Source organism: Diplotaxodon limnothrissa, linkage group LG16, assembly GCF_057381915.1.
Source record: "Diplotaxodon limnothrissa isolate DT_005_m linkage group LG16, D_limnothrissa_male_GT1.1, whole genome shotgun sequence".
In the NCBI taxonomy this organism is placed as follows: Eukaryota; Metazoa; Chordata; class Actinopteri; order Cichliformes; family Cichlidae; genus Diplotaxodon; species Diplotaxodon limnothrissa.
The window spans coordinates 12,041,430-12,181,782 of NC_140611.1; the positions used below are offsets into that span (position 1 = coordinate 12,041,430).

General features: G+C 41.6%; 3 protein-coding genes across 3 annotated transcripts; all 3 read right to left on the reverse strand.

Annotated features, from left to right (window-relative positions):
* Window positions 1-3,173: 3,173 nt before the first annotated feature.
* LOC146615818 (amine oxidase [flavin-containing]-like) lies at window positions 3,174-23,180 on the reverse strand. The gene is made up of 16 exons (XM_085373908.1): window positions 22,868-23,180; window positions 22,579-22,786; window positions 20,885-20,979; window positions 20,477-20,614; window positions 12,652-12,756; window positions 12,440-12,531; window positions 11,388-11,529; window positions 10,191-10,340; window positions 8,425-8,584; window positions 8,249-8,345; window positions 7,046-7,099; window positions 6,903-6,960; window positions 6,717-6,814; window positions 5,634-5,745; window positions 4,984-5,046; window positions 3,174-4,550 (listed from the first exon to the last, which is right to left on the reverse strand). Exons 2-16 carry the CDS (start codon window positions 22,631-22,633, stop codon window positions 4,395-4,397), a joined length of 1,575 nt encoding a protein of 524 aa, XP_085230034.1. The 5' UTR covers window positions 22,634-22,786; window positions 22,868-23,180; the 3' UTR covers window positions 3,174-4,394.
* An 18,834-nt stretch (window positions 23,181-42,014) lies between these two features.
* On the reverse strand, window positions 42,015-97,035 carry LOC146615819 (amine oxidase [flavin-containing]-like). Its single transcript, XM_085375118.1, has 16 exons — window positions 96,938-97,035; window positions 96,636-96,836; window positions 64,653-64,747; window positions 64,245-64,382; window positions 51,571-51,675; window positions 51,359-51,450; window positions 50,433-50,574; window positions 49,236-49,385; window positions 47,470-47,629; window positions 47,294-47,390; window positions 46,091-46,144; window positions 45,948-46,005; window positions 45,762-45,859; window positions 44,658-44,769; window positions 43,825-43,887; window positions 42,015-43,391 (listed from the first exon to the last, which is right to left on the reverse strand). The coding sequence occupies exons 2-16, from the start codon at window positions 96,688-96,690 to the stop codon at window positions 43,236-43,238; spliced, it is 1,575 nt and encodes a 524-aa protein (XP_085231244.1). The 5' UTR covers window positions 96,691-96,836; window positions 96,938-97,035; the 3' UTR covers window positions 42,015-43,235.
* Window positions 97,036-109,440: 12,405 nt separating this feature from the next.
* On the reverse strand, window positions 109,441-118,448 carry ndp (norrin cystine knot growth factor NDP). The gene is made up of 2 exons (XM_085374880.1): window positions 118,239-118,448; window positions 109,441-109,665 (listed from the first exon to the last, which is right to left on the reverse strand). The coding sequence occupies exons 1-2, from the start codon at window positions 118,446-118,448 to the stop codon at window positions 109,441-109,443; spliced, it is 435 nt and encodes a 144-aa protein (XP_085231006.1).
* Window positions 118,449-140,353: the final 21,905 nt, after the last annotated feature.

The following is a 140,353-nucleotide window of genomic DNA, read 5'->3' on the forward strand; positions in this document are numbered from 1 at the left end:
CTAGCTCACCCAAGCTTGCTCTCTGGCACAGCTACAAGCCACGTGAGCTCATAGCCCACATGTACTACCACAGTCGACTGTCGTAAAGCAGCCGCAAACCAATAGCAAGTAAAAAAAACAACTCAAAATCATTGAAGAACATTTTATAACACCCAATATAGATATATACATATATACTGAATATCACACAATATCAGATAACCAAATTAACACTGGGTTACAAATTCATGGATTTTTTTTTCACATTCTGTCTCTCACAGTTGAAGTGTACCTCTGGTGCAAATTACTGACCTCTGTCATCATTTTAAGTGGGGGAACTTGCACAATCGGTGGCTGACTAAATACTTTTTTGCCCCACTGTAAATACAGGCCATTTTACCATCGTCATCAGTGTTTTCCATGAAAGAATTTAAAATTTCAGTTTGATTGATTACTTTACGTCACTTCATTTTAAATGAGCTTTGGCACAGAAGAGATGGTGGTGTTTCTGGATCATGTTCACGTATGGCTTCTTCTCTGCACGGTAGAGCTTCAGCCTGTATTTGTGGGTGGTACAGTGAAATGTGTTCACAGCCGGTGATTTTCATGTGACAGTGAATTTCATGACAGAATCACATCTGTTTTCACTTCAGTTCACAGACATCCAATACTGATTGTCAGACTTGTCCCCTGCACACACAGATTTCTCCACATTCAATTTTATGTTGAGGAATATTATTCTGAATTGTTCCATAATTTGTACAGGCAGGTTTTTGCAGATTGGTAAACCTCCGTCCACCTTTGCTTCTGAGAAGCTCTGCTCCTCTGAAACGCTCGTTTTACACTCCAGTCATGTTACTGATCTGATGCTGTTTAACCTAACCTTCTTTTTAGCACTACCTACTTTTCCTGGCTTTTGTTGCCCCGTCTCAACTATTTTTAAACCAGGTGCTGCCATCAAAGTCAAAATGAGCTTTTATTTTTCTTAAAATGGCACACTGACTCAGCTTAAACATTTGATATGTCATATATGTTCTCTTGTTTGCAAATCATTGGATTCTGGTTTTATTTACAAATGACACAGTGTCCTTTTTGGAACTGCAGTTTTATTCTTCCTGGGCACATTGGGCATTGGACTAGCTTTTAATGATTTTTTCCCCACATTTTTCTTAACTATTACACCGCTGTTTTCACTCCGTTGGGCTGTAGCTCTGCTCTGAGTCGACATAATGACACACGACACCAGAATAAATCAGGTTAAGGCGAGTAAAAGATTTATTTCACATTTTGTTAAATATCACCAGCTTTGTATGAGGAATCAAAGAAATCAAAGAGCAGGTCACAGGAATAGTTAAGAAGGCTCATATGCACAGAGGGACAAAGGAAGGGGGGGTATCTCCAGAAAAACCCCATAATGAATAACGCTGCATCACGTCTGCTGATGGTTTGTTGTGAGTGCTGTAGTTTGTTGTTGTTGTTTTTCGACAGGGTGGATGGAATTTGCTGGCTTTGTTTGTTCAGCCAACCATAAACTCAAACACTTTTAGTGATGGTTCAAAAAGTGACATTATTATTCAATCATTACTTCTAGAACTGCACATAAAACCTGCACTGGGACTGAGGGTCAGACGGGAGAGGGACACCACAACGAGGGAAGAAGCGCTGCAGGGACAACACGAAGCACACACGGACACAGAGATAAGCAGAGGGATCACCTCAACAGTCTGAGCTCTGATGCTGTGTTTTTACACCCGGCTTTACCTGAGTCAAGTTTGCAGTGAGGACATAACTCAGGTAAGGGGAACTTTTAAAATGAAAGGTTTTCGGATACACTTGAACACAATGCTGACCCCTGTTAATGAGCGCAGATGATGCCTTGAACCGATGACCTGGTCCATCTGACCTCTCACCTCCGGAGCAGGCGGGGGAGGGAAAGAGGGATGAGGGCTGAGAGTGTCAGAGTCACAGGCACTTGCGATAAAATGACAAAAACGTTACAATTTCCATTAAGGCACAACAGATAAACTACACTCACAAACATCTTTGGGACAAGAACAGCATGATTCTTGTAGTGGGCATAAAGAGCTGCACACAGAGGACTGTGCAGCAGGTTGGCTTTCACATCTACACCCCCGACAAATGATTTTACCCGGACAAATGATTGCTGATGACACTGCTTGCTGAGCAGCCAGTACTTAAACCTTTGTTGCAGCAAGTCAGTTTTTCAGCAAGAATGTCATTTCTTTAAAGTTTCTCTAAAAGACAGTTTCCTTTTTCCTAAACAAATCAAAACAGTTGTTACAAGGACGCCTTAGAGCCGGTGGGATCGTGTTTATCTGAAGTGAGAATGTGAAAAGGTAAAAATACACAAGTGAAAAATGTGATTACCTTAGCAAAACCACCATGCATGTGTTATCTAGTGTGAGGAAAATACATTCAAATGCTTCCGTCATACTGACCGATAGATTACCACACTAGCAGCTGGACACCACTACATTTCCATTAAAAGAATAAGGCTGACTCTTCTCATTCTTAGGATGAGTTTTTCTTTTTGTCTGTCAACAAATCCCACAAATTCTAACAGTGAACTGGTCTGTCTTACCACTTCCTGGCTTATGTACGTGAGCCTAGAGTTCCTGTTGAAGAGAAACTACAGGAAAAAACTAGATTGTTTGAGAAGTCACAAAAAGCTAAGCTGCATTCACCTTCTAGCCCCACTTCTGAGCTCTTATTAATAAAACGTGCACACTTTTATCTATGGATATGAAAAATTTGGTATACTTGAAGATTAAAAATATAGAAAACATAACTATTTGTTGAACATCTGTACCTGCTCTGTGTTCAGTCTGGATAAACTTTAACTCTTTACTCCATAAAGAGACACTGACGACATCCCCTTTGTAGCCTTGATGATGAGTTTTGACACCTCAGCATATATCAATAAAGTTGTGGTTTGAAGACAATCAGAACAGTTTCTGGGTTTTTCTAAGTCTAGTTGCACAGGGAGAGACCACCCGCACTAACTTATGATGCACACCAGTCGTTTTGTTCTATAAGCCTGAAGCATTCAAGGTCACTCCTGGTCGATTTATACAAGCGGGTAAAGAGTTAAAACAACAAGTAACTATAACTGAGAAGTGTTTAATAATTATTTATAATAATCATTATTGTCACCATTAGTTTATGGATTACCAATTAAATTTATGGGTTCAGTACTTAGACTGGCACCGTCTTAATTTTTGGTGGCCATATTTGGTAGCCCGTGTTTGCTGATACCTAAGACTTACTATAGTTTAAACAGAGGATTTATATGAAAGGAGTCACCATGAAGGAGACAATTAGCTACAAAGACTGCCCCAGGCTTTAAAGATGCCTTTTCAGGTGGAAACCTAGACATCTTAACATAGGAGTCTGTGAGGAATTACCTGCTTTTGGAGCCAGCCTTCAACTGCACAGATCGCTCATTGGGAATAATACACATTTGGTGCCCTAATATGACATTATTAGGCTACATATTAGGATTCATATTAGGGCACATAATTTGGGCTTTGGGATGTAAATAAAATTTAAATTTAAGAGAAACAACAAAACCCATTTCACGCGGTACCAACTCACTTTAGGGTTGCGACTCACATCTGGCTTTAGCTACAAAGACAATGCTAAAATTCACTATTCATTTGTGTTTTCATGGGATTTGCTGACAGAAAAAGCCCCACTTGTCCTTGAACCTCCTCTCTGATTTTCTATGTGGACAGTGTCACTATACTGACTCTTTTCTCTTCTGAAGTCACTGGATTTCGTCAAACAGCTACGGCTGCTTGGCCAGAATAAATTGGCACCTAAAATAGGCAGCGGTAATTAGACACACAGTGGAAACTCATGCACACGCGCTCGCAACTTTGTACAGAAACTTTGATGACCACACGCTCACGAACGCATGCTCACCGAAGCATGCGACACAGACGAGGCTCATACACACAGTAAGCATGGCGACTTTTATAAACTCACATATAATCGACACAGTGGATTTCATTGGCATTGTATGGGATAGTAATAGTGACAGAGAAGGTTTCCCCTTACGAACTGATTCTGATCTTTTTTCCTTCATTGGTTTCACAATCTGAGTCTGCATGTTTTAAACTGAAGTTAGGCTTTCGTCCCTCCTCTCAAACACCTTTCAGTCAGCCCTTCTCACCTGCTTCATTCTCTCTTTCGTTTGTGGACAGAGTAACAGTGTGTTAGTGTTTTTGCATGAGCTGAGCAGTCCTTCTCACATCACGGTGTTTCTCAAAAAACAATGTATACCCTATGTAGGTCACTACTCTGTAGTTTGGGCCCATAAAGCACTAGAAGTACACAAGTGTCTATTGAGACGTGTTCCCTTGAGATGTGGAGGAGTGAGACGACAGGGTGGTTTAACTCCGGGGGATGATGCCCTTCTTGTAGGCCACCAAGCCAGCTGCGGCGGCAGCAGACAGGAATGTGGAGACTCCTAAGAATTTGAGGAAACCATCAACCGAAGGCAGGTTTCTCTCCCAGAAGGTGGTAACAAACGGGAGTGCCCGGATTTCCTGCAGGACGGAGGGAATGATGATATCAGATATCTGCCTTTTTCATGTGCATGATATTAACTAGATACTTGATAGATGATTTGGCAATATACAACTTATGTAATCTTGGGTCCAAAATGTGTAAACAATGCATAGGTGTCTTAAACCTGCATTTTTTTACATGACCAGCAGGGGGCAACTCTTCTGCTTGAAAATGATTGTATAGAAAGCGAGGGAGAAAATGACCTCTCTTGGTTTACAACCCCAAGAAACATTATGGTCTTGCCTGGTAGTTTTTTTCTCATTTATTACAAGATGATCTTTTTCACAGTGTCATTTATGGTAAAAAGTGTTTTGGATTCATGACGAGAGACTTCAGAGTGTTTCTCCACTGATTGTTCATTTTTTTAATCAAAGGCCAACTTGTAATTTGGTGCATAAGGACTTCTCTTACATCGTTCTCAGGCTCAGGTTGCCAGATCTGATTAGGTTGGAGTTTACCCATCGCACACATGACCTGCGAAAAGACATTGGTGGTGTCAGTCAAAGACTTCAAAAGGATCAAAATACAGTCTAACAGTCTAAATTTTAAACATGATACACATTTTTGAGTTTGGGTGATGTTAATAAGATAACTCTTTATTATCATTGCACAGTCATACATAGTACAATAGCACAATGAAATTGGGGAACTGTCCCACGTTGGCACTACATACAACACGACACGACACAGCAACTTAACTTAAGTAATAAAAAGAAGAATAAGTGTATGTTTATGTTTAAAGAGAGATTTAGAAGACTGAGTGGGGAGGACCATTTTGATTCTATGGTTTGTTTCAGTCAGCTGTGCTCAGACATAAATGAGAGGGGAGAAAAGGCGAGGATGTCATGATTTGATATCAGCTGACCCCCAGCACTGCTGGCTGAGCATCCACAACACCAGGAGCAGGCTGAGGTGTGACTAATAGGTGTGCCAGCTGCATGATTTAAGTGGTTTCCACCTGGTATATATAAGTAACCTGCCTCTAAGGGTGTTTAAACTGGTAAGAACTGGTATTTGCTAACACGTAGCAGTGAAAAGCAGGTACTTAAATGCTCTCTGACCTCTCTGGCTGCTCTCTCTCCAGCTTGTACGGCCCCCTCCATGTAGCCACTCCATTCGGTGGCCGTCTCTGTGCCTGCAAAGTACAACTTGCCCACCGGCTCTCTCAGCACTCTGAAGAGCAAAAAAGAGAGAAACAGGAGAGGCTTCAGAGGTTAAACTGGTTTACAGGTTTTAAACACGTTTTATTTTTAATGTATGCACCAGCATTGTACTGATTCACTTCATTTAAGAATATAATCTCACCTGAATAAGTGCAATATGGGATTATATAACACAAAGTGAATTTCCTTTGGATTAATCTTCCCACCCCCACTGTGCTCAACGTAAAAGAACCAAAGAAAGGACTTTTTCTTTAACTCTATTTCTTGCAGGGCCACCCGGTATGTGAAACAGTTACTCTGTATAAAAAAGCACAATGTTAGGTTTCCAACTCCAGCTTACTTTTCATTGTGAGTGAGAACACATTTGCACATCTGGTGAGGACATTTAGACATGAAATATGGTTCACATGACGATTAACAAGGAGTTTCAGTTTTTCATATGGAGGTTAACAAAACTCTAATAGTGAACATATGCACCAGGATCTGTACAACAAGCAGCTTCGACTAATAAATGAAACCAGTTGCAATCTATCAGATACCTGCAAACAGCCACGGCACTGGATTGTGTTTTATAGATTTAATGGGCAAATCCTGGGGACACGTCCTGCTGTACTGAAAATGCATTCATTTGTTCACACTCCAATAAAACCCATGAAATGCCGCAAAAAACACTGCAATAACACCATTCAGATGAAATATGAGTTCACAGTATTGCTTGTGTGGTAAACATAATAATCCAACACAAAGTGTTGTGATCTCAGTGAGTCCCCTCTGAAACCGTGCACAGGAAGGCAGGTTCATTTCATGGAGGAGAAGTGACGCTAATTTGCAGAAATAATCACAAATCCTGCTACAATACATTAGCCATTAATATCCAGGAGCTGACACATTCAAATAAATTAAGTTAATTGAAATGAAAAGATCACACTTTCATATTTATGTTTATTTTTTTGTGTGTGTACACGTGTGAGAGAGACTCACCTGCCAAACTGAGTAAGGATTCCTGGGGGGAAATAGGCTGTGTAGCAGCCTCCAGAGTACTCCTCTTCACACCAGTTCTTCTCCTCATAGTGCACCGGCTGCAGGAAACAAGCAGGCACATGAGCAGTCAGTCAAGTGATTCCACAGTATCCACATGACTGTGTACCACTCTGCACCCAAACTCACATGCAAAGCCTCATCTGTGCCCAGCACTTTGGAGTAGATCTCACAGATCCTCCTCAACCTAAACACAACAACACAGGAGTTGGGATTAAACTGATCTCACAGCTCGTGAGAGTTTTTTTCCATCTCTGTCCACTGGTGTCTACCTTTCTTCCTTGGACAGGCTTGAGAGCTTTCTGCACTTGTGGGCAAGGATGAATCTGGGGGGGAGAGTGAAAAGAGAAAACACTACATGAGCATGTGTGGCTGGTTGGATGACTTTATCACTTGTGTTTAGCTCCATTCAAGCACAAGTCCTACACTGTATGGAAATTCTTGTAGGAGCTCATGCGAGAATACTAGGTCAGAGTCAGATGGTAAAGCTGAGACACAAGCCTACAGGCCAGTCAGTAACCCTCTGATAATCACTAGTGAACGAAATGTGTATTTCAACCTGACTAAAGCATGGTGCAGCATTGTATACTTCTTTGGGGCTGCTGATATCACTTAGCATTTCGGTGCTTTATTTCCCCTGAGATGTGATACACTTTGGATTCTAGCCAATCATTTTACCTTTCCAAGCGTAGTAGGCGGGCCCAGGTACGTACGTTCTTTTAGAGCAGAGCTACAGATTAAAATGCCCAAGGCGAAGCGGTCAAAAGTCTGGCTGTACTTCACAGCAAAAGATGCAAACTCAGCAGCCTGCAACAAGTGCTTTAAGGTGATACTGTGCAAAGGAGGTAACACCTCGAATCTGATGAAACACCTGGCGACGCATAGCATTTTTTTAAAGTCGAGAAATGCGCCATATTTGATAGCTTGCTGCGAGACCTCACACCGAGCACATCTACTGCGGGTTGTTATCGGACCCGGAGTTAGCAACATCCCCCAAGAACCCGAAGAGGAGAGTCCTGGCCCCTAGCCCTGCCAGTGTAGCAGAAATGATGACGGATAATGATGGCAGCAGCAGCCGTTCTTCTCTGCGTGAGTAGCTTAATGTTGTTCATGTGTAATTTACGTTGAGTACGCTAACCACGTTATTACATTAACGCATTTAAGGTGAACTAGCAAACACCGTCGTAGTTACATGAGGCTGTCTTCTTGTTTGATGGCAGATACTCCCTTCACCCTGGCCAAAAAGGCTAAAATGACCAAAGAAAAAGAGGGAAACAGCTAAACATGAGAGGTTTTTGGACAAAGTGTGTGTTCTTCATTCTTTAAGCACCGGTTCGAGCACCGTTTAAGCACCGGCACCGTTTCAAAAGTACCGGTTTGGTACTGGTATCGGATAAAACCTAAACGATACCCATCCCTAATCATAATACAAAATATACACAATTACAGAGAACTGTTTGAAGCTCTGTACCAACCCCATAATACAAGGTACAGTCCCATCAGGCTTTGTGTCATCCAGGGTGAGACCGATGGGAGCGCCCTCCTCCTCTATCACCATGCTGCCGCAGTAACCTGGTAACACAATAAAACGTTAGAAATGGCATCATCTTGAACAGCATTCGCTCTCTCTGTGTTTTCACTTCCTGCGTACCCTTTTTCCTCCAGAAGTTCTCTCTGTAGTAGACCATGCACTTTATGACAGAGCCCATGGGAACACGGTTGATCAGCTGGTTCCTCAGCGGGGGCAGCTCAGGGTTGAAGTGCATCTTCAGATTCAAAGCAGGTGGTGTGGCCACGATCACATACTTGGCCTAACACAGAGACAGAGACAGTACACAGTGCGTACCAATAGTCTGTTTATAGCTGAAAGATGTGACCCAGAAGTATCTGCATGGTAGTCATCAGCCATAGTAAGAGATGTTGCAATTCTCCAAATACTAAGGAAAGAGGCTTCAGTGCTTCCTTTAATATAGGATACACTGGACTATCCTTTATGAAAAGAGGGGAGAAAATGCTGTCCCATAATTCATTACAATGGAACATCTGACCATAAATGAAAACATTCAACCTAATCAACAAAGTAACACAGATCATGTACATTTTAACTGCTTTTTTCCAAGCAGCCAGTAGATGGCAGCCAAAGAGCAGCAGTGCCAGTGAAGTTTGTGAGTAACACTGTGAAGCAGTTACTGTTTTACAGATACATGGATGTTTCATATTCAGACTGCATTATCTCACATTACCTAGTGTATAAATATAGTATCTGTTTCATTTCCTAATACATAATAAAATCAAACAAACACTATAACAGTTATTTGAAACATGGCTGCAGTAACAGGAAAACAGGAAAAGGAAAGTCCTGCATTCACAATCTACTGAAACATAAGAGCAGCGTCATTATTCATTATCTTATCAGCTCGTTAACGGTGATGTATCCATATAAGCAAAGTCATTCTGACTATTTGTTTTGTGGGCCATTTGAAGGTTGGGAACTACTGGACTGAACTAATCAATTGTGTCTACAAACCCAGTTTCAGAAAGTTGTAACATTGTGTAAACTGTAAATGAAAACAGAATGCAGTGACTTGCCGATCTCAGAAAGCCATCTTTTATTCACTTATACAGAAAAATATCAGAAATCTACTATTATCATTTACAGAAACAAAAAGCTCACTTTGAATTTGATGGCAGTGACATGTCTCAAAGTGACACGACCAGCGATAAAAAGAGCATCTCAGAGATGCTCTGCAAAAACCCCCAAAACTGTGTCTACAAACTGTGGAGCAATTTCAGAAAAATGTTCCTCAACATCAAACTGAAAAGAATAATATCATCAAAACATTCCAAGAATCTGGAGGAATTTCTGTGTGCAAAGGATAAGGCTGAAAATCAATAATGGATGCCCGTGACCTTTGGGCCCTGCTGCATCACTGCACTAAAGCAGGCATGATTGTCATGAAATCACTGGGAGGGCTCGGGAACACTTCTGGAAATCACTGTCTATGAACACTGTACTGTTCACAAATACAGGTTAAAGCTCTATCATGTGAACATGATGGTGAAACACCGCCATCATTTCTGGGCCAAAGCTCATTTTAAACAGACTGAGGCAAAGTGGAAACTGTTCTGTGGTCAGAGATTTCCTGAGCGCATTTCCTCTATTTTCCTCTCTTTACTTTATTCTCACTGTGGCCAAGATCTGCTCAAAGGTGGAATACTTAGGTTTCTCTCCATCTTGTTGTAATCTCTGAGATCATCTGGTGCTAGATACAGTTAATAAACATTAATCGACTTCAAATGCTCATTTCCAGCTCAATATTATATTTCTGACTAAAGCAGAATATGTAAGGAAAGACATAAAAAGTGTCCTTAAAGAATAGTACTTCAAAGGAAATACTGGTGATATACTCAACTCACCTTGTAGGTCTGCTTGTCCACGGTCTCCACCACAACCATGTCTCCGGTCTGGTCGATCCTGTAGACTGGAGACTGCAGCTTCACTCGGTCTCCCAGCTCCCTCGCCATGCACTGACTCACCTGATTCGCACCCCCTACAAACTTCCTCTCCTTGAGACACAAAGAGAGCAGAGTTCAGTGAGCACCAACAGGGAGAGCAGATGCAGCAACACTGGTTTCTATTTATATTGGGTAGAAGTGACTCTGATCCCCCTCTGGGTACCCCTCAGCAAGGCTAATAAACTCCCAGTTTGGAATGAAGCCGATAAAATCCCCTGATTTATCCTGGTGATACACACCGGTTATCCTCAGTCCGCCTTCATTTCCTTCACTACAAATTTCTGCATCTTAATTCAAAAGAAACACGTTCATAAAGCCAGGCCAGCAAATGTTAAATGATGAAGATGACAGTGAGGAGGTAGAGAGGTTTGGGCTGTCAAAGCTCCGATACACAAAACCATTTCCATGTGGTTAGTGTCAACATCTCTCTCATCCCTGACCAGAAACACATTGTGTGCATTCCTCTGTGGCATTTGGATGAATTTGTCAAGCAGTCGCTGTGAAAGCACGAGCTACACCTGAATCAGTCCTGGGCGGTGAAACGAGGTGAGCCTCTTCTTGTCTTGTTTGATTAAAGACACATTTGCAGTTTTGCAGGAGGAGTGCAGCTGCACTCGAAGCAATGCATACCAATAGCATATCCATATGTTTAAGATGACTATGTGTAAATACTTCAAACACCCCTATGTATGCACCATCCACAAGGTGTGTAAGCTTTAAATGTGGAGCAAACAGGAAGGAGCCGACTGCACTACTGTTTGTCATTTGTTTACCAAAGCCTTTGTGGCTATGGGAACAAGGCCCTCAGCTTGAGGAACGGCAGCAGAAAAGACGCCCTGAGTATTCCAAGAAAACATCTTTTGTGTGGACAGCATCTTATTCAGGCCAGACTAAGGAGACTGGGCTGTGAGGGATCTCCCTCTGACGTTCACACTGCTCCTCTGAATCACTGAATGAATCTGTGTGAGAGGCAGAGAACGCAAGTCCACTTCTTGGCACGCCGAGAGAATATTCTGTTTGTTCAGACAGATATACAAAAAAACGAATTCTTTCAGTCTGTTGTTCTGAATCAGTAGGTATAATTTTGGGCAGACATACCTGTCCTCCGTTGGTGGTGGAGCAGATCCTCATTATTCCTCCGCACTGTTTGACGTACCAGAGTAACCAGAGAGCCGACACCTCGTGGGGTTCAGCGGTCACGATCAAGTTGACAAACAGTGTGGCGAAGCGATGAGCAGTTCTGGGAGGGATTACATGGAAGGTAAGAAGTCTTTAAATACTGCAGGTACCCCAGTCACAATTTTTATATTCTGTAAGAGTGTGAACAAAGCACAAATAAATCACCATGTCAGGGATTTCTGCTTGCTTGTCCTACTTTTCCAGCAGAGACTTGCACATAATCTACATTTGAGCAGTTTCAAAGTTGAACTAAAGTTTTATTTTAGTTTAATATAGGATACATTACAGGATTAATTCAAACGCTGGAGCAGTACAATCATTTAATTAGTGCAGGACTGCTGTCATTTACTTTTATAAGCTGCATATTTTAAATTTACACAGTAATTAGATTATCAAAAACATTCTCACTCACAGTGCATCATATACTGAAGCTTCTCCACCAAAAACCTCTATGAAACAGCTACAACCTTCAGCATCAGTTTTCAAAGTTTTTGCAGGGATGAGAATTCTTATTCTTATTAGTGCTGACACAGGAAGCTGTAACCATTTCCACCTCTGCAAGTTTGAGTCACTGAACTGGACCTCTTAACTGTGACTGTGGTGTTGGAGATCATTTTATTGGAATTAGCCAATTAACCAAAATTAACCAAAGAGCGTTAATTTTACTTCCAGCTTCAGTGAGTGGAATTCTAGCATTTCATGCCAAGTCTGTTGTGCAGAATGCTGCACCCATGAAACCTTAGTAACTGAGGTTGCTAACATTAGGTTATAACCTATCACTCCACCAGCCAGCCTCGCTGACTCATATGAGATATTAGAAAATAAAACGACATTTCTTTTGTTAGAGACCACCTTCAACATTTGTGTCACATGATTTAACAATAAAACTTTAAACTGGATATAAACGAGATAACAGGATGAATAGCTAGACCTATTCTCTGCACAAACGGGAAACATTTTGAACATGTTACCTGGTCCAGCAGAGTTTTTCAAAGAGTTCCTGCATGGTCATCTTGTCCCACTCCTCAGCATGGGGAGCTCTCCAGGGAGCGTCTCTGGGAATCTGAAATGCAGGAGGGTGTTCAGCATGAGTCAGGCATGTAGCAGGTGTGCAACCTGTCCAGTAAACCAATCTAGAATGCTTATTAATAAGAATACTCATTAATAGTGAGAACTGCTTTACCTCCTCGCCCATCTTATCCATTGTTCTAAAGAGGTTGTTGAAGTCCATCAAAGCGATGGGGTTCCACATGGGAGGCAAGGAGCCTTTGAACGGGTAAGACTTTCCCTGTTGGACACATGATTGCGGCCATCATCACCAAAACAATATTCTTCAATCATCAAATAACCATTGCTTATAAAAGCTGTGCTTAATGATGGCAGCATTCAAAGAACAACATTTCAGCATTTGCCATTAAAGATTTGTTTCAGTTGACCTCTAACTGACCGTGAAAGCAGTTTGAAGAGTGGTGGAGAAAGTGGAGTAATAGCTTGTGCAATGTTTACAACTGAATCAGAGATACTGAATCATTAAATGTGATAAGAGTAGCCATAATCTAAAGCCATAATTTTTATGCCTGGTCTAGTTTATTTCTGCATTTCTCAATCACACACAAAGACATACAAACACAGAGGTGACAGTCAGGGGTAGATGCAGTGGGTTTAAAACCACTAAAGTGTTGCCACACCACAATTGTAACTAGAGATTCATTTTTGTTGCTTTCTAGCAAAGTTCCCTTTGCTATGTGGAGGATAACAATGGTTTGAGTACATTCATTTATGTGTGTTGATGGAATCTCAAATAATCTCTCTAGCGTCATACGCTAGAGAGATTATTTGAGAGCTTGAGTATTGAGAGCTTTGCTTGACAGGAACATTTATTTCAAACCTTATTAAACACAAACTTCTTTGAAAGAGAAAAAAACTGTCTATACATCTTTGTGGAAATGCCCAAGCCTCACAGAGCTGTCAGCTCAGAGACAATTCTGGAATAACACTTACACTGTACTGTCTTGGTCTGCAGCTGCAGCTTAAACTAATAATGTCTCCTATTATTTACAGTCTCCTAACTTATTGTGTTGTGTAATGTAATACCACTGTAATAGAGCCAAAGGAAAAAACAAAACAAAAAGAATATCAAAATTGTTTAGTTCTTCATTTCATTGTAAAACAATGCAGCTGTAACTGCATTATTACTGCATTAAAGGAGACTGGAGGCATCAAGGTGGCACGGAGGGAGGTTAGCCAACTATCGGAGATGCAGAAAGGTGCGACAAAGAAGGTGCCTAAGAAGTACAGCAAGTTGTCCAATACCTGAGGCCTTGGAAACTGCCAAGCAAAGACTCACAGCCTTAGCCAGCTGCTTAAAGAGGTACACCAGAGACATAGAAAAACACCAGCTACTGGTAGACCGAGCAGTCAGCCGAGACTGCAAGACTAGGCTGACAAACCTGTGCACTCCCTGGATTGATTACAAGAAGGCCTACAACTTGATGCCCCACAACTGGATGCTGGAATGCCTAGACCTGTACAAGATCAACAGGACCCTAAGAAGAAACTAAATGTAAATTTATCAGGAACTATCAGGAACTCAATGGGGATGTGGTGGACAACACTAGAGGCCAACTTTAAGCCCTAAGGTTGTATGCTAAGCTTAAGGAAGGAGGTCAGAGGCTAGTTAGTGTCAGTACCACAGTGGCTGGACAAAGCTGGACTGAAAGACAGCACAGAGGCGCTAATCATGGCAGCACAGGAACAAGCATAGAGGCTGGGCTCTATCACCCCAGGCAAGACCCCAGGTGCAGGCTGTGTAAAGATGCCCCTGAGACAATCCAGCACATAACAGCAGGGTGCAAGATGCTAGCAGGCAGGGCATACATGGAATGCCATAACCAAGTGGCCGGCATAGTGTACAGAAACATCTGTGCCGAATATGGCCTGGAAGTCTCGAGATTAAGATCCTGTCCTCAATGAGAGGACCAAAGAACGCTACTTGAAGACAAAGGTGACTGTACTGCAGAGGAGGACTTTATGACAACCATCTAAAGATAAAGATTTCACAGAACCACAGAAAATGCTAATCACTGCCCTTAGCCTTTTACCCAAATTATATTGTACGCTCTTATCTGACTTTGAAACAAACATCTATTATCAATAGTTATTTTACTGCCTATTGTAATAGGCGCTATACAAATACAGGCCATTTACCATTTACCATTTAATATACAGTACTGGGAAAATGTTTGCTCTTCTTAATTTCTCATTTCTTAAACTACATTTAGTTTTAAAATTTAGTAAATTATTATTAGATTCGATTAATTAATACATTAATTTAGTAAGGAAAAGGCTAAACAAACCTACCATGTCCTAAATCGTGAATTTACTGTGATCAACCACATTTTTTGGAAAGTTCAGTTTCAACTAGCCACACTCAGGTCTGATAACTGCTGAATCCAGAAATCACTTAAGTAGAACCCGTCTGACAAAGTAAAGTAGGCTAAGCGACACGTCATGCCATGATCTGAAGAAACTCAAAAACAGCTGAAAGACTAAGCTGCTGACAACTATCGGTCTGGAAAACCATTTCTAAGACTGAGCCAAGTGGAGAGCTGTTATTCACAAATGGGCTACTAAAATTACTCCAAGAGTGCATCAATGATTCATCCAGGAGGTCACAAAAGAATCCAGAACAACATCTCAAGAACTGCAGGCCTCACCTGCCTCAGTCAAGGTGTTTGTGATTTACCAACAACAATTTTAAAATTTTACTAATGTAGTAAAACACTAACACACACACACACGGTATAAAAATATAGGTAATAAAGACTGATTGCTGTGAACTGCCGATGCAGGGATTGGTTCCCAGGTGTAAGATAATAATAATCATATCTAAACACCACCTCTGAAGTCAGTCTAAAGATTTCTTGGATTTCTATCTTGCAGAGCATTCATTATGTGAGAGACCAACATACAATGCAAACAGTTTTACATTATCTGATGGTTTCACTGTGATTATTATAGCATTCTAAGATCTGTTCAAGATCTGTTTTGTGTATATATTGTCATAGTGTTTTCTTTGTCCTTTGTCAGACTGTCTGTGTCTCATGTCTCTGTTCCTGTTTGCTATCCTCCAGTGTTTGATGCGTCAAGTGTTTTGTGAAATTTTCAGATTCTGATTATTCTCTTGTTGTTGTTTTTTCCTGTTTAATAAGTTCTGGCTTGAGAATCTTTCATTTGGCCTAATTTTTGCCACACCCATAACAGGGTAGCCAAAGCACTAGGATCCACTTCCCTCACAGCTTAATGGTAAGCTCAGTCCACCAGCTGGTAAAAGGGAAATAATTTGAGGATCCCATCCCATAGGCAAATGGAGATCATTATAGTGCAGTCATTTTTAAAATATATTTTTAGGATAGCACTTCTATTTGTTACAGCTACGAGCAGATGGAAAAACAGGCCCAGAGAGGGAGCAGGGCTCTTAACGTCCATCTTGGACCATTGTAACACTTGTTGGGTAGGGGTGGGTAGTGTTTGTTAATAGTCCAAATGGCCCAGGGGAAGAAGCTGTAGAAGCTGTTAGTGAGTCTGGGGTGTGGGACCTGATTGGTGGAGGGTCAAACGGGTGGTGGGCGGGGTCACCTGTGTTTGTCTGAGACAGGAGAATCTAGCGATGGACTCCGGGGTGGCAGAGGACAGCCAATGACTGTTTTGACAGTATTAATTACCCTCTACGCAGCGTTTCTAACCAGACAACCAGGCAGTAAGAGAGCACGTTCTCCCCTGAGGAGCGGTAGAAGCCCAGCAGGAGCTTCTAGTCCAGGTTTTTCTTCCTTGGGACAAGGAGGAAGTGCAGACACTGTTGGGGGTTCTTTACCAGGGTGTTTACCGAGCTTGAACCTAGGAACAGGTGGCAGGGGGGATCTGAAGGGGTGGCAGAGGACAGCCAATTATTTTTTGGCAGTATTAATTACCCTCTGCGCAGCCTTTTTATTCTCAGTTGGGTGATAAGGATGTCTGGGATTATAGAGTTGAATGTTGAGCTGTAGTCCACGAAGGGCATCCTCACATAGCTCTTCCTGTTAGCCAGATGGCTCAGCGCTCTGTGAAGGGTGACAGTGATGGCATTTCCAGTATTTCCAGATATTTCATTTTTCATTTTTCCCCCAAACCACTGTCCAAAAAAAAAATCAAATCAAATCAAATAAAACCCTGAGCTCAGTGTGAGCTTTGGTAAGATATTTCTTGTAGTTGGTCATTAGGTTTGCACACATTTCAGGAGTGATTTTGGCCCACTCCTCTTTACAGAAAATCTCTAAATGCTTTAGGTTTTAAAGACCCCCACAGCACATTTTCTACAGGACTGGTAGAAAGGTCTGGTCTGGAGAATGGTTAAGCTGCAAAATGAACTTAACATTCTTCTTCGTTGGCCACTCCTATGTTTCTTTGGTGGTATATTTTGGGTCATTGTCATGCTGGAAGACTCATTCATATCTTCAGTTTTTTGGCCGATGGAAGAAGACTCTTGTCCAAGATTTTACGGCACATAGTCCAATTCATTGGCCCCTCTATACGGTGAAGTCATCCTGTACCCACAGCAGAAAAACAGCCCAAAACACAATATTTCCACCTCTGACTGTGGAGATTGTGTTCTTTAGGTCATACTCATCACTTCTCCTCCTCCAAACACTGTGGGTTAAGTTGTTGTCAAAGAGCTCGATTTTGTTTTCATCTGATTACATTACTTTCTTCCAAGGCTTCTCTAAATTTTTTGGGTGTTCACTGGCAAACTTAAGAGGGGTTTGTAAATGTGCCTTCTTGAGCAGGGGGAACCTTGTGAGCGCTGCAAGATTCGGTATATGGTAAATGGAGTGGTTCTTATACAGCACATTACTATTCTACTTGAACGCTCAAAGCACTTTAGCATGTCTAATGTACCCGTACCTTTTGATTAATAGATGACCTGCTCTACCTCCTGAGCCACATTATTCTCTAATTTTAGACCATTACAACCAGTGTGTAACCATTGGTGTTTTTGGTGACTGTTCCTAGTCTTGAGATCATTAACAAGCTCCTCCACTGAGTATATATGTTCTGTACGACCGTGTGTGGGGGGAGTGGCTAATTTAGCAGATTACCGTATTTACCGCACTATAAGGCTCACCAGATTATAAGGCGCACTGTTGAAGACTGGCTCTGTTTTCATACATAAGGCGCATCATATTATAAGGCGCATTAAGACAAACAAAAAAATAACTCGACCTTTATTAAGCTCATTCACAGTAACTCTTAACACTGTTAAGCTGTAACACGTTAAATATTGAAAAATATACTTTTTCCAGTACGGTACATCCAACTTCCACAATTCCCTCAAACTCTTCACCTTCCGTGTCTGAGTTACGGTAAACAGCTGGGCAATTTCGGCATCAAGCATGCCCGGATCCCTCTCACACCGGATTAAAAGGCGTTTAAAGTGCATTCAGCAGAATAAAACAATCGGATGAGTTAAAATTTAACCAACTCATTCACAGTAACTATTAACATTGTTAAGCTGTTAAACATCAAATATTGAACAATACACTTACATTTCCAGTTCATTCAACTTCCACAAATCCATCAAACTCTTCACCTTCAGTGTCTGAGTTAAACAGCTGGGCAATTTCGGCATCAAGCATGCCCGGATCCCTCTCATCATTATCTGAATCAGTCTCGTTGCTGTTACTTAGCTGTTCAGTGATTATTCCAGCCTTCGTGAAAGCTCGGACGACACTTGAGACTGATACCTTAGCCCAAGCAGCCACGATCCATTGGCAGATAGTGGCGTAACTCGCTCGGCGTTGCCTCCCTGTCTTGGTGAATGTGTGTTCGCCTTCTGTCATCCAATGCTCCCACGCAGCTCGTAATTTAACTTTAAACGACCTGTTGATACCAATATCTAGTGGTTGGAGTTCTTTGGTTAATCCACCCGCAATGACGGCAAGCTCCAAATTAGTTTGCTTCACTTGGGTTTTGACAGCCTCGGTCAGATGGGCGCGCATGGAGTCATAGATCAAAAGAGACGGAGATTTGTGGAAAAAGCCATCCGGTCTCTTGACATAAACTTCCCTCAGCCACTCGCTCATTTTCTCTTCATCCATCCAGCCCTTTGAGTTAGCCTTGACGATGACGCCAGCCGGAAACTTTTCTTTTGGCAAAGTCTTCCTCTTGAAAATGACCATGGGTGGTAGTTTCTGGCCATTAGCTTGGCAGCCCAGAACTACAGTGAAGGATGACTTCTCGTTCCCTGCGGTGCGTATAGATACCGTACTGGTCCCTGTTTTCTCGACAGTACGGTTCACGGGGATGTCAAAGGTGAAGGGGACCTCGTCCATGTTAGTGATGTGTTCTGGCCGGATCTTCTTTTCAGTGATCTTATTCTGGCAGTACGTGCGGAAAATGGCCAACTTTTCTTTGTAATCGTTTGGCAGTTGCTGTGAGACAGTAGTTCTTGTGCGGATTGAGAGATTATGCCTTTTCATAAAACGGAAGCACCAAGAAGGTCCCCCTCGAAAGTCTTGATCTGCATGTCACGTGCTACCGCTGTTGCCTTGAGTCGAATAGAGACTGTAGAGACACTTCTACCTGCTGTTCTCTGTTCAATAACCCACTGTTCAATTTAAGATAAGATAAGATAACCTTTATTAGTCCCACACGTGGGAAATTTGTTTTGTCACAGCAGGAAGTGGACAGTGCAAAAGTTATGAGGCAAAAATTAGAATACAATAAGAATAAATACAGTACACAACTGTACAGAATAGAATAAAATACTATATACAGTAGAATAAAATAAAATAAATATACAATAAGATAAAAATAGAATACAAATACAAATACTATATACAACTGAGTAAAAATACAACGATGACAGAAAGGATTATTGCACTTAGTATTATTGCATATGTATGGATGTGTGTGCTTGATCAGTTAAAGTCTTTATTATGGAGTCTGACAGCAGTGGGGAGGAAAGATGATGATAATTGATAATTTTGTCCTCTAACTGCGGCCATCGTGCCTTGTTCCCTCGGAAACTCCTTTTGGTCTTCTTTACTTGTTTTAGGTCATCTTTTTGCTTCCTCCACTTGCGCACCATGGACTCATTAATGCCAAATTGTCTCGCAGCTGCTCTATTTCCATTCTCTTCTGCATAACTAATTGCTCAAAGTTTAAAATCAGCTTCGTAAGCGTGTCTCTTCACGGGTGCCATTTTGGAGTCGTTATACACACACACACACACACACACACACAACACGGTAATGTTGTGTTGAAGCACAGTACGTATTACTCCGCGAGGCTCCTGGCAACGGTAACCGTAATGCTCCAAAAAGTGGCACTAAAAATCTTTTTTTGACAGATTTTTGAGCATAGTGTGCCACATAAAACCAGTTCGAGGTCAGTAAGCACAAAACAAAATTCATACATAAGGCGCACCAGATTATAAGGTGCACTGTCGATTTTTGTGAAGATTTAAGGATTTTACGTGCGCCTTATAGTGCGGTAAATACGGTACAGTCAAGTGAACTAAAGTTAACAATGATGATAACAATGTTTTACTTTGTGTGCAAAGTAAAAAATTTGTTTTTAGTGCAAACAAAAAGATTCCCCAAAAATGCTTCAAACTCTACTGCTGATGGCAAAGAGGCTAGCTCTGTTAGCTCATGCAAAAGTTAAGCTGACAGGAAAAGTGCCAGCGGCAGAAAGTGGCAATTGAAAAATGTTGATAAAGATCCTTGTTGCCATGCCTACTGCGTGATGCCAGAAAAGTAGCAGAGACTTGGATTTCCTTTTTATTGGATAATGGGTCAGACTCAGGATATGGTGCATCATCTTCTGAACATTGTCATCATTTACTCCATCACTTAAAGTGAAGAATACATCTGGAACATGTCATGATCTGTCACAGACTACACAGACATAACATAAACCAAGAGAGCTTGGAATAGAAAATTATCTGCAATAAAAAAACAGACACTCACATTAACATAATGCACCAAGTTCTCCTGCTCGTTGACTTTGTAGGTCTTTATGCCGTACTCTTTGGCCAGACGGAGGATGCGGTTCTGTGTCGGTCCAATGTAGGCACCGCCTAGATCAACCCACTTTGCCTCCTTATTCTAAAAGACACATACTCACAATTAGATCATGACAAAAAAGAAAGAAATGTCACAGATATTTCTGAAAAGGCTAACTGATCTATGCTTGCACTTCTACGCTCATAAATGACTTGAATATAAATGTCTTTTTTTTTCTGTATGCCCATTAAAAGAAATAGATACACTATCTTGGTTGTAAAATTAAAAAGGCTGGAAAGCATTTATATTACTGTTACTGATTGTCTCTTTTATGAGCCGCTCCTACAGTAGTATTGACACTCTTTGCCTTACCTGCACAGTGAAGGTACGACCACCAACCCGGTCTCTGGCTTCCAACACTACAGGATCGAGCCCACTGGCTTTCAACAGCTTTGCAGCACTCAAACCTGCAGAAGGACAGAGACACCAACAGGACTTAAACATAAGGATTCAAGCAATATATGTGCTTTCTGTACTTGTAAAAAAAGCAATAGCAAAAGGCACACAGGGATTTTAAAGGTCTTTTAAAATAAATGACAAAAAAGGCTTCCAAAAATCCCCTTCTCAAAGAAAAACATTGTTTTTGCGCTCTATTAGATCACTCAAAACCAGATCAAGAGGATCGTTTGGAAAATCTGATAAGAAAGACAAAGATTTGAACTTCTTTGTTTATTTTTAAAGTAAATCTGGTTTCTCTTATGCTAGTTAGGACACTGTTATACCATCAACAGGTATTCCCACTTTAATTGTTTTCCGTTGTGCATTTACACTGATTAGCTTTTTGGTAGGCATGCAACTCTTAAATAAAATTACATAACATTTGCTTTTCAAATGAACTGAGAGAGCTCTGGGGAAAAAAATAGAGGGGGGCAGGGGGGATTGAGGTTCTCAACAAATCACAAACCAGCCAACCAGCTGATCATGTGGGGAGGAAGAGCTAACAAGTAAAGCACTGAGCACTGGCTCACCAACCACAGAGTATACAGTAGATAAACAGCTTGTCATACACTGACCTCTGGCATATGGAGTATGGGTATGTCACAGGTTTTGCTGTGAGACTGGGCGGGGCAGACATCTCCGAAATCATCGGAGCACTTTTGCAAATAGGCTCGATCTTGACAAACCGACCAGATATCTGAAGATTAAACCTCTACATTCTCGGCTAAAAAAAATATTTAAACTGTATTCGGTGACATACAAACAGGGTATTTAAAGGCAAGTTCAGTTAGTTAGAGAAATGTCCAATAAAAAGACTGGCCACCAGGCCAAAGCAATGGTTTTTACTCGAACACCATTAACCCCACCCCCTGAGTTTGATGGGTGAGGTTGGCAGATAAAAGTAATTCATGAAGAGAGCCGCAGGGTCAGGACTGTCAAAATGAATTAAATAAATACATCATTAAATAATTGATTAAATGTGTTGATAATTAAATACAATTTGAAATAAATAAACACATAATTTATTCAATGTTTTAAATGAAATTAATGGGCATTTAATTAATTATTTAAACATTTATTTAATTAATTAATTTAAATTTTAATTAATTAATGACAAATTTAATTATTTATTTAATAACGTATTTCATTCATTTATTTCCTCACTCCTGGGCCTCCATGCAGCTCACGTCCTCTTATGTAACACAAAGTATGCGCTGGTTGATTAGCTGTTACTCAACTTGCTCTGCTGTTGCTGCGGTGATACAGAGGTGAAAGAGCTGGAGAGAGGAGGAGAGGGGAGGTAGCCTCACGGAAGAAGAAGAAAAACACTACGAATAATGAAAAACTCTCCGTCACTCTGCACGCACGCACGCACGCACACACACACACACACACACACACACACACGCACGCACACACACACACACACACACACACACACACACACACACACACAGCTTCTTCCACTGTGGAAGCTCTGTTCGAAGCTTTGGCTTAAATCAGTTTATTTGCTCAGCTCGTCCGCACAGCCTGCACACCAAACTAAAGTTTTCTAACGTGCAGCCTACCTGATATGCCCGCGCCGACCACTATAACGTCGTAGGTGTTGCTGGGTGCAGTCATGTTGCTGGGTGGTGTGTCTTCTTTCCCCTCTTGGCCGTGTCAGCTCCGGATCCAGATACGCACCCTACCGAACGTAGGGTGCGTATCTGGATTAAAAAGCGCCGGGCAAGCCCACTCCCTGCAGAGACCGCCCACCCATAGTAAAGCCCTACCCTGTGGGCATGGAGGGCCATTAGGAAAAAACATTTTATGGAATACTACTACTACTACTACTAATAATAATAATAATAATACCTGGGGTTTTTTTTCATCACCCGACGACAGCTCTTCTCCAGTACTCTGCTACGGATCTTTTGCGGCTCCGTTTTTGCCTGGCTGTCTCTCCACCTGTGGCTCTATACTTCTACCCGGTGTTCCAGATCTACTGGCGTTTAGATCAACTGGCGTTAGTCGAACAGATGTGTGGCAGACTTGCATTTCAGGAGCTGCTACCGACAAACCAGGAAAAAACGCCAAATGTGTCATCTGTGACACTTGTGAGGTTATCTCAAACACACTCCGTCAGTCTTGATGCTGTTGAACAACAAAATGTTTAAAAATATCGCGAGTTTACCTGGTGATATCCTCATGCGCGACGCGAAAACAAACAATTAACACCACGCCGATGTTGTCCACAGGACAGCAAGAGTAAACGATCGGGGGAATCTTGTCGTCGTTATCGTTCCCCTCGCACGTGTTATTACTCCGATTTCAGCGATTTTGCTTCACAACTAAAGCGAGCAGTTTACTTTGTGCGCACTTACATGGACTCGAATCTACCAGCGCCACCTCTGGCCAAGTACCACAGCCTACAGCCAGATCAACTTGTGACACATCTGCAGCACGTTTGAATTCGTTTCATGCACGATACATTTGTACCTTTCAACTGTGTCTGTTTGTGCGTCATGCAAATAAACCTTTGAACTGAATGAAATGATATCATGTACTTATTTTTGGCCTACATCAGTAAGAAATGCCAAATTATATACACAAAATCATAGAAATCACCACTCCAATTGGTCATCATGATTTTAATATTTTCTTTTTCCATAACAGTGAAATACACCTTGGACAACTATGACACATCAATATTTCATTAGTGTTGTCACATCACATCCTGTAAGCATCGTCTGCCTGTGTCTTTTTCCTGGAAATGAATATTTTCAGCCAATATAGGCAATCCATCAACATGACTGGAGAGTTAACTCTCCACACTTGTACAGACTGTATATAACTACCAATTGGTAGTTATATACAGTCTGTACAAGTGTGGTTAATGCAATAAACATTTGTAAGGAGGTGGCAGTTACTGTGAATTTACAGCAGTTACACAGTGATCAGTAATAAACAGAGCCAGTGAGAGTGAGTGGATATAACAGAGTCAGTAACTCAGGTGTGTCGATTGGTTTGTCATCTGTTTTTGAGGCTGGAGGAGACGTAGAAATCGTTTGTCTTAAATCTAAGTTAGGAAGATTCATGTTTTAAAACAAGCACTTTTTGTCAGAAATGCAAGAAGTACATCTACAGAAAGCACAGTTACATTCTGTCCATCATGTGGACAAAATTGAAAATGTTGAACATTGAAAAACTGAGAACATCAGGCAAGTTCAAAAGAAATGTGTTTGTAAGAACGAAACCTCGACTAAATTGTTCCTACAAATAGTTATGGAAAGTCAAACTGTGTTGTATGTCTAAATGTTTATCTAATGGAAAGTAAAGTTGCTTTTGTTTTATTGCAGTTTTTTTTTTTTTTTTTTTTTGCCTGTCCCGTTTGGCTCTTTTGCCATCAGAATTGTTGTCTAAAGGCGAAGAAAGATGCCCAACGGATTTACTTTACCAAATTGACCATCCCAGCCTTGCCGTAATGGTCCATTTGATTCACCTTTTATTGTTTATTTTATTTTCACTTACTGAATACGGGACAGACTTGACTGGGGGAAAGAAGGGGAGAAAGAAAGAGGGAAAGAGAAACAGCTGAGAAGAGGGACGGGGGAGAAGGGCAAAAAACATAAACCAACAGAATGAGCAGAGGAAAAAAAAATGCATATATCGATCACCTGGATCACCTGCTGAGAAAGAAAAAAGAAAACAAGCAGAACAGAACAAGAGTAATAGAATAAACAACATCACAATGATATATGGGAATATGACAGTAAATACTAAATATTAAACATTATTGTGCAGCACATAAGATCAACAGAACACAGTGTGCTTTGAGGTAGGAGCCAAAAAGGGTGTAGTTTGTGGGTGTGATCACCCGTGTGTACACCTGTGAGCATGGACGCGCTTGTTTTTTTTTTAAAAAAAGGTTCCTTCATGTAATGATCTGCTAGAGGGTGTGGGGGGGCCACAGCCCCGTCCTCCAGGGCATGAAGCAGGTATGGAGGAGATCAAAACTCCAGACATCCAGAGGCCCCCAGAACACAAGAGACCAAGGAAGACCAACAGAGGGGCAGCCGCGCCACTGTCCCAGAAAGAGCTGAGGAGAGTCTCAGATGAGGGCTCACTCAGCAGCCGCGGAGCAGAAGCCAGGGGGGAGTTGCAGTGACGCGCCCGTGAGCTCCGCCGGCAGCCAGCCGTGCCTGAGTGACCGAGACCCAGGCCGAGAGGCCGGGGGCACCCAACCTCCGAAGTGGCCCCAGCGAGCCCCAGGCTCCAGGCCCCGATAAGCGGCCGCTAAGGAGTGAGCCGGTGTGTACCTGGATGCCCATCCCCGGACACAAAGAACCACCAACGCACCGACACCTGAGGGAGTCCGCCACTGGCAGGGGAAGTGGTGGTAGGGGGAGATAGGCCTCCAAACCTTGGAGGGCCTGAGATGTCCCCAGAGAGGTGGCGCCTGACACCCAACCTGACATATAGACACAGACCATACAGGCATACACATATACAAACATCCATTCCCACCCTCATGCTCTCATATGCAATTACTCCACACTCAACCAAAGTGGAGACAGACATAAAGAGACGCTGTACACACGATCACACTCCCCAAGCGTACTCTACGAACCGGGTCTAGGTACCCTTGCCCCTGGAGGGGGGAACTGCACCCAGACCCAGGTGGTGTTACCCTTTTCCCTGCGGTGGGGGGAGGCAGACCGCCCCGACTCCGCAGCAGCAGGGAGGCCCCACACTCCAGACCGCAGTCGGACGGCCAACTCCTCCTCCTAGCCCCCCCGCTCCAGCAGGCCGCAGAGAATGGGGGGTTATTATTGCAGTTTTTTGACAACTCTGAGTGGATTTACACAGTACAGGTCAAAATGACCCGCAACAGAGCTGGCTCTATCACCACGGTTGAACTTGTTTAATGCACAATACATTTGTAACTGTCATTGTTTTCAGTTTTTTCTTAAAAAAACCGTTTAATTACATGAAATGCAATTTTGCTTATTTTGATCTTATCATACACTTGAAGATTCCGAAATCAGCACTCCTTTTGTTTAGATCATTTTCACAGCAAAGTTCACTGCGGATGTGCCACAATTTAAATCCCATTCTTCAAGTCTCTATCCTGTTTCTGCTGGTGTGCCCCAGGGTTCAGTATTAGGGCCCCTTTTATTCATTCTTTATATGCTTCCTCTTGGTCATATATTCTGAAAATATAATATAAATTTTCACTGTTATGCCGATGACACCCAGCTCTACATTTCTTCTAAACCCAATTCATCCCTCCCACCTCCCTCCCTCTCAGACTGTCTTATTGAGATTAGATCCTGGTTCTCCTCCAATTTCCTCAAACTTAACAGTAATAAAACTGAAGCTTTACTTGTTTGTACACCATCTATCTTAACCAAATCCCACAGTTTTTCCATTAACATTGAAAATTCTCCTACCCTTCCCTCCCCTCAGGCTAAGAGTTTGGGTGTCATACTTGATAATACTCTTTCATTCCAGTCTCACATTAATTACATAACAAACACGGTCTGCTTACTTCCACTTACGTAATATTAACAGACTCCGTCCCTTCCTTACTCCCCATGCTGCTGCCATCCTTGTCCATAGTCTTATTACGTCCCGTATTGATTACTGCAATTCCCTCCTATTTGGTCTCCCTAAAAGGTCCCTTCATAAACTCCAACTTCTTCATAATTCTGCAGCTTGGGTCATAACTCGTACTCTGTTAAGAGCTCATATTACCCCAGTTCTTCAGCAACTTCACTGGTTGCCCATAGAAGCCAGGATAAATTTTAAGATCTTACTTCTTACATACAAGTGTATCCATAAATCTGCTCCTTTATATTTGTGTGACCTGCTCCATATCACCACTGTTTCCCGCCCTCTCAGATCATCATCTGCTCTTCATCTTACTGTTCCGTCCTCACACCTTATTACTATGGGGAACAGAGCTTTCAGTCGCTCTGCTCCTCGGCTCTGGAACTCTCTTCCTCCAGCCATAAGAAATATTGACTCCCTCTCCGTATTTAAGTCACAGCTCAAAACACATCTGTTTAAACTGGTTCATTCGCTTTAGTGCTGATTTTATCTGTTGTCAAGTTCTGCTTTGCAATTTTAACTTATTTTATGTATTTTATGACTATTGTTCCTTTTATTCATTTTGTTCTTTGTAAGGTGACCTTGGGTTTCTGAAAGGCGCCCTCAAATAAAATGCATTATTATTATAATAATAATAATTATTAATATTATTAATAATATTAATAATAATAACAATAATATTTTTAAACTTACTATTGACTCAAATTTTACTAAGAAAATGAAATACACAAAAACACAATTCATTCATCCACGTATAATAATAATTCATTAATAATTCATTCATTGTCTTTTTCTCCTTTGTACTTTTGTTTTAATCCATCCATTTATTTATTTATTTATTTTTGGCTCTGTGCAAATTTTAGGAAGTCCCATGGCCTGTAGGGAGTTTACTCGTAACTTTTTTTTAATGAATTTGCATTATTTCTAAAAGCATACATATATTTACTACATTTACTACAGAGTCCTCTCCCCACTCCCCTACCTCCCTCGCTTCCCCCCCTTCCTGACACCATGACACCCCCCTCCTCCAATCCCTCTCTCAGCAGCAAGACATCTCCCCCCCTCTCCTCCTCCCCAACATCTCCCAGTGTCACAGTGGATCAGGTCAGGAGACAACTGAGGAAGCTTCGCCCCAGAAAGGCAGCAGGCCCAGACAAGGTGTGTCCTAGGATGCTAAAGGCATGTGCTGCTGAACTTGGGGAGCCGCTACAACGAGTCTTCAATCTCAGTCTGCGACTGGGGAGAGTGCCCGCCCTATGGAAGTCCCCAAAAGGAACCGGCCCAATGAGCTGAATGACTTCCGACCGGTAGCACTGACGTCACATCTTATGAAGACTCTAGAGCGGCTCTTCCTCAACCTCCTCCGACCACAGGTACAACATGCCCAGGACCCACTACAGTTCGCCTACAAGGCGGGTGTCGGAGTGGAGGATGCCATCCTGTACCTCCTGCATAGAGCCCACTCACACCTGGATGGGGGAAAAGGCATGGTCAGGATCCTGTTTCTTGACTTCTCCAGTGCCTTTAATACCATCTGGCCCTGTATGCTTCAGGAAAAACTGAACAGGATGGAGGTGGACCCCTGCCTGGTGGCTTGGATCTCCGACTACCTCACCGACAGACCACAGTACGTCAGGCTGAAGGACATCACGTCTGACACAGTGGTCAGCAGCACAGGAGCACCACAGGGAACTGTGCTGTCCCCTCTTCTCTTCACCCTGTACACCTCTGACTTCTGCTACAACTCTGAATTATGTCACATTCAGAAGTTTGCAGACGACACGGCCATCATGGGGTGTATCTGGGATGATCAGGAAGAGGAGTACAGAAGTCTGGTGAGGAACTTTGTCGCATGGAGTCGCACAAACCACCTGCAACTCAACACCTCAAAGACCAAGGAACTGGTTGTGGATTTCGGGAGGTCCAGACCAGGTCCACTGCCAGTTCAGATAGAGGGGGAGGAGGTGGAGGTGGTCAACACATACAAGTACCTCGGGCTGTGGGTGGACAACAAACTGGACTGGTCATGCAACACAGAGCACCTGTATAAAAAAGGCCAAAGCCGACTGTACTTCCTCAGGAGGCTGAGGTCTTTTAACATCTGCAGGAAGCTCCTGAGGATGTTTTACCAGTCAGTGGTCGCAGGAGTCCTTTTCTATGCTGTGGTGTGCTGGGGGAGCAGCACAGCAAAGAAGGACTCATGCAGGCTAGAGAAACTGATCAGGAAGGCTGGCTCTGTGGTCGGCATGAAGCTGGACACTCTGGTGACAGTGGCAGAGAAAAGGACACTAAAGAAACTGATGGACATTATGAACAATGCCGGGCATCCTCTGCACACGGTCGTAAACAATCAGAGGAGCCTATTCAGCGACAGGCTGCTTCTCCCAAAGTCAAAAACCAACAGACTTAAAAACTCCTTTGTCCCACACAACATCAGACTGTTTAACTCCTCACTGGAGGGGAGAGGGAGGAGAAACAGGGGGACAAGGGAGGGCGGGAACAACTGAGCTGTAGGTGCTTTTCTACACTATGCAATATTTGCAATATTTGTTTTTTGTCTCTTTCTTATATTTGACTGTGCAATAATCACTGTGCAATATACTCACTCAAATGAGCAATCCTATTTATCCATATTGTATATTCTGTATCTATATATGTGTATATATGGTGTATTTATGCTTATATCCTTACTCTCATTCCCCTTAATGTATCTGTAACATGCAACTTCTGTCGGTGCTTTGTTACTGGAAACTGAATTTCCCGGAGGAACCCACCCGAGGGATTAATAAAGTTTCATCTAATCTAATCTAATCATATATACGTATATTGTTAAATATCCCAATTCTTTGATCTTTGGGCTGAAGGAAGAACAACACTCGGTGTTTATGCTCAATGACAATCACTTTAACCAACACAATTGTCATTATTCCATACAAACACTTTGAGCATTACATCCGGACGGTAGTTTTGCACAGGAGGGTGTCCGGCAAAATCTCGAAGTGTCTGACTGTTTCTCACATTCTTATAGCTTCAGACCCCCTCCAAGCATTCACATTCTTTCTCTCTCTCAATGAGTCTAAGTTAGGACCTTGGCTTCCTGTGCAGTATGTTTTGTTCTTTCTAATCAGACAAATAAGGCCATGATTCTCTGCAAACAGTATTTCTTATAAATCAGCAGTATAATGCATCATAAAACAGAAAATGTACTTGGGGATTTTCATAGCTCAGCATCCAACATCAAAATCCACCGGGGCAGTTCCTTCAGCACACATTGACACACAGAAATTAACAATAGGTGCCTGCTGGTCCCTCTCTAGTCTAAACAACAGTGTTTTAGTAGCTTTCCACTAGAAGATGGTCCCCTGTTATCTACTTTCTCCCAGGCAAGCGTGAGCGAGAGTCTACAGCATGCCTTTATTTCAGGGCCGTGTCCACTTAATACTACACTACATGGTTATATGCCATTTTAGTTAATATAAAGCATAGAATTGAGGCACTTCAAATAATTTAATCCCAACAATATATACAAAAAAACTTCAATTTTAAAGTGTTTATTTATCGGATAAAATAAGTTATTACTGTTCTGTCACCGTTATTATTGTCAGGGGTGTCCAAATCCACAAGCTAAGAAGTACAGAACAGAAACCAAAACACTAGTAGCCACGAACCAAGAAGAAAGCAGACAAATAAACAATAATGCAAAATCAAAACACTGGGCCACAGGCCCAGGACTGTAACAAATGCAGTCCAATACAGCATCAGCAGTAACTCTCTGATCACGCAGTGTGAATTGTGTTCTTGTAACGTATCAGTGATCCTGTATTCTTTCTTTTAAAATCATTAAAATTCCTCATTGTGTGGCAGTATACCCGATGAAAACAGTGCCTGTATTCTTAAAGCATCTGAAGACTGGGTTAGGTTAGATTTGTTAGTACTTCTGACTACTTATTTTGGCCTAAGAATAGAGTCATTTATTTTAATATTATAACAGCTCCTAGGGAAGCAATTTAATCAGTCAGCGGCTCCTTGGCATTGTGATGTTTTAGAAAAAATCCAACACTAAATTATTTTCCTGAAAATACCGGTTACATTAAATGATGTGTATTTGTGGAGAATGCTGTGCTGGTGGCTGTATGAATGTGGTGGACAGGCGAGGGACTACAAAGCACTACAGACCGAAGGAGTCGGTGGGAATGTGACCATGACATAGCAGGAAGTGTTTTAATCTCCAAAACATGTCTGTAATATTTGATATGCAGGATAAGCTCCAGCTATATCCTCAATCTTTAATGTTCACTATGCACTGCTTCAGTGGGAAACAGGTGCGCACAGTGTGGTGTTTTGTCAGCAGAGCAGCAGAGGCCCAACATGAGTTTGTTACCAAAGCCTTCAAAAGTCAAAGAATGCTGACAAAGGGACCAGACAAAGAACGATTCAGAAGACCCCTATGAGAAGACCACCAAGGGAACAGTTCACCCTGCCTGGGATAGGGTTACTGGGGCTCCGCCCCGGAGGCAGGCCCAGGGAAGGTGCCTGAGGGCGAGCGTCTGGTGACCAGGCCTTAGTCCATGGGGCCTGGCCAGGTACAGCCCGAAAAAGGGACATGGGCCCATCTTCCTGCAGGCCTGCCACCCAAAGGAGGCACCGTAGGGGTCGGGTGCATTGTGAGCAGAGCGCAGCCAGGAGTGGAGGCCCTGGTTGATTGAGCCTCAGCAACCAAGACTGGCAACTGGAACATGGAATGTCACCTCTGGTGTGGAAGGAGCCTGAGTTAGTGCGTGAGGTTGAGAGGTACCGGCTAGATATAGTTGGGCTTACCTCAGTGCACGCCTCTGGAGCCAGCCTCCTGGAAAGGGGCTGGACTCTGCTGGAGGTTGCTCTACCTGGGGACTTTGTTGTCCTACTGAGAGACTTTAATGCTAATTTGGGCAACAACAGTGAGACCTGCAGGGGTTTGATAGCGAGGAACGACTTCCCGGATCTGAACCTGAGTGGTGTTTTTTGTTGTTGGACTTCTGTGCAAACCGCAGTTTGGCCATAACCAACACAATGTTTGAACATAAGAATGTCCATAAGTGCACATGGCACCAGGACGCTCTGGGCCACAGGTCGATGATCAATTTTGTAGTCATATCACTAGACCTGCGGCGAAATATTCTGGACACTCAAGCCTAAACATATAGTGAGGGTGTGCGGGGAAAGCCTAGCAGAGATCCCAGTCCTTGAGGTCTTCAGCGCACACCTCTGGAGCTTCAACAGCATTCTGAGGGAGATGTGTGTTTTGGACTTGGAGAAGGCATTAAACTGTGTCCCTTGGAGTGTCCTGTGGAGGGTGCTCCGGGAGAATGGGGTGTTTGGCCCATTAGATCCTCATATAACCGTTGCAAGAGCTTGGTCCACATAGCCGGTAATAAGTGGATTTGTTCCTGGTGGGTGATGGGCTCCACTAGGGCTGCCCTTTGTCACCGATTCTGTTCATAATTTTTATGGACAGAATTTCTAGGCGTAGCCAAGTCGGGGAAAGCTTTATAATGTGGTTCTGTTGGCTTCATCAGGTGATGGCCTCCAGTCTGCACTGGAATAGTTTGCAGCCGAGTGTGAGGCCGTGGGAATGAGAATCAGCACCTCCAGACTCGAGGCTTTGGTCCTCTGCTGAAAAAGGGTGGAGTGCCCACTCCGGGTCAGGGATGAGTTCCTGCCCCGGTGGAGGAGTTTAAGTATCTCGGAGTCTTGTTCATGAATGACGGGAGAAGGGAGCGGGAGATTGACAGACGAATTGGTGCTGCAGTGATGCAGACGCTTAACCAGTCTGTTGTGGTAAAAAAGAGAGCTGAGTGTAAAAGCGAAGCTCTCAATTTTCCGGTGGATCTACGTCCTCGCCCTCACTTATGGTCACGAGCTGTGGGTGGTGAGCTAAAGAACGAGATTGCAGACACAAGCCGCAGAAATGAGCTTCCTCCGAAGGGTGGCTCGCCTCTCCTTTAGAGATAGGGTGAGAAGTTCAGCCATCCAGGAGGGGCTCAGAGTAGAGCCGCTGCTCCTCCACATCGAAAGGAGACAGCTGAGGTGGATTGGGCATCTGATAAGGATGCCTCCTGAGCGAGGTGTTCTTGGCATGTCCCACTGGGAGGAGGCCCCGGGGCAGGCCCAGGACACACTGGAGAGATATATGATCTGATGACTCATCGTCTATCGCCTCTGTCAGTGCGCCCCAGGGTGGCTGTGGCTACAATGTAGCTTGCCATCACCAGTGTGTGAATGGGTGGATGACTGGATATGTAAAGCGCTTTGGGGTCCTTAGGGACTAGTAAAGCGCTATATACAGTGGGGCAAAAAAGTATTTAGTCAGCCACCGATTGTGCAAGTTCCCCCACCTAAAATGATGACAGAGGTCAGTAATTTGCACCAGAGGTACACTTCAACTGTGAGAGACAGAATGTGAAAAAAAAAAAAATCCATGAATCCACATGGTAGGATTTGTAAAGAATTTATTCGTAAATCAGGGTGGAAAATAAGTATTTAGTCAATAACAAAAATACAACTCAATACTTTGTAACATAACCTTTGTTGGCAATAACAGAGGTCAAACGTTTACTATAGGTCTTTACCAGGTTTGCACACACAGTAGCTGGTATTTTGGCCCATTCCTCCATGCAGATCTTCTCGAGAGCAGTGATGTTTTGGGGCTGTCGCCGAGCAACACGGACTTTCAACTCCCGCCACAGATTTTCTATGGGGTTGAGGTCTGGAGACTGGCTAGGCCACTCCAGGACTTTCAAATGCTTCTTACGGAGCCACTCCTTTGTTGCCCGGGTGGTGTGTTTTGTATCATTGTCATGTTGGAAGACCCAGCCTCGTTTCATCTTCAAAGTTCTCACTGATGGAAGGAGGTTTTGGCTCAAAATCTCACGATACATGGCCCCATTCATTCTGTCCTTAACACGGATCAGTCGTCCTGTCCCCTTGGCAGAAAAACAGCCCCATAACATGATGTTTCCACCCCCATGCTTCACAGTAGGTATGGTGTTCTTGGGATGCAACTCAGTATTCTTCTTACTCCAAACACGACGAGTTGAGTTTATACCAAAAAGTTCTACTTTGGTTTCATCTGACCACATGACATTCTCCCAATCCTCTGCTGTATCATCCATGTGCTCTCTGGCAAACTTCAGATGGGCCTGGACATGCACTGGCTTCAGCAGCGGAACACGTCTGGCACTGCGGGATTTGATTCCCTGCCGTTGTAGTGTGTTACTGATGGTGACCTTTGTTACTGTGGTCCCAGCTCTCTGCAGGTCATTCACCAGGTCCCCCCGTGTGGTTCTGGGAGCTTTGCTCACCGTTCTCATGATCATTTTGACCCCACGGGATGAGATCTTGCGTGGAGCCCCAGATCGAGGGAGATTATCAGTGGTCTTGTATGTCTTCCATTTTCTGATGATTGCTCCCACAGTTGATTTTTTCACACCAAGCTGCTTGCCTATTGTAGATTCACTCTTCCCAGTCTGGTGCAGGTCTACAATACTTTTCCTGGTGTCCTTCGAAAGCTCTTTGGTCTTGGCCATGGCGGAGTTTGGAGTCTGACTGTTTGAGGCTGTGGACAGGTGTCTTTTATACAGATGATGGGTTCAAACAGGTGCCATTCAGGGCTGTGCAGAGAGGTTTAAAGGGACGGGTGCTCAAAGTTAAAAAGGGGCACATTGAACCAGGCTGAATAACAACAACACACATTCATCAAGAATCTAATATGGGCAACAAGGCAAAGCAAACGTAGCCGATGCTTTACCTGATGGGTACAATGTTGCTGTTGAGGGGTTGCTGTGGATAGTGCTGGAGGGCAGGGCTGTGTTGATCTGAGACTGAAAACATTAAAAAGTCCATAGGAGAGATGGTAGCTGATTAAACAAGTGTCATGAAATAATAACAAAATGCAAAGATTGGTGACAGCACTTGGAACCATAAGGCAACAAAAAACTGTGAGAAATAATTTAGGCTCTGCCTGTGACTCACTCTTTGCTTCTCTTCTTCCTTCCATCCCATCATTTCATATATCACTCTCCACTTGCTGTCTATCTGAGAACAAGGCACAACTTGCTATTGCAATAAACTATAATCTAATTATCCACACCTAACAACTCTTGCACTTAATCTATAATAAAGTGATGACAGAAAAATGTTATAGCACTGCCTTTAGTAGCCTCACACAGCTCCTACTGTTTCCTCCTCATGTCCTTACCAGGCATGTCTGGACAATATTATATCATGAGTAATATTTTTTTTTAAAATCCATCTAAATAAAACACACACATGCACGCACACACAATGACATTTTAGACCTTCTTCAGAATACTGTATATACTATGGGCATCACTGTGCTGATCCAGAATCCTTACATTATTATTTATTACTAGAGCTACAATAATAAAGCAATGAGTAGGGGGAAGTAATAAATATGAAATAATGTCATTATGATGATTCCATTTGTTTCACTATCCACTCTGTGCAGGGAGAAAGCTTATTACATTTTTAAACTGTAGAGATACAATAATCTTACTGCTGTAAAATCCAAATTTTGTCTTATTTAAAATATAAATCTAATATAATCTGCTTCTTAATGTATGTTCTTTAAAATACAGCGTGTGTTTTTAATATATTATAATTATAATAATGCATAATTATGTGGACATGCATATTAGATCGTTTTTTAGTGAAATATAATCCCTCCAGAAAGGCAGGAAAAGCCCGGAAACTTACTTTAAAACTAAATATGTTTCTAAATACTTTAAAACTAAATATGTTCCCTAAAACGGTGACAGAGCTACAGACCCATGACAGCCTTACACAGGTAGCCAGCAGCTATGACCAGCACTACTTGTGCAGTTAATAAAAGGACAGGTAATGTTTGTCGCGCTGTTGCACACACAGCACGCTCGTTTGTTTCAGTTCGTCAGTTGCAACAAGACAGCTTACCAACGTGTACGTAATAAGCTAATACTCCTGGGTGCTATACACTACAGTGTACGCTGTACACCTACTAAATGATTTTGTCGCATCAGTCTGTGTCTCTGAGTTAACTTGTGTTTCTCCTACAGCTCCGGACCGGAAAAAATGCGCGTGCACTTTGTGAGCTCGTTCCCGGCTCGTAACCAGCGCGTTCTGCCGTCAAGGGCGGTCATTGGTGATCATGTGACTGATGCAAGCCAGATCCTTTTATTTAGCAAAACTGTGATTAATAGTTAAATATTATTGTTGAGGGGCACAGACAAGACTCCTCACGCACACACACACATTAAAGAAAAAAAAAATTTTTTTTTTAAAAAGTTGCCTCAACAAAATGGCACTTTGGGCACCCATCAGGAAAGGGGCGGGTGCTCAAGCCCCTCTAGCCCCCCTCTGCACGTGCCTGGTGCCATTCATACAGGTAACGAGTGGGGGACAGAAAAGCTTCATACAGAAGACGTTACAGGTCTGTGAGGGCCAGAGATTTTCCTTGTTTGAGGTGACCAAATACCGTATTTCCCGGACTACAAAGCGCACCTGAATATTAGCCGCACAAGCTAAAATCAGGGGAAAATCCTGTTTTGTACATACAATAGCCGCACCTGACTAAAAGCCGCAGGTGTTTCAATGTTGACTTATCATATGTAAGAGAATATGCACAAAGGGAATTGTCAGGAAAGAGATGGCTGTTTGGAGACACATCCCTTTTATTAATATTTTGAAAAACAAGTTATAGGTACATATTTGCACATGTAGTACATAACAGTAACCTATAGCACACCAGAAAAATAGATTCGGACTACCTTTTAGGCTCAGGTGCAGTGACACAGCTTTAACAAGAAGAAAAGTCAGTCATTCACCATCATCTTTCTCTTCTTCCTGCGCACTAAAACCACCAAAGTCCTCTCCTCCAGTGTCGGATACAAACAGGCTCAGGATGGCTTCGTCATCCACTCTCCGCTTCTCTCCTTCGTTGTCACTTTCAAAACCAAAGAAATCCTCGTTGTCAGTGTCAGAGTCGAACACCCTCAGAAGGGCCGTGGCGGTGTCCTCCTCTCCATCATGCAGCAGTCCAGCCCTTCAAAATCCGTTGGTGATCGTGGATGTTTTCACACTTTTCCACGCTGTCAGAATCCACCGGTGGAGTTGGGCATAACTTGCTTTTCGCAAGTTTATCGCCGCTCATCATCCACGCCTCCCGCTGAACGCGTAGCGCTACTTTGAAGTTTGTTTTTCGAGCTACTTCGTACGGCACTACGTTGCCTGGCGGACGGACATGTGACTAACATACCACTCTTGAACCCCGATCCTTCCGCCAGGCAACGTAGTGCCGTACAACAGCGGAACAAACAAAACAAATAGTCTTACGATATGACAAAAATCATTGGACAATCCATAGAAAAGCCGCACCTGACTAAAAGCCGCAGGGTTCAAAGCTTGTGCAAAAAGTAGCGGCTTATAGCCCGACAATTACGGTACTTATTTTCCACCCTAATTTACGAATAAATTCTTTACAAATCCTACCATGTGGATTTGTAACCAATACGTCTACTCACCAAAGAATGAGTGAAGCAATATGGATAACAGCAGAGAACAATTTATTTAGGGTCTGATGGCAATTTACCATCGGTGTCCAGCACTTTAAAGGATTGGATGGACTGGAGCACATCTGTCCTTAACATACCCTCTTAAACATCAGCTTGACACTGATACATCAAAGGAAACTTAACAGACTCTAAGTGCAAATGTTTCAACCTGAACAACTTAAAACTTCTCTGGGATACAATGTAAATGAAGACAAGAAGAAGAAAAATATTTCCATCAATAATCACTTCTCCTAACCAGGAGACAAGTGAATATATTATGTAAAGAGTCCTTTTTCTCAGTCCTGGGGTTGTAACACCACAACCTCCTCAGTCCGTAATCAGAGAGTGTCTATTTGACAATAACCAAAATGTCTTTGGATAGTCTTTGTGAATGCAAAAAGAAAAGAAAAAAACAATGATGTTAGCTGGGCAGCAAAGTAAAGAGAGTGTGTGGCACTGAGTGCGGGCGTGTGTGTGAGTACTTCGGTCCAAATAATCAAGGTCCGGATGGATGAAGGGATGGCAGCCGCTTGTCCTTTTAATGGCACCAGCGAGATAGCACAGCAGTAAGGCGTCTGGCAGGAGAACGAACAATAGTCTTTTTTAAGGCTACTGCAGAAGGAGATATTCCCCGCTAGCTCACCCAAGCTTGCTCTCTGGCACAGCTACAATCCACGTGAGCTCATAGCCCCTACAGTGACATACGAACTTGGCTACCAACGTCCGCTTAGCATGGCGGCTAATTGTCGAGCTTGCTAGCTTAGCCTCGATTAGCGATTAGCACCTTAATAACCATTACTACACATCACATCATAGCTAACACATGGAATAGTATGATATACATACGAAACAGATTTTTACCTGGCAGGTAGTGATGTGACGTTCTGTATCGAGGCTTCGAAGCGTGTGTCGAGTAATGGAGGGGGCGTTTCCGCGAAGCGCGTATCGAGGCTTGCTTCATTTATGGGAGGAGCTGAAAATGATGACGTCCGAAGCCTCGCTGCCCGGCTGTACCACGTGACTGGTTCAGGAAGCGGTTCGAACTTTGCCGCGAGATATGACAGCGATATAAACCCCTCAGACTTCATTCAAAATGTGGGTGTTTGATGGAGAGTTGCGGTTAGTGAGAGTTAGAGACCGTTTGGAGAGAGTTAGAGACAGTTTAGAAAAAAAAGAAATCGCCTACGACCTGCCACAGTGGAGAAACTGTTGTTTTTAAATAAAAACCAATGATGTGTCCCCTAAACACTAATCACTGTCCTTGCCTCAATGTTACAAAAGCACAACCACTGTCCACACCTCACCTCACAGTAAATGATCATTTCCATTTTAAGCATTTCCAAATAATCATTTCCCATACTGCCAGCATAAATATACACAGTATACTGCATCACTACAATATAGATGTTTTACACACTCCTTTTGTTGTTGACATTTACAGGCTGTGTGCAAAAGGCCACAGTCTTCAAATTCATGCCAACTAATATTTTTACGTCCAGTAGGTGTCCTGCTAGAGCAAATGAAGCTTCAAGAAGCTTCGCGTTGGGGTGAACCAATTGGATGAAAAGCTTCAGTGCTTCATGAGGCTTCATCTGCCCATCACTACTGGCAGGAGAACGAACAATAGTCTTTTTTAAGGCTACTGCAGAAGGAGATATTCCCCGCTAGCTCACCCAAGCTTGCTCTCTGGCACAGCTACAAGCCACGTGAGCTCATAGCCCACATGTACTACCACAGTCGACTGTCGTAAAGCAGCCGCAAACCAATAGCAAGTAAAAAAAACAACTCAAAATCATTGAAGAACATTTTATAACACCCAATATAGATATATACATATATACTGAATATCACACAATATCAGATAACCAAATTAACACTGGGTTACAAATTCATGGATTTTTTTTTCACATTCTGTCTCTCACAGTTGAAGTGTACCTCTGGTGCAAATTACTGACCTCTGTCATCATTTTAAGTGGGGGAACTTGCACAATCGGTGGCTGACTAAATACTTTTTTGCCCCACTGTAAATACAGGCCATTTTACCATCGTCATCAGTGTTTTCCATGAAAGAATTTAAAATTTCAGTTTGATTGATTACTTTACGTCACTTCATTTTAAATGAGCTTTGGCACAGAAGAGATGGTGGTGTTTCTGGATCATGTTCACGTATGGCTTCTTCTCTGCACGGTAGAGCTTCAGCCTGTATTTGTGGGTGGTACAGTGAAATGTGTTCACAGCCGGTGATTTTCATGTGACAGTGAATTTCATGACAGAATCACATCTGTTTTCACTTCAGTTCACAGACATCCAATACTGATTGTCAGACTTGTCCCCTGCACACACAGATTTCTCCACATTCAATTTTATGTTGAGGAATATTATTCTGAATTGTTCCATAATTTGTACAGGCAGGTTTTTGCAGATTGGTAAACCTCCGTCCACCTTTGCTTCTGAGAAGCTCTGCTCCTCTGAAACGCTCGTTTTACACTCCAGTCATGTTACTGATCTGATGCTGTTTAACCTAACCTTCTTTTTAGCACTACCTACTTTTCCTGGCTTTTGTTGCCCCGTCTCAACTATTTTTAAACCAGGTGCTGCCATCAAAGTCAAAATGAGCTTTTATTTTTCTTAAAATGGCACACTGACTCAGCTTAAACATTTGATATGTCATATATGTTCTCTTGTTTGCAAATCATTGGATTCTGGTTTTATTTACAAATGACACAGTGTCCTTTTTGGAACTGCAGTTTTATTCTTCCTGGGCACATTGGGCATTGGACTAGCTTTTAATGATTTTTTCCCCACATTTTTCTTAACTATTACACCGCTGTTTTCACTCCGTTGGGCTGTAGCTCTGCTCTGAGTCGACATAATGACACACGACACCAGAATAAATCAGGTTAAGGCGAGTAAAAGATTTATTTCACATTTTGTTAAATATCACCAGCTTTGTATGAGGAATCAAAGACATCAAAGAGCAGGTCACAGGAATAGTTAAGAAGGCTCATATGCACAGAGGGACAAAGGAAGGGGGGGTATCTCCAGAAAAACCCCATAATGAATAACGCTGCATCACGTCTGCTGATGGTTTGTTGTGAGTGCTGTAGTTTGTTGTTGTTGTTTTTCGACAGGGTGGATGGAATTTGCTGGCTTTGTTTGTTCAGCCAACCATAAACTCAAACACTTTTAGTGATGGTTCAAAAAGTGACATTATTATTCAATCGTTACTTCTAGAACTGCACATAAAACCTGCGCTGGGACTGAGGGTCAGACGGGAGAGGGACACCACAACGAGGGAAGAAGCGCTGCAGGGACAACACGAAGCACACACGGACACAGAGATAAGCAGAGGGATCACCTCAACAGTCTGAGCTCTGATGCTGTGTTTACCTGAGTCAAGTTTGCAGTGAGGACATAACTCAGGTAAGGGGAACTTTTAAAATGAAAGGTTTTCGGATACACTTGAACACAATGCTGACCCCTGTTAATGAGCGCAGATGATGCCTTGAACCGATGACCTGGTCCATCTGACCTCTCACCTCCGGAGCAGGCGGGGGAGGGAAAGAGGGATGAGGGCTGAGAGTGTCAGAGTCACAGGCACTTGCGATAAAATGACAAAAACGTTACAATTTCCATTAAGGCACAACAGATAAACTACACTCACAAACATCTTTGGGACAAGAACAGCATGATTCTTGTAGTGGGCATAAAGAGCTGCACACAGAGGACTGTGCAGCAGGTTGGCTTTCACATCTACACCCCCGACAAATGATTTTACCCGGACAAATGATTGCTGATGACACTGCTTGCTGAGCAGCCAGTACTTAAACCTTTGTTGCAGCAAGTCAGTTTTTCAGCAAGAATGTCATTTCTTTAAAGTTTCTCTAAAAGACAGTTTCCTTTTTCCTAAACAAATCAAAACAGTTGTTACAAGGACGCCTTAGAGCCGGTGGGATCGTGTTTATCTGAAGTGAGAATGTGAAAAGGTAAAAATACACAAGTGAAAAATGTGATTACCTTAGCAAAACCACCATGCATGTGTTATCTAGTGTGAGGAAAATACATTCAAATGCTTCCGTCATACTGACCGATAGATTACCACACTAGCAGCTGGACACCACTACATTTCCATTAAAAGAATAAGGCTGACTCTTCTCATTCTTAGGATGAGTTTTTCTTTTTGTCTGTCAACAAATCCCACAAATTCTAACAGTGAACTGGTCTGTCTTACCACTTCCTGGCTTATGTACGTGAGCCTAGAGTTCCTGTTGAAGAGAAACTACAGGAAAAAACTAGATTGTTTGAGAAGTCACAAAAAGCTAAGCTGCATTCACCTTCTAGCCCCACTTCTGAGCTTTTATTAATAAAACGTGCACACTTTTATCTATGGATATGAAAAATTTGGTATACTTGAAGATTAAAAATATAGAAAACATAACTATTTGTTGAACATCTGTACCTGCTCTGTGTTCAGTCTGGATAAACTTTAACTCTTTACTCCATAAAGAGACACTGACGACATCCCCTTTGTAGCCTTGATGATGAGTTTTGACACCTCAGCATATATCAATAAAGTTGTGGTTTGAAGACAATCAGAACAGTTTCTGGGTTTTTCTAAGTCTAGTTGCACAGGGAGAGATCACCCGCACTAACTTATGATGCACACCAGTCGTTTTGTTCTATAAGCCTGAAGCATTCAAGGTCACTCCTGGTCGATTTATACAAGCGGGTAAAGAGTTAAAACAACAAGTAACTATAACTGAGAAGTGTTTAATAATTATTTATAATAATCATTATTGTCACCATTAGTTTATGGATTACCAATTAAATTTATGGGTTCAGTACTTAGACTGGCACCGTCTTAATTTTTGGTGGCCATATTTGGTAGCCCGTGTTTGCTGATACCTAAGACTTACTATAGTTTAAACAGAGGATTTATATGAAAGGAGTCACCATGAAGGAGACAATTAGCTACAAAGACTGCCCCAGGCTTTAAAGATGCCTTTTCAGGTGGAAACCTAGACATCTTAACATAGGAGTCTGTGAGGAATTACCTGCTTTTGGAGCCAGCCTTCAACTGCACAGATCGCTCATTGGGAATAATACACATTTGGTGCCCTAATATGACATTATTAGGCTACATATTAGGATTCATATTAGGGCACATAATTTGGGCTTTGGGATGTAAATAAAATTTAAATTTAAGAGAAACAACAAAACCCATTTCACGCGGTACCAACTCACTTTAGGGTTGCGACTCACATCTGGCTTTAGCTACAAAGACAATGCTAAAATTCACTATTCATTTGTGTTTTCATGGGATTTGCTGACAGAAAAAGCCCCACTTGTCCTTGAACCTCCTCTCTGATTTTCTATGTGGACAGTGTCACTATACTGACTCTTTTCTCTTCTGAAGTCACTGGATTTCGTCAAACAGCTACGGCTGCTTGGCCAGAATAAATTGGCACCTAAAATAGGCAGCGGTAATTAGACACACAGTGGAAACTCATGCACACGCGCTCGCAACTTTGTACAGAAACTTTGATGACCACACGCTCACGAACGCATGCTCACCGAAGCATGCGACACAGACGAGGCTCATACACACAGTAAGCATGGCGACTTTTATAAACTCACATATAATCGACACAGTGGATTTCATTGGCATTGTATGGGATAGTAATAGTGACAGAGAAGGTTTCCCCTTACGAACTGATTCTGATCTTTTTTCCTTCATTGGTTTCACAATCTGAGTCTGCATGTTTTAAACTGAAGTTAGGCTTTCGTCCCTCCTCTCAAACACCTTTCAGTCAGCCCTTCTCACCTGCTTCATTCTCTCTTTCGTTTGTGGACAGAGTAACAGTGTGTTAGTGTTTTTGCATGAGCTGAGCAGTCCTTCTCACATCACGGTGTTTCTCAAAAAACAATGTATACCCTATGTAGGTCACTACTCTGTAGTTTGGGCCCATAAAGCACTAGAAGTACACAAGTGTCTATTGAGACGTGTTCCCTTGAGATGTGGAGGAGTGAGACGACAGGGTGGTTTAACTCCGGGGGATGATGCCCTTCTTGTAGGCCACCAAGCCAGCTGTGGCGGCAGCAGACAGGAATGTGGAGACTCCTAAGAATTTGAGGAAACCATCAACCGAAGGCAGGTTTCTCTCCCAGAAGGTGGTAACAAACGGGAGTGCCCGGATTTCCTGCAGGACAGAGGGAATGATGATATCAGATATCTGCCTTTTTCATGTGCATGATATTAACTAGATACTTGATAGATGATTTGGCAATATACAACTTATGTAATCTTGGGTCCAAAATGTGTAAACAATGCAAAGGTGTCTTAAACCTGCATTTTTTTACATGACCAGCAGGGGGCAACTCTTCTGCTTGAAAATGATTGTATAGAAAGCGAGGGAGAAAATGACCTCTCTTGGTTTACAACCCCAAGAAACATTATGGTCTTGCCTGGTAGTTTTTTTCTCATTTATTACAAGATGATCTTTTTCACAGTGTCATTTATGGTAAAAAGTGTTTTGGATTCATGACGAGAGACTTCAGAGTGTTTCTCCACTGATTGTTCATTTTTTTAATCAAAGGCCAACTTGTAATTTGGTGCATAAGGACTTCTCTTACATCGTTCTCAGGCTCAGGTTGCCAGATCTGATTAGGTTGGAGTTTACCCATCGCACACATGACCTGCGAAAAGACATTGGTGGTGTCAGTCAAAGACTTCAAAAGGATCAAAATACAGTCTAACAGTCTAAATTTTAAACATGATACACATTTTTGAGTTTGGGTGATGTTAATAAGATAACTCTTTATTATCATTGCACAGTCATACATAGTACAATAGCACAATGAAATTGGGGAACTGTCCCACGTTGGCACTACATACAACACGACACGACACAGCAACTTAACTTAAGTAATAAAAAGAAGAATAAGTGTATGTTTATGTTTAATGCACTCAGATAATCTACTCAGGCTTGACTGGCCTTTACTGTAACTGACCTACTCTGCAGCAGAGCCAGAGCTAAGAAACATGGAGGAACATGAACACATGGGGGAGTATCTTAGGAAACCAAACCTAATGTTAATGCCTTGGAAGAAGGACATAAAGTGCAAGCAGCAGGCGAGTGTCTTAAAGAGAGATTTAGAAGACTGAGTGGGGAGGACCATTTTGATTCTATGGTTTGTTTCAGTCAGCTGTGCTCAGACATAAATGAGAGGGGAGAAAAGGCGAGGATGTCATGATTTGATATCAGCTGACCCCCAGCACTGCTGGCTGAGCATCCACAACACCAGGAGCAGGCTGAGGTGTGACTAATAGGTGTGCCAGCTGCATGATTTAAGTGGTTTCTACCTGGTATATATAAGTAACCTGCCTCTAAGGGTGTTTAAACTGGTAAGAACTGGTATTTGCTAACACGTAGCAGTGAAAAGCAGGTACTTAAATGCTCTCTGACCTCTCTGGCTGCTCTCTCTCCAGCTTGTACGGCCCCCTCCATGTAGCCACTCCATTCGGTGGCCGTCTCTGTGCCTGCAAAGTACAACTTGCCCACCGGCTCTCTCAGCACTCTGAAGAGCAAAAAAGAGAGAAACAGGAGAGGCTTCAGAGGTTAAACTGGTTTACAGGTTTTAAACACGTTTTATTTTTAATGTATGCACCAGCATTGTACTGACCATTGAGCTTTAGCATGCATTCACTTCATTTAAGAATATAATCTCACCTGAATAAGTGCAATATGGGATTATATAACACAAAGTGAATTTCCTTTGGATTAATCTTCCCACCCCCACTGTGCTCAACGTAAAAGAACCAAAGAAAGGACTTTTTCTTTAACTCTATTTCTTGCAGGGCCACCCGGTATGTGAAACAGTTACTCTGTATAAAAAAGCACAATGTTAGGTTTCCAACTCCAGCTTACTTTTCATTGTGAGTGAGAACACATTTGCACATCTGGTGAGGACATTTAGACATGAAATATGGTTCACATGACGATTAACAAGGAGTTTCAGTTTTTCATATGGAGGTTAACAAAACTCTAATAGTGAACATATGCACCAGGATCTGTACAACAAGCAGCTTCGACTAATAAATGAAAGCAGCTGCAATGCATCAGACACACTGGATTGTGTTTTATGTGTGTGTACAGCTATAGAGCAAATGGGCAAATCCTGGGGACATGTCCTGCTGTACTGAAAATGCATTCATTTGTTCACACTCCAATAAAACCCATGAAATGCCGCAAAAAACACTGCAATAACACCATTCAGATGAAATATGAGTTCACAGTATTGCTTGTGTGGTAAACATAATAATACAACACAAAGTGTTGTGATCTCAGTGAGTCCCCTCTGAAACCGTGCACAGGAAGGCAGGTTCATTTCATGGAGGAGAAGTGACGCTAATTTGCAGAAATAATCACAAATCCTGCTGAAACATACATTAGCCATTAATATCCAGGAGCTGACACATTCAAATAAATTAAGTTAATTGAAATGAAAAGATCACACTTTCATATTTATGTTTATTTTTTTGTGTGTGTACACGTGTGAGAGAGACTCACCTGCCAAACTGAGTAAGGATTCCTGGGGGGAAATAGGCTGTGTAGCAGCCTCCAGAGTACTCCTCTTCACACCAGTTCTTCTCCTCATAGTGCACCGGCTGCAGGAAACAAGCAGGCACATGAGCAGTCAGTCAAGTGATTCCACAGTATCCACATGACTGTGTACCACTCTGCACCCAAACTCACATGCAAAGCCTCATCTGTGCCCAGCACTTTGGAGTAGATCTCACAGATCCTCCTCAACCTAAACACAACAACACAGGAGTTGGGATTAAACTGATCTCACAGCTCGTGAGAGTTTTTTTCCATCTCTGTCCACTGGTGTCTACCTTTCTTCCTTGGACAGGCTTGAGAGCTTTCTGCACTTGTGGGCAAGGATGAATCTGGGGGGGAGAGTGAAAAGAGAAAACACTACATGAGCATGTGTGGCTGGTTGGATGACTTTATCACTTGTGTTTAGCTCCATTCAAGCACAAGTCCTACACTGTATGGAAATTCTTGTAGGAGCTCATGCGAGAATACTAGGTCAGAGTCAGATGGTAAAGCTGAGACACAAGCCTACAGGCCAGTCAGTAACCCTCTGATAATCACTAGTGAACGAAATGTGTATTTCAACCTGACTAAAGCATGGTGCAGCATTGTATACTTCTTTGGGGCTGCTGATATCACTTAGCATTTCGGTGCTTTATTTCCCCTGAGATGTGATACACTTTGGATTCTAGCCAATCATTTTACCTTTCCAAGCGTAGTAGGCGGGCCCAGGTACGTACGTTCTTTTAGAGCAGAGCTACAGATTAAAATGCCCAAGGCGAAGCGGTCAAAAGTCTGGCTGTACTTCACAGCAAAAGATGCAAACTCAGCAGCCTGCAACAAGTGCTTTAAGGTGATACTGTGCAAAGGAGGTAACACCTCGAATCTGATGAAACACCTGGCGACGCATAGCATTTTTTTAAAGTCGAGAAATGCGCCGTATTTGATAGCTTGCTGCGAGACCTCACACCGAGCACATCTACTGCGGGTTGTTATCGGACCCGGAGTTAGCAACATCCCCCAAGAACCCGAAGAGGAGAGTCCTGGCCCCTAGCCCTGCCAGTGTAGCAGAAATGATGACGGATAATGATGGCAGCAGCAGCCGTTCTTCTCTGCGTGAGTAGCTTAATGTTGTTCATGTGTAATTTACGTTGAGTAGGCTAACCACGTTATTACATTAACGCATTTAAGGTGAACTAGCAAACACCGTCGTAGTTACATGAGGCTGTCTTCTTGTTTGATGGCAGATACTCCCTTCACCCTGGCCAAAAAGGCTAAAATGACCAAAGAAAAAGAGGGAAACAGCTAAACATGAGAGGTTTTTGGACAAAGTGTGTGTTCTTCATTCTTTAAGCACCGGTTCGAGCACCGTTTAAGCACCGGCACCGTTTCAAAAGTACCGGTTTGGTACTGGTATCGGATAAAACCTAAACGATACCCATCCCTAATCATAATACAAAATATACACAATTACAGAGAACTGTTTGAAGCTCTGTACCAACCCCATAATACAAGGTACAGTCCCATCAGGCTTTGTGTCATCCAGGGTGAGACCGATGGGAGCGCCCTCCTCCTCTATCACCATGCTGCCGCAGTAACCTGGTAACACAATAAAACGTTAGAAATGGCATCATCTTGAACAGCATTCGCTCTCTCTGTGTTTTCACTTCCTGCGTACCCTTTTTCCTCCAGAAGTTCTCTCTGTAGTAGACCATGCACTTTATGACAGAGCCCATGGGAACACGGTTGATCAGCTGGTTCCTCAGCGGGGGCAGCTCAGGGTTGAAGTGCATCTTCAGATTCAAAGCAGGTGGTGTGGCCACGATCACATACTTGGCCTAACACAGAGACAGAGACAGTACACAGTGCGTACCAATAGTCTGTTTATAACTGAAAGATGTGACCCAGAAGTATCTGCATGGTAGTCATCAGCCATAGTAAGAGATGTTGCAATTCTCCAAATACTAAGGAAAGAGGCTTCAGTGCTTCCTTTAATATAGGATACACTGGACTATCCTTTATGAAAAGAGGGGAGAAAATGCTGTCCCATAATTCATTACAATGGAACATCTGACCATAAATGAAAACATTCAACCTAATCAACAAAGTAACACAGATCATGTACATTTTAACTGCTTTTTTCCAAGCAGCCAGTAGATGGCAGCCAAAGAGCAGCAGTGCCAGTGAAGTTTGTGAGTAACACTGTGAAGCAGTTACTGTTTTACAGATACATGGATGTTTCATATTCAGACTGCATTATCTCACATTACCTAGTGTATAAATATAGTATCTGTTTCATTTCCTAATACATAATAAAATCAAACAAACACTATAACAGTTATTTGAAACATGGCTGCAGTAACAGGAAAACAGGAAAAGGAAAGTCCTGCATTCACAATCTACTGAAACATAAGAGCAGCGTCATTATTCATTATCTTATCAGCTCGTTAACGGTGATGTATCCATATAAGCAAAGTCATTCTGACTATTTGTTTTGTGGGCCATTAGAAGGTTGGGAACCACTGGACTGAACTAATCAATTGTGTCTACAAACCCAGTTTCAGAAAGTTGTAACATTGTGTAAACTGTAAATGAAAACAGAATGCAGTGACTTGCCGATCTCAGAAAGCCATCTTTTATTCACTTATACAGAAAAATATCAGAAATCTACTATTATCATTTACAGAAACAAAAAGCTCACTTTGAATTTGATGGCAGTGACATGTCTCAAAGTGACACGACCAGCGATAAAAAGAGCATCTCAGAGATGCTCTGCAAAAACCCCCAAAACTGTGTCTACAAACTGTGGAGCAATTTCAGAAAAATGTTCCTCAACATCAAACTGAAAAGAATAATATCATCAAAACATTCCAAGAATCTGGAGGAATTTCTGTGTGCAAAGGATAAGGCTGAAAATCAATAATGGATGCCCGTGACCTTTGGGCCCTGCTGCATCACTGCACTAAAGCAGGCATGATTGTCATGAAATCACTGGGAGGGCTCGGGAACACTTCTGGAAATCACTGTCTATGAACACTGTACTGTTCACAAATACAGGTTAAAGCTCTATCATGTGAACATGATGGTGAAACACCGCCATCATTTCTGGGCCAAAGCTCATTTTAAACAGACTGAGGCAAAGTGGAAACTGTTCTGTGGTCAGAGATTCCCTGAGCGCATTTCCTCTATTTTCCTCTCTTTACTTTATTCTCACTGTGGCCAAGATCTGCTCAAAGGTGGAATACTTAGGTTTCTCTCCATCTTGTTGTAATCTCTGAGATCATCTGGTGCTAGATACAGTTAATAAACATTAATCGACTTCAAATGCTCATTTCCAGCTCAATATTATATTTCTGACTAAAGCAGAATATGTAAGGAAAGACATAAAAAGTGTCCTTAAAGAATAGTACTTCAAAGGAAATACTGGTGATATACTCAACTCACCTTGTAGGTCTGCTTGTCCACGGTCTCCACCACAACCATGTCTCCGGTCTGGTCGATCCTGTAGACTGGAGACTGCAGCTTCACTCGGTCTCCCAGCTCCCTCGCCATGCACTGACTCACCTGATTCGCACCCCCTACAAACTTCCTCTCCTTGAGACACAAAGAGAGCAGAGTTCAGTGAGCACCAACAGGGAGAGCAGATGCAGCAACACTGGTTTCTATTTATATTGGGTGGAAGTGACTCTGATCCCCCTCTGGGTACCCCTCAGCAAGGCTAATAAACTCCCAGTTTGGAATGAAGCCGATAAAATCCCCCGATTTATCCTGGTGATACACACCGGTTATCCTCAGTCCGCATTCATTTCCTTCACTACAAATTTCTGCATCTTAATTCAAAAGAAACACGTTCATAAAGCCAGGCCAGCAAATGTTAAATGATGAAGATGACAGTGAGGAGGTAGAGAGGTTTGGGCTGTCAAAGCTCCGATACACAAAACCATTTCCATGTGGTTAGTGTCAACATCTCTCTCATCCCTGACCAGAAACACATTGTGTGCATTCCTCTGTGGCATTTGGATGAATTTGTCAAGCAGTCGCTGTGAAAGCACGAGCTACACCTGAATCAGTCCTGGGCGGTGAAACGAGGTGAGCCTCTTCTTGTCTTGTTTGATTAAAGACACATTTGCAGTTTTGCAGGAGGAGTGCAGCTGCACTCGAAGCAATGCATACCAATAGCATATCCATATGTTTAAGATGACTATGTGTAAATACTTCAAACACCCCTATGTATGCACCATCCACAAGGTGTGTAAGCTTTAAATGTGGAGCAAACAGGAAGGAGCCGACTGCACTACTGTTTGTCATTTGTTTACCAAAGCCTTTGTGGCTATGGGAACAAGGCCCTCAGCTTGAGGAACGGCAGCAGAAAAGACGCCCTGAGTATTCCAAGAAAACATCTTTTGTGTGGACAGCATCTTATTCAGGCCAGACTAAGGAGACTGGGCTGTGAGGGATCTCCCTCTGACGTTCACACTGCTCCTCTGAATCACTGAATGAATCTGTGTGAGAGGCAGAGAACGCAAGTCCACTTCTTGGCACGCCGAGAGAATATTCTGTTTGTTCAGACAGATATATAAAAAAACGAATTCTTTCAGTCTGTTGTTCTGAATCAGTAGGTATAATTTTGGGCAGACATACCTGTCCTCCATTGGTGGTGGAGAAGATCCTCATTGTCCCTCCGCACTGTTTGACGTACCAGAGGAACCAGAGAGCCGACACCTCGTGGGGTTCAGAGGTCACGTTTACGTTGACAAACAGTGTGGCGAAGCGACGAGCAGTTCTGGGAGGGATTACATGGAAGGTAAGAAGTCTTTAAATACTGCAGGTACCCCAGTCACAATTTTTATATTCTGTAAGAGTGTGAACAAAGCACAAATAAATCACCATGTCAGGGATTTCTGCTTGCTTGTCCTACTTTTCCAGCAGAGACTTGCACATAATCTACATTTGAGCAGTAATTCAAACACAGGAGCGGTACAATCTTTTAATTAGTGAAGGACTGTTATTTCTATGTTGTTACAAAAATGTAATTTACTTTTTACAAGCTGCATATTTTAAATTTACACAGTAATTAGATTATCAAAAACATTCTCACTCACAGTGCATCATATACTGAAGCTTCTCCACCAAAAACCTCTATGAAACAGCTACAACCTTCAGCATCCGTTTTCAAAGTTTTTGCAGGGATGAGAATTCTTATTCTTATTAGTGCTGACACAGGAAGCTGTAACCATTTCCACCTCTGCAAGTTTGAGTCACTGAACTGGACCTCTTAACTGTGACTGTGGTGTTGGAGCCTTTTAGATCATTTTATTGGAAATAGCATGATGTGCTCTTTGGTTAATTCTACTTCCAGCTCTGGTGAGTGGAATTGTGCAGAATGCTGCATCCATGCACCCTATGAGATACCTTGCTAACTGAGCTCGCTACCATTAGCTTATAACTTTAGCATTAGCTTTAGATTTAGCAATACAACTTTACCCTGGATATAAACGTTCAGAGATAACAGGATGAATAGCTAGACCTATTCTCTGCACAAACGGGAAACATTTTGAACATGTTACCTGGTCCAGCAGAGTTTTTCAAAGAGTTCCTGCATGGTCATCTTGTCCCACTCCTCAGCATGGGGAGCTCTCCAGGGAGCGTCTCTGGGAATCTGAAATGCAGGAGGGTGTTCAGCATGAGTCAGGCATGTAGCAGGTGTGCAACCTGTCCAGTAAACCAATCTAGAATGCTTATTAATAAGAATACTCATTAATAGTGAGAACTGCTTTACCTCCTCGCCCATCTTATCCATTGTTCTAAAGAGGTTGTTGAAGTCCATCAAAGCGATGGGGTTCCACATGGGAGGCAAGGAGCCTTTGAACGGGTAAGACTTTCCCTGTTGGACACATGATTGCGGCCATCATCACCAAAACAATATTCTTCAATCATCAAATAACCATTGCTTATAAAAGCTGTGCTTAATGATGGCAGCATTCAAAGAACAACATTTCAGCATTTGCCATTAAAGATTTGTTTCAGTTGACCTCTAACTGACCGTGAAAGCAGTTTGAAGAGTGGTGGAGAAAGTGGAGTAATAGCTTGTGCAATGTTTACAACTGAATCAGAGATACTGAATCATTAAATGTGATAAGAGTAGCCATAATCTAAAGCCATAATTTTTATGCCTGGTCTAGTTTATTTCTGCATTTCTCAATCACACACAAAGACATACAAACACAGAGGTGACAGTCAGGGGTAGATGCAGTGGTTTCAAAACTATCAAGGTCACTTATTTGTGTTTTGGTTTCCAAAACACAATTGTAACTAGAGATGAATTTTTGTTGCTTTCTAGCAATGGTCTCTTAGCTACGTGTTGATGTAACCTCAAATAATCTCTCCCGTAATATGGCATTTAGCTTGACAAGGACATTTATTTCAAGTCCCACTAAACACAAACTGTTGAAATTCCCTCAGCCTCACAGAGCTGCTAGCTCAGAGACACTGCAGCTGTCTGCAGCTGTATTGAATTAATAATGGCTCCTATTATTTACATTCTCTTAACTTATTGTGTTGTGTAAGGTGATACCACTGTAATAAAGGAAAAAAACAAAACAAATATCAAAAGTGTTTAGTTGTTCATTTCATTGTCCAACAATGCAGCTGTAACTGTCCAGCTGTTATGTAGCCCTAAAATCTTCTTGTCACAGTTAAAGGTAAATCCGTTACTGAGCTAGTCTAATGTCAAATATAGCAATATTTCTTTTTTTCTCCTTGCAAAACTCTCTCAGTATCATTGAAAATCATTATTGATGCATAAATATTACAGAAACAGAAATGTGTAACCTCTTAAACTACAAGACTCAACTGTAGTGGCATCACCAAAAAGTATGATTATGCTAAGAAAAAACAAATCTGTTAGATTAGCATAAAAAAGTACATGGGTAAGCACAATAAAGTGTTTCCTAAGGGGTAATTATAAGAAATAAGACTTTTAATTATATTATCTATAGCAAGGGTTCTGAAATTTAGATGGACGGTTGCAAAGGAAAAATGTACAAAATTAAGAAAAAAAAAGAAAGGCAAATTGTTCTCATACTGTCCCACGGCATGGCAAATTCGGTATCAACAAATTCTGTCATTTTCACTGGAGAGCCACAGAAAACAATTGAACATTCTTTGAGAACCTTAGATCAATAATAAGTTCACACATTTCTCAGATCAGACTCCTCAAAAACAATGAAAGAGAAGACTTCTGTTGAATAAAAATAGCACAGCAAAGTGTTGTGTGACTTTCACTGCTTAAAACATGTAAAAGCAGCTGCACAATCATTTGTGATATTACTAGATTTAGCCATTTACTGAAATAAAATGATCACCTGTTTGTTTGTTTTTAAAGTGTGTGTGTGTGTGTGTGTGTGTGTGTGTGTGTGTGTGTGTGTGTGTGTGTGTGTGTGTGTGTGTGTGTGTGACTGCAAGGTGACAGCACCTTTGTTTTTTAGTATTCACAGTCTGTTCTTCACTGCTACACAGAATTCAGTGATAGACAGAGAGGGATGATGATGATGATGTGTCTCATTGCAGCATACTGTCTCTGCTTCTGTGCACAGAACAACAGGTCTGTCTCCATGGTGACCACGGCCAAGAGAATACAGAGGGAGGAGAGAAGAGGAGGGGGAGATGAAGCATGGCAACATCTGTTTCCACATCAGCGAGCAGGGAAGTGTCCTCAATCAGAGGACCAAACGAAGACTGCTTGAAGACAAAGGTGACTGTACTTCAGAGTAGGAGGATTTTATTACAACCATATAAAGATAAAGATTTCAATTAATCTCAGAAATCGCTAATCACTGCCCTTAGACTTTTATCCAAATTACATTGTACGCTCTTATCTGACTTCTAAACAAACATCTATGATCAATAAATATTTTATTGCCCAACGTAATATACAGTACTGGGAAAAATGTTTGCTCTTCTTGATTTCTTATTTTTTAAACTACATTTAGTTTTAAAATTTAGTAAATTATTAAATGATTAGATTAACTAATCATTTCATTTAATAAGGGAAAAAAGCTACACAAACCTACCATGTCCTATTTGAAAAAGTAGTTGCCCTCCCTTGTTAAATTGTGAATTTACTTTGATCAGCCACATTTTTTGGAAAGCTGACCTTTGAAAAGTTCACTTTCAACTAGCCACACTAATCCAGAAATCACTTAAATATAACCTGTCTGACAAAGTGAAGTAAGCTAAGCAACACGTCATGCCTTGATCTATAGAAACGCAAAAAAACAGCTGAAAGACAAAGCCAATAACATCCATCAGTCTGGAAAACCTTTTCTAAGACTAAACCAAGTGGAGAGCTGTTATTCAAAAATTGAGAAAACTTTCTAGGAGTGGCCAGTGACCAAAATGACTCCAGGAGTGCATCAATGACTCGTCCAGGAGGTCACAAAAGCACCCAGAACAACATCTCAAGAACTGCAGGCCTCACCTGCCTCAGTTAAGGTGTTCATGATTTATCCAGTAAGAACTACATAAGGCAAAAATGGTCTCGATGGGAGAGTTTCATAGCAAAACCCACTGTTGACCAAAAAGAATATAAAGGCTCGTCTCATATTTGCCAAAAAACACCAGAAAAACAGATTTGATTTGGTTGCAAAATAATGCAACTCCAAATAATATATCTGAATATGTCAAAGTGTGTCTAAAAATGACAAACTGGTGTATCAGATGGCTGTTCCCTCTGCTTTTTGCCAGCTCTCACAAGCTGGTGGCTTCTTAGTGAATGTGCAGCACTTGGCATTCTCTAAAAGCAAGCTAAACAGACACAGCTGGTACGGCCGTTTCCCTCACTGGTCTTGTGAACGTGCAAACATGCACAGCATCCAAAGTGCTGCAGGATCCAAGGGACAATCCCGGACTCTTTCTCAATCTCTGATAAGCAAGCACAGTATTTAATCAAAGTCTGTTTCCCCGTCTCTGATAGTGATCCCTCATTAATGAATCCAGTGCTGAGAGCTGCATTTGCCTGTTAGGCGGTGGTTTGCTGATAAGGGAAAGCAGTACTGGCCTTTTGGATTACAATCTGCCATAGAAAAGCTGATTAGCTACATGGCTTGCTTGAAAGCTAGCTGTAATTACACAATGGCTTGGGACACATGCTGATTTACAATTACTCTAGCTTTTGTTCTGTGAAGAAATGTAGAGGGTGTCAAATGGGTTAGATCACTGCTTACTGTTCATATAAAGTCTTATTGACTTGTGTCACCATGTGAAACTATGAGTTTATTCTTTTGAATTTCTTCTTTTGTAATTCAAAGCTACTGACAAACAAAAAGGTGTAGTAAAACACTAACACACACACGATAAAAATATAGGTAATAAAGACTGATTGCTGTGAACTGCCGATGCAGGGATTGGTTCTCAGGTGTAAGATAATAAATCATATCAAAACACCACCTCTGAAGCCAGTCTAAAGATTTCTTGTATTTCTATCTTGCAGGGCATTCATTATTGGCCAACATAAAATGCAAACAGTTTTACAATATCTAATGGTTTCCAAAACCCTGACATTTTCTCTGAAAGGCCCCATTTGAATAGCTACTAGAGTTTTGAGTTTGCTTATCACTGTAATTATTATAGCATTCTAAGACTTCCTTTACTTCACCTTAATATAGGTTGTTTCTTTCTGCTTAATAAGTTCTACCTTGAACAGCTGGGATAGGCTCCAGCGACCCCGTGACCCTGAAAAGGATAAGCGGAAGCGAATGGATGGATGGAAGTTCTGGCTTGAGAGCCTTTCATTTGGGTCTTTTCGCCACACCCATAACAGGGTAGCCAAAGCCATAGTAGCCACTTCCATCACAGCTTAATGGTAAGCTCAGTCCACCAGCTGGTAAAAGGGAAATAATGTGAGCATCCCATCCCATTTTTAGCGCTTTAAAAAGGCATTAGTTACAGCTACGAGTAGATGCAAAAATGGAGAGAAGAGAAGGAGCAAGACTCTTAACTTCCATCTTGGACCACTGTAACACTTGTTGGTGTGTGAACGTGTATATCAGTGTAAGCTGTGAGAGCAGTAACACTAGAATATGCATACACAAAAGCACAAACATGTGCACACACAGAGCACATACACACTGCCTGACAGTGATAGGTGGGAGCTGCTTTTGATGAGGCATGCTGCCATGGAAACCAGCCAGGAAGCTACGAGTGGCGTGTGTGAGTCTGAGTCTTCGAGTGGATCTTACAGAGATAGTAGCTAGGGAGACACAGTCACATGGGAGCTCCCATACACCAGAATGGATTCATTTAGGGTTCACATAACATGCCACAACAGCAGAAATAGAGAAATGTGTTTTCTAACTGCTGTCTGTGTTATGCTGGTGATATTTCGCAGCGCTGTTGTAAGTAGGTTAAGTCAATAATACATCAGTGCTAGGGACAGGGTGGTGAAGATCACGAAACCATGCTTCATTGTCAATCAGTCGCTAAATAAATGGACTAAACAAAAACCACAGAGAGCACACAGTGTTCTTGATCAATATGTTACCCAAGTAATCATAGCACAGAAGACTTCTCGTCTTTTCCTGTGCCTGGATGTTTTAAATTCAACAAGGAAAACACAGGGTGGCTTTTTTAAATGCAGCCAAGTGAGATCTAGAGCAGGGGTAGGCAACCATTCTGATGGCGAGTGCCATTTAAAATTTCCTCAGAGGTCATTTTGCCATATGATTGCATTAGCAGTAAATTTAATAACGCTCTATATGAACAGTTACACAATATATAGAACCACTTTGTAGAATCATATTTGTTTGCAGATGTTGGCAGCTATCAGCGAATAGTTATCAGCTATTTTGAAACAAAAAAAAGACACTTTTTATCCATAACACCAAATGAACTGTACAACAGAAAATACAAATGCTATTTATGGTCTCCTCACAAGAATCCATCCATCCATCCATTCGCTTCCGCTTATCCTTTTCAGGGTCGCGGGGGGCGCTGGAGCCTATCCCAGCTGTCATAGGGCGAAAGGCGGGGTACACCCTGGACAGGTCGCCAGTCTGTCGCAGGGCTAACACACAGGGACAGACAACCATTCACACTCACATTCACTCGCACATTCACACCTAGTGGCAATTTGGATTATCCAGTTAACCTATCCCCACAAGCTGCATGTCTTTGGACGGTGGGAGGAAGCCGGAGTACCCGGAGAGAACCCACGCGAACACGGGGAGAACATGCAAACTCCACACAGAAAGACCCCGGCCTGATGGTGGAATTGAACTCAGGACCTTCTTGCTGTGCGGCAACAGTGCTAACCACCGTGCCTCACAAGAATGATAAGGAAAAATAAACTAAGCCAATATGGCATGTTTGTTAATACAGAGACACACATGTTAATGTGATCTCTGGTCTCCCACTCAGAGACACAGGTCTCCGAGTGTCCAGCATTCAGACGGCTACCTGAGGACACTCATGTGAGAGAAAATCTGCTCACACAGATATGTAGAGCCAAATACTGTCAATAAGGCCTCTGCAATGTTCTGAAGACAGTTAAACTTGTCAGGTAGTGATGTCCAGCAGGTGAAAATGCACAGCTGTGGATTCCAGCTGCTTCGATGTTGCATTAACTGGCATTAACTCAGCCAGTTAATGCGAGACAAATCTAGCTGCTCATTAAAGCTTTCTGGTTTGATCAGAAAATAAAACATTGGTCCATACACCTGAAAGGCCCAAAAGTGCATTGTGTCTCGAGTCTACGGATGTATCCATGTATCTCCGTGGTGCTGATGCTGTGCTGAGCGGACAGCTCCTGAAGCTTTTGAAGTGTCGGAATGTGGAAAGCTAACAACGTCCCTCTCACCAGTAGGCTAAGTTATTTTTAGCCAATTACAAGTTGAATCTAGTACTTGGGGTTGTTAGTTAAGATACTGTCATTAAGAAGCGGCACAACTAATGTGTCTATGCAAGCTGATTTGCTATGAGCACCGCTGGCGCGGCCATTTATTTTTTGATGCACCTTCTCAGATTAATTTACTGCGTGTCGTGCCCAGGGCTGGACTGGGACAAAAAAAGGTATTAAAGTCATAAAGCCTTTGAATGAAAACAAACGCTGTTGTGACAGTGATGTAAAATCTTGTTGGTATATGTATGATTTCTATACATTTTACATCAGATAAAAACTTTGGTTGTAAGCTTCAGATAATTATTTAATAACAGCCAGACATTTTAAATGAGAATAAGAAAGTATTTCTTTGTGCCCCCCTTTCCCTGTTAATGCCCTACCTGCCCCCCTGGCAAAACTTTGCTAGACCCGCCCCTGCACAGTTACCAGCTGTCAGCTACTTAGAAAAGGATCCTGGTGTTATTTGTCTCTCAGAAACAGTTCATAACTTCCCTTCAACTCATTCATTTCACCTAAAAGGTAAACCTGTTTCTCCATCACCTGTTCAGCTCTGATGATTCAGTAAGGACATCTCCTGGTTTCATCTTCATGTTTCCCTCTCACCACATATCCAAATCGACATCATGACCAGCAGCTTTACAGCTGTGGCTCCAGCAAACATCAGCTGATACTAAAAATTAATATTAAATAAATTCTAACAACAGCTGATGAAGCTTAAACGTGCTGTTTAGCGCGACATCCGGCGGTTTCCTCTTTCTGGCGCAAAGTAGGCGATAAACAAGAGAGAAAAGCCGATCAGCTGATCATTGATCAGTTTCATGATTGAAGTAGCAACAGGAGAGAGAGGGGGAGAGAATGAGAGAAGAAGAGGCAGCTGTGCAGCAAAGACACAGAATAACTCCACCTTTGTGTCTTTTTTCATTCTAGCTGAAGTACAGGACAAACTGTGTTCCTTCTCAGCTCAACTTAGACTTAGACTTAGTTCCTCCTACGCCGGGCGGCGCATCGGGCAGCTCAACACGAAACTCGTAATAATATTTCTGAATGCGGGACGATTCCGTTTGTACGGGACGGTTGGCAACTCTACTAATTAACCTTATGAATAAAATAAAGTTCACTATCAGTAACATCATAGCACCGACCCAGCTGTATAGAAACTCCATCATGCTAGCTAGTACGCAGTACGAGTTATTGTAACTGACTGTAAAAAGTCAGCATAATGAAAATAAACTCCACCTAAGCTTGGTTTATATCTGACCCAGATAGACTGCAGGTCATAACTTCTTACCTGAAGTTCAGTTCACCTGACGCTCGGACCGGCGGCCGCCTTGGGTCTCTCCTCGTCCTGCCTCCGATCTCCCTCATCCACGTGCAGCCTCCACCACTTGTTAATTTTACTGAATCTGTGGAAGCTCCACGATGCCACCACCAAACAACTGAGCTATTTTTACACACCGGCCAGCATCTGGCCAATCCAACACCTTTCATTGTTTATACCGTTACAAAAAAAATAAAAAATCATCGGGCCACCAAGAAAATGCCCATTATGCAAGATGGCCAGTCCAGCTATGGCCGTGCCATCAGTTAACCCTTCGCGTGCCAACTGTGGCACGCGTGCCTAGGGTTGCCGACCCCTTATCTAGAGTATTATACTGCACAGACTGTATTTTTTAGCAGCAGCTGTGCAAGTTTGAAAGAACACAGGTTTACTAAATGCTAAATAACGTGCTCCTTTAAAAATAACTTTCTGACAAATAAATACTAGAGCAATATCATCAGCTGCCACTCCAGTGTACTCTAATCCTGCAAATGAACACCTACTCCATGGTGTTTAAATCTGCACCTTCAGTGAGCTATGCATAGTGTAGCAACAATCTCTCTCGGTTAGAGGAAGGAAGCATGGCATATGTGGCATACCATAAAATTCACTTTAAGGCTAGAATTGGAAAAGCGAGGGAAGCAGTGCTTTCCAAGTCAAATCTAAAAACTGGCATCAATTAAAACGTGCCAAGGTGAAAGCAATCTCTCTCCTTTCATCTCAAACAGCATTCTGTCATTCCAGCCTGTCGCTGGAAGCTCTGTTTGCCTTGGAAACGGCTTGCATTGGAAAATGTAGCACGTTTCCTGTGTGTAATGTAGATAAATGTCTGGTATTTGGTGGAAGACTAGTGGGAGACCAGCATGCGAGGCAAACTGCTGCTAAAGGTAGCTAGCTCCTCTTTCTTTTTAAAAGATCAAATGTAGGCCTATGTTTCTGTGGTTTTGTAGAATGCCATGCATTACTGTAGATTAAACAGAGTAAAAGCTTTAAATGAGTTTGAAATTACCTTAGCCTTAAACATTTCCACTATTAGTTGTGGTCCATAAAACACTGACAAGGAACATTTTTCTGTAGAATAATTACTTTTACTTTACTTATTTATTTGCTTTTGATGATTTATCCACAATTTCAATCATCAATGCAGTTACACATGTAATGAGGTGTTTTCATAGTGGTTTATTGTCTCTTTTGCTAAAGTAATGGTTCTTTTAAAAAAACAGAAAGAACCATCGAACACTCGTCACCGTCAGCTATCACTAAATATTTTTTACTAATATAATAGAAATAATAATATTTTACAATTCTTCGGCCAGGAATGAGTGCAGAAAAGTAAAGAAATCTATGTGGAGTGTTATGTACTATACATGGTCACGGTATCTGTTAATCTGATAATCTGTTAATACCATATGTTTTAGTGTGTGTATGTGCGTGTGTGTGCGTGTGTGTGTGTGTGTGTGTGTGTGTGTGTGTGTGTGTGTGTGTGTGTGTGTGTGTGTGTTGGTGGAGGGGGGGATATATTGTAGTGTTTCATATGTGCATTTTGTTGTGCACACACCTAGAGGGCAGAAGTAATAATAATCCACCCGGTCGTTAAGTGATGACGTGACGAATCCTACTTCCAGGCCTAAAGTAGTCTGCGTTTAATATGGCTTTTGTGTTGTTAACATGTTTAATGTTATGTATTTTCTTCTATTTAATCTCAAAAATGTCATGGTCCGCGGCCCGGCGTCCGGGGTGCTGCTGGGATGTCCACGCCCACGAGCGTGGCTGCTAACCCCACACCTGCATCCCATCCCAGGCGATCACCAGGTGGACTATTTAATCCTGCCCTACCTGCTGCTCCACGCCAGTCCGTAGTCGCCTCTCAGCGGTAACGTACGCCTGCGGGAAAAGAACTCTTATGACAAACTCTCCATCGGACCTAACACTGTTTTTTCCCTGTGTACCCAGATCACAACTCGGCGTGTTTTTGTTTTCGAGCCACCTGCCTGTCCACCTGTCCGCCTGAGATTTGGTTCACCATCAGCTTCGCCGTCTCGACCCCTTTTGGAGCTCCACCCCCCTGTGGTTCACTCGGCCCGGCTATCACCGTGAGACGCACACTCCACCTTCCCTCGTATGCTGCCTTTTTTCCGCACCCCAGTAATCTGTCTCTCTTTTTGTTTTACAGCCTCTCACAGCCCCGCTCTCGGCGTTCCCTGCGCGGTCCCTCGGTTTCTTCTGGTTCCATACGTTGTTTTTCAGGCTACCCTCACGGGACACCTTTAGTTGCAATAAAAATTACTTTCTTTATTCGCTCCTACCCTAGTGTGTGTGTTCTGCTACTGGGTCCTGCCTGCGCTCGGAACTTCGGTTCATGACAAAAAAAGCTCCTAAAACAGTCACTGATCACTGTTGACCTCCCTTGGCTTTTATTACCGCTAATCATTTATTTAAGCTCAGTTTTTAAAACCTTAGGATGTAACTACAGCCCAGCCCATGCAGCAGTATATGAATGACTAACCTCGTATTGTGGATGGATTATCTCAGTTGTTCTCCTGGCTGAAGTTTGGTCCTTTTACAGCATCCTGCCATGCGATTACATTTGTTCCTGATCACCGAGAACACTCACGTTAACTTTTATCGAGTGGAAAAAAAGTTAGCTTGTTTATATTATGCTAACATAGCTGTGTCGCTAGCGGTCACGTAGCACATCATTAGCTACAGCTAGCCAAACTTCAGTAACCCTACTAATGTCAACTGCTGTTTAGTTTTCTGTCTTCATTTGTGTTGGAAGTGATAACAGAATTGTACGTTTTAATTTGTTTCCAAAACCCCGCAGTCAGGGCATGCTATATTGTATTTAGATAGAAGCTAGCGAGCTAACTTCCTGCTAACTTCTAACTCAGTTAAATGTCATAAATTCCGTTTTCATGGATGCCTGGATGTTAAACTCAATTGTTACACCTGGTAGAGCAGAACGCTGATCATTTTATTAAAGATGAAAGACTTTAGACAGTTTTTCAACTCTCAGTAATGCCATAGTGATCGTTTGATATATGGACCTGCAGCGGAGTTTAGACCCAGACACGGCTAGTGACGTCAGACTTAACGACCGGATTGGACTGGCTTTGAAGTTATAATTCAGTGACTGAAGATAGCCAACATAGGCACTCTCCATCCACACACACAGAGAAAGCTCCCAGCCACGTTACTCAGCCCAGTGATTTACAATAGGGGTAGTTTCACCAGGGGACATAGTAGCAATGGAAAATTAAATCAGGTAGAAGAACACAACTCTGTTAAGGACAGTGGTGCAGCCTCACTAATGAGATATTGAGCACAGAATAACAAGAACAAAGAAATATAGCCTGAGTGTCTCTTTCTTCCTTTCCTCTTTGTTTGCCTTTCAACCACTCAGAAAAGAGAAACTGCATTACTAAAATCCCTCTGGCAAAGATTAACATCTCCAGTCACTAATGCTAAAGAAGGGAGGAGTGGTGGCTGTTCTGTAGACATATAGGAAACCACAGGAACATTTGGTTTTCTTTTTCATAGTACCTCAGTCTTCTTTAAGTAATCTGGAAAGCAATATAGGGGAGATATATGGGCAATAGTGATTTAAACGGCAAACTTTAGGGCTGAAAATGCAGCCAGAATAGAATAGAAAAGTCCCGTATTGTATTTGTACATGTACAACAAAATTGTGGGTGCCCCATGCCAATTTTGCAGGAATAAAATTTAAATAGTAAGACAGCAGGAATAAATAACAAACATGAGAAATATATAAAATCAAGACTAATATATACAAACAAGAGACAAAAGACATACATTAGAGCAAAAGTTGGAAAGTCTGTGTGTGAGTGGCCTGAGTGATGAGGGTTACTCAGACCATGGCTCAGATTAGTGGCTGGGTGGGCAGGAGTGGAGTTTTTTGTGGCGTATTGTTTGTTAATAGTCCAAATGGCCCAGGGGAAGAAGCTGTTAGTGAGTTTGGCGAGTCAAACAGGAGGTGGGCAGGGTCACCTGTGATGGCCCTGGTTTGTCTGAGACAGGAGAATCTGGCGATGGCCTCCAGGTGTGGCAGAGGACAGCCTTTTTTTGGCAGTATTAATTACCCTCTGCACAGCCTTTCTGATCTCAGTTGTGGGCCCTGTGTACACAGAGCATGCTCTCCACTGAGGAGCAGTAGAAGCCCAGCAGTAGCTTCTAGTCCAGGTTTTTCTTCCTCAGGACATGGAGGAAGTGCAGCCGCTGTTGGGTCTTCTTTACCAGGGTGTTTACCGAGCTTTAACCTAGGAATAAGAGGGAAAGGGGCATCTGAAGGAGGTCGGTTTGGCGATAAGGATGTCTGGGATTATAGAGTTGAATGTGGAGTTATAGTCCATGAAGGGCATCCTCACGTAGCTCTTCCTGTTAGCCAGATGGCTCTGCTCCACATATTTCATTTTTTTCCCCCAAACCACTGTCCAAAAAAACTAAAACTAAGAGTAAAAAAAAAGATATTCCTTGTAGTTGGTCATTAGGTTTGCACACATCTCAGGAGGGTTTTAGCCCTCTTTACAGAAAATCTCTAAATGCTTTAGGTTTTAAAGCCGCCTACAGCACATTTTCTACAGGACTGAGGTCTGGTGTTATAACCAGTGTGTTACCATTGGTGTTCTTGGTAACTGGTCCCAGTCTTGAGATCATTAACAAGCTCCTCCACTGCTATATGTTCTGTCTGACCGTGTGTGGGGGGGGTGGCTAATTTTTTTGATTACAGTCAAGTGAACTAAAGTTAACAATGATGATAACGTGACAAGTTATTACTTCGTTGTTAGTGCAAACAAAAAGATTCCCAAAAAATGCTTCAAACTCTACTGCTGATGGCAAAGAGGCTAGCTCTGTTAGCTCATGCAATGTATTAACGTTGCAACTTTGGTCAGTAAATATAAAAAAGTCAAGCTGACAGGAAAAGTGCCAGCGGCAGAAAGTGGCAATTGAAAAATGTTGATAAAGATCCTTGTTGCCATGCCTACTGCGTGATGCCAGAAAAGTAGCAGAGACTTGGATTTCCTTTCTATTGGATAATGGGTCAGACTCAAGATATGGTGCATCATCTTCTGAAAACTGTCATCATTTACTCCATCACTTAAAGTGAAGAATACATCTGGAACATGTCATGAGTAAACATCTGTCATTGAGTACACAGAGATGACATAAACCAAGAAAGCTTGGAGTAGAAAATTATCTGCAATAAAAAAAAGACACTCACATTAACATAATGCACCAAGTTCTCCTGCTCGTTGACTTTGTAGGTCTTTATGCCGTACTCTTTGGCCAGACGGAGGATGCGGTTCTGTGTCGGTCCAATGTAGGCACCGCCTAGATCAACCCACTTTGCCTCCTTATTCTAAAAGACACATACTCGCAATTAGATCATGACAAAAAAGAAAGAAATGTCACACATATTTCTGAAAAGGCTAACTGATCTATGCTTGTACTTCTACGCTCATAAATGACTTGAATGTAAATGTCATTTTTTTTCTGTATGCCCATTAAAAGCAATAGATACACTATCTTGGTTGTAAAATTAAAAAGGCTGGAAAGTATTTATATTACTGTTACTGATTGTCTCTTTTATGAGCCGCTCCTACAGTAGTATTGACACTCTTTGCTTTACCTGCACAGTGAAGGTACGACCACCAACCCGGTCTCTGGCTTCCAACACTACAGGATCGAGCCCACTGGCTTTCAACAGCTTTGCAGCACTCAAACCTGCAGAAGGACAGAGACACCAACAGGACTTAAACATAAGGATTCAAGCAATATATGTGCTTTCTGTACTTGTAAAAAAAAGCAATAGCAAAAGGCACACAGGGATTTTAAAGGTCTTTTAAAATTAATGACAAAAAGGGCTTCCAAAAATCCTAATGCTAGTTAGGACATTGTTATACCATCAACAGCTATTCCCACTTTAATTGTTTTCCGTTGTGCATTTACACTGATTAGCTTTTAGGTAGGCATGCAACTCTTAAATACAATTACATAACATTTGCTTTTCAAATGAACTGAGAGAGCTCTGGGAAAAATGGAGGGGGAAGGATGGGTGGGGGCTGTTGGGGAATCACAAACCAGCCAACCTGCTGATCATGTGGGGAGGAAGAGCTAACAAAAAAAGCACTGAGTACTCATTGGTTTAGCAACCGCAGAGTATACTGAAGAAAAACAGCTTTTCATACACTGACCTCTGGCACTCCTAGTTATACTTTAATTCAATAAGACTACTAAATGAATCTAGGCATGAACACACACACATGCAGAGAATTAGAGGGCAGCATATGGCTCTGAAGCGCTGATCTACAGGGCTGCTAAACACACAGAATATTGTTAAGAAGCTGTTCTTTAGAAGGGGAAACTGGGAGAAAAGGTACACCAAATTAAACAGCTAGACTGAGAGTCAATTCAAATTTGAAAATGTTGCTTCAAATCATTGTCAATGTGGACATCAGAGTCTGGAGCGAGGTGGTGGAGGCTCTGCCATGGTTTGGGGATGCATTACTGGCAGTACAGCAGGGCGATATGGCCAAAAATATTTATCACAATATATATTTGAAAATTTGCGATAACGATATAACTGACGATATAATTGATGCGAGACAAAATACAACTCCACAACATTACTAGCGCAAAAAGACAACCTTCCATTTATTTTCACTTAAAGAAGAAGCTGGTTTTTATGTACATTAAAGCTTTATAAAAATGTAACAGTGCAAATGCAAATTCCTTGCTGAAAGTTTAACCAAAAGGCATTTCCAGTAGAAATGGGCTGACACATCCTGAGCATAACCATGTATAATATCCACTGAAGTTAAAAAGAGGTGCTTTGCAACATTAAACTGCAGTGTGCAGTACGTATTTTTCGGACCATAAGGTGCACGGGATTATAAGGCACATTAAGCGAAACAAAGCAGTCAGATAAATCAAACTTTATTAAACTCATTCTTCTTGCTTCCTCCACTTCTGTACCATTGATTCATTAATTTTGAATTATCTGGCAGCTGCTCTATTCCCATGTTGTTGCAGTATATTAATGACTAACCTCGTATTGTGGATGGATTATCTCAGTTGTTCTCCTGACTGAAGTTTGGTCCGTTTACAGCATCCTGCCATGCGACTGCATTTGTCTCTAACTATCAGGAACCTTAACGTTAACTTTTATAAGTGGAAAAGTGTATAGTGTTCGTCCTCCAGCTTCACTGTTTATGTTATGCTAACATAGCTGTGTCGCTAGCGATCACGTAGCACATCATTATATACCAGCTAGCCCAACTTCCGTAACCCTACAAACGTCACTGCTGTTTAGTTTCCTGTCTTCATTTATGTTGGAAGTGATAGCAGAGCTGTACGTTTGAATTTTTTCAGAAATCTCTCAGTCAGAACATGCAATATCATGCTTAGGTAACTAGCGAAACTAGCGAGCTAACTTCCACTAGCTTCCTGCTAACTTCTAACTCCGTTAAATGTAACAAATTTTGTTTTCATGGATGCCTGGAAGTTAAACTTCATAGTTACACCTGGTAAAGCAGCAATGCTGATCGTTTTATTAAAGATGAAAGAATTTAGACAGTTTTTAACTCTCAGTGATGCTGCAGTGTTCGTTTGACCTGAAGCATACGGAGTTTAGCACCCAGATTACTCCCAGATTTAAGAGCATCTTAGTCCGACAAATACGACAATAACGACGGCCGCTTGCATGTTCTGCAAAAAAATGTGCTTTGTCGTGTATCTGACGGACAAACACCAAACCAGTTCCACATCACTGAAGTTGCACCATTTTTACAAACCAATTCTGGTTCATCTGTTTCACTCAACAATCGGCCATGTGTGTATGAAAACAAAGTCACTGTGCATGCGCGTTTTACTCATATTCTATCGCGATATTTCATTTTCCTATCGTTGCTTAACATTATACCGGTATTACCGTGAACGGTATAATATGGCCCAGCCCTAACTGGCAGTGTGGAAAAGTACTTTCAGATGTCAATCCACCATGGCACTGTGAATAAAAAGATGAAGAATCGCCTATGAGCAAGTAGTTGGTGACAGTGTGGGGGAAGAACTCCCTTTTAACTGGAAGAGACTAAAGGAAGTGGCAGTGAACAAATGGCGGATGACCGGCTTTTGATTGTGAGGGGCAGCCAATTTGGAACAAAGTAAGGCTTAAAGGTAATAGCGTGTTTTATTCTTGAGGATGAGCTGAGAACTTTGTTGAACTGTGCAAAGCTACTGGAGTCTAACAGAAAAAAATGTTAAAGAGAAAAACAGGCACTCTTTAATAAAACAAAAATGAGCATGCCAAAAATCACACAAAAGCCTACATACTGCATGTTATATTCATTGCATGTTCATCAGCAGACACTGATAAATGAGGAGCAGAGAAGCAGGGGGTAACTTGTAATAGAAAACAGCACAGAGCAAAATGTCTCTACTGTCAGCAGGTACCCACATCTGTGCAAATGTTTTCCTGGCTTTCGCCCTAAATTCCCTTCTGGCCTCGCCATCTTCACCCCTATATTCTTTCCTGCCAAATCTGACTAAGCCCTATTTGATCTGGAAAGGTTTACATTAGTTTAAACAGAGTTTATTTTGCATTACCCAGCGTCAGCCTCCTCTCTATGTACAAAAGCGCTCAGCCTGTCAGGCTTTGCAGAAAGCATTAGACTTGACCAGGAGGAGGCTCACAAATCTCCATTAAATTGATGCTATTAACCTACACTCGGCTCAAAAGGTCACTCTCTGTCTTGGAAAACAAAGAGCATCTGTCTGCATCTCTTGTTTATGCCTACAGCAATCGCTGCAAAAGTAGCTTCCCGTTGGACTAGTCCTTTGATCAGAAAGCTTATTTATCCAAATCAAGGCTTCACTTTTTATCCCCCCTTTTCTTCAATTAAAAAACATGGTACAAACGCAACTAATAGATCAAAAAGTGATCATCACTTCAAAAGGATGCCGGCTGAGTTTTCCCCTTATGTTTACTTCCATTCCCCCAACAACAATAAAGAAAATGAACACACTCAGGCCGAGCTACTTCATGGACCAAAAAGCCAGGGAGGCAAGAAAAAGAAAGAAAATAAAATAGAAACCATCCAAGAATCTCAGTCAGAAATCAAAACCAATCATACAATTACTTTTTTTCTTCACTACTGCTTCATGCATTTGCTCTTTCTGTCTGTTTATACAGATAGAAAATGTTTCTGAATTTCTGTCTTTTTGCAATACTTACTGCAGTAGTTTGTTATGTTTTACATTCAAAAGGTCAGAAGTCAGGTCTGGAAATTATGTTGGTGGTGGCAAATAATAATACAATAAAAATATTAGAAGCTCACAAAAAATTAAGCTAAAATCTGAACTGCTTTCTACATTTTAAAGAAAGACGAATTTTGACCTTAAATCAATGTACAATGGCATTTTTATGGAGATAAGCTAACAATGTTTCTGAATAAAACTTGGTCTCTGGTTCTGAATTTCTAGATGCAGAGGATGAATGGTGCAGCTGTTCCGGTGTAAAGCTGAAAGTGATGGCTGAAACTGCGGATTTACAGGTCAATGGACATTACCACCTTCACTTATGGCCACATATAGCTGGTAATGAGCAATAGAAGACGAGCTTGATATTTATCAAACAGATGTAGTTGCCTTGAAGTGCAATCTTCCTGACATCTGAGGAACAGCTGGTGTCAGTTCAGCGGTGCTTCTCATCCTTTGTGCAGATGTATTTAACGAGGGACCAGACAAGAGAGGAGGAGTAGTATAAGTAGAAGTATTATATTATGGATCGCTCCCTGGGACACCTGGGTGCATTTAATTATGTTAACTTGCCTCCTCACTTCCTGCCATCTCATCTCTTCTTTCTGTCTTAGTGAAAATGTGCAGGAGACATCCATGAACAAGACTGAAGAACACAGGAGAGAAAATGAGAAATCCTTGCTTCTATAGTATTAGTCTTAAGAGATCCTGTCCTTTTGAGGGATGCTTCCCTCACTCTTAGCTCTTCCAGACACACTTATCTCACCTGTCCTTGCCTCTTTGAGGTGTTTTTAGGTGCTGGAACATCCTTTGTGATTGAGAAGGGTGAATGATTTTGAGGACACTGGAAAGAGGGTGCAAGAACACTTCAGCTTTGGGGTGACTGTAGCTCAGGAGGTAGAGCAGGTCACCTACTAATTGGAAGGTAGGTGATCTTCCAAATAGAAGGTGGAAGGGGTGGGGGGGTCTTAATTTCCAATTCGATCCAAGTCTGCTCCAGTCTGCATACCAAATATCCTTCATCAAGTTGCTCTGACTGTGAGTGTTAGATAGAAAGTGCTTACGTAGAAAAAAGAGTGCTTGTGTGAATGAGGCAAGTATATATATAATATATATATGTATATTAGGGGTGCAACGATACTCGTATCGATATTGAACCGTTCGATACAGTGCTTTCGGTTCGGTACGCATATGTATCGAACAATACAAAATTTTTAATTTATTTTATCAACTTTCCTTCTGACAATGCTGTCTGTGTTGAGCGCTCAGTGGATCTGCACTCGACAGTGCAGCCTAGGCGGAGTAGTCGAACGCAGATTCACTGAGCGCAGGGCAAGCTAGCGAGACAGAAGTTAAGCTCTCCTTGCAACATGGCAAATTGAACCTCCCCCACCCTCATTCAGATGTGGCGTTTGGAACTATTTTGGTTTTCATGTGACATATGACCCTGAAGGTAAGCGCGTCATGGACTAAAGTAAAACAGTATGTCGGATGTGCCACGCAATGGTCAATTACATGGGTGGGAGCTAGTGTGTTAGCGCAGTTAGCTCGTTAACGTGTTGGCCGTCCAGCCCCATGCACGGGGCGATCCACGGTAGCTCGTTAACGGAGATTTGCCGTGTTGTGGCATTAACGTCATTTCAACGAGATTTACGCTGACAGCACTAGTGGGAACACAACAAATATGACTGCACATTTACACCGACATCATCCTAGTGCAAAGACAAGTGGAAGCAGACAAAAACAACAAGCACGCGTGCTACAAACTTTACCCGAGTCATTTAGACAGCCGTTAGCACGTGATTCTCCTTATGGGGACCTGATATGTTTAATATGCTGCTGAGAATATAGCCCAGAAGAAGCGTATAGTATAGCTTTTATTTTTGGAAAGAGACATTTCTCTGTAATAAACTCTCTTTTCCAAAGATGAGTGATTCCTCAATTAGATACAGGGCTCGCAAAATCGCTAGCCCGACGTCCCCGGGCTAGCGATTTTTCCAGTCGGGCTACCAAAATCTATCTCTGCCCTGCCCGTCGGCCTATCGTAGGAAGGAAAAATATATGTCAATGCTTTTGCATTCTTTCGGTAATGTAGCTGGGTAATTATGTCATTGGCATCGGTGAGCCACTGTCAATATGTGACATATTGAAATCGCGTTTGAATTTGCGCTTGTTTTTTGCTTTCACTTTGCAATCGCGTGAACTGTGTATAGAGAGCGACAGCATTGATTGGTGAGTGATGATAATTTGCGCACCAATTCCTCTGACATCGTCTTATCAATCGTTAGCTTACTATGCAAACATGACAAGTGAATCGCTGTCAAAATAAAAAACATGCACAAGATAAGAAGTTGCAATGCGTGTTTGCGTACATAAGATTTTCAGGAGGAGGACAGACATTTGTTTAGAACTCTTAAAGATGTCGAAGAAGCAAGCTCCTTTAAGAAATTACTGTGATGTTCCTCCACCTCCAAAGAAATGTCAGAAGGAGTCCGAACCACAAAAGAGGCGCATATTCTCGGAAAAGTAGTTGCAGGAGGTGAGCTGGCTTCAAACAAATGATGAAAGCAGAGATGTGGTGCGGAATGTGCCGTGAAAATTTAACAAATGACAAATTAAAAAGGCATGAACATTTTTTTTTGTATCGAAAAAATATCGAACCGTGACACCAAAGTATCGAACCAAACCGAACCGTGAATTTTCTGTATCGTTGCACCCCTAATATATATATATATATATATATATACACACACACACACACACACACACACACACACACACACAAGAAGGCATCGGTGGGCAAGAGACGAAAACAGGGCGTTGTTGGAATGCAACCACGCAAGTAACCCTGGCGGAAGGGGTTACAGGAATAGGATGAGGGACCTATGGATTCTTCGATACCCAACATCCACAATGACGGTGAAACAACTAGTATCTCAGTGTTCCAACATTCGAAAGAAGGGACTGCTCTCACAGCTAGAGATTGACGAGATACAACATAAATGCTATGGCAAGGGGGAGCCAGGACGCCAGGTCAGGGGGGAGATATCATCACCCCCACCCGAGATTGGGTACCAAGCCCCAAGTGCGATAGGAGAAGGATCGTTGAGTGCGAGAGGAACTGACCTAAAAGATAGGATCATGGCCAAGCTTGAAACTTGGACCCCCCGTAGCCGGTTACCAAGATTACGTGAAGTACCCTCAGAAGGTCTGCTAGATGATGTTAATGTAGCACTACGGACGATACCTACAGCCACGATTACCGACACTAACAAGCTGATCTACAATACGGCAGCAGTGATCAGTGAGATGCTTGGCTACAAGTTGAACAGCCACAAGGGGCAGTACCCTCCATGGAGAAGGAGGCTAGAGGCTAAGATCAAGGTAGCACGGAGGGAGGTTAGCCAACTATCGGAGTTGCAGAAAGGCACGATGAGGAAGGTGCCTAAGAAGTACAGGAAGCTGTCCATACCTGAGGCCTTGGAAACTGCCAAGCAACGGCTCACAGCCTTGGCCAGCCGCTTGAGGAGGTACACCAGAGAGATAGAAGGCAAGAGAATAAACCAGCTGTTCTCCACAGAACCAGCCAAGGTGTACTCTCAGTGGCAGGGGAACAATATGAGAACAGCACCACCAAGGCTGGAGGCAGAACAATACTGGAAGAGCATATGGGAGAAGGACGCAACCCATAACGGTAATGCTCAGTGGCTAGTGGATCTGAGGGCAGACCACAGCGACCTCCACGAACAGGGTCCAGTAACCATCACCGTGGCAGATATCCAAGAAAGGGTCTCCAGTATGAAGAGTTGGACAGCACCAGGCCCTGACATGGTTCACGCCTACTGGCTGAAGAAGCTGACTGCACTCTACGAGTGCCTGGCAGCACATATGAACCAGCTGCTAGTTGACAAGAGACACCCGGAATGGCTAACCGAAGGCCGGACAGTCCTGATGCTCAAGGACCCCCAGAAGGGACCGGTACCCTCCAACTACCGACCAATAACCTGCCTCAGCACCACGTGGAAGCTCCTGTCAGGCATCATAGCGGCTAAGATGAACAGGCACATGGGTCAATACATGAGCGGGGCACAGAAAGGGATGGGCAAGAATACCAGAGGCGCAAAACACCAGCTACTGGTAGACAGAACAGTCAGCCGAGACTGCAAGACCAGGCTGACCAACCTGTGCACTGCCTGGATTGATTACAAGAAGGCCTATGACTCAATGCCCCACAGCTGGATACTGGAATACCTAGAATTGTACAAGATCAACAGGACCCTAAGAGCCTTCATCAGGAACTCAATGGGGATGTGGCGTACAACACTAGAGGCCAACTCCAAGCCCATAGCACAAGTCACCATCAAGTGCGGGATCTACCAAGGAGATGCTCTGTCCCCACTGCTGTTCTGCATAGGCCTGAACCCCCTCAGTGAGATAATTGACAAGACTGGCTACGGATACCAACTACGGAATGGAGCAGTTGTCCATACAGCTTGATGGATACCAAGAGTGAACGAGACATCAATTCACTGATCCACACCACCAGGATATACAGCAATGACATCGGAATGTCGTTCGGGCTGGAGAAGTGTAGTCAGATGGTAACAAAGAGAGGGAAGGTAGTCAGAACGGAGGGGATCGAACTACCAGAAGGCAACATTGCAGACATAGAGGACAGTTACAAGTACCTGGGGATCCCGCAGGCGAATGGGAACCATGAAGAGGCCGCTAGGAAAGCTGAAACCACCAAGTACCTGCAGAGGGTCAGGCAAGTCCTGAGCAGTCAGCTGAACGGTAAGAACAAGATCCGGGCCATCAACACCTACGCCCTGCCCGTGATCAGGTACCCTGCTGGGGTAATAGGCTGGCCAAAGGAGGAGATAGAAGCCACTGACATCACACCAGGCAAGACCCCAGGTGCCAGGCTGTGTAAAGATGCCCCAGAGACAATCCAGCACATAACAGCAGGCTGCAAGATGCTAGCAGGCAGGGCATACGTGGAACGCCATAACCAAGTGGCCGGCATAGTATACAGAAACATCTGTGCCGAATATGTCCTGGAAGTTCTGAGGTCAAAATGGGAGACGCCCCCAAGGGTGGTGGAGAATGACCGAGCTAAGATCCTGTGGGACTTCCAGATACAGACGGACAAAATGGTGGTGGCTAACCAACCGGACATAGTGGTGGTAGACAAACAGAAGAAGACGGCTGTAGTGATCGATGTAGCGGTTCCGAATGACAGCAACATCAGAAAGAAGGAACACGAGAAGCTGGAGAAATACCAAGGGCTCAGAGAAGAGCTCGAGAGGATGTGGAGGGTGAAGTTAACGGTGGTCCCCGTCGTAATCGGAGCACTAGGTGCGGTGACTCCCAAGCTAGGCGAGTGGCTCCAGCAGATCCCGGGAACAACATTGGAGATCTCTGTCCAGAAGAGCGCAGTCCTGGGAACAGCTAAGATACTGCGCAGGACCCTCAAGCTCCCAGGCCTCTGGTAGAGGACCCGAGCTTGAAGGATAGACTGCCCGCAGGGGCGTGCTGGGTGTTTTTTTTTAGTTTTTTTTTTTTTTTACACACACACACACATATATATATATATATATATATATATATATATATATATATATATATATATATATATATATATATATATATATATATAAGTGCTGTCAAAATTATCGCGTTAATTGTTAAGATCAACGCGAAATGTTTAATGCATTAAAAAAATTTAACGCTGATTTTGTTTTTTTATTAATTTCGTGTAATCTAAGACCTTTAAATTCATGAGCACCTCTGGAGGAGGGGGCAACAGTGTGCTATGCTGGCGTTTGGCCTGACAGAAATGATTAGAAGAAGAAGAAGAAGTGACACCATGCTACTATCTAGCTAACACTAGCTAACACACGCAAGCATGGACGAGGGCGGACTTTTGGGTGGAAAGTTTCTCTTTAAGAAGTTGCCTGATGGCTTGTTGGACAAAACGAGAGTAAGATGCACAATTTGCAACGCTGAATTCAAGTACCACAGAAGCAGTTCATCACTGGCGTATCACCTGAGAGCAAAACACCCAACTGAATCCACCTCTACGGGACCTCGCCAGTCTACGCTTCAGGAGTATGGTGCTTGTGGACGAATAACAAAAAATGTGAGAGAAAAGGTAACCAATTCCTTGGTTGTTTGGATAGCTAAAAACTGCCGACCAGTTAGCATAGTAGAAGATGATGGACTGAGAGAAGTCATTCGTGCTGCATCAGGAGATGAGTGTTACAATCTGCCCTCGAGAGGAACCATTGTGTCGAGACTGCACACTTTGTATGGGGACCAGAGGGCTCAGCAGTCCAGCAAGCTTGTGCAAGTAAGAAATGTCGCTCTCACCGGAGACCACTGGACTTCGGTGAACAACGATAATTACTTAAAATATAAAGAATAAAAAAATGTAATTGGAGCCAGGCTATTAATAAAATAATTGAGATTAATCGCAATTAATAACAGAAAATTGTGAGATTAGTTAGTTAATTTTTTTTAATCTATTGACAGCACTAATATATATATATATATATATATATATATATATACATACAAAGCATGTGAACAAACATAAGGCAGCGCAATTTAGAGCTATAATGCAGTGTGAATTGGTTCCTCTGCTGTGCGCTCCAGTGCAGTTGGATTCCTTTCCCCATCTCTGTACTCCTGTTTTTGTCTCCCAGAAAATCCCTGTATATGTTTTTCTCCCCTGATTTCCCACCACTGCCTTTCTCCTCTCCACCACAGCACCTTAGGGTTCTGGTTGACCTAATTGCTTGGTGTCTCTGAGACATTTGAAGGGGGGGGGGGGGGGGGGGGGGGGGAAACAACTAACTGTTACATTATATTTTTATTGGACACAGAGTCTAACGTAAGTTTTGAGACTACTTGTTTATGGGTTGGACCTTATTTGATAGAGTGGAGTAAGTTTCCAAAGCTTTTTGCACAGCTATGAGGAGCACACACGTTTCTTTTCATCCCTCTGCCCTCTGTGCTGGAAAAAGAGACAGTGGCAGGCACAGTTTCCCTGACAACAGTAATTGTTAAGATTTGGTCACTTGGCAGGAGCAAACCGTATTTGTATACTGTGTGTGTGTGTGTGTGTGTGTATAAAGATATCAGCCTGTCTCCCACGGTTTCTGAAAGTAAACGTTCCCAGTACAATTCACACTCATTCAAAACAAAAATCCAGGTACTGCAGAAAGCTGCCACAACTAAGCTCAGCCACAATCCCTGCAGAGCAGCTCACTTCAATGTCAGGTGACACCCTTCTACATATCCAATCTGCTTTCTCATAAGGGGCCCACCTATTGCTCACCTGCAAGCCCATTTGTAACCCAGGTCTACCCTACAAAAGACAAAGTCTGCCTGGTTGCCTATGATTTGCCACAGTCATGCCCTGTTTATTAAGTGTGGACATGAGCTTCTCTCTGTTTAATTTAACATCATTTTTCCATGACATGACAAAACATGACAAAATCAGGATATGGGTTATGACCAGGAATAGGTGTGGCCATGTAAACCAGGCAGCTTCAGCTTCTGCTTCTTGTCTCTGATTATTTAATTCATTCCAAGAATTAAATAATCTGGCTGAGAACTAATACGATTCCTGTGCCATAATAGCTGCTCTACCTACACTAAACCTGTAATCTTCAACACATAACATCCTTTTTATCAGTAATGGGTGGCAGTAATGGATATTTGTCCATCTAGCGTGTGATTGTGACTGTAGTGAATGTTTCAAAACTGCACTCCTTTGGCCATTTCCTGTTCCTGCTTTTATCTCTTTTCTGCTGCTTGCTGTTTTCTATCATCTGACTTTCCCTCATTCCACCTCTGGCTTACCACCTGCCATTTGTCTTTTCACTTCTAATTGCTCTTGCCATGTTTCCCCCCCCAGTGTTTCGTAGTTTTAATAGTCCCAATCACATTAACAGCCCTCAACTACACCAGATGAGAGCTGACAGACATTCAGCTCAGAATCAACTAACAACTCCTAAATGGCACTGGTTTTTTTTGTCTTTTCAGTCTATCGCCTGTCTTCTTGTCTAGCTGACAGTTAGATAAGAAGATTCACACTAGAGATGTTACTAGAACTGATGCTTAGTATACCAAAATTCTAAAAATGTGACAGCACCTAGTTGTTTTGTTTTTTCAGAACTATACCTCGTGTTCGTGTAAGAGATGCATCATTAGTGTGGATGGTCTTTAAAGTGAGTGAAGACACGTTTGCCAAAGTAAACCATAAGGGGGCCACCCTGAAAACGTTCAATTCAATTCAATTCAATTTTATTTATATAGCGCCAAATCACAACAGCAGACGCTTTATATTGTACAGTAGATCCTACAATAAACCGTACAGTTCGTACAGAACAACAAACCTATTCAGACACTTGTGTTGTGTTCCAGATATCTTGGAACTCACATGTCAGAACTCTGGAGTGATGTCGCTCCTAAGTTAGTGCGATCCAGAAGAAGCTGGGGAAAATTTGTTTTGTTTCCGTTCTTAGCAAAGCGGCTAAAAAACACATTCATGGACAGACTGATAGAAAGTACTCAGTGCACTGAGATGGCTTATTTAGTAAGTCAATAAAAACCCCACAACAGTTGCAGTACAGGTTAAAAGTTTACAGTTTTACTACTTTTTACATCCAGTGCCAGCATCTTGGATCGCTAACTTGTGGTATGTAAATCTGCTCTGACTTTCCAAGTGTGAAATCCAAGTTTGGTGGGGCATTCCACAAAGATATTTTGACTGGGAACCCCATTAAATCACCTTGACCCAGCTGAATGTGGACATTTTACGGGGCAGGGATAGCTCAGTAGGTAAAGTGGTCGCCCCATGATCGGAAGGTCGGCGGTTCGAATCCACTTAACGGCTACCCTGAGGTACCCCTGAGCAAGGTACCGTCCCTACACACTGCTCCCCGGGCGCCTGCTTAGTGGGCTGCCCACTGCTTCACTGAGTGAATGGGTCAAATACAGAGCAAAACAAGTAATTTCCCCATGGGGATCAATAAAGTATCCATTATTATTATTATTAAAGACGCTAACAAAGACAAAGTGGCTGAAGATAAGCTATTCATTGCTCAGAGGTAACCACAAGCTCTGCTTTTTTAGTAAGGTAAAATCTCATTTCAGTTAATTATCTGTGTAGCCTATAACATGCTGTAATTTGTGAGAAATTTAGTTTAGTAACTTTTTTATCATGATAATACTAATAGGCATTGAAGAACATTTTTTGTTTTACTTGTATGTATATGCTCTCAGTTATAGTTCTTAGAATAAAAATTATAATCTGCAAAATTCAGACATACATAGATAAATAAGTCAGAAATTGGAATTGGCCAAGACAACTGCAGTTTGTGTCAACTCTTACTCGCTGGAGAAGAAGAAGGACTTGCAGAAGGACAGGAAAAAGTACAAATGGCACAGCAAAACCTACACGTGGAAATATTTTAAAAAAGTGCAGCTATTGTGATGGCGCCACCCTGACTCCTTGATTAAAAAAAGGTATAAGAGTCAGGTATGGAAATACCTGACTCTTATACCGTTTGGAGTGGAGGGCCCACTCCTGAAGAAATTCTATGACTCTGTTGTGGCTTCTGCTATCTTTTATGGCGTGGTCTGCTGGGGCGGCAGCATCTCTGCTGGGGACAGGAAGAGACTGAACAGGGTGATCCGAAGGGCCAGCTCTGTTCTAGGATGCCCTCTGGACCAGTGGAGGTGGTGAGTGACAGGAGAACGGCGGCTAAGCTGTCATCCCTGTTGGACAATATCTCCCACCCCATGCAGCAGACTGTGACAGCACTGAGCAGCTCCTTCAGTGGGAGACTGCGGCACCCACGGTGTGGGACGGAGAGATTTCGCAGGTCTTTCCTCCCCACTGCTGTCAGACTCCATAATAAAGACTTTAACTGATCAAGCACACACATCCATACATATGCAATAATACTAAGTGCAATAATCCTTTCTGTCATCGTTGTATTTTTACTCAGTTGTATATAGTATTTGTATTTGTATTCTATTTTTATCTTATTGTATATTTATTTTATTTTATTCTACTGTATATAGTATTTTATTTTATTCTATTCTGTACAGTTGTGTACTGTATTTATTCTTATTGTATTCTAATTTTTGCCTCATAACTTTTGCACTGTCCACTTCCTGCTGTGACAAAACAAATTTCCCACGTGTGGGACTAATAAAGGTTATCTTATCTTATCTTATCTTATCTTACTGTGCAATTTATCATACTGCAAAATCAGCTATGTTTCGCAATGGCTACTGTTATACAAAAGCTTAGGCTAACATTATGTAATGATCATCATACCTCATAGTAACGTTACAAGGCTACTCTGCAACCATCCTAACATTTTAGTCTGTGTCATGTCAACAAACTATAATGGTAAAATTTTAAATAACTGGTCTGCCATCACTGTGTCAGAGATGGGATAATCACTCTGTTTTTGTTGTTTGTTTGTATTTTTTTAAACCATGGTATTAAATTGGGTGTAGAGAAGTAAGTATGTGATTCTATGTGCGTTAGTATCATCTGCTAAATTTCTGGTATTGGAACATCCCTAATCATAGCAATTTTGTAAGCAGATTAGCTTTTAGCTATAAAAATCAAGAGACACACTAGCTGTTTCATTCTAGCTGCAACTGCATGTCTCATTTGCAGTCGCTCAAATGCCCACTCCAAAAACGAGTACGGACAAATAGGCCGCTGTTTGCCTGCTAGGCTTCACCACAGTTCACTGTATTCACGTAACTAGACCAGTCAACCATGTTTGTGTTGTTGGTGCTTTTTGGAGCATTTGTAATGCAATTATTTTGCACATAACATTACCTGCTCTGATATTTTTAGCAAAAAGAGAACCCAAATGCCAGATAGAGAAAAACAAAAGTTATTTTGATGCACTTGCAGAGGGTGAACAAAAAATACAGCATGCCGTCAGAAAAAAGAAGAGCCTGAGAAACACCAGCAAAGAATGCACGGGTAAAACACAAATGAGGGTTTAAAACAATATGACAAATCAATATGCACATTCGGGGTGATTCAAAACGAGATACAAGTAGAAACGATCCAAACTTACTGTGTCGTTAACTGTACCAACTCTTCTACCAACTATTTAGAGAGTCAGTGCTCCAGTTTGTGAGTTTTTGTGATGAATGAATTTCTATTATTACTTTTTTATATGCTAGCAGTAATTACAGTTAGCAAAATATGATCATACACGCTGGAAAAAAAACAATATAGCAATGAGAAAAAAAGGCCAAACTGGAATCATAAATCAGAAGTTCATAAACATGTTGGTGACATTATGGTGGCTACATCCAGCTGTCCAATCTTATTGCTAAATAACAATGACTAGCAGTTAGTTTGTATCTTACAATGCCATAAACAGATAAAAGTATTTATCTTCTCACTACTGGTGTTAACAAAATTATGTCATCTTTTACACATGAGGGGTGTAGTTGTTTTTAAAGGGATAAATCTGAGATGTTGTTTAATGTTGAGTAAAATATTTTTCTTTAAAAAAAATGTTATGCCCTAAATTGAAAATTAGAACCTGCTTTCTAAGAATATTGAAGAACATGTTCTTCAGAGAGACAAATCACACCGTCAGTGTGTGACATTTGATTTTCTCCATGTGTCTCAGTGTGTCTGCGCCCAGACAATGTTCTTTTCACAGGAACACAAACAAAAAATCCAATAGTGTCTGAGTGACAAGTGAGACACTTGAATAGGAGCCCAATGAGGCTACATATTGATCCGCAGGGGGAGACAATTACAAGATGTGCTGCAATTACATTTTCCCAATCTCATGTTCTCAACATGCAGACACTAATTTGGTTTTTACGAGCAACAAACTGAGGAGCAATACTGACAAGCAATTACAGAATAGCTTGAAATTTACACACAAGAATATTCTCTTTTGTGTGTGTTGTCAGGAAACAGGTGATGAGGATAACTGGACCTAGGGTTACCTAGGTCCTGATTTTTATAATGATGAAAATTAGAGCTTTGAGTGCTCAGATTGAGTAGAAAGGTGCTTAATACATGTCAGTCCATTTACCATTTAACTGACTGTTACTAACATTATTGGAAATTTACATTTGCAACCACCCAAAAAATGTGTGTACTAGTGTATCTCAAAAAATGAGAACTGTTGTAAAAAAAGTTGCTTTTCCACTCAAAACTCCCAAATTCTACATATTATATTTTTATTATGCATTAAGTGAACGACTTTTTTTTTCATTTAAATTTTGATGAAGCGCCTCAGAAACAGCTTCCTGAACTCAAAGAGTCTAAAGTGTGCAGTCCACCCATATCTTGAGCTAATTAAGCATAATTCATATCACTGATCAGATTCACGGAGGCCCCACCCACAGGCCCTAAAAGATCCACTGCAAGTGTCAGATACCAAGAGAACCCTAGAGGTCTGGTACCCAATGGCTGTGTCCCAATTCAGGGTCTGCACGCTTGAAGTACGCATTTTAAGTGCGATTACGTCACCGCCACGCGACGACGGCTGTCCCAATTCGAAGTGTACTTCAAATGCATACTCCAAATGCACCGTCGATTTCCCCAAATATCAAGCGTGGTCCGGTGCATGCTTCGTGGTCCCATATATCCCACAATTCATAGCGCGGCGGTGGGTGTGGATAATTTTGCCGCAAAACACGGCAGAAGGGAGCGGCCGAAGAGTGAACTGTCAAAAGTAAGTACTGAATATGATGTCACTTATTTATGTGCAAATGTTTAATAACGAAGAACATTAAAACATTACTGTTGGCCACATGTCGGCAAAGTTGTGTGATATTAGTGATGTTTGTACTTTCAGTGTTAACTTGGTTTTAAAGCATATACAGTGGGGCAAAAAAGTATTTAGTCAGCCACCGATTGTGCAAGTTCCCCCACTTAAAATGATGATAGAGGTCAGTAATTTGCACCAGAGGTACACTTCAACTGTGAGAGACAGAATGTGAAAAAAAAATCCATGAATCCACATGGTAGGATTTGTAAAGAATTTATTCGTAAATCAGGGTGGAAAATAAGTATTTGGTCAATAACAAAAATACAACTCAATACTTTGTAACATAACCTTTGTTGGCAATAACAGAGGTCAAACGTTTACTATAGGTCTTTACCAGGTTTGCACACACAGTAGCTGGTATTTTGGCCCATTCCTCCATGCAGATCTTCTCGAGAGCAGTGATGTTTTGGGGCTGTCGCCGAGCAACACGGACTTTCAACTCCCGCCACAGATTTTCTATGGGGTTGAGGTCTGGAGACTGGCTAGGCCACTTCAGGGCTTTCAAATGCTTCTTACGGAGCCACTCCTTTGTTGCCCGGGCGGTGTGTTTTGGATCATTGTCATGTTGGAAGACCCAGCCTCGTTTCATCTTCAAAGTTCTCACTGATGGAAGGAGGTTTTGGCTCACAATCTCACGATACATGGCCCCATTCATTCTGTCCTTAACACGGATCAGTCGTCCTGTCCCCTTGGCAGAAAAACAGCCCCATAGCATGATGTTTCCACCCCCATGCTTCACAGTAGGTATGGTGTTCTTGGGATGCAACTCAGTATTCTTCTTCCTCCAAACACGACGAGTTGAGTTTATACCAAAAAGTTCTACTTTGGTTTCATCTGACCACATGACATTCTCCCAATCCTCTGCTGTATCATCCATGTGCTCTCTGGCAAACTTCAGACGGGCCTGGACATGCACTGGCTTCAGCAGCGGAACATGTCTGGCACTGCGGGATTTGATTCCCTGCCGTTGTAGTGTGTTACTGATGGTGACCTTTGTTACTTTGGTCCCAGCTCTCTGCAGGTCATTCACCAGGTCCCCCCGTGTGGTTCTGGGATCTTTGCTCACCATTCTCATGATCATTTTGACCCCACGGGATGAGATCTTGCGTGGAGCCCCAGATCGAGGGAGATTATCAGTGGTCGTGTATGTCTTCCATTTTCTGATGATTGCTCCCACAGTTGATTTTTTCACACCAAGCTGCTTGCCTATTGTAGATTCACTCTTCCCAGTCTGGTGCAGGTCTACAATACTTTTCCTGGTGTCCTTCGAAAGCTCTTTGGTCTTGGCCATGGCGGAGTTTGGAGTCTGACTGTTTGAGGCTGTGGACAGGTGTCTTTTATACAGATGATGAGTTCAAACAGGTGCCATTCATACAGGTAACGAGTGGGGGACAGAAAAGCTTCTTACAGAAGACGTTACAGGTCTGTGAGAGCCAGAGACTTTCCTTGTTTGAGCTGACCAAATACTTATTTTCCACCCTGATTTACGAATAAATTCTTTACAAATCCTACCATGTGAATTCATGGATTTTTTTTTCACATTCTGTCTTTCACAGTTGAAGTGTACCTCTGGTGCAAATTACTGACCTCTGTCATCATTTTAGGTGGGGGACCTTGCACAATCGGTGGCTGACTAAATACTTTTTTGCCCCACTGTATCTATATATAGATAGATAGAGATATATCTCATGATAATCTGACAATACTATAATATTGGTCATTTTATATTTACATTACCACAGTGAGATGATTTTAGTCTCATGAACAACATTAGCTAATTGTTATTTACTAACTAATCTTGAAATGACTGTTCAGTACAGAAGTGAAGCCCAACAATCGTGTTTTACAGTCCTGTGGTCTCAGCCTCAGATACTCAACTAATCAAAGTGATGTCATGACAAAAATGAATGACCAAAAAAACTTTTTTTTCTCTCTCCTTCATTTCTGTCAAACAAAGCTGTATGAAACATTTCTCCCGGTTAGTATCATGGTTGCTAGGCAACCTGAACAGCGCGACGAAGGCAAGACCGTCCCATTTCACAAGCCTCTCACTTCCGCACTTCTCGTACTTATAGTACGCACCGTACGTAGTACGCGTAGTGCGCGTACTTCAAGCGTGTAGACCCTGAATTGGGACACAGCCAATTCAGGGTCTGCAGCCTTAAAGGCCGCATTTTAAGGCCGATTACGTCACAGCAACGCGACAAAGGCTGTCCCAATCCAAAGGCTGCTCGAAATGCGGCCCTCAAATGCGTCCTTCATTTCCCTGAATTTTAAGGACGTGTAGACTTCGTGACCCAACATATCCCAGAATGCATAGCGCGGCGGTGGGTGTGGATAATGTTGCCGGAAAAAAAAACAGTGGATGAGGGGCACCCGAAGAGTAAACTTTAAGTAAGTACTGAATATTATGTCACTTATTTATGTGCAAATGTTTACTAACGAAGAACATTAAAACATTACTGTTGGCCACATGTCGGCAAAGTTATGTGACATTAGTGACGTTTGTACTAACTTGGTTTTAAAGCCTTTACTTTAAAATATACGCTGTTCAATAGCTGAGCTTAATCTTACAGAGAATGATCAAAGCTCATGTAGAAAGAAACAAACAAATGAACAAAAGATTTTCTCCTTCATTTCTGTCAAACAATGCTGTATGAAACGTTTCCAGATGTTAGTATCATGGTTGCTAGGCAACCTGGGCAGCGCGACGGAGGCTAGACCGTCCCATTTCACAAGCCTCGCACTTCCGGCCTTAATGGTCTTTGAGTACGCGGCCCTTGTGGACCGTTAAAGCTGCGTACTTTAAGGCTGCAGACCCTGAATTGGGATACAGCCAATGTTCCCTCTAAGCTGCGCGCGTGCGCAATTGCACACTGCTGGCACGGTCTCTGCGCACAGAAAAAAAATCTAACCTGAATTGAAATTAAAACTTTAACAATTCTGTTTTGCAGTGTTAGTCAGTAAGTGACTGGCTGCTCCCGTATGGGATTAGAACGATGCCACCTTATCCCATAGTCCAGCCAATGATGCGATTCACATTCGTATATACGCAGCTAATCAACGTCGTTGACAGGCTATGACAGCGTCCTTATGTGCCGACACCGGTGTTTTAGCTAGCAAAGCGGCTGATGTGGAGTGAAGCCACATTAATGACAACGTGTACAACCATTGGAGATGTGAGCAGGACAGACGGAGCAATTGATGGAAAAAGTGTGGACTTTATACCAGTTTGTAAATTGAGTTGATAGGCCACGTAAAACCAGAGTTATGATAAAAATATCTGCAATGTTTGGTTTTCTTCCTGAATACTATCGTTGTTTATATTTACTGAGGGAAGAAACGGTAAAAATGGTGTTTTATAAGGAAAACGCTCTCCGCCTGTGAGCAAAGTTGAAACCAAAAAAACCAACCCTTTCCTATTCGTCGAAAAATGTACCATGTCGACCAATCAAAAGATGATATGGCAACATGGTATTTAGTTGTTTAGGAAGGGGGAAGTTTTAGGAGTGACGCGGTGTTTTGAGATGTGAGAGGTTCGCCATGTTTAGTGCAAATCTTGTGTAGTTAGTGTGTAGTGTAGTCAATAGTTTTCTTGTGTGCGTCAGAACAATGAGGCGACTGCTGAATGTTACAGGTGTTACAGGAGTGACACATCTCCTGTTGTCAGGCCTGCAGGTATCAGGCTGCTGTTCTCCTTTATCTCATAGTGGACAGAAATAATTTTTTGGAGTGGCACAAATAATTTGTGTGGCATCAAATTTGATGCAGAACAGCTGATTGTTCTGTAAATAGTTTGAAATGTTTATTTTAAAAAAACGTCTTGGCTGCATTTTTAGGTAAACAGCTGCAAAAAACTTTGTTTACAAAACTCAGTTACTTTTTTGAAGAAGTAACTATATAATTAATTGCCCAACATTGGTCATTATATACTGTATTTTGCAGACAGAGAGTTACAGGACTCGCTCCCAGACCACAGACTCATAATACAAGTCAGAGCTTTATATATATATATATATAAAAAAAGAAAAATTAAGTTGTGTTTTGGAGTTCAAGTTATTTTTACTTCCAATAGTGTGAACATACTACACAGGTCAATGACTAGATTTTTTTTTAATTTTCATTGTAAGTGGGCTAAAGCAGTTAATTAAAAGTAGTCTAACATAAATGCAAATGCTGTAATTTGATTATTTTAACCTTAGAACACTATCGCTATAAATAGTAACACGATCACTAATGCCGGGTGATTTATACCCGGTATAATATAACCAATGAAAAGTAATCAAATATATCAAAATATGACAACACATGACAAATTAGAGTGGTCTTCTTTTACTTTCAACTGTGCCATGTCTAACAAAATGAAAAATAAAACTCCTAAAACAAAATAATGACTCTGGAAAGCTGGTCTTTGGTCCACCCATTCCTGGGACATTTGAGACTTCCCTGGTGATGGCACAGGCTCCTCGACACGCAAACAGCTGCAGGAGTGAGAAATCATGTAAATGTATTTTCTCGGGTGTAAATCACCCAGCGATAGTGTTCTAGGGTTAATAAACCATGTAACTTGGATGGATTCGATGCTGGTGTGACCACAGTGCACACGTCTGCTGTTGCTCACAGTAGTCCAAGGGACCGCTCAGGGAGTTTGTGTGTTCGCTCAGACACATGAAAAATTAGAGGGAACATTGCTGGTACCCATTACCTGGTTCATAAAGCAGGTGGTCTTAATTTGATGTTTCATTGCTACAAAGGTCAGAGCAGGTTTAATATGCTTTGAAAGTTTGGTGTGCAATAATTAAAATAGCCTTCTTCATGTTTAGTTTCCACTCTAGGATCAGTAACCAGCCCTCTACTTGACCAATTCCAGGAAATGACTACTCCCTGCCAAGAAACAGTCTGGAACACAACCCACCATAAATCAGCAATGAACGTTTTAATTCTTCTGCTTTATATGAGCTAAACACCAAAGATATAATATGTAAACAACTGAGCTTTACAGCTGCTGTCTTCATTCTACGCTGAGTTAGAACTGGCTGGAAGGCAGTGTTGTAGCTGTGCATGTGCAATACAGACATGTGAGTTGTATCAGTTTCCCATGTGATTCTATCTATAGCAACTTCCTTAAAGGGGCAGTGCCCTCAAAAGGATAGCAAATCATTTTAAAGTTGTAAATTTCCTTTCACGCAATCGTTAAATATACCATCAGGCAGACAGATAATTTTGTCAGTCAAGCAGTGAACAAAAAAACAGAGGACCTCATAAGCCTACCCTAAATCCTTCAATTAAAATATATCACAAACAGAGAAAAGGGCTTTCCAGGTGTGCAAACATCAATCAGCTGAATGCACTTTTCACACAGCCAACGTCAGCATTTGTAACATTAACACACCTGACATTTCTCATGACTTTAGCTGCCACACACAAGGCAAACACAGAGGCGCAGGCATGCAGAAATGCACTTATTACATGTTGTCCATCGAATGATTGAATCAGACCGCACACACCACAGGCTCTGTTGTTTGCACAGCTGGACAGAGAAAGTGGTTATCTAGGATTGAAGCCATAATGAAGCTAAATTGCAAGAGAAGGTGAGGATTTATTCACATATGGACTGTTCACATACGTTGACGGATATATTTAGAACACAGCAGGTGCAATGAGTCCTAGAAATGTATTTATGAGATTGAACGCACCACTTAAATTCAATTTAGTTTTATTTCTAGAGCACCGATTGACAACAGCAGTTGCCTCAAGGGGCTTTAAATTGTAGAATAAAGATCCTGCAATATTAGAGGGAAAACCCCAGCAATCAGACAGCACCCTATGAGCAAGCACTTAGCAACAGTGGGAAGAAAACAGGGTCCGGGGTATCATTAGAAGGCACAGCATGATTTTTACTGCTATGCAGATGATATCCAGCTTTATTTTTCCATGAAGCCAAATGATAAGCACCAATTAGTTAAACTGCAGGAATGTCTTAAAGACAAAGATCTGGATGACCTCTAACCGGTCGCAGCAGATGGGTGCTCCTCCCTGAGCCTGGTTCTGCTGGAGGTTTCTTCCTGTTGAAAGGGAGTTTTTCCTTCCCACTCTCAACTTAGTGTTTGGTCATAGGGGGTTGTTTGATTGATGGGGTTTCGCTGAATTATTGTAGGGTCTTTAATACTAAGCGCCTTGAGGTGACTGATGTTGTGATTGGTGCTATAAAATAACATTTAATTTAATTTAACTGAATACTTAGGATATCAGGGTCAGTAAAAATGTAAAAAGTGAAAGTCTATCACAGTTTTGATATACTTCATTTGGGTTTTTTGTTTGTTTTTCTTCTACTTCACAATTTACTGTCTCTAACCCAACTGTTTTAATTTTAATGTAACTTGCTGCAACACTGTAACATCATGAAACAGGTGAATTTTGGTTATCTTCGAGTGATTTTACATTAGGTATTTCAGGTCTTCTTGCTAAAAGTTCACCATCTGCAATTAGGAATTTATGGTAAATGGTAAATGGCCTGTATTTATATAGCGCTTTACTAGTCCCTAAGGACCCCAAAGCGCTTTACATATCCAGTCATCCACCCATTCACACACACATTCACACACTGGTGATGGCAAGCTACATTGTAGCCACAGCCACCCTGGGGAGCACTGACTCTTATATACAAGAGTTTTATCTTTTTTATATCACTGTTATCTCATTGGTGGACGTAGGACGTAGAATTTAGAGACTTTTGGTGAATTTAAAGCTCAGCTCTCACTCATGTCACAGTTATCTTTACAGAGAACATAAGTTATCACTTACGTCCTCCGGAAAGATGCCATCCTCTGCCATCACCAGGATTGCACTTACTAAAATCCTTTAACTAAATTGTATCTGGTAATGCCTTTAGTGCAATGCAGTGCAATGGAAACTTTCCATCTCGTGTTACCTCTCGTGTTACCTGTAAATTGTAAATATTGTAAAACTTTTCTTCTGTCATTTAATGGTCGGGCATTGTACAGCTACAAGCATTTCACCCCCATGTCATACTGTGTATGGTTGTGTGTGTGTGACAAATAAAATTTGAATTTGAATTTTTACCTGCTGGCAGGATGACCACATCATTCAGCATTCTTACTTGAAAGTAGAGCAGGGCGATATGGCCAAAAATATTTATCACGATATATATTTGAAAATTTGCGATAACGATATAACTGACGATATAATTGATGCGAGACAAAATACAACTCCACAACATTACTAGCGCAAAAAGACAACCTTCCATTTATTTTCACTTAAACAAGAAGCTGGTTTTTATGTACATTAAAGCTTTATAAAAATGTAACAGTGCAAATGCAAATTCCTTGCTGAGAGTTTAACCAAAAGGCATTTCCAGTAGAAATGGGCTGACATATCCTGAGCATAACCATGTATAATAGCCACTGAAGTTAAAAAGAGGTGCTTTGCAACATTAAACTGCAGTGTGCAGTGCGTATTTTTCGGACCATAAGGTGCACGGGATTATAAGGCACATTAAGTGAAACAAAGCAGTCAGATAAATCAAACTTTATTAAACTCATTCTTCTTGCTTCCTCCACTTCTGTACCATTGATTCATTAATGTTGAATTCTCTGGCAGCTGCTCTATTCCCATGTTGTTGCAGTATATTAATGACTAACCTTGTATTGTGGATGGATAATCTCAGTTGTTCTCCTGACTGAAGTTTGGTCCGTTTACAGCATCCTGCCATGCGACTGCATTTGTCTCTAACTATCAGGAACCTTAACGTTAACTTTTATATGTGGAAAAGTGTTAGTGTTCCTCCTCCAGCTTCACTGTTTATGTTATGCTAACATAGCTGTATCGCCAGTGTTGCCAACTCCTCAGTAAGGAAAATCGCTATTGGCTGTCCTAAAAGTCGCTAGAAGTCGCTAAATGACGTCATCGCCCAATTTGCATAATTGGTCATGCTAATCTAATTGTAACCTATGTTGTTGTTGAGAGAAATAACATCGTGGAAGAGACATAAAGTGAGTAAAAAACGTCCTAAATGCATTTAGAGTTTATTTAGAACTACAAATTAAATTTCTTTTAGTAATTATTGTTTTTTAATGTCACAATTCCAACCCTACTCCTTTACCCGGGCTTGGACCGGCAAAAGTGACCCGAAATAGGCACTCTGGTGGAGTTACTTTGTGTGTGTGTGTTTATAAGTAGTTTTAAACCTTGTGATCCACAAAACAGCATAAGAGTAAAAGAGTAAAAGAAGAACTGACTGCGTTACAGCACCCGCTGCTTGTTGAGAGTAAAAGCGATAAGCGCTTTCACGTCTTTTTCTGAAAATTCGCTAAATATAGCGACAAAGTCGCTAAGTTGGCAACACTGTGTGTCGCTAGCGATCACAGAGCACATCATTATATACCAGCTAGCCCAACTTCAGTAACCCTACAAACGTCACTGCTGTTTAGTTTCCTGTCTTCATTTATGTTGGAAGTGATAGCAGAGCTGTACGTTTGAATTTTTTCAGAAATCTCTCAGTCAGAACATGCTATATCATGCTTAGGTAACTAGCGAAACTAGCGAGCTAACTTCCGCTAGCTTCCTGCTAACTTCTAACTCCGTTAAATGTAATAAATTTTGTTTTCATGGATGCCTGGAAGTTAAACTTCATAGTTACACCTGGTAAAGCAGCAATGCTGATCGTTTTATTAAAGATGAAAGAATTTAGACAGTTTTTAACTCTAAGTGATGCTGCAGTGTTGTTTGACCTGAAGCATACGGAGTTTAGCACCCAGATTACTCCCAGATTTAAGAGCATCTTAGTCCGACAAATACGACAATAACGACGGCCGCTTGCATGTTCTGCAAAAAAATGCGCTTTGTCGTGTATCTGACGGACAAACACCAAACCAGTTCCACATCACTGAAGTTGCACCATTTTTACAAACCAATTCTGGTTCATCTGTCATCGGCCATGTGCGTATGAAAACAAAGGCACTGTGCATGCGCGTTTTTCTCATATTCTATCGCGATATTTCATTTTCCTATCGTTGCTTAACATTATGCCGGTATTACCGTGAACGGTATAATATGGCCCAGCCCTAACTGAAAGTGTCTTGTCTTGTGCTCAAACAGACTCCAAGTACAATATCATGCAAGATACCAAATGTCTGGAAGATCACTGCTATCAAGAAGGCCATTCTAACCAGGCCCTATGAGGAGAAGGAGAACTGGTTCATGTGCTGCTATGGCCCACTGATATTTATCTATGATCACAAAATTTAGCATAAAATAAATAATTTAAGAAAGTGGGGGTGTTTCTCAATTTAAGCTCACAGATATGCATGCACATCAGCATGCATCAACTCCACTGTCACCAATGGAATATAATTCTATAGGAAGTACTGTGCTGAGTAAAGCAGAAAAATCATATTTTGAATCATTATTGTATGGAGGTCATATGTCAGAGGCCACATTTTGAAAAAATCAGCACAGATATTACAATAAAAACAGAACTTTATGAAAGTGGTTGACCCAGAGTCATGTAGACATTGAGAGCCTCAGTAAACCATCCATCAATGCCTCATCGGGTAAGTTACAATAAAACCTTCACCAAACTAACAGATGCCAAAACTAAGGATGTTTCCTCTATATTTTAATTTTAGCTAGTTTTCAAAGATTACAAAAGTGTTTCCCAGTTATTTTTTAATTTAACTTAAACCTTGTTTTCAGTTTAGTGTTAGTTAACTATGATAAACTTGTACAGAACAACAAACCTGTGAGAACTAGAGTGTGTCTCGCAAAGGCTAAATGAAAACAACACACCCATAAACACAGACATACATTTCAGCTAGGGCTGCCACAAATGATTATTTTGATAGTCGACTAGTCACCGATTATTTTTGCGATTAGTCGACTAATCAGATCATGCATCCATTGGACATAAAACGTACAGCTTATTGCACCAGCATGCATCTGCTCTTATATAACTATCATTAGCTTACAGCTTTAAGTGTTTAAGGTATGTGCTAACTAAAAATAAAGACAAGATGATACTTTATTAAATTTTAATGAAATTTGCAGATTGTTTCGGTGAAGTTTAATAAACTCCTTGCTATCTAAAATATAACGGGACACCGCAGTATATTCTCGAGTATCTCACACTTCTGATAATCAGTTGTCTGCTTGACTTTTTTCAGCTGTGTAAAAACTATAACGTTGATCTCAGCCAAACTGATTTACTCAGGAACAAATAAAATACTAAAAAAAAAGCCAAACAATAACATTTTGAAGTTATCTAAGTGACTTATATATGTTTAACCTGAGTAGTGAAAAACGGCGGTGGGTTTGAAAACGATTTGCCGGGAGTCCGGTGTTCTCACGGGCTCTAGTGAGCCTTGCCCCCGGCTAGCTATCGAGCTGGTGGGTAACAGACGTCTCTGAAAACTTTTGAAAATATGTGGTGTCTTGATAAACTGAGCAGATATGTGAGGTTTACACAGCTACATTCTCGCCTAAAAACATGTTAAACGTTTATTTTGTGACCCAGAAAGAATAATAAGAGTAATAGTAAAACTAACTAGCTGCCGCCATTGTTGGAAACTGAGCTGGGCTGCGCTATGAATTCTGGGACAGAGCTACTTCTTCTTCTTTGGGGTTTAACGGCAGCTGGCATCCTTGTACATGCAGTGCTGCCATCTTCTGTTTCAGTCCGTTATTACACTCTTAAGTCCCACTACTTATTCCTGCCTCTTTTGTGATCTTACAAAGCTTCAAACAATGTGTCGACTATTAAATCAGTCGTCGACGATTTTGACAGTCGACGTAATCGTGACTAGTCGACTAATCGTGGCAGCCCTAATTTCAGCTGAATCATTTCTATTTGTATTAGAGAGGGAACTGTAGTTATTATACAACCACAATGCTACAGTCAAACTATCATTCAAATAAAGCCTGCATCATTAAATATGAGGCTCCTTATCCGATCTATTATTGACAGTAAATCAATAATAAATTTATTGATAATAATATGATAACTTAATACTGTTCAGCTGATATACTGTATGTTCACTCGGATGAATCTGCTTTATTCATTATTCATCACAGTAGGCTAAATCATTCATTGTTAGATGTGAACCTGGCTCTCCTGCTAACCTACTCACCAAGAGGGATATAACTTCTCTCACTGCTGCTGTTTTTTTGTATTTGGGCCACACAGTGCTTATCACAATGGGTGGATGGCAATACTTAATAGATGCACCTTAACCCATTCCTCCATTTTTAGTTAATGGCGACTCACAGGGGATGATTGTACAGAACCCTAAGCTAACCCTGAGCTGTGGTCCTTGCCATCTCGTGTTTCCCAACCACAGATGACGTTAGCTTCTTCCTAAGACGAGGGAGTCACTGGCGAGGCAGCTGATTATTTACTCTATATTTATCATCACAAATTCCATGTAGCATTTCACACATCATTTAAGAAAGTAAGGATGTGCCTCAGTAGAGGTAATAGAGCATGCATCCCCTCTATTGGCACAAATACAACATTGTCACTCGATGACAAATGGTGCACCGAGTGAACCAAAACGATTCACGTCGGCTGGGTAAACCAATGTCTGACCTGCATTCACTTCTAACAAGTATAAAAGCACAACACACCCTCTAAACACAGACAAGCACTTTGGTTGAAAAGCTTTCTATGTTTTGCGCTTTGTTAGCTTAAAATGTTCTTAAAGTATACACAACATGGAAAACTGCACTGAATGGGAATGATTATATTCCCTTCTCGAAGCACACATAAACAGTCACACACCAAGAAAGGACTATTTGTGAAACTACGCTATAGACACGTGCAGGAAGCATGTTGGTTCTTTGTCTGATTATGACATGTATGTTACTTGGACCCTTGCCTGCCCTAATGTGCTCACATGTGTAATTTTATCTTGGGATTTTACAGTCATTTAACTTTACAGCCAGTTCTCCGGGTAAAAGTCCAGCAGAGTTCATTACCACAAAGTGCAGCCAAAGTTTCTAAATCCTCTACTGTGCAGTTTAATGGGGGAAACTATGCTGCACTGCATGACAGCTTTAAGTTAGCTTGGGAGATACAGGCCCTGTGAACCACTTACTTTTTAACTGTCTGTTTTACCACTTCCATCCTCTTTGCTGTTTCACAACCAACTCAAGTTCCCAGTTTGCACTTTATTCCCTTTCTCGCTTCCCTAATCCTGACATATTCTTGTCCACTTTCACAGCTGCTCAGGCAAAACATGAGGAAATCGTCCCTTCCCTGTTATTTCTGCTTATCTGACCCTCCTCCTCCCCCTTCTCCTTTCCTCCACTCCTTTTCCTTGGCATCCTCTCGGCTGCTGGTTTGATAACAGGCTGTCACAAGCATTTAATGTTTTCTCAGAAAGTGTTGGCTGCACCTTGAGGGCCACGAACGCACCAGGTCCGTGGTCCTGGCTGGCAGAACAGACAATTGCATTTGCAAGCAAATTAGAGAGACACACATCTTAGTGGAGAGGTGCTGAAGGGGCAGAAAGAGCACTCCCTCTTCCTCCTGTTTCATATGTGCTTTGATTGGACAGTGATTGTTATATGTGGCCCTCATTGTAACCCTGCAAAGGGCAGCAGTACAAACAAACGGTGTAATTACAAGAACCTAATGTGGGAAAGTGAGGAAAGTCAGAGCAGGGGGAAGCCAGCAGGGTCTTCTGGTGTTGTTGCATTTTCTCTGTAGCATTTGTTTTTGTCTGTGTGACTGGTATTTGAACTGACACTGACCTAAATTCTTTAGTGCCTGACAGCAGATATGCAGGCAGGCAGGCAGGCAGGCAGGCAGTCGATGGAACTGTCAGACTAACAGAGAGTGAGGCAGCGGTCAGGCATGGGGAACAGAAAGGACAGAGGTTCACTCACATCGGGAAAAACAACTTCAGTCACCGCACCAACGCCACAGATGCTAAAATCCTGCCCTGAAGTTTTGCACCTGCCAACCTGACTGCTCATTTGCAGGAGTGTGTGTCTGAAAGTTGTGTAGCTGCATCGAAACAGCCGGGAACAACAGGGATTCAAAGTTTTGACGTTACACCACATACAGCAGCGGTCCCCAACCCCCGGGCCTCGGACCGGTACCGGTCCGTGAGTCGTTTGGTACCGGGCCGCGAGAGTTGAGGCTCAGGTTTTCAGCGTTATTTTGTTATCGCTTTTATCGTTAACTCGGTTTTCCTGGGTCTTTTCACGTGTGTTATGAATAAATCTTCTTTTTTCGGTACCGGTACTAGTTTTATTTTGTTGTATTTATCCGCGACACCTTAAAGGCCGGTCCGTGAAAATATTGTCGGGCATAAACCGGTCCGCGGCGCAAAAAAGGTTGGGGACCGCTGACATACAGTATGTCAATCAGCGTCTTTGATTCAGAGCTCATTATTCTTACCAGACTTAATGAATTCAAATGTTTTAAATTTAAGACAGGACCTGGTTTAAAACCACTCGCAGTCAACTGCCATCTTCAAAATGTCACGATGGCGAGAAAACATCAAAGACTGGGAGAAAGTCTGCGACCAGTTTCCCACTGAATGGTTTAAGCTGACAACTACATGCAATCTGTTTGTGGTAATATCTCAAAAATGACCAGAATATAACCGACTGAGTCGAGTCCACCACTGCACAGAAACACGCTGTAGCATTCATCACTGCACATGGATCACAATGTGTTGGCAATCTGCCTGCATTTATAAATTAAAGGGTAATTGTTTGCGAACCTTTGCCAGTCTACCTGAGAGGGACTGCACTCAGTCCAAGTTGGACAATTGGAAACAGCTCACTTGGTGAAAGGCAACCTGTTTCCAATCGCCTTGATATGGAAAGTGGTCCTGCTGAAGTTGAGGGTGTTGTACAGTAGGCTCAAACTCTGGGTGATCATCTGGCCACCTCAACCACTCAAAAGCAAAAAAAAAAAAAAAGAACAATCACCAATTTTTCCTAGTGTGACCGGGCAAGACAGTCAAAAAACAAAAACAAAACAAAAAAACCTGCGGTACTAGAAAGTGGCAGTCCATTCCCTTTATTTTTCTTTCTTTCTTTCCCAATCTTGAATGTTTTTGTGGATTTTATTTTCCATTTTTGTCCAATGGAAATAACCCTACACCCAGCCCAACTTTGAACTATTCAGGCAGTGCAAAACTGACGTGCAACACCAGATAAATACTGGCTACAATACACCATCATATTTGCAGATATTTTGGCCAATACCAGTGCTATGCCAAAAAGTGATCATTTGCAAGAAGTGATTTGGTATCAAGCCAGTCTGAGCCAGAAAGAACATTTCTGTCACAAAGTGACAGCTACAAGCAGTTTTGGGCAAAGCGACTTTTTTAGATCATTTATTTATGAATGTAAATGTTTCACCGACATTAAAAATGTTGTTTTCAAGAGAGGTCTGGCCAAAAAGGCAGCAGAAATTGCAAAACCTATAACGTAACAGTTAGGTAAGGTCTGGATCGGTTATAATGTAGAAGACAGAGTCATAAAGATACGGATTTCCTTACTTTATACATAACCTCTTTGTAAATCCTGCTGACTGCAGACTATTTATCATACATACATAAGCAGAAATACTGGACATAAAATCATTTTTTGACTGATATTCAGCTGATGTATCAGCACATCCCTACCAAATGACACTATGTACAAAGATTTGCATTCTAGGATTGAGAACATTCACTATCCTCATAGTAAAGGTTTCCCTTGTTAGGTAAGAACAGCACACAGCCTGTTTTCTAAGGAGTGTTTAGTACCAGAAGGCGCCCAGTGCATTTCCCTCCCCTCCTATGCATTATTATCATTGTTATTATTATTTATTACTACTGGGGGGGGATTGCCAACTTGTACTTAAAATGCAAGTGTGCAATATTACACCTATTGCGTCAAATGCAACGTTTGTAATCCACACATCGCGTCATTTTTCACATGGCTGCTGGACTCCTCCTCAGCATCACGGCCAGTCTCCACCTGGATCATAGAGCGAACACAAACCAGCTGCTTTTATCTGTACAATCCAACAACACGGGCCAAGACACATGTCAGCCTTATGGATGCGAGCAACAATCATTTACGCGAACCCCTCCAGCTCACGTCCTCTTACGGTATGTAACACAAAGTATGCGCTGGTTGATTAGCTGTTACTCAACTTGCTCTGCTGTTGCTGCGGTGATACAGAGGTTGACTAGCTGCTGGAGGGGAGGGGAGGCAGCCTCACGGAAGAACACCGTGAAGAAGAAAAACAATACGAATAAAAAAAAAACCTCCATCATTGTCAGCTCTGCACACAGTCAGCTGTGGATACAGGATGTGCCGCGTCTTCTCACACACTCGCTCACGGCCACAGTTGTGTAGTTAACCTTCCACAAAGCGCATCTGACCGCTACCAGCTCTGCTCGGAGCTTTGGCTTTAATCAGTTTATTTGCTCAGCTCGTCCGCGGAGCCTGAACACAAAACTAAAGTTTTCTGACGTGCAGCCTACCTGATATGCCCGCGCCGACCACTATAACATCGTAGGTGTTGCTGGGTGCAGTCATGTTGCTGGGTGGTGTGTCTTCTTTCACCTCTTGGTTGTGTCAGCTCGTTGCCGGACGCAGGGTGCACGGCGGAGAGCATCTGGATTAAAAAGCGCCGGGCAGGCCCACTCCCTGCAGACTCCGCCTACCCATAGTAAAGCGCTGCCCTGTGGGTTTGGAGGGTTAGAGAAAACAATTTATGGAATGAAAAAGAAAAAAAAAAAACAAAAAAAAACATAAGAAGAAGAAGAAAGTATAGATTACTTACTATAGACCCATTACAGTTCCGTGGCTCTGTGTGTCTTCTTTTTAGTCCTTTATGCTTTGCAGTAGGCCTAGTTGTAAAAGCACAGATGTCCCTGACTGTGGTGCTGTAACTGTCTGGCCAAAGGCTTATCAGCATATTTCTTATCAGCATAGTATTATATAATACCAGGGTGTGTACACTGAGTTTTCAAGTTTAACCGTCATCTTACTTTACACAAAGCTAAGTAGAGCGTGAGGTGCATCCAAAGAATGCATCTGGCTGCACAAAGACACAGAACAGCTTTATACTTGCTATGGCAGCTCCTATCTATCTATCTTTGAAAAATTCCCCAAATCACTGCTGAATGAAAAAAACGAATTATCTAGGATACTCAGGAGTCTCTCAGCATAGTCATTTTATCTCCTTCTCAACGGCACTGCTATTGCCTTATATTTTTATGACTTTGTTTTCCTCTGTCTTTAAAAGATTCAGCAGCATTATCATAGGTGATGCATGCAACCGTCATGTTGTATTCTTTAGTTTCTGTTGCCTTCTTGTGGTTGGTTTGTCACAATTAGCCAAGAACTCATCTCTGCACACGCTGTGTGGAGTGCACACAGCCACATCATGTGCTGTTTGGGCTGTGTGCCATATAGCTTGGTTGTGTTTCAGCTAAACCTGCTCAAGGTTTTCTTGTGCATAAACTTAAAACTTGATGATTGAGAAACAGAGAAAGCTGTCATTAAGCAAGCATCAAGGGACTCTGAGGTTATTCAAGCAACTTTGTTCACTTTAGGGATCTCTTGAAAAACCTTTAATATCTCAATTTTGTATTGTGAATTATTAAATGAATAAATATAAATTATTAAATATATTAAATCTATGTATTGTACATTTCGGATACGGGGAGAGAATGGAGAGAAACGATGCAGACACGGCGATGACAGAGGCCTGGGAGTTTGAGGGTTCCGTGCTGTATGTTAGCTATTCCTGGGACTGCGCTCTTCTGATGTTGTGCCTGTACTCTGCTGGTTACAGCTCCTAATGTTCCTATTACCACTGGGGCCACTTTGGACTTTACCTTCCACATCTGCTCCAGATGTTCTTTCAGCCCCTGGTACTTCTCTGTTTTCTCATGCTCCTTCTTCCTGATGTTGCTGTCCACTGGGATTGCCACATCTATCATAACTGCGGTGTTCTGTTGCGTGTCAGCCAGTCTGGTTGGCTGGCCACCAGCTGGTTGTCTGTCTGGAACGGGAAGTCCCACAGGAACTTAGCCCTGTTGTTCTCAACCACCTTCCAAGGTGTGTCCCATCAGGACTTGGGGACTTCTCCCATACGCAGCACAGATGTTCCTGTACATTATCCCACACAGTCTGGTTGTGCCGTATTCCTGTAATCAGAAGCATCTTTAAATATAATGCAGTCCAATACAGCATCAGCAGTAACTCTCTGATGTGTTCTGGTAATGTATCAGTGATGCTGTATTCTTTCTTTAAAATCATCATAATTCCTCATTATGTGGCACTCTATTCCATGAAAACAGTGCCTGTATTCTCAAAACATCTGAAGACTGGGTTAGGTTAAATTTGTGTAATACTTCTGAGTACTTCTCCTGGCCTAAGAATAGAGTTATTTATTTATTTTTAAATTATTTTTTAATATTATAACAGCTCCTAAGGAAGCAATTTGGTGAGTCAGTGGCTCCTTGGCATTTTGATGTTTTGGGGGGGGAAACAACACTAAATCATTTTCCTAAGTGTGACTGAAAATTCCTGTTCCATTAAATGATGATGTGTATTTGTGGAGAATGCTGTGGTGGCTGTGTGAATGTGGCGGACAGGTGAGGGACTACAAAGAACTACAGACCAAAGGAGTCGGTGGGAATGCTACCATGACATGAAGTGTTTTAATCTCCAAAACATGTCTGTAATATTTAGTGTGCAGGGTAAGCTCCAGCTATATCCTCAATCTTTAATGTTCACTGTGTGCCGCTTCAGTGGGAAACAGAGGTGCGCACAGTGTGGTGGTTTGTCAGCAGAGGGCAGCAGAGGTCCAAGATGAGTTTGGTGACAAAGCCTTAAAATGTCAAAGACTGCTGCTGACCTACTGTAAGCAGGGTTATATTAGAGGTTTTCTGGTAACATTCTTTGGAAATCAGTATCCATCATTTCATCCATCCATCAGGCTATTACAAAATGAAAGTCAACTAAAACTGAACTAAAACCAATCTGAGCTCACCTGTACTTTGTTTCGATTTAACCAAGTGTGATTTTAGGCGTTATCGAGAATGACCTGTAAATAAAAGCAAGGCGTATTATTTCTCATATCTGAAACACAAAAGCAACGTACCTTACTGTCATTTGCCCTGCAACTTAATGAAACACCACAAAAGCCTAACATATGTGGTGTTTGGTTACACAGTGAGTTTAGATATGAATATAAAGGGTTTTTTTGTTTTACAAACAAACAAACAAACAAACAAACAAACAAAAACACATTTTACTGGAAATTAACTTTTCATCCCAGTTTTCCTACATTACAATCCTAGTAAACAACTTTTCCTGCACTGTGGATTTGGTTAATCTGTTTATTATTAAAAGCAAACACCATACTGGCACATCGAAGTGAGGAGAGAGTAGCTGAAGTTAACGATGCCTGAGCAGCCCTAATTAATCAAACTATTTCCAAAGTTTCAGGACGAAATTCTTTCTGGTTAGACACAAAGCGCAGACTGCCAAAGCCTCACATTAAGTTAAGATAAACTCTGCTGGATACTTTAGGACATAAACACTTTTTAAAGAAAATATGATCACAAAGAGTGCTGCCAATTTTAGGTTGCCTTTTTAAGAGCTTGCCAGAGACAATAGAATTAGCTTATAGAGGGTTGGCTCTGTCTTTACAGTTTATTGTGTTGTTGATTAACCCTTTACAGCCGATCGGAGCGGGCACGCTCTGTTTTGCATAACTATTTTTAAATCCCGGTAGCTCTGCAACCGTGTAAGCTAGCGCAATAATTTTTTTTGCATATGAAACTGGAGGAGTTGTACTTACATCTTATGCCATCAGCTTGTCCTAGGTCACAGTTTCCTTCCACATATAGCTTTGCAAAAACTGCATAAAAATCACTTGCAGCAACAAAAACATGATATTCCAGAAACACGCTTCGCCGATCCATCAGCTGTTTGTAACACTTCCTACGTCCATCAGCGCGAACTATCACATGACCGCATGACCTGCCCGAAACCGGAAGTGACGTCATTTTGCGGAAATGTAGTTTTTTACGATCGGGGCCTTATGAGCTTGTGTTTTACTTGTTATGTGTTTTAAAAAGTTATGTTTGACTTTATGACTTTCTGTGTCGTTTCTGGGATGCTTAAGACTCATATTGCACTGCTGGAAATAGTTTATTTTGATGCATATGCTGTTATTTTGCAAATTTGCACTATAATATTTATTTTCGTTTTTCCTGCAGTATATAAAAATTGGTGTATTTCAAAAATAAAACTATGAAGACACTCAAAATAAATTTCCTGTGGTGGGAAACTAGTTTGTGTAACTTTTTTGTATTTACAGTTTTGAGGGATAAGCCTCTTAAATTTCTCTAACTAGAAATATATCGTTAGCTTCATAGCATAATTGCCTAAGTCATTTGACTAAGTCAATGACTTAGGCACTTATGCTATGAAGCTAACGATATGTTAAAAAAACAAAAACGATTTTCAATTTTTTTGTAGTTTATTGCACTTTTTTGCAATTTATGTAATTACTATGCACCTAATGCAGACATATTATTAAAGTTTGGGCTATAATGGTTGTATTGATGTATAGCAACTTGAAATGCTCCCAAAAATGGCTCCACAGCATGTAAAAATATAATATAAGCTCTGGCGAACTTGGTTCTATGGTAGGTCTTAAAGGGTTAATGAGCACAGCCCCGGTCACAAAAATAAAATGAAATGAAACAACAAGCGAAACTTTCAGAGAGAGACCTGAAACACTGTGAGCTTACACCCTACACTGCCATTGTATTCATATTTCCTTAGTAAAGTAAGTGCTGACGGCACGCTCGCAAACCTCAAGCAGTGAATGGTCACATTGTGAACCCTCCAGCACATGGCTGTTGTCCACGTTTCACGTCTGGCATTATGATGGAAAGCTAAACATACAGAGGTGATTTTTTTTAAACGAGTCCAAATGAAATGCTTCTTTTCTACGATTTTTTATCAAACGCCTGAGTGGTTATGATTAGGCTCGAGACTGAATAAATGTGTGATGTCTGCTGATGTGAAGAGTTATATAATGACCACATCTGCCTGCCAGGCTGCCTTACACCTGGAAATGAAGAAAGTGGACCTGATGAATGATGTTTCTGCTGCTTTAATTAGAAGGCCTGGACCCGGCCAACAACAGTCTCGCCGATCCTATTTTGTTCTGCTGGGACAGCCTGAAAAGAGAGCTGTTAGCATCAGCCTTGAACCTTCTCTCATTCTGTCACACCAGTTCTCCTGTTAATTACACCTACTCGTGCCTCCTCACCACCGGCGCTTTTGCGCGCGTGTGTCGAGAAAGGTGAGCCACAGTGAGAGGAGACAGCAGAGAAAGGCAGATTAATCTCCGGAGTGGAAGGTAAAGCCATTTTTATGAGGTTCACGTGTGAAGCAGCCGGCCGTGCTGTCAGTTGTTGTCGGCACTGAAGTGTTCAGAGAGCAGCGTGTTGTGCTGTTTCACAGGGTACAGGTCTGAAAACAGCGAACACATGTGTGCAGGGAGTGGATACTGCAAGCAGAAAAAAACACATACACTTTGTAAGTGTCAGAGCTCTGTGTTCCAGGCTGTCACACTTCTCTGAAAAAGAATCTTACAGGATACTCGGTGAATCCACACAGTGGGCTTTGGGTGTGTGAGTGAAAGGATCCATCCTTCAGTTTTTCATCGTTTGCATTTCTTTTGCATTTCGTTTGCATGTGTTTTCTTTTTCTTTAGCTTTGTTGTGCCACAACCTGGGAAGGAGCAATCTGAGTTTCATCAAAATGTATATGTTGGCAATTTGATCAAAACCTAAATCAGAAACGGATCTACCCGTTGGTTACTTCATATTTGTCTTCTCTATGCGCTATGATGCAAAACTGTATAGAAGCAAACCATTAAATACCTGCAGTCACAATCCTAAAGCTTTTTTGTATTTCATTTCTTTTTTCAGTTCTATGAATTCATCTGCACGCAGCTGACTTTTATGGTTCCTGCTCTGGATTTGAATGTCTGCTATGAGCACTAGGGATGCACAAAGGATGATGCACACATATAATCCACTGTTACTGTTTTTAATTTCCCTTTAAGATCAGCTTCTCTTCTCCAGCTGTTTCAGGGCTGGATGAAGTTCATATTACAAGCAGCACATGTCATTGCTAAGCTACCACTGACTGCACTGAAATGTTTTAGCTTACAAAGTGGGATTCCAGTGACCATAGGATCAGCAGTCACCTCTCTGTCTGGGTTTATGTGACTTAGATTAGAGCTGACAGAACAAGAAGTCAGATCAGTTTCCTCATATTGTTCTCAGCAGACGGATTTGCATGGGGTAAATAAGGAAATGTATTAAGAGACAAAAATCCCCACAGATATCTACATCACCTCTAGGTGACTAGCTTCCAGTGTCTGTATTAAACTCCACCACTTCCATCTTAGTGGGTTAGATGTGTTTGCAAAAGGGACTTCTGGCTGTGTGGATGTTTTTGAGAAGACATCTGCTCCTTTGTATCTCAGTAAAAAAAAAAATCATAATAAAACTTGTACTTGCTTCAGTTCATAATCAATAAAAGTTCATTTTGTAAACTTTTCCCTCTCATTTTAAGTGAAAGAAATTCACACAAAACATATTATTTATCCCACATTAAGTTTGTCTTTCTCTTCATTGATTTATTTTTGAAGTGTTAAATTTTCTGATAAGACATTTAATGACATGTAGAGGTTTAATTAATAGCAGAACATCAAACAACTATTCCATTTCCTAAGACTGGCTTTTATTTTTTTTACCCATTTTAGTCGTTCTGCAGTGAACTGCACAAACTGATAAGTGATCTGTTAAGGCACCAGTCACACAGGCCTGCAGATGGGATGGCCGCCAGTCACTGGGGAAGAATAAGTACTCCCAGACTGGTTGCATGTGGTTGCTGGCAGTCACTGTGAAACTGATTGCTGATGATCGTTCATGCAGGGCTTAAAACAGTCAGTGACCCCAAGGTAAGTCCAGGTACCTCATGGCTGCAGGAGTTGCTAGGTGAAGCTGATCATACGGTGCTGCACTGAAAACCTCATTGTGATTGCTGTGGCTGCAAGCAGATGGCTACAGTCACCTTTAGTTTGTATGGAAGAGTGTTTGTTTGCAGACACTTGCAAACTTTTGCCAGTGACCAAAGTGATCACACAGAGGTTTTTGGAGCAACACCCTCTTCGATCAGTTTCACCCAGCAACAATCAGCAGCTGCTCCTCAACCAGTCGGGAAATCACTTCCCTAGTGACCAGACATTTTGAGAGTGCTACCAACTATCTCTGAGTAGCAGACATGTATGTGAGGGTAGTGAAATATATGTACAAGGACAGTGAGACTGTGGTCATCAGTGGCGTCGTTAGGCCTATTTTAGGGGTGCTGAAGCCTCCCTAAAATATTCTTAAGCCCCCCTAAATAATTTGGTGGGGGTTTTTTTGGGTTTTTTTTTTTTTTTTTAACTTATTCGATTTTTTTTTTACAGAACTTGCAGACAAATTCAATATAAAGATGCAGGAATATGAGTTTAAAGAAATAATAATATAAACCTGTCGCTATTCACACAAATATGATCATAACTCGGTTGGTCCCTTTCGCTTTACATTGTTAAGGTAGCGTCAGTGCTTCGTTATCCAATCCGTTCCAGTTGTTCACAGGGGACATCCACATGACTGAAAATCCAGTCCTCGTTTTCACTGCTACTTTACACTCCGCTCGTATACACCTGCAGAAACACTAGCGTGCATGTGGCAAACGGCAAGAAATCATGGATATACGCAAGTTTTTCAAGAAAGTAAGTTTTCATCACTGGCTGGTAGTAACAATTAGTTAGCTCCAGCTAACAGCAGAGAGTCCCATGTAAATAATGAACCAGGTGCTCCCCATTTTGTAAATAAAAACCTGGCTAGCGCACTAAGTTAAATTGTTAGCATAATTTTAATTTCTGTCACTCGTTTTAGCTCTGAAAAATCCAGCTGAGCTCATTCAGGTATGGTTATCATCAGTGGAAATAATAATAATCACTCCATCCCCATTAACCTGTAGGAGTCAGGGCAGAGGAGCACAGAGAGGCAGAGGGGAGAGACGTCTGCTGGAGAGGTGAGTCAAAGGATGGAGTCATTTGTGATGGAGACAGTCTGATTAGAATTTTATGGGACTCAATATGGATATGAAATATGAAACATTTCAGTCACGGTACAACATATAAGACCTGTTTAACTTGAGCTTTTATTTAGGAGAGTCAAGGTTAGAAAGTGGAGAGAGCAAAGAGAGAGATATGTATATAAGTCAAATTAGCCTGACTCACATATTTTTGAGGGTTCTATTTTAATATTACTTCAATTCAAGTAATTTAGTAATATTTTTCAGGGCTTTAAATTGCAACCATTTTAGTCACATGCGTGCTCAAAATATAATGTTTGTAACTTCAAAATATTTGGGAGCAACAAATTACTGTGGAGCGGGAGCAGAAGTCATGATATTAGCAATTTACATTACAATTCAGTATGTTTTAATGTATCTTGAAGGGTGAGGCAGAAGGAGTGGCTGAGGGAGAAAAGGGTCAACAGGCAAGTTCAAGTCAGAGAGAGCAAGGAGAGACAGAGGAGCTGCAGCAAATGGATCGAGAGGCAGAGGAAGATCAAGTTATTACAGAGAGAGGAGAGCAAACAGGCCAAGAGAGGGAAAATGATGAAGCAGCTGCAGCAACTCATTCTACTACAGGGTTTGATTTAGGTGACAAAGACACAGGGCCCAGACAGGTGAAGCTGAAGAGCTATCCACATGATACGTTTGGTACACAGAAGCGAGCATTTAACCACAGCTGGTTTGAAAAGCACAACTGGTTAGAATATTCAGTCAACCAGAGTGCAGCTTTCTGCTTCCCATGTAGAGTGTTTGGCAAAAACATCAAACATGATAGTTTGGTCAGTAACGGTTGCAAGAACTGGAAGAAAGCTTTAGTCATCTTTGGCAAGCATGAGATGGCACAAACACATAAGGACAGTGTTGTTACATGGAAAAGCTACCAGGGAACTAGCAAACAGGGAAACGTTGCACAGATGATAGCAACTGCAAATGTGAGTGAGATAGTCGAAAGAAGAGAGTATCTCAGACGAATTGTTGCAGTCACCTCTATGTTAGGGAGACAGGGACTCCCTTTTCGTGGCCATGATGAAGGTGAAGACAGCCCAAACAGAGGGAATTTTCTTGCATGCATGGAGCTTTTGAAGGAGTTTGATCCTTTTCTTCAAAAACATAATCCCCCATCAAATGCACAGTATATCTCACCAACATCCCAGAATGACATGATTGACTGTTGTGCCCAGGAAGTTACTAGTGTCATTGTATCTGAAATGACAAAGTCTAAAGTCTATTCCATCATGGTGGATGAGGCAAGGGATAAAAAGGCAGAGCAGTTAGCTGTTTGTGTCAGGTACGTGTCAGAGGGGGCAGTGAAGGAGCGTTTCCTTGCACTTGCAGAGATAAAATCATTTGATGCCCAGTCCATTGCAAATGAGATTCAGCAGCAGATCCAAAACTATGGTCTTGCAGAGCTTAAGTGTGTAGCACAAACATATGATGGTGCAGCCGTTATGAGTGGCTCCACTGGAGGTGTACAAGCACATTTTAGAAGGCTCCATCCTGAGGCTATCTATGTGCATTGTTATGCTCATCAACTCAACCTGGTTTTGTGCAATACTTGCAAGGCTGTCCCAGAGGCTGTGGAGCTTTTCAGCTTGTTGGAGTGTGTGTATTCTTTCTTCAGCACCTCCCTAGTCAATCATCATAAGTTCATGGAGACTCAGGCAAAGCTTGGATTGACAAAAACTGAGCTTGTGCAACTTTCAAACACTCGCTGGGCATGTCAGTTGCGATCAATCAGTGCAGTTCTTGAGACATTGCCTGCCATTTTGGAGTGCCTATCTGCAATTGGATCCCCCATAGCTGTTGGTCTCAGAGCAAAGCTCTACAAGTTCTCAGCAGTCTATGCACTACTGATGTTTCAGTCGATTCTGTCTGTAACCGAAGGACTCCACAAATTCCTGCAGAAAGAGACTTTAGACCTGGCAGAAGCTTTTATCTGCAAACAAGCTGTGTGTGACACACTTAAGGGCAAACACTCAGATGCATTTGCTACAGAGCTGTATGAGAAAACCAAGGCCCTGTGTAACACCCACAGTATCCCTGAACCAGGTGCCAAGACAAGGCACAAACAGAGGAAAATGGAGGATTTTGTCCTGGAGGCAACTGTGGGTTCACGCACTGAATTGAACAACTCAGACACATTGAAAAGAGAGTTACTTTTCCCTTGTGTGGATCGGATGGTTGGCGAGCTTGATCAAAGATTTTGCAGTGTAGATGCAGGGCTGCTAAAAGGCATCCAGGCATGCAGTCCTAAATCTGAGAACTTCTTGAGTGAACCACACTTGAATGAACTTGCAAAGCACTACAGACTTGACCTGAAAAAAGAGGAGGTTCTGGTGGCCAGAAACTTTCTTACCCGGAAAACAGAGGCTGGATGTCCACCCAAAAATACGTTGTCTGTGTACAACCTCCTTGATTCAGACATGTTTCCCTCTCTGAAGGCAACCATCCAAGTTGCCCTAACAGTGCCTGTCAGCAGCTGCTCGTGCGAACGGTCCTTTAGTGCACTGCGTCGGCTGCACTCCTGGCTGCGTCAAACAATGGGTCAGAAAAGACTTCACAGTCTTGCAGTCATGTCTATTGAAAAAGACACGCTTCAGCATCTGAGTCACAAGAGTGATTGACCGATTTGCCACTCTTAAAAACAGACGTCATTCTTTGATGCTTCCACCCACCAAGTAACTGGTGATTGCAGCCAGAAAAATGTACTTTTTTATTTTCAGTTTTTTTCTTGTTATTGATGCGGCAAACACATTTCCTCTGTTTTCTTGTTGTACTGTATTATAAAGCAGACTGAAATAAAACAATAGATCTATTGGTGGCCTAGGATGTTTAATCTGTCCAAAAAAGTAGGAAAACAATTTCTCAGTCTTTGTTTTCTGTTTGTGAAATTTTGTGCTCATTCACTACGTTCGTTCATGTCGTGTGCATCTCTTGGGGGCTAAGCCCCCCCTGTCCTTAAAACCTAGTGACGCCCCTGGTGGTCATGTTTGCAGAGTGTGTCTTTAAGGTGTAGTTCAAGGTTGGGTGGGATTACATAAATGATTGGCTCTGAGACCCTTCTTATTTGCAGTGGTGATGGAGAGGCGGACAGAAGCCTTCTCTGACTATGACGTTTGCAGACAGCATCGTGATCTGTGGTGAGAGCAGGGAGCCAGTGGAAGAGAGCCTGGAGGGGTGGAGGTATGCAGCAAAGAGAAAAGAAGTCGAGACAGGATACATGTGTGTGAATGAGAGGGAGACGAGAGTAACGGTGAAGCTACAAGAAGTAGCTGCGAGGTGAAGAAGAGAGTGCAGGCAGGGCGGAGTGGGTGTAGACGAGTGTCAGGGGTGATATGTGACAGAAGCATAGCAGCAAGAGTGAAAAGGAAGGTTTACAAGATTGTAATGAGACCTGCTATGATGTATGATTTGGAGATTTGGATTTTGGATAGCCACAGTTGCAGGTGGAGCAGGTGAAGATGTTATGATTGTTATTAGGAATGATCAAGATAGACAAGATTAGAAATGAGTACATCGGAGGGACAACTCAGGAGGCAGAGTTAGACGGGTGAGATTGAAATGGTTTGGACATGTGCAGAGAAGGGATGGTAGATACTTTATATTGGACAAAGGATGTTGAAGATGGAGAAGATGGTCGTAAAGAAGGAGGACATGCAGAGGGTTGGTGTGACAGAGGAGGATGCGGGGCTAGAATGAAGGCAGATGATGTGCTGGAGTGACCCTCTAAAGGGAGCAGCCAAAACAAGAAGAAAGAAAGGACGTCCTGCTGTATATGCCAGACACACAGGATTTAACTTAACATGTATGACATAAATTAGCATACTCCAAAGCAGTGAAGATAACTGCTGTGCATTTAGAAAGAAGCATTTAAAATTCAAGCTACCATGGCCTTTCTTTGCTTTCAACCACCCATTATTTCAGCTCAAATACTAAAAGTGAGCTCTCAATTCTTTGTGGTTTGAAAAAAAACTGAAGCCTTAATGATGGAAAAAGCTCAATTTGAACACAGTTTTTCCAATTCAAATAAAGTGACCACAAGTTTTGCAAATGAGCCTGCGGCACACACACGCATACACAAATGCACACACAGAGTATGAATAGTGAGTGTGAAGTTCTGTATTCATCATGTTGGACACAGGACATGTCATTACTAACAATATGTTACAGGCAATAGCGGCAAGTTTAATCAATCCGGCGTGATAGTAGCGGCAGTTACAATAACGTCAACATGAACATCACAAAGATCCAAGTAGAACAGGTTATACTTTAAATGAGCACTGATACCCTTGGCAGTCTATTGACAGTCCACGCCGCTGACCCAGAGGCTGCTAAAACCTTCATCAGTGGTCTTCTTGCATCCTCTGGGCTCCTCTTACGCTACTTTTTTTTTCTTCTTTTTTTTTTCTACTGTTCATTCGATGAGCTCTCCTGTCAGCATCAGTCATGTTTTACACAGCTAGATGAAAGTCTGCAGGGAGTGTGTAAAATGTTACTGGGTGAGTAAGCACGGCGCAGGTGCTCCACTGTAGATCCAGCACATGTCAGGGCTCACGCGGACCCGCTTGTCCTTTCCCATGCTGCTTTTTAACGAGGCATTTTGTTTAGTCGTCAAACGCTTCTTCTTTTTTTTTTTCCCTTTTTTTATGGAGCAGGGAGAAGGCTGTTACAGATATTTGCAATGAGCTCTCATTCTGTGGTTCTTGAGCGTGTGTGTTATGAATTACGGAGGCTTATAATGAGTGCAGTGTGTCTCTGCAGCGAGGAGGGTCTCCAGCGGGCTCCTGGGAGCTGCAGTTTGTGGTGTCTGGCCTTGTGAGCTGAAGAAATATGCTTTGCATTGTTTGTACTGATTGAATGCACATAATAGAAAGGGTATAGTATGTTCTGTCTGAGTCCCAAGGGCTGTAGGTCAATTTTAAGGCCCACGTGAGGCTGATCTGACTGCTCCAAACTATCACTCACAAGTTAACAACCAGTATCTCTGGGGCCGTTTTCTGATCCAATAATCAACCAAAATGCTTTGGACAGCTTGAGAGGAAGGTCTGTGGCCAAGAAAACTGCCGGCTCTTGAGAGTCTTGAGGGTCTGGGAGGGTACTGCTGTCTGCTCAGCTGCACTCCTCGCAGTTGCAGGCGAGGATGTATCTGTAAGTGGCCGTAATGCGAGTCCCGCCAGTGCAGCGCAGCCTCACCGCCTTCAGCTTGGAGGTGTGCGGCCGGCAGCAGGAGCAGGTGCTCTTGAAGGGCTGTTTGAGCACTGAGCTGAATGAGATGAGGGGGTCGGAGCGGGTCGTGTGGCTGCAGTGGCCCTCGCAGCGCGCCAGCAACACCATCTGGAAGAAAGAAGTAGGCGAAAAGGCGATGTTATGAAAAATACAGATAAGCATTTTTCGTTGACCTTCAGGCTCTTTAAGGGGAGTAAAAAGATGTTTGGGCTCTGTGTGTGTTTATGTGTGCGTGGTTGGCCACTTTTTTTCTGTGCTGTTTAGAGGGAACAAAGCCAGCATATGAAACCTTTCCCCAGTTTAACCAGTCAGCACACACACACATCACCAGCCTGATTAGTGTTGTGACTGTCCGACCGGCATTCCTCTGTAGGTCACTGAATTCCTGTCGCCTCCCTAAACTGACTCCTGTGTCATGTCCTTCTGCCAGCTGCTGTGTGTCGCCACCCGTGTACCCACTTTGATAAAGGCCTGTCTGGGGCCATGTATGGGTGACACACACACACACACACACACACACACACACACACACACACACACATATGAACAGTGTTGTCGCCACTTTAAGACCATTTGTCTTTGTCCTGGCAAAGGATCAGGCTATCAAACTTTGGCCTCCTCTCTGTCTGCACCTTTCCTGCTCCTCCTTTTACTCATGAGCCGCTACATTAAACAAACCTATGCAAGCTTCAGTACTGACACAGCACTGTTCAAGTGCCATAATGAACTATTATCGGGTGAACGTACACCATTTTAAACGACTCAGTTTGTACTTCTGTATATTTCCATTCTCATCGGTTGATGGCCACCCTTCTCTGAGCCTGGTTATTTTGGAGGTTTCTTCCTGTTAAAAGTGATATAAAGTGATATAAACCATTACTAAGCAGTCATCATGGGCTCATTCAAGCAACTTTGTTCATGTTGGAGGGTCCTTGAGGAACATTTAGAGGCTCAATTTCAAGAAAAGGTTATTGGAGGAGATTCTGATAACTCAAAACTTTCCCAAAGGAAACTTATTTAAAAAGTCAGTTAATTTATATTGCAAATTTTCAAGATGTACAGTATACATTTTTTATTAATTTGCACCTTTATCAGTTTTTTCTAATTTTATGTATGATTATGTTTTATTATAGTGGAAAATAAAACATCACTAATAACAGAATCTAGTGACAATATACTGCTGTCGGAGGGATCATTCTTTTAATACAGAAAAAAAGAAATTATTATTTTAGATGCAACATGTCAGGCTCATTTTCCCTATTATTATTATTATTATTATTATTATTATTATTGTTATTATTATCGTTATCGTTATTATCGTTATTGTTGTTGTCGTTGTTGTTATTATTATTATTATTATTATTATTATTATTGTTATTATTATCGTTATCGTTATTATCGTTATTGTTGTTGTCGTTGTTGTTATTATTATTATTATTATTATTATTATCGTTATCGTTATTATCGTTATTGTTTTTGTCGTTGTCGTTGTTATTATTATTATAATTATTATTATTATTATTATTATTATCGTTATCGTTATTATCGTTATTGTTTTTGTCGTTGTTGTTATTATTATTATTATTATTATTATTATCGTTATCGTTATTATCGTTATTGTTTTTGTCGTTGTTGTTGTTATTATTATTATTATTATTATTATTATTATCGTTATCGTTATTATCGTTATTGTTTTTGTCGTTGTTGTTATTATTATTATTATTATTATCGTTATCGTTATTATCGTTATTGTTTTTGTCGTTGTTGTTGTTGTTGTTATTGTTATTATTATTATTATTATTATTATTATCATCATCACTGCAATTTCATCTGCGGTAGTAGTAGTATGTAATTTTGCAACAAACTGTAAATTTCCTTTGAACTATATTGTAAAATGTAAATACAAGACTAGCTTTGTATTTATTATTTATATAATTATTTAAAATTATATAGTATACAAGTATTATATATTTTCAAAAGGGCTTGTACCACCTTGTGGGCCCCTCTGGACGTGCCCCTGGTCTGATGGGTGTTATATAAATGTAATTCTATACATATAGGACAAATGTCAGCAGTGCAAATATAAAGCACATCAAACTGACTGTTGTTGTAATTTGGTGCTATATAAAGAAATAAAATAAAACGGAATAAAATTAAATAGGACACGAAAGTAAAAAACTGAAGGTGGAGTGCAAAAGTACTGGAGCTGGATGTGTGTTAGTTGTGTAATAATTTTTAAAAGAATTATCTTAAATTCTTGAATTCTCACGATGAAAAGTAGCTATGATTAATCATGAAAACTCCAATATGACATGAACCTTGCATTCATCGGTCTGTTGTGTTTTAGTGACAGGTGCTGTGGTTACTTTTTCCTACTTTGGTTTTTTTATTGGCAGTTTTTAATTTGAATTTGAGGTTTTATGCTCTAAACTCAAGTACTTTTGTAATTAGGAATAATGGTGCTTATTTTGGCTGAAATTACTTCAGTGTTTCCAACAACAGCTGCTGTTTTACTTAAAAAAGTCACTGCTTGGATTTTCAGACTAAAACTGAGCAGCATTGGACTTTATTTGAGCCGGGGTTGCTAAATGCACGTGGATCTGTTAGGTAACAATGTAATTACAGTGTGACATAAAGAATGTAAGCATTTGTCTTTTAAAATAAAAGTAATTAATAACCAAAATTTCAAAATAAAAGCATTAAAACTTTGTCATCAACTAGCATGTCCGCAGCAGTGTTGCTGTCCAAGTTTAGACAGATGTAATTATGTTAAGAACTAAGATACTCGGAAATGAAGGACGAGTTTTCTGCAACCCTGCACTGAAATATTTGTGATTCCCGTGAGGAAGTCCCATATGTCCTAAAGACAAAATCCAGAGTCGACACAGTAATCTGTGCTGTCGTCAAATGGATAGCTTGTGTGACTGATCCATTCAGATGCATGGGGCATGTGAAATATTTTCTTTTTTTTGTCTGTGTGTGGGGATGGGGGATTGTGTTTGCTTACTGTAGTCTCTTACAGCAAGAATATTTTTTTCATGCATTTAATATGTTATAGAGTTTGTTTTAATGTTTTAGAGGCTGAAGTGTCATCTTGGCCTTTAGAGGGTCTCGAGATCCACTTCCTGTTTTTTGTCGTTGCTTGGATGTGTGGAATGGCTCCCTGGGAGTAATGGCTGACACCTGGTTTGCTCATCTGCAGATATACAATTTGGGCCTACGGACTCAGCTGCTCGCTGACCTCCAGATTATTTGTTTTGACTGAACGTTGTCACCATTATTTTTTTGGTTTACTTGCACAGCACTTGTTCACACAAGACACATAACCGAAGAACTCACTCCATGTTAAACGTTTTGGTGAAACACTTGGTGAAAATCATGTGTGGTCTCTACATTCTCTTCTGCCCCATTGTGCTTGGGTTGTGAGGGCAGTAATACTTAAGAGGAATAACACGTTCAGTTCAGTTTCTCATATGAAAGCTTGATTTTATAGCCTTAGGTCACCTCAGGCTCTCCTGTGCTCTGATATTTCATTTACTGAACAACACATTAATTAATCAGCAGTGGAAGTAATAGTTAGTTGGAACCCTAATTATAAAAAAAAAATGTAACCTTGGAATTTTTTTTTAATGCACTTAAATTATAATTAACCCTGTAATGCCAAGTATATCAGATTTGATGCATCAGTTTTTAAGAACTATAACCCTCTAATATGTTTTTTTTGGTTTAAGATAAACAAACTATGAAAAATAAATTGCACAAAAATCCTGGACGTAGCAAAAATGATACAAATTAAATCTTATACATGCAAATTCATCAGAAGGGTTGACAAACAATAGTTTGAAAGAAAGGAATTTTCTGGAAATTTTCAGGCTTTACAGGCTTAAATAAAACTCAAGGTGAAGAACTAGTTTTACACTGGTAATAACTGGTAAGTGTGTTCTGTGTTTTTGAACACAAATCAAAGGCAATTTCTGATAAATCCATTTGTCAGATGGCTTTCTACATTTCTTTGAATAACTGAACCCTATAGTTGGTTTAGTGTCACATAAATGACAATGTACAGTATACTCACACATCAACACCAAAAACCCAGCAGGGGTGAAAATAAGCAGAGAACAAAGAGGGAAGAAAAAAAAATCAACATCTTGAACAATTTTTCACTCATTTTTACTGCACTGCAAAAAAACAAAACAGTACAATTTTTATGTTTGTGGACAAAAAAGTACAATAAATAACAACATCAGTGTATGAAATATTGTTTTTTTCCTTCACAATTAAGGAAGAAATTTTCTTCAGCTCCGGTGAAACAGGTCACAACTGTTACTTACATTAACCCGAGAAAGCAGCAGTTCAGCACTGGCAGGAAACCACACACTGTGGATCTAACCTGTGTGTTTTCATCATGTTTTTGCTAATAAGTTGAGACAGATGCTCAGACAAGAGTTGCGTTAGCATCTAAGCAGGAAAGTCATTCAAAAACAAACCCAATCCTATTTCTTTGCACGCTGCACAGTGCCAAGATAACCATAATGAAATCCCCAGGTTTATTTTTCTTCTCCCCTCAGATCCACAGAGGACATTATACAACTGCTTCCACTGGCTGAGTTGTGCTCTTCGCACCCTGTAAACTCAACTTTATTTGTGGAATTAGCGTAGTGATGGTGTAAGTTCAAATTTACAATGGAGGAGTTTGCTACCAGAATATTACTCAACACCTGGGCTGCAGACAGCAGAGAGAGCTTTTTTTTCTAGTCATACAGCACTGCTTGAGCTTGAGCTGCCCCATATTTCTTTGTTCCTAGGAAAACAGGAAAAATGTGTAACAATACACAGAGTATAGAAGGCAAAAACACACAAAGTCAGTGTTTTGTATGGCCACTTTTATGACCACCTTTAAAGCTTTCGTTATTTCTTATTTTCAGCTTTTTGAAGGTCAGTCAACGCTGTTCTTTGGATGTTTCTGCCTTTTGTTCTGTTTTCTGTCAAGGTGATCCCACACTGCTTCAATAATGTTGAGGCCTGATCCCCAACACTACTGGCCCCAAGCCATGTTTTACAGATGGCTGTAGACATTCGCTGTTGTCCCCCTCTCTTGTTCATACAAATCCTCTACAGATCCACCTCTATAAGACCTGGTGCCACTGATTTTTTAGTCCAGTTCACTGTGTAATCTGCCATACCTCATCCAGTCTTGTTTCTTTCATTTAAGATTCATTTGAAAAATCAAACCTTAATTGCCTCCAAATAATGTGGAACTTCTTGTACACACACAATTTTCTTCTGTCTTGATTATTGCTGCTCACTTTTCACATGCATTTCTCAGCCTCCTCAGCCCGTCTTCAGTTGGTACATAATGCAACAAAACAAAAACTAGCCGGCATTCAGAATCCATTTAAGAATGTTACTAACAACATATAAAGCCCTTCATGACCGGGCTCCTGCGTATAAAGCAGAGCTACTGAGACATCATAACTGCAGCCAACCTCATCTGATCGGGGTCTCCTAACTGTTGCTCTTATCTTAAAGCTTGTGGTAATCACGATTTTGTGGTTGTAGCTCAGGTTGGCTGAATCTGGGGTTTGTTTTAAACATCTGCTGCAATCTCATTTCTATAGTTTAGCTTCTACTTAATCTTTTGCTGTCTATTTGTGGCCTTTTTTTTCTTCTGCTATGCGTGTATAGGACTGTGTATGCAGGAATGAAAGCGACTGTGTGCTTGCATGGTTGAACATGTGCACTTAACTTTAATGCATTTTTATCCAAACTATGAAGCCCTTTGTAACTGTTCTATATAAATAAAGTTATTATAAGTACATTTTCCCTGTTTCTCTTCCTTCTTGCCTTCTTGAGACCATTTCTGATGGTCATCAAACTGAAGTTGGATCAACTGGAGTGCCAGATGCATCGCTCAGGTCTTGTGTCAGTTTTTTTTTTTACTGGACTTTTTCCTGTTCCTTAAGAACGGGCCTTTCAGATACTGTTTATCTGATGTATATTTTTAAGCCTGCCACTTATTTTGTCCCCCAGTTTCCTCTAAATATTTCAGGGCACAATGCACAACATGATGAGATATGGCAACAAGTTTTCAGCTAACAGCTCTTTCCAAATTGCCTACTACTGCTATTTTAAGTCTATCAAACTATTTGACAAAAGACAAAATAAAGTGACAGAAGATACTTTTAAAATTGTTTATTTACTAAATTGTCTGTGTAGACACAACGCTGGCTCATCCCTTTGTTAAATGACTTTTGTGATACTAATTCATAGGTCAGCATTAAGGGATTTAAAACTCAAGAATTAAAAATGAAAATCCTCTGAAAATGGTCAGGTACAAGGACTGGAATGAAAATGTTCAAAGAAAAGCTTTAAAACACCTTCAGACAACCTGAGGACCCATCACTCAAGACAACCTCCTAAGCCCCAACGTCCCCTGACACGGGAGCAAAAGGCAGGAGATCAGTTAGGCTTGGGGCTTAAGAGGTTAAAAGGACAGGGAAGTTTGGCTTTGCAGAATCTAAATATAAAGAAATGACAGCTGGCTCAAACTTTTTGCACAGTACTGTACACAGCCAAAATATGAAAGTGGAAAGACTCGAGGAACCAATATAGTTTACCCCAGAAAAGAAGCAAACAACAAAAAAGAACACAACAAAGCGTGAGGGCCCATCATTTTATTGGTTTCTATCCGCTGGCACCGCATATAAAACAAAGGACACGACCACATGCTAACTAGCACATAACGCACCAGCACAGGCATAAATGCCGGCAAGAAGTCGGCCACTTACGTAGGTTACATTGTAGGCACTACAAAGATTCACCACAGTAGTCTAAATCAGGCCTGAGGTGTAAAACAGTTGCTCAGTTAGGCTTCCACTCGGCTCTCTGTGCGCTGTAATAGAAAGCCAAGCTCATGCTGAGTGTGTGTTCAGCCCTGCCTCGCCTGAGCCGAGTTGCGGTTTGGCCACCTGCTTGATGCACTCATAGTCAGAATATTAAAAAAAGACCAAAGAACAGATCACTCACGCTAGACAAGCAACTGCACTGGTGCACAACAAAAGGAAAGAGGGAAAATCGACAGCACCTTCCTACAATAGCATTCACATGTTTGGTGCTACTCAGTGGGATCATCAGTCTCTTTACGTCAAGTGGCTGTCTTTAAGTTGTCAGGATACACACCACACCATTGTTTAATCACTGCCTCTCCACTTTTCTTCTTCTTTCCTCACCCCATCTCTCTCTCTCCCCCTCTTTAGCACCTGGCAGTGCACGAGCAAGCAGGCTAACAGCGACACGATAGCTTCAGCCAAATCTGAGCCCCAGCTGAGGTGCAGAATATGTCTGCAGCGTGGCCCATCTCCAGAACCACCAACACACACACATATACACACACTCCTATGTGACTCTTCTAAAAGAGATGGAGATTAAGAGAGCAAAGGAAAGAATGATACACTAGAATGATCAAATGGAGAAAGGCTTTCAAGGGGAAATGAGCAATACTAGTAGAAAGGAAGGAATTTGTGAGAAAAAATGGCTCTTAAGTCATTGCTGGGTATTATTCTTAGGCTCAGGAGCTTGATTTGAAGCAAATGGCCCATTACCTTAAGGAGCTCTGTGCAACCTTAGAAAATCACTGTTATTGCTGACACCTCCACCCAGGTGATCAGTAGGCTATAGCTCAGGTTCATGCTCAGCTTGTACTTTCGCCAGTCAACACTGTCCTGCAAAAAAATGTTGTTCTGTTGTATGTGCTGTATTTCTTGTATCTTGAACAGAAACCAGGAGACCGGTATAAACACTGCGTATCAACATAAAGACATCAAAGCTAAATTGCAGACAGCTTGCTAACCACCTCCATGTTGAAAAGAAAACCATATTTTGTATAAAGTAAATATTACTCATAGATATCTTTGCCATTGCATGATTTACTAAAATCAGTACCATGTGACACTTTATAATCAATGATCACTTTAGCTGGGCAAGCTAACCAACTAGCATTTTCATTCAGATATGATTTTCACTGACAAGCAAGATGTGATTAGCCATACTCAGTTTTGGTAACATTAGCAGATAAAGTCGTTTTAAAATGTCCAGCTAAGTTATTAGATTAATTAGCAGACCCTGCTGTTTGCAGTTTGTCCGTGACTCTGAAAACCAAACATCCTGAAGTCCACCACAGTTTCCCCTGATAGTCAAATTTCCACTTCCATCTCCAGACCATCCAACTTAAATAAAACTGTGTTCTGGCTAATTTCAGCTCATCAGCTAACATGGACAACTTGATACCAACACCAGGTAGCTAGCTAACCTTATGTTTCATCCTGCAGTGTATGACAGGGCTTATTAGTTGACTTATGTTCTAAGCTGTTGTTTTCTGCTCTTGACACTTGCACTAGAAGGCAGGCACTGAGCTACGCGGGGTGTAGAATAATTGTCACATCCTTTGGGTTTTTGTGGAAAAGTTCAATCACATCGTTCACACAGAAATCACACCACCGGCTGACAGAGGGAACTGAGAGACTCGGGGATGGTCTCATTTTTGAACTTATATTGCACTCCATTTAAACACTGGCAACAATAAACATTTAATACATCAAACAAAGTAAAAGTCACATAAAAAACATTGACAACTATCTAGATTTCATATGAAAGGTTGGCTTTTAGTGTGTTGGTAGGTTTACCTTGGAGTTGCATTTATAAATTGGGTGTGTGATGGTCTCCACAAAGTGATGCCTCATGCAGCGGTCTGGGTCAGCATCTCCCAGGTGTGCGTGTCCGTTATCGCTGGCCTTGTTGCTGCTGCTGGCAGAATGGACCAAGCCCAGGAGGGGGCAGCACATTAGAACCAGCAGAAGACCAGAGGGGGAGCCCCCAGAGATGGAAGGTTTCATGATCGGGCCACCCTGAGGCTCTTGATCCTCACGGGATGTCCAACGTGTAACGTAGTTGCTTTTCTTCCTCCTCCTTACAGAGTCTGTTCTGTCACAAGGCTGCACAAAAGGAGATTGTCTTTGACTCTGCTTTGTTCCTGTCAGCTCACTGTAGGTTCAAATTCAGCAAGCTTTAGGTAGTAGGAGGGTTTCTTGGGCAGGCTGCTCCATCCCCCGCTGCCTTAATCCATCAGAGTCTGGAAGCAGAAGACAAACATAACTGCATCAATGGAAACATGAAGAGATAAAGACCAGAAAAAGCAGCGATATTGCGTGTGGCCGTTCTATGTTTTGTCCACAAGTCAAACTGTTCCAAATGCTACAATTCGTGTGTAGTGGATGAAGCTATCTCCAGACATAGTTTTTTTTTCTGCCAGTTTTTGAGATTAATTATTTGAGTGTGTGTGTCTCAAGAAACTGGCCGTCTACTTTGTCTCCTTTATTCCACGCTCAACCCAGTACACCCACACACGGCACACACATGTGGACACATAAGTCCTTGTGCTTTTATTATAGAAGAGAAACTTAAGCCATGCACAAACAGCCTGCAGCCGGGCCTTTTCCTCTCCCCAGGAATGACTTTTTCATTAAAATAATTCACTTTCCCAACAAGCCCTCTCATGACTGCAAGCCCTCTGCATATTTTCACATTTATTTAGGTAATTTTTTTCCCGACTTCATAGTTTTATAGTCCTTCTGACAATAGGGTTTGTGTTAAAAGTGAGCCTGGTTCTGGCTGCAGCAGGTATGTTGAAATGTGTTGTGAATTAAGTGCATGGTAGGGTGAGAGATGGCGAAAGGAGCAAAATAGCCATGTTAAAGTTTATTAACTATTATTATCTATCTATTTTCACGAGCTACCCATAAATTCATGCTTTGTGATCATTTTAAATACTTTGACCCAATTTATACTTGTGTGCTAAAGGTTTACGAAGAAGTGGTTACACATGGAGTCGCAGGAGCTGTATTTATGCTTAAGTGTTTGTTTTTTTTAAACACGTACAACTAAAGTCAAGTGTAAACCGTGGCTTTGTAAATGTAGGTGCTCATTAGTGGTGCTGTGGAAAAATATGACTTTTACACAGTTGCTTTGGGATGAGAAGAAAGTTATAATTTTGATGAAGGAACCGACCTCCCAGCCCATTGTTCCTTCAGTGGGCTGGTTTCAGTCAGTATGCAAATGTACTGTTTATAAGATTGGGGAAACCTGCAGTCAGCTGAGACTGAAGAAGTCACTTGGATGAGTGACGAAACGTTTCTCCCACTGAAAACGCCACGTCCAGATGAACAAAATCAACTTTTGGAGATCAGTAGTCTGATGTTGATTGTACAATAGTTAGAAAAATTCCAGGTTATATAAAGTGGTCAGATGAATATTCTGTTCCTTATTACTCCTCAACTAAATGAATATGTATTTAATTTCAGGGACAACTATATAACCCCACTGATGTATTTTCCACTCTGTCATATGTCAATCATATCATTCATTGTCACCTGTAAGTGCTTTAATCCTTGAAGTTGAGAAAAGTTTAACGTTTGAGCATAAATGACTAGCCTACTTCATGCTGCTGACATTTGTTTCCCTCCTTTGTGACAGTGTAAATGTGTAAATGGTAAGATGACCTAATTGCTCTCTATGGTCTGAGGTTGCCATGTTGCTGGTTGTTGCTTCCTGTGTGGACACCTCTTGACATATGATGAGTACAAGTAGTTATTAAGTGATAATGTCTACTTAAAAAGTTTGTGAAATGTAACCTATTTGAATAGTACTTTGATAATACTTGGAAATTATTGAAATTTTAACTCAAGACAATTTGTAACTAGCTCTTCAGTCAATTGCTTTTAGTTACATACCTATGCAAGAAGTGGAGTTACATTACAGTAGAAAATGAAAATGTAACTTTAATGCATTAGTGTTTTTGTGAGTGTGTGTCCAAACATCTGCTAATCACCCACCTGAGGCTTCTATGCATCCAGTTGCCTTTCTCATGCAATATGCACTATTTTAGTTGCTTTATCCTAGTCACAGTTCCACCCGATATCATGGAAAAACGTGTAACAGACATCCACCGTGTCCATTTCACGCTTTGCCTCTCCAAAGCATGAAAAGGACATGCATGCATTAGCTGCAGTACCAGCAGGCGAGGTAATATATTGAAAGCCAAGAAGTCGCTATTGACCAAGGGTGGAATAAAGTACATTCCAGGGTCCTTAATCACCAGAAACAATTTACAATAATTTGCAGCAAGTGGCTGGTACTGCTACTAAAATGATCAAACCTAAGGGAACGTCTTCAGCCTGTAGAGAACTTTCCTGTTTTATTACTTACAAGGAATGCATTTGGCACATGACTGAATTACTTATAGTCTTGCGTTTTAAAGCTATGTCTAGCAATTTGTGACCTACTACATTTCAAAATAACTTCCCAAAAAGGTCAGTTGCACTAAAATACTTTCACAAAACACGAATACATGAAATTATGTTATTATTATCATTTTATTACATCCCTTTTCAACACTGCACCATCTTGCACTCACTTCTTCCTCTGAACTAAAACCAAGCAACTAGTTCGGGCAAAACCTTTAACCCATCTCTCCATCTTCAGCTCCCCTTTAGTTCAACCCCAGTGTTTTTCTTTCTAAGGGGGAATCATTTAACCTTAACATTCCTCTTGAGAGAAATAGAAGTATCATTTGGCCTGTTAAAATAAATATTCCCTGAGATGTTTCGTTGGCTTGTCGAACATGTGCTGCAGGGTTTACATTGCAGTCGGCTCATGCAACAGGATGCTTTAGACAGCCAGCACCCATCAGCACTTCCAGCTTTGCCAGCCATACCATTAGAACGAACACTGTTATCCCCGTCTCTGCTGCTGGTATCGCTATCAGCATCATTAGTGTGCATGTCTTAGAAATTACACAGTCAAGTCATTGAGAATCGTACAGTGGAATCAATTCAGTTCCCATGTAAGACAGAGTAAACGAGGAAAATAGAGGCATCAGCCAAAGTGGACATTGAAGCAGATGTTGGCTTGTTTTTACTAGATCGACATGATCTACATATTTACGTGCACCCATGTGAATATAGCTTACAAAAAGTAGAATAAAACTGGACATGAAAAAAATATCTATTATGAAAAAAAATAAAAATTACACTAACACTAACTGTAATGATTTTGTGAACTTTGAAAACGAAAATAAAATAGAAATATAGAGGAAATATCCTTTAGTGTCGGGTAAAACTTTAATTACAGCTTGCCTGATGACACTGAGGGACATGTTTATCGAGACTCTGAATGTCCACAAGAGTCAACTGCTTTCAAAAAGTTCTGTTTTTATTGTAATAATTGTATAGATTTTTCTAAATCTTGCCTCTGACAATTCCCTTTTATACAGTAACAGTTAAAATAGACTTAAACTCTGATGCTAATTAAAAACTAAAAGTAAACATTTTATAAACTAATCCGAAACAAGAAAATCCACTCAGAGAACTAACTGAAAATAATACAAAATAAAAGCGAATTCGAAAATACAAAACTATGATAACTGATCCATTTAAAGACCAGATTAAGCAGCAATGGGGCAGTGAGACAAAAATTTGCTGTCGGGCTCCTTTTGACCCGAGACTACCCTCACTTATGCCTCTGTGCACACCTTGCATGCCCCGTGGCCTCCAAATTCCCTTTCAGTGCAGTGCGCACTACAGAGCACACATGACAGCTTCATTACGTCCCCAGAGACCCAGAAAACAACCAATACTCAAGTGGTAAAGCAGTTCTTAGGTTTTCTGCACGTCAGCTGAATATGTGGTCAACAGGTTTATTTTCCAGTAAATGTGATCTTACTACCCCATAAAATCTAAGCAACGTGAACTCAAAAAATGAACTAGACCTTTCTTCCAGCCTCCATAATCAATATTTCTAAAACACTTGAAATGATCAATGCAACAGGAAAGAGTTTGCTCAAAGAAGCATAGCAACTTAGTGAGCAGGTGGCAAACAAATTTGTGCATATAGCAGTTAAAAAGTCAGATACCTTCCTAAAAATTCAGTGGAGACAACGACTTAAGAGGACTTTACACTACAGACCTACATTCAGCATGGCCTGAGAGACATATTTACAATGAACTGGAATACTGCTTAATATCTACTGTATTCAAACACACAGATGTCTGGATAAAATGGTCATTATCAGCTTCAATTATGATAATATGGTTTCCCTGCTCTCAACTGACTAAACAATGAATTATTGACGATTCAACTGATTTTCCCTTTCAAATTGCCTATTAAAAGTACACATGCAGTCAATCTGTGAATTTTCTGGCTCCTGTAGTTTTGGCGCTCAGTGACAGCTGGATGCTGCCTTAGCTGGACGACAGTCTGGTTTTGGATGAAAGAGCAGAAACCATATGTGATTGCAGCATCTCCTAACCCACTTTTTAAGGGAAATGTGTTTAATCAGTTCTGATCAAACATGACAATGTAACTGTATTTAGGTGTTTTCACAGGAAAAACATCCGCAGTGTTTCCTCATAAATCAAAATTTCCGCTCAGAACATGTGTTTTTGTTAGACAACAGGCCTTACCATGAAGCAAAACAATCAAAGATAATGACAGGAGTGAACCGCCTAGTAAATACCAGGACAAGTCAAGCAAACTTTATTTTACCCTAAATCTCATAATTTTGGTCTCCAGCCAGCTCTGCGCTCTCTGATTACTAATTAGTTGAGCTAGCCAGACATTTCCACCTTTTTATGTGCACCAGGGAGATGACTTTCTATGACTGTCGTCTGCTTGTTATGTATCCATCTGAGGCAGCTTCCCTCTAACATCATTGCTATGCAAGCAGGGACGTGCCCTTACCGCAAGGTGACCACACATCATTATTACTGTCTCTTTTGGCAACTCATGCTTAAACTCTGAAAGCTGGTCGTATCAATACAGAGCTACGAATGGCAGCTGACTCAGATAATGGGGGCTTTCAGGATAATATATGGAGATTGTATCTGGCTGAGTGAGTTCATTACTGCACTGTGAATGTACAAACTGAGAACTTATTAATGTGTGAAATGCCAGGTACCTTATACTCTCACCTATCCAATTCATATTTATAGAGATCTTAGAGTTTAGAAAAACAAGCTCTATTGCCCCTTCCACCCCATTCCCCCAACCGATCCAAGTATAATGACCAGCAAACCCGAGACCGTTACGGTCCATATCTTTCCTGGATCTATTGTTTGGAATCAACCCCATCATCAAGTCCAACCAAGCTTGTCTTTCTGATATAATTACAAAAACAAATCCCCATGGTGTTCCACTTAAACCTGAACCTTTTCCTTTTCCCAAAAACAGTCCCTCTATCGTTCCTTTCCCATCACATCTTTCTCTTTAATCCCCAAGACCAAGCAGTTGCACCGGTACCGTCTGATGTCTGATAGAAATGATTATTTCTGGGAGGAGTGCTGGATACAACCTCATTATGTCACCTTGGGTCCTTACTGCTTTCATTATAATGTGCTGCTATGTGAGCAATACAACAAGTCATTAATTCTGAATTACCCATGAAATTTCACCTCAGTTAAAGTAAACAACCTCCTTTGATGATCGTTGTAGAAAAATTGCTGCAAGACCAGGTCCAACCCCATAACCTCCAGCAAAAAAACCACCTCGTCCCTCATCCTCATCACATGGATAACTTCCATTTGGTGTATCACATACATCACTCGAATTGATTTTACTTTAACAAATCCAGGTTCTTAGTTGTGTTAACTGAAAGCCTGTGTCCTGATATCCGTGACAGGAATCCATGTTCAGAGCTTAGTGGAATAGGAACACTGCATGAGGTAAGACTACAGGAAGCAGCAGCTGGACCGCTGCTTCAGAGTGTTAGACTTGTACTGTTCTAGCAAAGAAGGAGAAAGTATGTTGTGTTCTACAGAAGCCAGGGACATGGGGGAGATATGCTGAATTAGCTATCACAATATTGCCAAGTCTAAGGCAAAAACAAGTAGTCCAGAGTAGCATTATTACAAGAGGAGAACGATAGAGTAGTGGGGTGATTTTTTTATGTATATATTGAGTTAAGACCACCACTAATAAAGACAGAACTTTCAACTAAGTACAGTTACAACATATTAAATTGTTTAATAGGTTACCTTAATTAAGATGGTTACACAAGTAAGTTGAATACACTGCTTAGAACTAACTCTTTAATGTGTACAGCTGGCGCGTAAAAGAGGTCTTAGATATAAACTTAATGGCTACTTAGTTTATATTATACTACCAACGTTAGTAGTTACAAAAATTACGATTATAAAAAGCCTTAATGTGTATTGCTTACTTGGAAATGTTGCCTGAAGCCTCTTTTCTCTCTGTAGAGAACATGGCACCACAGCTTAGGTTTGCAAAGCTGTACCTGAATGAAAAACGAGACTTCTGGAACAATGTTCTTTGGACAGACGAGACAAAAGTGGAGATGTTTGGCCGTGATGCACAGCACCACGTTTGGTGAAGCATATCTGCACAAACATCTCATACCAAATGCCAAGCATGGTGGTGGAGGGGTGATGGTTTGGGTTTGTTCTACAGCCACGTGACCTGGGCACCTTACAGTCACTGAGTAAACCATGAACACCTGTGTATACGCCTCAACCCAAATGAAATGCTGTGGCGGGACCTTAAGAGACTTGTGTATAAACAAAGGCACACAAACCTCAATGAACTGAAGCAACATTGAAAAGAAGAGTGTGCCAGAATTCAATGTGAGAGTCTGATAAAGCTATGTGGAAATGGATTACTTCACGTTATTAGTGCTAAAGGTGGTTCTACGAGCTACTGAGTTCATGGGGTCAGGTGAAAATGCAGCGTCATGAATGTACGCTTTGACTTGTGAAGTAAGGAAGCACACTCTAAACCCTTTTATTGAAACATGACATTCTTTTTACAAATTCATTCACATCATTCACGTGGAGAAATTCAGAGCCTGACAGACCTGAGATGACAGTGAGTTACTAAGAAATGATTGTAAAATCATTTAGCAAAAAGCTAATAGTTTTAGCTTTAGATTCTTCGTGAACATCCTGCTTCTTTGGCCTATACCAGGTAAATGGCAATTATCCATTACCTTTATTTATCCTTTACCTATCTTACCCCAACCAGTTGCGGCAGATGTCCACCAAAGGGAGTTTTTCCTTCCCACTGTCACTGGGGGGGGTGTCATATGATTGTTGGGTTTTTCTCTGTATGTATTATTGTAGGGTGTACCTTACAATATAAAGCACCTGTTGGTGTGATTTGGTAGAGTGCGTCCACTGCTTCAGGTCTTACTTAAACAAATTGGAACTTCAGTAATTTAGCACAAAGGCCTCCAAATCTAAAGCAATCTCTTTTCCTCTTCAACTGACCAACGTGAAATTCCCAGTACTCAGAAACTAATAAGAGTGCCAAAGCTGGAGGCCCAGAGGCAGACGAAATTATTACACAGCATGTATTATTTGCACTGTAACTCCAGGCCTATATCTAGATCTGTGCTTATTGCTTATAAAAAGACATATCATCTGTCATAGAACAAATCAAATTAAACAAACTCTCCTTCATTTTTATATAACTTTAGCAGCATAGCCAAAGGGCGGCTAATTTAAAAAAGGGCTCTGGACCTGCAAAGAGATCCAAACTGGGTTAAATATATAATATGTGGGAATCCAAACCACATTACTACAAAGACAGCCCCACAGTTTGTGTGGTCTGAAGGTTTTGGCTTCAGCTGAGAAGATAATTCCAAGCTTAAGAAGTGCAGACACTGTGATGCCTCTCTTAGAGGCTACTGTGGGAAAGATGCCTCCCCACGCTCACCTGGGATACAGAGACCGATCATGACGGGTCTGAAATACAGGCAGGCCAGATCTGCTTCAGGTTTTTGACTACTTTTGGAGTATCTGTGGTGAACAGTTTTCATTATTTTCTTACCATTTATAAAACCAAGCAATCGATCAGTTCACACAGATCAGTGACAGCAAAAACTGATTTCCCTGTTTTCCACTGCTCTAAGATACACAAACACAAGTCATAATGAAAACTTTTGTTCAAGAGGTACAAGTGAAACAAATCTGTTATGAAAAGTGACACTGCGCTGACGCCCCAGTGTATGTTGTGTAGAACAGAATTGCACAATACTTGTTACCATGTTTTCTTCTTAGCAGTGGGGTGCAAGTATAAATATCCCCTGCCCACCTTACTTATGGGTTTTCATCTCACACACACAAACCCTCACATATGTACATAAGGGCTGTGTCATGTGGTATTCTCGTGGGTGTTATTATGCTCCTGCTCTGGGGCTCTGAACATTGCTGGGATGTTGGTGTGTGACGGCACATGGCCTGGGTAGAGGAGTCGGATCTTCTGAGGGATCCTCTGCTTTATCACCTATGCCTGGCGGCAGCTGAGTACACAGTTGTTGTCCAGTGATGGGCCTGTCTGCAGTCACAATGGGGAGCTCGGGTATTAAGCCCCCACTGCCCTGCTGAGAAAAACAGGTGCATCACAGGACGATGGAGGAGATGGAGTGAGGGCGAGGTGACAGGTAGAGCGGGGGAAAAGGTTGTTTTATGGTCTGTCATGAATAACTCAATCTTGCCTTCTCTCCTACATTTACTGCTACATCATCACCCTCGCTGCTGATCTGCCACGGCTCTGTATCATGCCCAGAGTTTACGTCATGATTTTCTATTCACCACCACCTGCCCTCATCCCCAACCTCACCCCCTCCATTGTTTCACCAGCTTTTAATAAACTAAAGGGCAGATTCCTGACTGCAGTGAAGTGAGGGGGGGTGGGGGTGTACAGAACCAAAGACCTGTCCAACCACACACACACACACACACACACACACACACACACACACAGTTTGGCATGCAGAGTGCCAAGCTCTTCCACTGTCTACTGACGCCAGCTCTCAAAACGCACACACAAACTTACTCTTCCTCTCTGTCTAAAACACACACACATTCGCCCTCTCTTACCCTCCCCACGCGCCACTCTCCTAAAAGCTAAGCTCCTCACTAAATATATATCCCCCCCCCCTCCCCCCAAGTAAAGATAAGACAAACAGTGTGGATTTGAGAGCACTGTACAGCCAATGACAGGCGGCCGTGTGAGCTGGAGCTAATCTTGTGTTAGCTTTACAATTTAGGCTTCTCAGAAACAGTGGGAAATAAGAGGCACTGAGATTGGAGAATACACAGGGAAGGCATTTGTGTAAATATTCTCCAGTTTCTTTTTCTTCTCATTTAACCAGAGTGTGGGAGCTGTTTGTTGACCGCTTTGATAAAAACAGAACCCCCTAATCTTCCTGAGTCAACACGCATGCACCTCAAATCCCAACTCCATCTCCTCTGCTGTTCTCTCCATCCGTGTCAGAAAGAAGTGGGGGGAAAGAAAAGCTGTGGCGAGCTGTGGGCTAAAAAAGCTGCGCATGTAACTAGATCAATCCTCAATGCAGCTCCAGGCCTAAGATGTTTTTGAAAAAGAGGGAGCGAAAGGAGTCGTGGACGCATTTGTTTTATCGCTCTGGACCGGGTTTCTTTGGGCAGCAGATATCTGCCACATGCTCGTCTGGGTGGTTGGTGTTAAGGATCCCCTTGATGGCCTCAGGTTCGTGTAGAGCACCCATTTGTCAGAAGCACATTCCTGTGGCAGTGAGACATTGTGAACTGCCTATCAGAGCTTCAGCACTGTCCAAATAAATATACTCACAATGGGCCCCAGTGTGTGTGTGTGTGTGTGTGTGAGAGAATATGAAACATGAGACACAAAACCAAGTGTGTGCTGCTCTGCCAGAGTATTGCTGTCTATCTGCACCTGGCTGAATGTGCAGTGTTTCAAACACACCTCCTACTCCTCGTCTTCGCCTTTTTCTCTTCCCCAAACAGTTCAGAGGTGATTCTCAGAGTCTGCGGCGCTTCTTTCGTTGCCGCGCAAACTGTTTCTCATCTGGTGTCACCGGAAGTGGACGGAGATGTCTGGAGGGCTGTTTGCATCACACGGTCTCAATCGCTTTCTTTTTTCTGCCCCGTCTTGTGTCATGCTCTCTCACTCTCACCTCCTCCAGCCCTTCTTTTCTCAGCCTCTCTCACACATCTCAGTTTCATTCTGTTTCTCCTATTTATTGTGTCCTCCTCCTGGCTCTGCCCGTCTCTTTCTTTCTCAGATGTTTTTTTTTCCCCTTTCCTCCTACTTGGGCTTCTTCTCCTACCCCACTCACATTATCCCACACTCTTTTGTAGCCACTTCATTTTTCATTTAAACACCTTCTCCCTTTATCATTCTCACACACACGCCTCTCCTCCTCAGTCAAATCAAAGTGGTAGCTCGCCTCCTCCTCCTCCTCCTACCTACCACAGAGTCTATTGTATCTGTCATCATGTACTTCTAGCATAAGCCAGCAGCCTCGGGGTCCAACATAACAGGCCAAGTCAATCATACACTTACAGCCATGAACGCACACACCTGTAAAACACATATTCATGCATCTCCGGAGATGTTCACTATTAACGCACTATTAATGTCCCGCAAGCCACGCGGGTTCCCACTATCCTTCCAGCCTCGCTGTCAGTGCCTGATTAGCAAATCCACCGGCGCCAACACAAACATGTTTCCTCTTATTACAAATCATGTCACACTGCGTCCTAATCACAACCACTTGCAGTTTATGGACTCGCACGGTGTAGAACTGCCCTGCAGTAAAACAGGAATGCACACCTGAGCTTAGTGATGTGCAACAGAGGAAGGGAGGAGTAGGGGGGGAGAAAAAAAAAGTGAGCAGGAGTGTCACTCAAACTCTCTTTGAGCGAGCCCATGTGTGATGCACGTACAGCTACGTAAAAATGCACACACGTGAAACACATCCAGGGTATAGCAGTGAATACTTGGATCCTCGATGGCATGCCTGATACAGAGTTTGATTGACTACATTTGCAGTGCACAGAGTTATAAAAAAAGACAACAGGATGCACCCAAATCTGCAGGAGTGCAGATTCAGAGGTGTGACACCCAGGCTGATGGTCTTACCTTCAGTGACCGGCAGCAGAAAGACAGCAGAGGTATCCGGAGAGGCTGCATGCAACACTGGATTTGTTGTTCAACTGTTGTTTCCCAGCCAGCTCCTCTCTCCTCTTGTTTCTACCTCTCTCTCTCTCTCACTTACACACACACAGACACACACTGATTGTCTGAGCGCTCCTCTCTCCTCCCTCTCTCTCTCTCTCTCTCTCTCTCACCTCTGCTTTCTCTCTCTTTCTCCCTCCCTTGCCCCCCTCTCCCTTACTTTTCTTTAACAGGGAAATCACCAGACAGAGGGAGCAGCCTGGATGCTCCCCGCCTGTGAGGACGCTCATCACATGTGGATCGTGACACAGCAATCGTATATCATACGCCCTTTTACCTCTTCCCTCTCTCTCGCAGGCACACCAGCTGACGCACCGACATGCTCTGCAGCGGCAAATGGGAATTCCAGGCTTGGAACGACTCTGCTTGCCCCATCAGGAGAGAGCTGACCAAAAGCTGCAGCCAGTTTTTTACGAGGTCAGGGTTATAAAACTGTTAGCAGATTTAGTTTATTTAAAAACAACTGGCCCCTGCGGCCCTTCCTCTTCACGCGGCGTCCCCCCCCCCCGTGACACAGGGGGTAGGGGCGGAGGGGTTCACAGGTGTGGTGGTGGTTTGGAGGGGAGGAAGGAAGGGGAAGGAGAGAAGCATATTTGGGATTGCAACTCTGAGATACCATTTACTTCTACTAGAAAAGCAAAGCTACACATACGCTGAATATATTGAAAAAGGAGACATTATGAAAAGCGCCAAATCATAACCGAATGAAGGACTTATTTGCCAAAAATCACTCTGTGTTTAAAACACAGACACACAACCCGGAGGGGAGGGGAAATATGAGCACAAACCTAAAGCCAGTTGTATGTTTAGAAATGATGAAAACAAACTGCAATATAGGAGAGCCCCGAGTGGATCCAACTGTAATAACCTCATCCATCATTCTCAAGCGGCTCAATATGAAGACAGACAGACCCTGGAAATATTAAAGGGGCACACTGCTGTGAAGAGAAGGCAAATAATGAGGCTTGCCCTGAAAGTTATATATTCTCTGAGGCTGCGCGCACAACAGTCGCCTGATTATTGCAGTCGATTACGTCAGTGACCTCGCTTCCTTTTCAGCATTTCTGGATAGAGAAATATCAGAAATATGACAACTAACTGATGTGTTTGTGGTACTGGGATACAGAGGGAAAAGGGTATTTCACAGTTTTTACACAGGCACAGGGAGGCAGAGCCTATTAAGGGACAAGCTCGTGCCATTTTTCATCGCCTCATGAAATAAGTAACGAGTTCATGGCCCCCCAAAAAAGGTGTAAAAGAATAACACGTGTTTGGTGACAGCATGTGCTCCGATTGTCATTGTAGCGCACACGAACATGTCCTTGGTACAGGGAGTAAAAATTCTCAGGGGAAATAAGGGGAGCGAGCTGCAGCACACTAAGCAGGGCTTACAGGGTCAAAAGTTTAAGAAGCACAATTACCTGGAAGGCCTCGGCTGACCCCCAAATTTCTCACCTTCTGTTCCCTCTCTCTCTCGCACAAATACACCTTCGACAGAGGCGATTTACAACCAGCAGCAGGAGGTGGGGGTGAAAACTTATATGCCACCAATGGGCTCCTAGAGAGTGAGAGCGAGAAGCACACGTAAGTGTCTTGTGTCTTGTGTTTTGATTGCACTTTCAGGCATTGTAAAAGATCGGGCCGGCTGTGAATGGTGTCAAATTAAATGGTCATAACTCACCTGGACTCAGCCTCTCCTTGGCTTAACTCGGCTTGTGTCCACACGAGAGGTGGTGACAGGGAGTAAATGGCTTCAGATAATGTATCATAATATCACATTAAGAAAACGGACAGTGGAGCCAAATGTGAATCCCATATGCGGGGAGAAGAGGGTGGGGTGGGAGGCAGAGAGCGGAGGAGAAAGGCCAGAAGACATATTGAGCTGAAGAGGGATGCACTGAGCTGACATACCGCTGCAAAAGCAGCCTCCTGACAACTTGGACAAACCCTCTCACTCTCTGCACTTTTAGCTGGTAAACGGGCGGTAATAAAAAGCAAAAATAATGTGACAGCTGCTGGCAGGTAACTTACTTTTTAAAATTACACCTCGTTTCTCTCTTTGTTCGGCTCCATTTTAGTGATGTGTCACGCCTTAAGATTTTTTTTGCTTCAGTTGCATGTGACAGCGGTCCATGTCTTTATTAAGTCCCACCTTGGCTGTAGGCACTCTGATCCTGCTGTCCCTGTGAGCACCGGCACTCGAGCTGGTCTTCAACAGGATTAACAGGGCAGGGTCACATCGTATCACCTGAGGCAGACATTTTTTGGCCTTTGGGCATGGTATCCTAACACCAGCCAAGAATTTATGGTGGTGATGAAGCTCTGATGCCCTGTCCAAAGATGTAAACATTGATATCTGTCAGTTTTTAACTCGTTTCCTTCGGAGCAGCTTATTTCGAGCCACTTCGTATTGTCTGCGAGACACATAAAACAGCAGGCTGACTGATGGTGAACGCACACGTATTCAGTCTTCATTTGGAAGCTTGACTTTCAGTATTATTTGAAGCTGGACGAAAAAAAATTGAAGTGGGCTATTATTTTTGGAGATTTATGCAGACCAGTGTGCAACAGAAAAACAGGCGTGTTTGCCTCAAAAGTGGTCTCCACTGGGAGCCAAATGCCTGACAAAAATAGTCCCATAGTTGTAATTTAAAGCTGGTGTAGAATAACCTTCTCTGTTCTTGACCAGGTAGAGTAATGTCACAGCAGCTGCCAAAGACAACTTGGTGTCTGATGAGCGTACCAGGTCTGCCTATGGAGCTCAGGGAGAAACACAGTTAGCTCAGAATCAAGGGATATTGTCTAGTACAGCAATAAAACTCTGGTATCAAAGAGAAACTGCACAGCTCAAATGGCGATGAGGGCGCAGTGAGTGCAGACCACACCGTAGCTAATGATCTTAACACTCATTTAAACCCAAAACACATAGCTGTGTGCATGACATTGCATGGGAAATCAGAACAAATAAAGGGATATAAGAGAGAAAGTGAAAAGATTCTGAGATATGGAACAAAGAAAAGAGCAAATAAGTGCTTTCCCATGTGCACCTGGGGCAGGGTCTGACCCTGTAAAGTGGGGTCCAAGGCTTAGCCCTCTCTACCTCCACCCTCTCTCTATACCAATGGCCATTGGCACTGAGCAATCACCGAAATGAGGGAGAGCTGCAAAAAAAATCTACTAAACTCACTTCATTCCCATAGAAGTCCCATTGCAGTGGACATTAAAGTAGCTGCTCTACCTCTGCAGCCCACTTGGGACTTCTGAGTCAGAATCAACAGGTGGAAAGGCATCATGTTTAGTGAAGGTAGTTTGAACTGTGCTACAAAAACACTCTACCTGTGTTCAAAAGGCAAAAGCAAAAACCAGTCAACAAACATGATACCATCTAGCTCTCATTTCCAAAGGTTTTGCAAAGTTTTCATCACAACATCGTCATTCCATCTCAAATCAGATGATCAAGAACTCAAAACAGAGATTTGTTCTATTTGGATTAAACTATCTGCTCATATTTTGTTTTTGTGGTAAAACTTGTTATATTTCCCCAATCCAGCATGAAAGTTGAACAAAAACAGCATTTTCTTTATTTTTGTGAATAACAATTTCATGTTCAAAAATATTCTACGTTTGCTTTTGCATTTTTGGAAAATATAACTATTCAGACATTGTCACCAATTTTCTTTTGCAATGTAAAGTTTTTTTTATTTGTGGATTCTTAATTATAGGACTTATTTATAGTCCCATAATTCTAAATAAATATATTTTAACTAGTAAATACTCAGATATTTGAATACAAATGAAAGTTTTAGGCTTTTATCTTTAATCACTTTTGAGATAATCGTGTTCAAACATGGTCTGAGATTTCAATGTGCAAAAAAAAGAGACCTGAAAATGGATAAATGGACCATTTCTCCCAAAATATATCTTGAAAGTATTTGATACATAAAGCTACAATTTCACAGCAATCAGAACATATGTTCAACCTTTGAAACATAAACTTTCGAGGCATTTTTTAAATGCAGAAAATGTTTTTAAAAATGTGATGATTTAAGAAGAAAATGGAAAAAATATACATACATATTTAACAAAATTATTTTCTGAGTTGTAATTAAAGTCCCACCTGTAAATGTCATACTTTTGATTTATTTAGACGCGACAATCTACTGATACTTTTGTTTTTGTCATATTTGCTCAATCTTTCGTGATGAAGTATTTCATGTTAAAAGCTTTTCTGCATACTTTATTTCACAGTTTTGTGAATTGTCTTTCACAACGTGAGACTTTACAGGTTGGCTTGAATTTTTTTTCTTTCATATTTTACCTAGCCAGTGTGTACACGTACTTTGATGTATGTCAGGGCAATGAAAAATTCAGGCTTTTATCTTTAACGGTCTTTCGGATATGCATGTTTATCCTTTGCCTCAGATTACAATATGTGACAAAAAGGCCCGAAAGCGGGCCAACGGACCATTAAAAAAAATAAAAAAAATAAAAAATACTAATAAATTAAATATACACATATTTTGAAATTGAAGTAAAATGAGTATATCAGAGGGACAGTTGAGGTTGAGCAGTTTGGACAAAAAGCTGGTTTGGATGCAGGAGGAATACTGGATATTTTGAACAAAGGATGTTGAATTTGGAGCTGCCAAGAAAAAGGCAAGAGGAAGACCACAGAGAAGATTTATGGATGCACTGAAGGACGACATGCAGAGGGTTGGTGTGACAGAGCAGGGCGGTGCTGGGGATAGCGTGAGATGGCGTAAGTCTGATGCCCTGCCTGTATCTTTTTTTTTAATGTTGTGTAGGTAATGACTTTAGCTAAACAAACTTGATAATTTTCCACAACTACAGTCTTAAGCTGTGTAGAAAATCATTAGCAGGACGGATTAAAAGATTATAACAATTACTGGCAGATTGTTCCGAGTTAAGTGCAGGGCCAAAAACTGCTGCTTTGGGGGAACAGTTCTGAGAAAACAACATCTGAACACAGGTGCTTTGTGATGTGTGATGTGTGTGTGTGAGTGTGTTGTTCCAGGTTTAAGATTTGTTGTCATGAGAAAAGAAAGGCACCCAGCCAGTAAACAGAAACTCCCCCCTCTTGTTCTCAGATATCTGTTTAGACTTCATAGATTAGCCATGACTCCATCAGACTTGCATTAGGCCACTCACGCACATAGAGTGCGTGCACGCAAACATATCTGCATATTTGGACGTGCGCCGCACACTCAGATCCTCTTCACCCAGGAGACATTTATGGATTTCCTGCGTATCGGTTTTTACAGTACAATGGTCCTGAGCAGAACAGCAGTAAAGTAGAATGAGGACAAAAAAAAAGAAAAGAAAAAAGGGAGCAGACTCTTTAAAACAAGCCTCCGTGTCCCGTTTGTGCTGAGTAGAGGCAACAGAACACAAACCACATGAACTAAACAGTGAATCGCAGAGGGTGATTCACTGTTGCCCTCCGTGTTTGCTGCAAAGTTTGAGTCACATGTTCCTCGTTGTGCTGTTTGATAAAACGCTTTCTTAAACGTTAACAGCAACATTAACCTTCTATACAGCATGCAGACAAATATCAATTCACATAAAAGTCCTTTTTAAAATTGTGACGTTAATAAATAAATACATTTATGAAAGCTCATCACAACGATTAGAATTTTATGGAGTTAACCATACTCCATGGTAGGGTCCATTACAATTATGCAAGCTAATGCCTGTTAGCTTTTGTTTTCTGTGTGGACAACTGCAGCTAAACAAAAGTTTTTTCCTTTTAATTTGTAATTTTATTTTCTTGAGAAACTTCCTTTTTTTTTAACAGCTGATGAATCTTATCATTTACTTATTCAGGACTACCTACTCCCTAATGCAAGAGAGACACATGGCACAATATTCAGCTGCCATGTTTCAGGACAAAGACAGCAAACTTATATCAGTAGTTGTGTTTTGTTTTCACTGCTATGATTCTGTGCATGCAGTTGCGCTGAAAATAAAGTACATTTACTATCCAAAAGAGCAACTTTTGACCCCCCAAATCTCTATGAAGTTCTAACTCATGTAAATCAAAACCTACTAACACATCTGACTACTCTGCTCAACTGTGGACTCCATCCATCCATTTTATTCCAGTTATCTAATCTGCAGTAGACAGTCTAGTTCAATATGCAAGATTCCTTTTCATTTTTCTCCAGCTACATGTAGACAGTCATCAACTGTGGGACCTGTAAATACAGCAATATCCTGATTTTTCTTGAAATTATTTAGCTTATTACTGTTTTTGGTGTTTGCTAAATTTGTCTCATGTGAGATGAGCAAAAGGGCAGCATGTGGCTGTGGAGCTGCAGGTTCACCACCCCAGGTCTGATAATGCTTTAAAGCAACTGTGCAAATAAGAGCCAACAGCTAGACTCACTTCTAGAAGGACTTTTGTTCTTTGGGATGCGGATGACTATACAATAAGTTCATGTACCACCTTAAAAACACTTTCAAAAACTACTTCTGTCATTCTCTCAGCAGCCAAAATGAGTTTCTGTTGGCTGCTAACTTATACAGAAGGGGTCCTCACAGCAGACAGCTCCACATATTTGATTTGATTTTTACACCAGATGCAATCCCATGGGCAGTCTTTAACCATCTCGTATGCTAGCTGAATGTTTAAAGCACTACACTATGAAGCAGCTATTTTTGCAACATTGTTATTTACATTAATTTCTGTCGGATTGTTAAAAAGTGACTCAGCATCTGCTAAACAAATAAATACAGACGTGCATTTTCTCAAATTAATAAGCACAAATACGGTTGATATTGTGATAATACTCATAATTCATTTGGACAGCACTACAGAATGAGGAACTCTAGTCCATTGCATAGTGAGTGGTCGTTGAGATCTGAAACAATCATTCAAAAGTGTGGTTTAAACATTAAAATGTGCCCGTAGACATAGCCTAGAAGAATCTAAAATAAATTCAGGGTGAGGTCTGTGTAACCGCTTTTGCTTAAAAATGCTATAAAAATGTACAGCCACCTTGAAATCTGTTAAAAGCAGCATAAAGGAGGGCTTTGCACCTTTTTTTAAAAAAAAAAAAAAACTTTTTCTTTTGCACAATTCTCACATAGATTTGAGTTCAGTACAGATGAGAACAGATGAAGGAGAAAGAAATTTTTTTTAGGTCAAATTTTCTTTTACCTGTGTTCCCCCCTTCCCTCAGTTCTCTCTGCTGTCCTCAAAGTGTAGCACGCATTTGAAACAATGGAATAAATTACTAAATGCTCATTGCCTTGTAACTTTACACTCTTCAAAACAAAGATGGGAGTGGCACAAAGTGAAATAATCGAAACAATCGAATTTAAGACCATACACAGGCTTCACTGGGCCAAAGTCAGATTATTTAATTAACAGAAATTTACTGTGACCTTAAGACTACATGTGATCGTTGTAAACTGTCTTCGTTCGTACCCAAATTTAAAACATTTCTGATGTCAAGATTTTGAAAGTTTTCTACAATTTGGGGAAAACTGCACTGTCTGCTATTACAGCAATATTTGGGGTAAACCCTCCAAATGTGAACCTGAACAGAATCCAAGCTGACATTACTGCCTTTTGTCAACTTGTGCCAAGAAGGCCCATCCTACACAAACGGAAGGACTCCTGAAAAAGATACACTACTTTTCTGAAGGATCGACCTAACTGCTTTTGAAACCTGACAGACATCTTTCTTTTGTGTCCGACACAGAAGCAAAAGATCTGAGATCAATAAGCTGTTCTCTCCTTTTCATAGTTTTTGATTCTCTTCTCTAACTGGTCTGGATGTATATAAATCCGCACACTTATATATGTTCTTTCACATATACATATATATTAAAGTTCAGGATGTTCTGATTATCTGCAAAAAAAAGCAGCAGTGAGTAAGTGGAAATTTGGTTCATAACTAGATGAGTGTCTTCCACTACTTTCTACTCTACATTTAATGGATTCATTTGGGAAATGATTAGTGATTAATCTGTAAAGAACACAATCATTATTTGCTTGTTTTTAACTGAATGCATATTTATAATCTAATATACAGTACACATAACAGTCACAGTGACCATTACTCTGCCTGGAGCACTTTTTAAAAGTAGTAATACATTGTCCTGAATATAATAACTTCCTTTGATATTTTCACTGCATGACCTTCCCCATATGTCAGTAAGTCTCTGAGTACTTCCTCCCCACTTTAAATAACAGAGGCATCCCACTAACAAACTTATTGTTTGTCGCAAAGCGTAATTTATTTTCTGAATACATCCAAAGACAATCAAAAATCATTGATCAGCAAGTACTTTGTATACTTCAGCTGAAACTATAATATTCTATATTTTTAAAAGCCCAGCCTACTCCTGAAGGACGTTGTGCACCTCATATGTCACATCCATATTTCTAAGCCCAATGATGATGACGCAACCCATTCAATCTGCTGTTGCTGTGCCACAGACCGTGACAGGGCAGAAAATGGGATGTGTGGGTGCATAGCAACTGACAGGAGGAAGAGGAGTGTTGGACGATGTGTGGGTGGTGGAGGCGTTGAAATTCCTCCCTCATTATCCTCTCTCTCTCTCACCTCATGTTTCAGAAAGCAAAAAAAAGCCAAGCATGTGCCCAGGAAGCTCCCTGCCACCGCTGACCGCATCACCGTCACTCGTTGTGTTTTGGTGGCGGGTGACTGTGGAGGTTAATATTTTAGTACGTGTGAAAGCAGGCGGACAGGACCTGATAATGCCCTGAGTGATGTAATGCACTGTTTCTGTGCTCAGTGTGAAAGGGGTGAGGCGGTACATATGGTGTGTGTTTGCATGTGTGTGTGGTTACTGAGAACCTTCACAGACATGTGTGTGTGTGGTTACACAAAGGGGATTCGGTGTTTGATTACCCAATGTTTGACTTATCCCATTACTATAATTTGCAACGCCGGCTCCCATTACAACGGCGCCTCAACCTGAACAACCTGTGCTTTTTCATATTCCAGCAGTGCCACATACAGACAGGCAAACATGAGAGTGTAGTTCCATGTAATTCTGACCTATGAAGAATTCACTCTTCACTTCTATGTGTTGCCAATATCCTTTGCGATGTTTTCATCCATTTAGTATGAGAAAAGAATTCCCACAACTATCACTGACAATAAGTCACTGATGCCGGAATGAGCCTCAGGGAATTTATAACTGAAGCCAAAGAGAGACAACAAAAAACAACAACATCCATTTTGTTTTCTCTATTTACATTTCGACTTTGAAAATTTTTGCCATGATCATAAAAATATAAAGCCTGGATATAATTTCTGGATTTTGGATCATTACAACCCATCTACGGATTAGGGCAAAATGATCAGCCCCCTGTGAAAACTTTTGATTTAACAGGAGGGCTGATAATTTTGTGTCCAGTACCCAGAACAACTGCCAAGACACGAGTGAATGACTTAGCCAAGTTGGGAATTTTAGTGTCAAAGACGATAATTACTAGAACCCCAAAGGAATGGACTGTGAGGCTGCAGACCAAGAAAAGCTCCATTTCTACAAAAGAGAAACCTTCAAGCCACACTGAGCTATGCTAAATACAACCTGGAGAAAGATTACATTTACTGGAAGTTCATCCTTTAGTCAGATGAGATGAAACTAGAGCGACAACAAAGACACTGCTTATATTTAGAGAAAGAAGATTGAGGCGTACAACCAATAGAATAGTAAAGCATGGTGGTGGGAGTATTATGCTGTGAGGGTGCTTCAGTATGTCTGGAACTGAGAATCTCGTCAAGGTGCAAGGAATAATGAAGAAAGAAGGATATTTGTAGATTTTGAAAGAAAACTGCAGTCAGCAGCAAAACTTGGCCTGGGTTGTCGCTTTATCTTCCAACGACATGTTACTGATTGGACTCCCCAAAGCCCTGATTTGAATCCCATTAAAAAGTCTGTGGCCTGGCCTAAACTGAACGGAAGGCCAAGGTCCAAGCCACACTACCATCAAATCTGGAGGAGCTTGAGATCTGCCAAAGAAGAGTGAGCTGCGATTGGTCAGGAGACTTATTGAAAACTACAAGAAATGACTGCAAGCTGCTAGTTTTGCTTTTTTGTTAAATAATCATGTTTCTTTCTGCAAAGCAAAATAATGTAAGCATTCAAAATAAAACCAGGATGTTTGGAAAATGCTGTGTTAAAAACCCATTGCTCTCTTTAACAGTACTTGGGAAATACATTTTTTTTCATAGGGGTCTAATAATTCTGATCTCATCTGTACATTTTTTTCTATAGCTCTAGAGGAGATAGAAAAGGGTCCAGTGACTAGAAGATTCATACCAAGTAAAGAGCTGTATGGTTGAGGTCATTCACTTCAGTTCACTTCTTATGAATTAAGGTTGCCAGTCTGTCAACAAAATCAACGGAAAGACAACCATTCACACTCACTTTCCTACCTGTGGCCAGTTTTGAACACCAGTTAATCTGACTTGGGTGGAGCACTGGGCGGTGAAGCCAGAGCATTTGGAGAGAACCCATGCAGGGAGAATGTGCAACCTCCACACAGAAAGGCGTCAGCCAGCTGGTGGATTCAAATACAGGACTTTCTTGCTGCAAGGCAAATGTGTTAACCACCGTGTCTGCAGTAATTTATCTTTGGCAGGCATCAGTGACAACAAGCATGACACTGATTAAGTCAGAAACAACATAAATACTATGAAATGGA

What these genes read in the sequence shown, in the direction of transcription:
- LOC146615818 (XM_085373908.1), bottom strand. Translation starts at nt 22,633, where the DNA reads ATGACTGCACCCAGCAACACCTACGACGTTATAGTGGTCGGCGCGGGC. An exon ending in TGGATAAGATGGGCGAGGAG is followed by an intron (nt 12,532 to 12,651) that starts GTAAAGCAGTTC and finishes CCTGCATTTCAG; the next exon opens with ATTCCCAGAGACGCTCCCTG. An exon ending in AGCCTGTCCAAGGAAGAAAG is followed by an intron (nt 6,961 to 7,045) that starts GTAGACACCAGT and finishes TGTTGTGTTTAG; the next exon opens with GTTGAGGAGGATCTGTGAGA.
- LOC146615819 (XM_085375118.1), bottom strand. Translation starts at nt 96,690, where the DNA reads ATGACTGCACCCAGCAACACCTACGATGTTATAGTGGTCGGCGCGGGC. An exon ending in TGGACAAGCAGACCTACAAG is followed by an intron (nt 47,630 to 49,235) that starts GTGAGTTGAGTA and finishes TCTCTGTGTTAG; the next exon opens with GCCAAGTATGTGATCGTGGC. An exon ending in GAGAGAGAGCAGCCAGAGAG is followed by an intron (nt 43,888 to 44,657) that starts GTCAGAGAGCAT and finishes GTCTTTTCGCAG; the next exon opens with GTCATGTGTGCGATGGGTAA.
- ndp (XM_085374880.1), bottom strand. Translation starts at nt 118,448, where the DNA reads ATGAAACCTTCCATCTCTGGGGGCTCCCCCTCTGGTCTTCTGCTGGTT. An exon ending in TTTATAAATGCAACTCCAAG is followed by an intron (nt 109,666 to 118,238) that starts GTAAACCTACCA and finishes TCTTTCTTCCAG; the next exon opens with ATGGTGTTGCTGGCGCGCTG.